Raw genomic sequence first — 122682 nt, forward strand, 5'->3', positions numbered from 1 at the left:
CCAGCAGACAGAACGGAGCTCCAAAGAGCTGTGAAAAATGGAAGGTTTCTATAGGTGGAAGGGAGAAGGAACAAGGAAGTTATACTAGGTAAAAAAGTGGGGGGGATCATTATTGCAAGGTTACTTTTTCCATTAGGAAATAGCAGGGTCTACCAGGCAGATTACCTAGCCAGGGCTGATCAGGCCATTCCTATTGTCTGGTTTAAGATTTCCTTTCTGCAAGAGCTGAAACTGTCATTAAGTCAGTTTGGTGACATGGGGCTTTGCATAAGCGACTCCATTTGGGGCCTGTTGTCTTATTTGTAATCGTATGGAGCAGAGCTTCCCAGCTGAGCCCAACCTAGATCAGCCAACTCTCGGCTGACCCCCACATCCATTTTAAAGCTACTACATTTAGAGGTGGTGTGTTTCATGGTGTTTTTGTGACTAAGTATATATTTATGTTTTCCCCCACTTGGCTATGGTCTCAATGTTTGTGTTTCCCCCCCAAATTCATATGTTGAAATCCTAACCCTCAAAGGTGATGGTATTAGGATTTGGGGCCTTTAGGAGGTGATTAGGTTATGAGGGACAGCCCTCGTAAATAGGATTAGTAACCTTATAAAAGAGACCCCACAGAGTTCTCTTGTCCTTTCTGCCACATAAGGAGACAAGAAGTCAGATAAGGAGGAGGACCCCTCACCCGACTAGGCTGGAACCCAGATCTTCAGAACTGTGCTCAATATATTTCTGTTATTTGTAAGCCATCCAGTCTGCATTATAACAGCCTGAATGGACTAAGACACTTGGCAGTATTTTTTAAGTAGTACATATAGATTAGCTTCATTCTTTTTAACAGCTGCATATTATTCCAGTAGGTGATGTCTCATCTTTTATTCATTAATAAAAAGATTTTTAAAAAGCCATTCATAAGACAAAGAAGAAATCATAACAAATTATGAAATTTAGAAGTGACCGATAATCTAATTACTACACAACAACAACTGCTAAAGAGAAATCTATTGTCTGTGATGATAAGAATGAATCTTAACAGACAGAAGGTTAAGCACACCTGTGTGATTCTCTTTATATGAAGTCGAATAACAGGCAAAGCTATACTAATGGTGTTAAAATCCAGGATAGGAGTTCCATTGGAGAAGAGAGGGGACATTGGCTGGGAGGGGACATAGAGAGCCTTTCAAGGTTTCTAATCTTGGTGGTGGTTACTCAGATGTACACATAAATGAAAGTTATTTGATCTTAAGATTAGGGCGTTTTGCTGAAAATAAGTTATACCTCAATAAAAAGGTAAGTTTAAGAAACTAAAATGTGAACAAAAGTGACCATCTACACACTCCAAATATAACATTCTCAGTGTAAAAAAAAATTTTGAAATGATAACACAATGTAAACGTAAATAACCAAAAAAACACACACAAAAAAACCTGAGATGCAGCTAAAGCAGCACCTAGAAGAAAATGTGTAGTTAAATTCATAACCATCAGTTTGGAGGGACTGGGGAGGGGCAGTAAGGGAGCCATGAAAGACTATCCTATTTGCCTGTCTTTCCCTGCCACCCCACCATGTGGGCCTGACACCCAGTCGGCTACACAGCTACTGCAGGCCTGGCCTTGCTCTTGGGGAACAAAAAGGGGTGGGCAGGTCCTTAACTCTCAGTTCTGCAGCTGGCTTTGATTCACAGCTTGCCCTCCCTGACTCATATACCGCCAGGACTGGGAGAGGACATTCAGTGTTGTGTGAGGAAAGCATTCCGGAGTGGTGGGCCGTGGCGGTGGAGGCGGCAGCCTCATCCACCCGGGAAGGGACAGGGACGGGGGGGGGGTGTGGGGGAGGGAAAGGGAGGGGTCGGGAGCAGGGCCGCTCTGCAATGCCAGGGCTTGAGGGTGAAGGGAAAGCATGCAGGCTCTGGAATTCCAGAGTACTGGCTGTCACTGCCAGTGACAGGACCGTTCCCTTGCCCCTTTTCAGCCTCAGCATCCATCTGTAAAATGGGGCTTTGGCATGAAAGGTGGGATCAGAAAGGGATTAGGAATACAAGGCCTGGGATTGACTACCTGGTCCACACTACTTCCCAGCAGTGTGACTTTGGACAAGTGACTCAACCTCTCTGGGCTTCACTTTCCTGATTTGCAAACTTTGCAGTACCTACCTCGTAGGACTGTTGGAGAATGAAACTGGTTAATACACATAAAGTGCTTGGACCCTGAAGCCAGACTGCTGGGGTGATAGAGGCATGGGGAAGTGGATATGAATTATCAAGACCTGGACAGGGGCTCTGGACTGACAATATAGTATGGCCTTCCTGAGAGGCCTAAAAATTATTTCCACCAGATCCTGAACTTACTCTCAGCAGCCCTGTGCCAGTTTGATTCCAGCTCTTCCACTTCCCAGCTCTGTGATCTTGGGCAAGTCACTTATCCTCTCTGAGCCTTATTTTTGGGAGTGTTAAATGAGTTAATATATGTAAAGCACTTAGCATATTATTTGACTTATAAGCATGCTCCATAGGAGTTAACTGTTCAAGTGGGGACTATGGAGTGGCCACTTGGCCTCTGTGCTAACCTTCTTCTAGCACATCCTGTTTCCCAGAGAGAGTGTAATTCTGGGGGTGAGAGGTATTCCTGGAGGCCTAGCCTACAGCCTGTTCCTTCAGCCTTCCCAGTGATTTTGTAAGCACCTAACATATGGTAGCAAAGCACTTTCTGCTTAACTGGATAGAGTGGTAAACCTGCTATTTCCAACTGAGTGGTAAATCTACTATTATTTATTTAGCCAACGAATACTCATTTATCCTGAGGGCACTGGGGAGCCATGGCAGGTTCTGAGCAGGAGCGGTCACCAGGTAGGGAGTGGGTGGGAGGGACAAGACTGAGGAGGAGACCAGGGAGGAGGCTAGGGCAGGGGGGAATGTGGAGGAGATCTGGAGCTAGGGTAGGAGGAAAGATGGGCAGGCCTTGGAGACTGACAGGCTCTGGGTTGTGGGGTGCGATGAAGATAGATGGTGGGGGCTATAGTGCTCCCCAAGGCCAACTGTTCCTAGGATACTCAAAGATGATAAAGCAGGTAGAACTCAGGACGCAAGGTCCTGCTGGAGTGTTTGACTGGCTCAGCCCAGGTCATGTGACTGGACTCTTACAGCAAAGGATTGTAGGAAGCTGAGTTTCTGACATTTTTGGCTTCTTCAAGGGCAGCTGTCACATGCTGGGGAACTCCCCAATCAGAGAAAGGGCTTCTGACGCTGTGTGGCCGATAAGAATATCAACGCCCCCATAGGGGGCTGCTACGGGTCTAGGGAGCTGAGCTGTGGCACCTACCAGGTATATGAATGGCTGGATCCTGTCCTCCCCTGCTCACAACTGCCGGGCTCCCATCCCTCTCGCAGTGGGATGGAAACTCCTCTAGGGTCCCTACGGGACTGCTCCTGTCCTGTCTCCTACCTCATCTTCTTCCTCACACTCTCCCCTCTGCCCCATCTGCTCCAGCCCCCAGCCTCCTCCCTGCCTCTCAGCTCTGCCAAGTCACTCCCACCTCAGGGCCTTTGCACTTGCTCTTCCCCTTCCAGATCCCCACCTGGCTGGCTCCCTCCTCTCCCTCAGGCCTCTGCTCAGATGTCACCACCTCCCCTAGAGAGTCCTGACCTGACTTCCCTGCTGTACCATCACTCTCATCCCTACTGGCTTCCATTTTCCTTTGAGTCCCCATCACACCTGACATTTCACTCTCACTGAAATGTCACCTCCGTGAGGGCAGGGTTTTTAGTGGTTTTCTGCTGTGTCCTTAGTAAGTGCATAATAAATAATTGTTAAAATGATAAATGCATAACAATTCTAGACCGATTCCTTCTAGTTCTCTGGGCCTCAATTTCCCTGACCACAAAGGAGAACTTTTCCACTCTGACTTTGCTGGTAAGGGACAGTGGTTGGAGAGATCAGGGGCTGGGCCCCAAGGAAAGGATTTTTAAGGAGCCCCCTCCCTCCCAGAAATCTGGGGAGAGGCAGAGAGGGCCCATTTACCTAGTCAGTCCCCATCTGTCTGGGAAGAAGTGGGGGCGATAAAAGGACACCAGAAAAGATGGAGGAGAGCCGAACCGTAGAAGGACTGGAATGTCCGCAGTCACAATCCTGGCCTCCTCCTGCTTCCTGGATATGCCATCCTGGCACCTTCCAGAAGGAAGCTGCTTCCTCTATGCATGCTCCCCTCCACAGGATCCCCTCCTCAGTCCTTGGGGTCCCCGTCACAGCGGAGGTGCCCGGAGCTCCTGCTCTGCTGGGATCTGCAGAGTTGGGCACTCTGACCCAGTTGCGGCCCAGCCCCGACCCTGTGGGCGGGGACAGCCTCCAGGCCACGCTTCCCTTGTAAGGACGCAACGCGGACTGCAGAGAGGCCTGGTTATAATTAACCCGGACACGTGGCGACCCCACCCCCCCAACACCTGTCCCCGTGCCCCTCTATCCCTAGCGCTCGGGTCTAGGTCTCTGCAGAGGAGACTGCAAAGCGTGCTCTAAAAATAAACTTCCCTTTAGGGCCAGTGCCTGCCTGTGGCCTCAGCTGCCGGTGTCTCCCAGCGTCTCCCCTATGGACAGAGTGGGGACGGCGACCACCACCTCCAACTCAGGTCTCGAGGTTGATGAATCCCCTCAACCCAGACAAGCCTCAGTTTCCCTCCCAGTCACTCCTCAGGAGGAAAATGAATCTAAGCACAGGCTTCCGGGGTTCGGCTGCCCTGCTTCCAGCCCTGGCTTTGGTCATGCGTTCCCCACAGCTGTGTGACAGCGGGCAAGTCTCTGGACGTGTTTCCTTCTCTGGAAAACCAGATACCTGGCCCTCCAGGGGCTGTGTAAGGTTTCCCCGGGGGCAGGGCTCAGGACCTGCTTTTGCTGGGGTCAAGGCCACTGGGGGTTGAGGAGAGGCCTGGGCACAGGAGGGAGCTGGCTGCCTAGTGGAGGGCCGGGGGAGGGTGGCTTCTACGTGCCTGGGACATTTCCTGACACTGTCCCGTGTCCCCGGCGGGGGGCCAGCTGTAACCTACCAGCCCAGCTCAGCACTTAGTGGGGGGATCAGCTTGGTGGGGGAGGCCTGGGGAGGCCCATACAAGGCCATGGGGCTGGGCGCAAGGCATGCCTGGGTTCAGGGTGGGCATGATGCCCAGGCAGCGAGGTGAGAGTTTCAGCTGCCATCCAGCCACCCTCCCTGGGGGCAGCCCCTCCCAGCCAGTAGCCCAGCCCGGCCCCCCCATATAAGACCGGGGCTGCGGGCCCTTCCCTTGGGTCAGTGTTGCCTCCAGGATACAGACAGCCCCTTTCAGCGCAGCCCGGCCAGGTACCTCCTGGGGCGGGAATCCGGGTGGGGTTCAGAGTCAGGTGGGTGTCCTCATGGTGCCAGCAGCCCACCTGGCTTTGGAAGGGGCTTGGTGTGTCTACCCCCATCCTCCTACATATAGGTGGCTCAGTGTATGGGAAGATTGACCTTGTGTCTGGGAGTCCCCTCATCTGCAAGCTCCCTGGGGCCCACTGGAACTTGTGATCTCTGTGGCCCAGGGTGGTCGGGAGGGATCCCAGAGGGGGAAGGGATCTTGACAGCTGCCAGCTGTCATCTCTTGCAAGGAGCTGCAGGGCTGGCCTGTGTTTGTGATGGTTTGTTACCAAAACTGGGTGCCACCAGCCATGGGAGGTGTTTGTGTGTCACCTGTCAGGGCTGTGAGAGCAGGCACAGGGGGATCTTTGTGTTTGTCACCCTGTAGGTTCCTGTTGTGTCCCACAATAGTGTGACCTTCTGTCTGATTTTCTGTGGTTCCCGCTTGGGTGCTTATATCCTGGGTGTGCTCCTGAGCATAGAGGTGCATGGGGGTAACTCCATTTGCAGTGGGATCTGGGGGTTCATGGTAGGGGGGGTGTATGTGTGTTTGTGTGTGTGTGTGTGTGTGTTTGTAGTTCTGGGGCTATTTCCGTTTGTGTCTCTCTTGGACTCGCCCACCTGGCCTCAGTGCTCAACCCTGGCCTGTCCCTAGCAGGATGGGGGTGGGATGACCTCTGGAGGGGGGTTTCTGGGCTAGAAGCTCTTGAACCCCAGTGTGTGTCCTCCCAGCCCCCCTGGCCCACCTGTCTCTAGCCTGCTGACTTTGTGCAAGCCGAGCCCCTGGAATGTGGGGGGTAGGGTGGGGGAGCGGCAGCTGAGGGTGGGGAGGAGGCATCTGCCAGACTCTATTAATAATCCTCAGCCCTGGACAGCAGCTCCAGAGGTCTTTGGTGGGCTCCCATCTCCTGGCCTGTTGCCTCAGCCTTCAGTTTGTCCTGGTCCCCATTTCCTTCACACATTCTACTGGTTTCCATTCTTGGAGCTGGGAGTGGGTGTCTGCATTCTTACTATTGAAGGATCCCTGCTTTCTGGGTCTTGGGAATAGAAGTAATAAAAACAATCATAGCAGCCACCTCTTTAGGTATCATGTCCCCAGTCCATGCCAGGGCACGTGCTCAGCCAGCCACATGCCTGAACTCGAAGAATCCTCCTGGCACACCCCATGGGGAAGGCTCAGTTCATAGGAGACAGAGGCTCAGAGAGGCTGAGCAACTGGGCTGGGGTCACACAACAGGGACATGGCATTAAGTGGGATTTGAACCCAGGTCTATTGGATTGTTCTCAACTGACTCCTGTGGGAGAGCCATTGGAAAACAGAGATGGGGACAGCCACCCAGCCCTTCTTTCCACCCTGCCTCTCATCCTTTGGCTGAGCACCCAAGAACCTTCATGGAGAGAATGTCCTTTCTCTGCTCACACACTCATTCCTAGCAACACCCTCACCTTTTCACCAGCTCCTCACTTAGACCTTCAAAATAATAACAATCATTCTAAAAATAGCTAAGCAAAATAATGCTTACTGTGTGCCAGGCACTATTCCAAGTGCTGTACATACATTAATCCCTTTAAGCCTCCCAACATTGCCATGAGGTGACTGCTATTTTGACTCCCATTTTACAGAGGAGTCATTTGAAGCACAGAGAGGTTAAGCACTTGCCCAAGGTCACACAACTTGTTGTAAGCAGCAGAGCTGGGATTCAAACTCAGGTTGTCTGCTTCCAGAACCTACACTCTTATCCATGCCACAATCACTTCTCTGGCCCAGAGGTTCCTGCCTCCATTTTCCAGCTGGGGAAACTGAGTCTCTAGCAAGGTTACTAGTCCAGGGTCACCTGTCAGGGTGTGGGAGAGCCAGGATCCTAACCCAAGACCCCTGATGCATCCTGTCAAGATGCAAGGGCTCAGAGAGGGGACCCCTCTGGCTCCAGGCCATACTGCACAGGAGTCAGGACTGGTGGTCAGGCCTGCCTGACACTGAAGCCTCGCTCTGTTCCCTTGCTGGTCTCTGCTGAATGCCAGCTAACCCTCCCCCATCGCCTTCCCACCAGGCCCCCCACACTGCCACCATGCCGTTCGGTAACACCCACAACAAATTCAAGCTGAACTACAAGCCTGATGAGGAGTACCCGGACCTCAGCAAACACAACAACCACATGGCCAAGGTGCTGACCCTTGACCTCTACAAGAAGCTGCGGGACAAGGAGACCCCATCTGGCTTCACTCTGGACGACATCATCCAGACAGGTGTGGACAACCCAGGTAAGCCTCTGCGGTGGAACATTACAGGCACCAGGAGTGGGGGCTCTGGAGGTGCCTGCCAGGCGTCCAGCCCCGCTCCCTGCGCCTCCGTTGGCCCATCTAGGAAGTAAGAGAGGCATTCGGGTCTCTTATAATCTCGGGAGCTGATAGTCTAAGGTTCTGAGAAGTTCTGGGGAAAGATTCCATGACTTTGGGACTCAAGTGGCAGTACTTTTAGTGCCTTGTAACGGGCCCCGTGAGACTCTCCTCTCTCCTCTGCCCTGCCCCCAGCATTGCCTCAGCCCAGAAGCCACCTTGGCCTCTCCCAGCCTCCCCTCCCCATCCCTACCAACTCACGGCCTTCTCAGGTCCGACCCGGAGGGCTTGAATGAACCCCTGCGGGGACACACACACGCACAGAGTCCACCCCGGACCAGGGGCCCGGGCCTTCCTCGCTGGGGACCAGCACCGCTGACCTCACCTCGACCCCCAGGTCACCCCTTCATCATGACCGTGGGCTGCGTGGCCGGTGACGAGGAGTGCTACGTGGTGTTCAAGGATCTCTTCGACCCCATCATCCAGGACCGGCACGGGGGCTACAAACCCACCGACAAGCATAAGACCGACCTCAACCATGAGAACCTCAAGGTCAGCTGTCTGGGGCGGGGGTGGGGGGCATCGGGGAGAGGGCAGAAGGGCGAGGAGGGCGGGAGGACAGAGGCGGAGAGGGACAGAAGGACGGCAGTGGAGAGACACACACCCAGGGAGATGTGAAGAGAGAGAGACGGACAGAAGGGCAAAGAAGACAGCAAGGGACAGAGTGGGAAGAGAGGGGGACGGCACAAAGCAGACATGTAGGTAAGGGAGAAACAGGCACAGAGAGAGGATGGAGAGTCAGATGGGAGGAGAGCTGGGCGGCAGGTGCGGAGGGAGGGGCCAAAGCAAGCAGCGGGCGCCCCAGAGGGGCGGGAGGTTGGGTGGGGGGCCGTTCTGGGAGGGACCGCGGGCGCGCTGGAGAGTCGGCGGGTCCTGACCCGCACCCGCCCTCCAGGGTGGAGACGACCTGGACCCCAACTACGTGCTCAGCAGCCGCGTCCGCACCGGCCGCAGCATCAAGGGCTTCACGCTGCCCCCGCACTGCTCCCGCGCCGAGCGCCGAGCGGTGGAGAAACTCTCCGTGGAAGGTGAGAAGGATGGAAGGGTCACCCAGCTCTGGCTCTGCTTCTCCATGAGCAGGTCCCTGGGTCCCCTGGGCTCCACTTTCCAAAACATGGAAAGAGCTTGATACATCACGGGTACTTGGGGAGCGGCAGCTGGCGTCATTGCCCCTGCTGAAGTCTGGGGGACTGTCAAGATTGTAGGTGCCCTGAGCAGATCCATGCTGACATCCAATTTCACCAGGGTCCTGACCTTCATCCACTCTTCTATCAACCCATCCATCCAGCAACACTTATGGTTGTTCTGGTCTCATGTGGGGAGCTAATGCTCCCAGGATGGATGAGATAAACAAGCTCACTGCTGTCATAAAGCACTCAGCCTGGTGGGGACATAAGAGGAAACACAGACATGAACAAAAGAACAAGATAATTCCAAAATGCCATAAAGCCAAGAAATAAGGGGTGTGGCACAGAATGACTAGGAGAGCTCCCTTAGAAAGGAGGAGTTGATTGACAAGAAGGAACCTGGAAGAATTCCAGGCAGGCGGAACAGCAGGTGCAAAGGCCCTGAGGTGGGTAAGTGTGCTGGGGGAAACCAGCATGGCTGGAGCCAAGTGGGCATGGGGTAGAGGGGAGGAATGAGAGCGGAGGGGCATGGGGGGCCAGTTTGTGCAGAACCTCCTGGCAGCTGGGAGGGCTTTGACTTTGACTTTGACTCTGGGGGAGGATGGAAATCATAGGAGGGTGGTGAGCAGGGGAGGGAGAGGTTCAGACTTACATTGGGCCCTTTGCCTGCTTGCTGAGAGGGGAACAGACTGTGGGCAAAGGTGGGGGCAGAGAAACTATGAGGAGACAAGTGCAATGGTCCAGGCAAGGGGTGAGGGGTAGGCAGTCGGATGGGAAGAGGGGGAAGACGTATATTTGGGAGGTTTGATCAGGGCTTGCAAGCTGTGTTGTTCCAGTAAATGTTTAACAACCAGCTTGCAAAAAAGCCCTGATTTGCAGCGACTGCCAGTTTCTGTGGTGTAAATTCTCCTGCGCTGGCCAATTTTAGCTATCAACATGACATCATACAGAAATGGGAAGAGATGCATAGTAACACATCTTATATAATATTTCCCCCACACAGACAATAGATGAAAATAACCTCAAGAACACAGATAATAGTAAATGTAAAATAATTAGGCAGTGATGGTTTTGAGTTTTTACCTTTGTTTTAAATATAATTTAATTGTAAGTTTATCTACATTATTTTCATAATATAATATAGTATATAGTATGTGATATACAACATATTACACAGTAAATTATGTAACAGAAATGCATATAAACATAAATACATTACATATATATATATCATATGTACATACAAATGTTTATTATATACATATTTCTTCTACATATGAACATGTACAAATAATATATATATTACATTATAATGCTCTTTGCTGATGGCTCCTCAAATTTCTGAGACTGTCCATCTGTCTTGCCAGCCAGTAGGAGGGATGCTGGCATACTGTTGCTGCCACTGAGCCCACAGTGTGGCTAGACCTTGGACCCCAGGCAGACGGGGGAGGGGCACACTTTGGGCAGAAGTCATGAATTTGGGACAAGTGTGCAGGCAACTTTAGGACACGCGCGAGGCCAAGACCCAGGCCTGGGTTGAGGTGGGCCAGGCTGTTGACCACTCTCTCGTGCGACCCTCCAGCCCTCAACAGCTTGACAGACGAGTTCAAGGGGAAATACTACCCTCTGAAGAGCATGACAGAGCAGGAGCAGCAGCAGCTCATCGATGATCACTTCCTGTTCGACAAGCCCGTGTCCCCACTGCTACTCGCCTCAGGCATGGCCCGCGACTGGCCGGACGCCCGCGGCATCTGGTGAGGCCCCCCTGCCCCTCCTCCCATGACCATCTGCACTCCTCCATGAAAATCAACACTGTACAAACAATTACGTTTCCAAGTACCCAGAAGATGATCTCATACTCCACCCCTGCAGACCCTGTGGTCTGTGTTGCCTACATTTTGGGGAACTTGGACCAGAGGAGTGGCGGTGAGGAACTTGGACTGGAACCAGACTCCCTGGATTCAAATCCCAGCTCTGGCATTTGGTAGCTGTGTGACCCTGAGAGTCCTTGATCCCGGGACTGGAGATTTCACAGACCCTGTGACGTTCGAGTTACAGGTGTTAAGCTTCGGCGGCTTTGAGGAATCCCACAGCCGCACCTTATGCTCCTCAGTCCCGCTGCCCTCTGGCGGTGGGTGTTTGCGAGCGGGTGGGAACGGGGTTTCAACGCCGAACTGATTCTTCGGCGTCTTGCGGCGCCACACCCTAGGCACAATGATAACAAGACCTTCCTTGTGTGGGTGAACGAGGAGGACCACCTCCGAGTCATCTCCATGCAGAAAGGGGGCAATATGAAGGAGGTTTTCCGCCGCTTCTGCGTGGGGCTGCAGAAGGTGGGTAGTCGACCTCTAGCGGCTGAGTTCTGACTCCCCACGAACGCCCCACCCACTTCACAAGGCCCCGCCCCTAAAACGCGCCCCACCCACTCGCAAGGCCCCGCCCCTCGTAAGTCGGCTCCTCCCCAAACTAAGCCTCCGCCCACTTTCCTGGCTCCACCCCTATGCCCAAACCGCGTCTCTGAAATTATCCGCCTCCAAAGCGCCCTCAAGCCCAGCTCCCTGAGAATTCTGCTGCCACCTGTGTCCTCAGAATCTCAACCTTCGGTTTTCCAGCCCTGCTCCCTAGGAGCCCCACCCCCACCCACGTCCTCATGCCCTGTCCTTCCCAGTCCGGTCCAGACTGCGGGCGTATTTTGGGGCGTCCTCTGGTGCTGACCCTGGTCTTCTCCCCCTACCTCAGATTGAGGAAATCTTCAAGAAAGCCGGCCACCCCTTCATGTGGAACGAGCACCTGGGCTACGTGCTCACCTGCCCGTCCAACTTGGGCACCGGGCTGCGTGGAGGTGTGCATGTGAAGCTGGCGCACCTGAGCAAGCATCCCAAGTTCGAGGAGATCCTCAAGCGTCTGCGCCTGCAGAAGCGGGGCACAGGTGCTGCCCTCGCATCCCCGCATCGCGGCGTCCGGGGCGGGCCCTCGGAGAAAGCGGAAGGGGAGGTGGGGCATCCCCGCAAGTTCTGGGGGCCGGCAAGGGCTGCCCTTCTGTGAGCCTCTGTTTCTTCCTCTGTAAATGGGCATCAACAGGCTTTATCTCATAGGAGCTGATATCATCATGGTTACGTAATACACATTGGGTATGTCTCCGGCCCCCTAGAGGCCTCAGTTTTCCATCTGTGAAGGGGAAGGTGGGCAAGACTCGACCCCAAGCAGCCGGTTCCAGACTCTTAACCACCATGCTAGATTTTCATGTTGGATGGTTGAAGGGTGAGGTAACTAAGCCGGAGACGTGGGCCCATGAATAGACAGACATGTAGGAGGCCTTCCGTTTTACAGTAAGCACTCAACACAAGCCGCGGTCGCAGTTGGCAAGGGGTCGCGTCCTGGGTCCCTGCTCCTCACTTCTGCTCTCTCCTTACGCCCATGCCTCTTACTACCGCAGGTGGCGTGGATACGGCTGCCGTGGGCTCGGTGTTCGATGTCTCCAACGCCGATCGGCTGGGCTCATCAGAGGTAGAACAGGTGCAGCTGGTGGTGGACGGGGTGAAGCTCATGGTGGAGATGGAGAAGAAGCTGGAAAAGGGCCAGTCCATCGACGACATGATCCCCGCCCAGAAGTAGGCGCCCAGCCTGCCCGCCGCCGACCGCTGGAGCCCCAGCCAAAGGGAGGACCCGGCCCCGCGGAGGCCCACCCCTCCACCCTTGCCCCGCCTTCTTCCCAGGGTTGGGAGTGCCACCTATTCAGGTTCCATCACCTGGGGCTCCAGCCACCCTTCTCGGAGTTCCAATTCCAATCAGAGTTCCAACCAATGGGATCCATCCTCTGGGTTCTGGCCAATGAAAAACTTCCCTCAAGTCTTCCTCTGAAAGGACCCCAGCGCATCTGGAGCTCATGCCTTTTCTCCACTCAAAGCAACAAGTAAAAGCAATGGTGGCCTTAGGTTTGTGTGCGCTTGTTGTTTGAGAGAAGAGGGGACTTTTACAGTTGACCGTTGTGCGACCTCGAAGTGGCTTGCTCTCTTTAGGCATGTACTAGGAATGTTCTATCCCATCTTTAAAACGAGGCAAAGTGAGGTTATGGAGTCTAGTTAAAACCGATAAGGTTCTATGGGGAATCTGAGACCCGGAGAGGTGTGGCCCTGTGTTACATAGCCAAGCTTGGGGCCTTGGCTTCCCATCACTCATGTTCAGATCTCAAACACAGAGTCCACGCAAGGGGGAGAAACACACGCCAAACCGTGAGATTTGAGTTTGGCTCGCCGGGCTAGAGTTTGAGACCTCCCATCACACATAGCTCAGTATGCTGCTCTCTGGCCTCCTTCTTTGCATTCTGATTTCATCCCTCTATAGCTGTTACCAGTCTTCAACTTCCTTTACTCAAGAAACTGCCATGGCTCCCCACATCTCCTAGAACGAACTCCTATTATTTGCCATTCTTTAACCAAATTGAAATCTATACTATTTGCTGAAAGCTCATCTTTCTAGTTCTTTTCCCATTATTCCTCAATATATTCTTGTGCTCCTAACACACTGCAGTTTCCCCCTTAATGTCTTTGTCCAAGATGTTTTCTCCTCCAAACTGGGGATTGGGTCAGAGAATCCCCACGAAAATTTTAGGGACTGGTCTGTTTGAGAGTTTGGTCTCCTGAAGGAGCAGGAAGGGGCGGTGGGGGGGGGGGAGTGGGAAGAGCCTGCAATAGACTTCAAAAAGCATGTATTGCGTGCTGGCCACGTCAATCACCCCTACTCGACCAATAGGCTGAGGTCTCCATCCAAGCGCATTGCAGATAGACCCCCAGAAGACAAAGGTTTCAGAAAGCCAACGTGAGCAGAGCAGAGAACAGAACTCTTGGACCTGGAGGAGGCACTTTTCCAAACCTTAACACTGGTAAAGAAAAAGACTTTTGGGATCAAGAAATCTCTCCGTTTAGAAGAGGGAGAAATCGAGGCCCAGGGATGTCTCCAAGGGTTCCCAGAGACATTATTGAAACAGGAAGGCTGGAAGAGACCCCAAAGGTCAAAGCATGCAGGACCTGTCAGACATTGGGTTATCCTTCAATACTGCCCCCAAATTGAAGATCTCATCGTTAATCCCAGCTCCACCCTCCGAGGCCACACAGACCACGCTAGAGAGATGGTCTGAGCACCTGTCAGTTGCTGTCCTGCCTGTTAACTTTACCTCATAAGCCTCAAATCCATCCTTTTCTCCCCACCTTCTGTCCCTGACTTCCCTGCTCTTTTGACCTCCTTCCCTCCCTTACAGCACGTGCGCCTGCCTCTCCCTTGTTCACGACCTTGCCACAGCTCCTCAATGTCCTCTGCCTCCCTCCATGACCTTCAAGGTCCTGCTGGCATCTACAGCCTCATCTCTCCCAGTGGCTCTATACGGACCATGAATCATATGCCATTTGCTGAAGGGCAGGTGCTCTTGCTTCCCAGCCATGGTAAATGCTGCTCCCTTTGCCTAGAACACACGCCCTACCCTGGTCTAGCTAGCTCCTCCTCCTCCAGGAAGCCCTCCCTGGCTGGGGCACATTCCTCCTCTAGACCTCCCCAACCCCTGGACCATCACTGAGTTTGCAGCTTCCTCTTTCGCTGGGCTGTGAGCCCCATGAGGGCAGAGGAAGCCCTCAGGGATGGAGATTTTGAGACAGGGTTGGTTCCCTCCACCTCCTTTTTCTGCCCTCTCAACTATAAACAGCTTTTAGCAGATTTCTGCTCTGGCCTCACTCTGTGACAGGAACGCATTTCTGTCCCAGACCCTGAATTTTTCAACACGGAACACTCACTTTATCACCCTTCATTTCTCATTTGACATTTCTATCAGTCCCGTGAAGAAGACAAGGGTTGATGCTACCATGCCTCAGCTTAGGGCTCAATCCTGACTAAGCCTCTTCCCTGCACACAGCCTTCCATGGCTCCCCAGTGCCTTTGGATGAAAGGCCAGCTTGCTCACTTTGGCCCCCAAGGCCCTGAGTGAACCAGCCCCACCCTTCTGTACTGGACAGCCCTCTACTCTCTAAGCCTATTGAGCTTCCATTTCCTTTCTCCTCACATCTTGACTCTCTTTTGGGGATACTCCTCTAAGTAGAGTCCTGGCCACTCCAGTCACAGTGGTTGGTTCAGGCATGATGACATGACTTGTCTGAGCCAGTGAGAGTCTGTCTTGGGACTTTTGCTGGAAGTTGGCCATGAGGAACTTCCTACTGCAGAATCTAAGCTGGGGATGAAAGCTTGGAACCGCTGAAGTCATCTCTCCCATCATGGAGTACCTACTAGATGAAACCACTGGATGAAACTTACACTGAAAAAAGCAGATGAGGTGGCCTGCTGCCTAGATCCAGCCATACCTGCAGTTAGAACCCCCTAGACTATTAAGTAACATAAGCAAACAAATACCTTTTTTGCCCAAGTGTAGGTGGACTATTAGACCTAATACAGCATTCCTCTTGCTGCTTCTCCACCCAGCCCCAACATAGCCACACTGAAATTACCCACAATTCTCTGAAGATATACCATGCACCCCCTACTTCCAGGCTTTTGCCCAGGGCATAACCAGTACTTATCAATTACTACTCATCTTTCAAAGCCCAACTCTGGCATCAGTTCCTCTGGAGTGCTTTCCCCGACCCCCCAAATCTTTTATCTTCTGGACTCCCCAAAGCAAGTTACTTTTCCTGTTTGTGTCAGAACTCATGTCCTGTGTAGACAGGGGCTTCTTGTGTCTCCGTGTCCAGCACTGGGCCTGGCATGGAGTAGGCACCGGTCAATGACTGTTTATTGAATATATGTACTACTGGAGTAAGAAGTGGCTGAGAGCCCAGTATAACATGTGGGTGGGCATGTGAGTGGACAAAGGGGGGACCATAGAGGAAGTGGGGGCCTCAGGGATGAGGCCAAGTTCTGTCCTGCCCTCTGCCACAATCATCCTTGACCCTCACACTACTTCTATTTGGCAGATGAGAAAACCGAGGCTCAGAGAGAAGCCATTGGCCCAAAGTCACACACCTCCTCCTTATCTCACTTGCAGGAGAGGGCAGGGAAGGAAAAGCCCAGGGCCAGCATGGGGGAGGGGGACTCTCCTAAGTTTATTGGGCAACAGGCTGCAGGTGAGGGGGCTGACAGGAGGGGGGATGGGGTGTAATAACTTAAAAACCGGAGGTGACAGCGGCAGCTCCTCAAGAGACCTCTGCAGGAGAGGGTGTGGGGGTATTTACAAGGATTTGTACAAAGTGCCCCGCGCCAGCCTGGGGCAGGGAGGGGGGTTCGAGCATGAAGGTGGGGGAAGGGAAGAAAACTGCCTCTCTGACCCCCACTCCCAGCCCCCCAGATTCTCCAGTCTTGAGGCTGAGCAACCCTTCCTGCCCTTGCCCAAGGCCTAATTCTTGGGCTGTTGGGGAGAATGGAAGAGTTTTCTTAGTTTCCCTTTCTGCCCCTGCCCTGCCCGCATAGTCTCCTCAGGTGCCCCAAGGCAAGGTGAGAACCGGGCCAGCTGGAGGCTCCAGGAAGGTGCCAGCTCCCCCCGCCAAGCCCCTCACTCCTCTCTCATGCCGAGCGGCCCCGGAGAACAGCACAGGGGACAATCTGCCCCCAAACTGAATTCAGGGAAACTGAGGTGACCGCACGGGGCGAATCCCCTCCCTGACTCCTTTCCCTCCTGTAGAAGTGAGGGAACGAGGAAGAGGAAGAGGAGGGGACCCAGGCCGTGGCGGCTCAGAGCTCGAGGTCGTTGGAGATGCGGGTGACCAGGGTGCGGAAGGCCAGGGCGGTGCCCGCCACGCGGCGGAAGAGAACTCCCCGCAGGCCAGGCCGGGGCAGCTGGCAGACCTCCACTTCGAAGTGGGACAGGGGCTCGGGCCCGCCCGCACCCCCGTGCAGGCAGGCCAGCAGGAACGGCTGTGGCTGGCGGCAGCGGCAGCGGGCGGCCGCTGTGGCCTGGCGCAGAGCTGCCATCAGGGCCTCGGGTGGGCGCGAGCTGGTCAGCTTCACACTCCAGGGGAATCGGAGTAGCCGGGGGGCGGTTTCCGTTTGATCCCAAGGTAGATGGCAACTGAAATGGGAAGATATTAGGAGTCAAAGACGGGAGAGAGGAGGAAGCTAACCCACTGTTCCCACTCTGGGACAGCCTCCAACATGTCCCCTCAAAACCCATTTCCCTCTTTTACCGCAGGGACAGTGTCAGCTGCATATAGAGCTGCCCAGTGCAAGACCACATGTCCCCGCTTCCCCTGCAGCTGGGCACGGTTGGCCTCCAAAACCCCGGATGTGAGCAGAAGTGAAGCGGACAGCTCCACATAACCTCCTTGGAAGGAAACTGCCTGTCCTGGACTGTTGCTCTGCCTCCTGTGAGCTGGTCTCTGCTGCCGAATGAGCCAGCCTCACTGTGAGGCGGCGAGGGTGATAAGGACGGGGATGTAAGAATCCTGGGGACCTGGGTGACCTCACGGCACAGTGTGGTCCTCCCAGCCTGGCCTGGCCACACGGTTTTGTGTAAGAGACAAATGTATTCCTGTCTGTATTTTGGAGTCTATTTGCGATAGCAACTTGGCTTATTTCCTAATACAACCCACTTCTGCTGACACATTATCACTTTTCTTTGGAGGGCCGACCTCCTCATTCTAAGATCAGGGGTTCTCACCTCAGAAAACACTATCCTCCAAGGGGTATTTGGACATTTCTGGGGTTTTTAAAAATTATTACAGTGTGTTGCGATGAGAGCACCGTTGGCATTGATTAGGCTGGGGGTGGTGGGGGTGGTTCAGGGACATGTTCTGCAACGTATGAGAAATCCCTGCACAACAAAGGAATGTCCCGCCTTAAGTATCACCTGTTCCTCTCAGGAAGCTTTACAGATCTAGTCTTTCTGGTTTAGGTGGGGGCAGACTGGGCTCAGTCCCAAGGGTGAGCACGTGATTCAGTTCTAGGCAGAGCATTGTTCCTAGTTGCTGTGATTGGCCTAAAGATAAGCATAAGACCAGATCTGACCAATCAGAGTACTCTAGCCCTCTGACCACAGGCATTGGCTTAGGGACATACATGTGACCCAGTTTCAACCAACGAGAGTCAGTCCTGTGACTGTTGGGACTTCGGAGGGGACTCTTGAAGGCTCTTTATTTCCATTGGGGTCTCTACACCAGTATGCCAAACTGAAGCTGGGCTGGGCAAAGCAGAGTGCTGCTCGTTTTTGTGAATTTTTTTTGGAATACAGCCACAGCCATTTGTTTTTGTGTTGAATATGGCTGCTTTTGCACTACAGTTGCAGAGCTGAATAGGTGTGACAACGATTAGCTGGCCCTCAAAGTCTGAACTATTTACCATCTGGGGCTGTACAAATGTTTGCCACCTGCTGGCCAACAATCGTTGTGCCTCATTGGATAAGAAAGGAAAGGAGGTGCGGGGTCAACTGGGGCAAGTGGTGGTTATAGATGGGGAAAGGATGAAGTTAAAGATGGTCAAGGACGGTGCTCAGGGATGGGGGTGGAAATGAGAGGAAATCACTGGGGCAGGGGGAGGGAAGAGGGGCTGGCACTGGAGGGAGGGTCATGGAGCATTTCAGGAAGCTGGCCTTGGAGGGCAAGGCTCAGGTCCCATCTGAGGGTTTGGGGGGAATGAACAGAGGTGCTGACGCCAGTGGGGTCTGGGGCAGGCAAAGGGGGAGGGGCTGGTGTGGCAGTCCAGGGTAGGCACGTACTCACCTTGTGACCTCAGGTCCCCCGATTCTCTCAGGTTCGTCTGAGACCCTAGGGGAGGGGAGTGGGGACAGAATGTCTAATCTGGACATAGGGAGCCCCCTCCCCCAACCCACTGCCTCCAGGGCTCTGAACAGCCCTGCCTTAGCCCTGGTCCCTTCCCATTGGCTGGAGCTGGGCTGGGAAGGGATGCGAGTCAGAATTTGATTTCCCCCTCCATGCCCAGAAGGGAAGCCCATTTGGAAATGGTTAGTGCAGGTCATAGGAAAGATACCGAAGAATTTGTAAGACAAAAGAGAAAGGTGGGAGGGCAGAGAAACACACACATACCCCTACTCTTCAGGCTTTGCTCAAATGACACATTAGTGAGGCCTGTCCCACTTACAACTGCACCATGCCTTCCCCATGTCTCTGACCCCCTCCCTGCTGTTTTTCTTTTTAGTACTTATTTATTGTCTGGGCACTCTAATAGAGTTGGCTCTGTCTGGGCAGGGATTTTATACATTTTTTTCACTCTCTACTCCAGGGCCTAGGATGGTGCCAGGCACACAGTAGGCACTCCACGAACAGTAATAGCAAGCATTTATAGAGCATTTTCTAAGGCAACTTTCTAAGCTCAGTCCAATCATCGCCTCATGTAGTCGGCACAGTAGCCCTATGAGGAAGGGGCTGTTATTGCTATCCCCATTTTACAGAAGAGGAAAGTGAGGCCCAGAGAGGTTAACTTGCTCAAGGCCACTCACTCAACAGAGCTGGGGTCTGAACCCTGGGAGTCTGGCTCCAGAGGCCAGACTATTGTTTACTAAATGAATAAAATGAACCACCAGACCCCACATACGGACTCTGACACCAACTTACAGAGCCCCCCCTCCCTCATTCCCCCACCCCCAGATCAGACATGCAGACTGGGAAGCAGAGCCAGGGAGAGTGGAGGAGGATGGGACTTACTGATTTTGGATCCCTGGGGCAGAGAGGCGCCCGAAACACAGCGGTTAGAATTCTGCCGTTTAGAGGGATCGAGGGTAACCCTGCAGTGTGAGGAAGGAGGTGAGGGGTGACAGAAGAGGAGGAGGAGGAGGAGGAGGGGAAGGGCGAGGAGGAGGTGGCAGCAGCGATGATGTGGGGTACAGGAGGCAGAGCAGAATAGAAGACAGGTTAGGTCCCGCTGTCCCTGTCCCTGCCTCTCGCCCCCCATGTCCCATGGGGCTCACCTTCGGGTCAGTTTGGAGGTCAGCTTGGTGAAGAGGTTGGTGGTGGGGCGGGGCCGCCCAGTGGGCAGGGGTGTGGCCTCATGGGCCAGGGTGGGAGAGGCGGGGGGCCCGTTCTGCACGCCCCCGCCTCCCCCGCCCCCTGCTCGCCGGTCCCGGACCTGGCCACCGTGGAAGGTGCTGCGGATGGTGGAGCCTCGTGCCAGGCGGCTCCGCTCCCCCGAAGGGGGAGCCAGGCTGTGACTGGATGGGGAGGCAGGGGGCACCCGAGGGGTACCCGAGCTGTGGGCAGAGAGGGACAAGTCAGGGCAGAAGTTCAAGGAAGGCCAAGGCTCCAGTCCTTCTGATTCTTCACTGTCCTCTCCTGAGACCAGAAACCTCAACCAACCTAGAGCTCAGAGCCAGGGCTGCTGCATACAGGTGTGCAGGCCTGTACTATACAAGCCCGGTATTACTTTTCCAACTCCTCTCCCCTCTGAAGTCATCCCTCCTTCAAACTTTACCCACTCCCAACTGTCCCCGTACCAACTCTCCCCTCTCCAAAATCAGCAAATGAATCAATTCAGGTACATTTTTGGATGAATCCCTTGCTATTTACCATCCAAACCCCAGAAATCAAATCATCTTTGCAAACACTTTGTTATCTGAACTTTTCATTACCCAAATTCGGGAAAGGAATAGATGTGTCAAGGGTTTCTATATTCACTGACAATTTTTGACAAATGACAGATGAAAATCAAGAGGAAGGGACTCCCTTCCTAATTCTCTCAAGATGTTGTGGCAGTGGTGGCTCCACTTTCCCAAGACCCTCCTCCAGCCCCTCTGACCCTCCCAGTCCTGACAGCAGGCGCCAGACCTACGATTTCTATCCTTCCAGGGGCTCCTTGACCAGTCTGGATCTCAAAGATGGACCCGGACTGTAGCAGATGCCTCTTTCTCTCCCTGAGAATCCATCTTCCTTGTTTAACTCTTTTTTTTTGTTTGTTTAACTCTTAGTAACCAAACACCTAAAGAGTATGGGCAGTGTACATGGACACCCAGGAGACTACATTTCCCAGGCTCCCTTGCAGCTAGGATGATCATGTGACCTGCTCTGGCCAATGGGCAAACAGCAGTACTCAATCATTTCCAGGTCATGCTTCTAAGAAAGAATGCAGTGGGCACTCCACTCTCTTTCCATCTTTCTTGCTAGTTGGGAGATGGTGGCATCGGTGCAGTCGTCTGGGATCCAGTGCTGGAGCCTTGTGTTGAGTTTGGCGGAATCACTCTGGGTCCTTGGACCCTGCCTGCCTCCCTCTGAAGGTTTACATCACAGAAGACTAAACCTCCATCTCCTTTAAGACACTGTACCTTGGGGTCTCTATTATACCAGCTGAGTCTACAGTCTAAATGATACAGTCTTTTGACACGCATGATAGTGGTAATACAGATTTGAGAGTCTGGAATCTTTGCTCCTTGATTTACCAGCTGTACCGCCTTGGACGAGTTACTTAGGGCCTGGCCTCTCTGTGCCTTATGTCTTCAGCTGTAAAATGGAGACACCAGGATCTACTTCACAGACTCGTTAGGGGCATTCAATAATACACGTGGAGGCCTGGCACACGGTTACTGCTTAATGAATGTTCCCCATTATTTTTATTTAATAACCATGAAATAAACTCTCATTCATCAAATAGCTGCTATGTCTCAGACCCTGTGTCAGGTACAGGACACACCTGATCTCCACTGGATCCCTCTAATGGGGCCTGGAGGCAGAGAACATCAGCCCCATCTTACAGAGGAAATGGAGGCTCAGATACTTGCCAAAGGTCATCCTGCTAGCAAAGTGCAGAGGCAAGATTTGGACTCAGAACCAAGTAGGCACAGCATCACTGCTTTCAACCACCCCATCATCCTGCCCCTGCCAAACTGAGCCACCTGCACCCCTTTATCAGGCGCTTCCCAGAGTGCACCTTGGCATCCTGCCCTACAGTCCTGGTGGGCTGGGGCATCATCCGCCCGAAGCCTGCCCTGCTCCTGGACGTGAACCATGATGTGAACTGATTCAACCCCTTTTCATGCTCCAGTCAGTCTGCACTGTTTTCTCTGCTTGCCAGCTGAAAGACACCCAACAGACTCGGGCAAGCAAGTCTGAGAAACAGCCAACCAGAGGCTGTTGAAGCTGTGACATTCTGGGGCTTCTTTCAAGTTCTAAAAATTGATCATTCAAAAAAAAAAAAAATCAACTCAGGTTCCCAAGGCTCGTAGGCGGAAAACAGGGCAGACTGCTTTCCTGATGCTGATGACTAATTAATTAAGAGGGCAGGATTTTCAGGGGGGGTTCTAGGTGGGGAGGACGTACGTAAATTCTGCAAGGGGCAGACGCACATACTCCCCAGTCCCCCTGGTGCCCCCTCCCCACAACGTCCATCATCTTAGATGAAGGGGGGCCATGCTCACCGACACCCTGCTCCCCCCCTCCCCACTGTTGACTCCCCCCCATACCTGTTTTCTTTGCCATTTGGCAACAGGGATGGGCGCTCAGCCCCTGGGCGTTCTGTGCAAACGTAGGTGTTCCTTCGGGTCATCATGCTGGGAGGGAGGTTGTTCTGTGGGAGACATGCCCAGGAGGGAAGTGAGGGAGTGAAAGGACACCCTCCAACTCCCCCCTTACCCTCTTTGGCCTCCCTCCTTAGGCACAAGGCAGGGGGTGTGTGTGCGAACCAAGAGGAAAGAGGGGACAGTTTACTCCAGGCAAAAGGGCTGAGACATGAAAGGTCACTGGGCCACCCAGCAATGTAGGCTAAGAGGCAGGGGAGGCCACCGAGCCGCGAGGAGAGGGACCGTTTCCAGGGAGCAGCTTTGTCCGCCTCGTTCTCCCAGCTCTCCCCTCCCTCGGTACTCCAGCCACGTAATTTTTTTTTAAACATACTTACTCATGCCACACTTGTGTCTCCGCTTAGTCCTTGCTCAGACTGTCACCTGCTTGGAAATTCCTCCCACCTTTCCCCTGACTCACGCCTTCAGGTGTCAGTTCATGTTATACCCCCACCCCCCGCCCCAGGCTGAGTCAGGTGTGCCTCCCTGTTTTCTGCTGCAGCCTTGGTCACTTTGTGTCGTCAGTGTCTGCTCGCAGGTGCGTCCCCACCCTGCACTGGACTGTGAGCTCTCCGAGGACAGGGGGTAGACATCAGGATTATGTCACCTCACAAAATGTGCTGGGAAGCGATCCTTCCTTTTGTGTCCTCTGATTATTTCTTCTTTCAATGTTTGGAAGAAGTCCACCAGTTGGAGCCATCTGGGTCTGGAATTTTCTTTGTGGGAAAGTTTTTAAATTACGTGTTCAATTTCTTTAACAAGAATATAAGAACTGTTCATGTTTTTTATTTCTTTGCATATCAGTTTTGGCAAATTGTGGTTTTAAAGACATCTGTCCGCTTCATCTATGTTGTCAAATTTATTGGCATAAGGTAGCTCCAAATACATTTTTACTATCTTTTAATGTTAGAATATAGTTTTCTTTTTCATTTCTGATATTAGTACTTTGTGTCTGCGGAGTTTTTTTTTTCATGATCAGTTTTGCTAGGGGGTCCACCGATTTCATTAATCTCTTCAGGAGCTAATTTTCAAGCTTTGTTGGTTTTCTCTGGTATACATGTCTTCTCCTTTATTGATTTACTCTCTTTATTATTTCCTTCCTTCTACTTTTTCTGGGGGCTAACTTGCTGCTCCTTTTCTAGGTTCTTAAGGTGTGCATTTATTTTAACCTAGATAGATGTCATTCATTGAGCGCTTACTGAGCCAGGCATGATGCAAAGTACTTTATGTACAAGATTTTAACAAGCTCTTCAAAACAACCCGAGTTCTCTGATGTGCCCGTTTCATAGGGTGGAATACTGAAGCTCAGAGAGGTGAAGTCACAGCTTATCAGTGGCATTCCGACTCTGGTCTGAGTGGCTTCAGAGTCCTGACCACTTTCCTATAACCTGCCTCCAGCCTTGTTTCCTGATGTTGAGGCTATTTTAGTCCCCACAACCTCTCCTTCTAGGGAGCTGCAGAGGCAGGAAAGCCAAATATTCCGTTCTCCAGACTCCTCTGCAGCTCAGGTTCTGCATGTGAATGGGTTTTGCCAATCTTTGCACACATGAAGATCTGGAAGGTGGAAAGTGGGGTGGCAGCCACCTTCTTGTCCTCTTCTGCTCACATAGGCAAGGTCCCAAGATGAGAGTCTTTTCTTCAGCAGAGCCACAGTGCCCATTCTCCTGACCCATAGGCACCAAGGGGCCCTTCTGGGGGAGGAAGAAGTTTCTGAGTCTTGGGTTGCAGCTATGACCATGTATTCTTGAATTTAACAGTGCCAGGGGCAGCCTTGGAGGTGGCAGCTCCCCTGGTGGGTCAGTTCTGCTGTGTTGATGTATCATTCCTGTAGGTCCTGTAGGTCCACTGCCTGCTCCCCTAGCCCTTCCTACAATGTTGTAAGCACCTAATAATTCATTGTATTAAATCCTTTCTGCCTCATATGGTGTGTGGGGGGATCATGGGGAAGACAGCGTAGCACAGAGAAAGCAAATAGTGACTCTGTGGCATCTTACTACACTGATGGACAGTGACTTCAGGGGGGTATGGGGTATGAGTGAATGTAATAACCACATTGTTGTTCATGTGAAACCTTCATAAAAGTGTATATCAATAATACCTTAATAAAAATAAAATAAAAAAAAAAATAAATCCTTTCTGCCTTAAACAAGAATTATGCTTCTTTCTGACACTGTATAAATTAGGGTTCAGTGTCAGAAAGAAACATAAGCTCAGGCAAAGAGTGAACTCAACTGTCTGTGGAGTGAATGAATGAATGAATGAATATCCAGGGAGTCCTGTGTGGTGGCCTACGGGACAGGATGGGAAACGGCAGGGTCTGAAAATGTGAGCTAGGTCACATCTGCAGGCTGGGCCATGGCGGTCGCACCCCTGGCCCTGTGCCAACCCTGACCACTCACAGGGGTGCTCGTGCTGTCCTTCCGCCGCTCTGGGATCTCTGCCTTGTTGGGGTTGTGGGCACTGCTGACCATGGGGCTGGAGGGGGGCAGCCCTCGGCTCCCGCTTCCCGCTGCACTGCAGCTTGCCTTCCGACCTGGCAGGCGCTCCTCCTTCAGCTCTGCCTCCCCCGTGCTGGTTGGGCTACGCTTGGGGTGCAGGGGTGCGGGCGATGGGCCACCTGGTGGAGGGAGGGGACAGTTAGGGCTGGAGTCACCTGGGAATGCCAGATCCCACTCTAGGTGATCCATAGAACTTAGAATTCCTCGTATAGGCTACAGTCTCGGTGTAGGCCACTCTGATAACATCTGTCCAAATGATGAAGGCATTTGGACAGACAGATGACTCATAAACTCCACATAAATGACAGAATGCACGAGCATGTCATTCACTGCATCATTCTTTTTTAAGTCCAAAAAGACTGGGAATAGCCTGAACGCCCCTTACTGGGGAATGGCCAAATAAGTCAGGATATTTCCATGTGACCCAATACTATGCAGATGTAAAGAAGGAGGCTATTCTTTATGAATCAAAATGACATCAATTTCAAGATAGACTGTGAAGCAGAAAAAGCAAGGGATGACATCTATCATTTGTGTAAAAAGAGGGGAAAAGTATGTATCTATTTATCTATATTTACTTGTGTATGATATGAATATATTTAAAAATATTCATATTATCTTTACAGTATATTAATATATTAGTATTGTATTATATACCCATCTCTTTTCTTTCTCTCTTTCTCTTCCTCATCTATTTCCTTCTATATTTATATATGAATAAAATCTCCCCAAAAGAATTTATGTAAAACTGGTAACAGTGGCTGGAGAACTGGAGCCTGGGACAAATGTGTTAGATGAAAACTTTTTTATTATCTGCCCTTTTCATACTATCAAATTTTGAAGGATGTGATTGTATTAATTTCAAAAACAAAACAACAAATATTGCTCCTTGGAACATCTTAGGAATATATGGCTTTAGAACCAGGGGGTTAAACATGTTCTAGAACTTGAGACACAACTTCTGGGTGTTAAGTCCTCAGGAACCTTAATGCTCAAGAGTCCCCAAACCATAACGACTCTGCAAGGACGGACGCGGCACACCCGCCAACTATCCTTCATCCTGAGAACCCCTGGAACCACAAAGGTCTCCATGTGGGGTTTCTAAAGGTTGCCACATTCTAACCAAAGGATGTTGGAGTCACAAGCTTCTTAGGAATTTTCTAGGCCAATCTTGCTCTGTTATAGGTGGAGAAAAGGAGACCCAGGCGAGGGGAACAGCTTGACCCTACAGAAGCCACACTCCCGGCTTAGTTGGGACTGATGCTGAGTCCCTGACATCCCGCCTCTCCCTGTGCTAGTGCCCATCCCAGAGTAAACAACCTCATCCCTGGAAAGAAGTAGGGCTGCAAAAACAACAGAGTTGGAAACCACCCTGGCAGTTCCTCAAACTGTTAAATACTGAGTTACCATATGACTCACCAATGCCTCTCCTGGGTGCTTGCCCAAGAGAAATGAAAACATACATCCACACAAACACTAGTACACGAATGTTCATAGCAGCATTATTCACAATAGCCAAAAGGTAGAAACATCTCAGCTGCCCACCAGCTGACAGATGGATAAACAATGGTGGTATATCCATGAAATGGAATATTATTTGCCCACGAAAAAGAATCAAGTATTGATCCATGCTAAAACATGGATTGACCTTGAAAACATTTTGCTAAGTGAAAGAAGCCAGACCCCAAAGGCCATCTATTATATAATTCCATTTATATGAAATGTCCAGAATAGGAAAATCTGCAGAGACACATAATAGATTAGTAGCTGCCAGGGGCAGGTGGGGTGGGGTGGGGATAGGGGGTTGGGGCTGATTGCTAAGGGCTGTGGAATTTCTTTTTGGGGTGATGAAACTTCTAAAATTGATTGTGGTGATGGATGCACAACTCTATAAAGATACTAACATGACTGAGTTGTGCACTTTGAATGGGTGAAATACATGGTACATGAATTACATGTCAATAAAGCTGTTAAAAATAACAGAGAGGATTAATATTTGATGAAGGTGCAGGTGAGAGGTCTTTTGGAAGTTTCCATGTCTGTGGTGGTGGTGGTGGTGGAATCTACTTATTTTCTGCAGAGGATGAGATTATCTTTCACCACAGAACAATTAGGTGTCTCCCCTGCCCTTTTCCACTAGTAAGGGCCTCCCTTCATTTCAGTGTGGAGAGGCTAAAGAGCAGGTTCTCAGCAGCCACTTTGTACAATGTGTCCCAATCACAGTGGATTAATCCCAACTGGGCCCTGATATGAGAACTTTATCCCTGACAAGTGGGCCAAAGGGATTCCAGCTCCCATTTGGGCTGGTCTCCAAAACTGAAATGTAAAAAATCTGAAGGACTAGGGAAAAGAAAAGGTGAGTTAAGTAAAAAAGGAAAAACCAGATGAGTGGAAAGGAAGCAAGACACAGAGTGTGTGTGCTCTGGGTCTGGCTGCTTGTCCTGTTTCTAATCCCTTCCTGACCCTGGCTGTGCATTCCTGCTTCTAAGTTCCATGTAATGTCCCTACATCTGTATATAAGTTCTGCCCTTCACTGAAATTGGCTCCAGCGGATTTCTGTTGCTTGCCAGCCAGAGAACCCTGACCCAATGCCAGTCTGAGGCCTTGGGGCAGGGATGGCGGGTGAGGGTGTGGGGCCCTACTCACAGAAGTCGCTATGCCTGCGCTGGCGGTGGTAGGTGGAGGAAGAGCTCCGCTGCCCTTTGCTGTGGCTGGTGCCTTTGCTGGAACTCGTTCCATTGGTGGTGTCACTGGGCGCCCGCACCCGTGCCAGTGCCAGCCCCGGGGTGCCCCGGTCCCCACCCTCCTGCAAGAGGACAACAGACGAGGCACCTCACCCCCTGTCCCCTCTGCCCCAGATGTCCCTCCACCCCAGGCATCATGCATCCCAAGTGCCCCTGGCACCTTCTGACCTCAGTCTTCCTGCCCAGCAGGAGGTAGGTGGCGGTCACTTCATTGTACTTCTGGCTGGTCAAGGCCTCTTTGATTTCTTCTCGAGTGTAGCCCATACCCACCATCACCTCTGGGAGAAGGGGATGGAGAGGAGGTTCAGACTCTCCAGACCCTGCCCTTTTACTGGTTTCCACATCACATAGCGAGACCTGCTCTTGGGCCTGTCCAGTATCCCACTCCTGCTTCTGCCAGCAGCACCCTGATTTTCCTTAGAATATTTCTTCCCTGTCACATCACCATCTGACTCCTGCCTGCTCCAAGCCTCAGGACCATCAGAATGCTCCATCCCCAAAGCCACACTAATTGGTTCAGGGTGGGCACGTGACCCATTTCTGGCCTGACTGATTGGCTCAGGGGTAGCCAATGGGCACCAGCCTAGGGTTTCTCCTGGAACATTAGGGAATCGGCCTCTCCTCCTGATGGGGTGTCCAGGCCACTAGGGCACAGCTGTTGCCACCTTGCTCCTGTGGGGAGAGCTGCCTGGGCAAGAAGCCACCACTGAGAAGATTCCCAACGACTGTCTCTGAGCACCTGAATCCAGCTGTGCCTGAAGGCTGCCACACCCTGGTTATGTGAATGAGTAACATCATTATTAGCTTAGCCCATATGAAACTGCTGCTGTTGAAAATTTTTGACCTATAAAAATAACAATTTCAAATGGTTCGACCTAGTATTATTATTAACCGGTTTAAGCCAGAATAGCTTGGTTTTCTGATACTTGCAACAACGAAAGTCCTGATTAACGCAGCCAGCTCTGATGGTGGCCTCGGTCTCCTCAGCTGTAGAATGGAGGGTTACTGGGTGGCTCCTAAGGGTTCTTCCAGGGCTAATGCTTTAGGGGTCAAGAGTTCAAGGGTCCCAGGCTGGAGGAATGGGAACCAAAGGGTTGGTGGGTAAGGCACGTGCCAATGTGGGGGCTCTTCCCAAACATGCAGATTACTGACGACTTGTGCCCAAACTACTTCTGAAAGTAACAGTCAAAGCTAATGTACACTGGCACTGATTCCACACCTAATATAAGGGCTTTATGTAGATGAACTCATTTAATATTCAGAGAGACTCTAAGATAAGTTCTATGATCATCCCATTTTACAGATGAGGGGACAGAATCACAGAGAGAGGAAGCCACTTGCTCAGGATCACACAGTTGAAGGGAGCCGCACAGGCTGTGAAGCCCGGACTTCTCTGCTCCCCCTAATTGTCTTGTGAATTCTCTGATGCACCAACCAGAGGGGCAGGTCCCGGGAAGCTCGTACCCCTGGCTCTGCAGAGCTGGGGCACATGCTCTCCCTGACCCTCACCGATTCGCTTGGTGTCCCCAAAGTCCTCCTCAGGCTCTGTGTATGGCTTCAGCTCCTCACCCTCATAGCCGATGTTGATCCATTTGTCTTTCATGATTTGCTGCAGGAATCGGGCGCAGGAGAAGGGAGGAAAGAGACGTCAGAAGAAACTGGGAAGAATACCGCTCCCAACGTCCCAGCCAGGCCACTGAGTGGGTGCTCCCTGCCCTGCCCCCTACCTCCTAACACCCCAGAATCGAGGCCTTCCTGAGAGCTAGCACCTCCCTGCCCCACCCCCAGCCCCCCTGGCAGAGCCTCCCGATGTCACCCTCCCTCCTCCTCCTCCGCATCATCTGGGTCCCCAGCACCCTGTAATTACCCTAGGAGCTCATTAGCTAATTACTGGCATGGCGGGGAGTGGGCGAGTCTGGGGGGATGGCGTCAGGACGGGCCTGGGAGCCTTTTCTGGGGCTGCCTGCCCCACCCCCTTCCAGCAGTGGATCTTGGGCAGGTGGGCCCAGGAGAGGAAGACTGAAGGGCCAGAAGGCTGAACTTTTGGGGCTGTGAGGCTGGGGGCTCACCTCGAGAGTACAGCGTTTAGCTGGGTTCAGCACCAAGAATCTCCGCAGGATACTCTCACAGTCTGTTGACATGTAGAAGGGGACTCGGTACTTCCCTCTGAGGACTCGCTCCCGCAGCTCCTGGGGGGAGGCGTTACTGGGGGGGGGATCCACCCCGGCTCCCCGCCCACGCACACACACTCATCTTTCTCCCAGTCCTGGCGGAAGTGACAGGAGCTCCAAGCGTCATTCCTAGCAAGGCGCAGAATACGCTACGACTCCCTCCTGGACGCAATCCCCCATCTTTATAATAGGAATGTAGTACTAGATAGAAGTTTAAAAACAAGTTTTTTTTAAACTACATAACTTTCACTTGGAGGAAATCTTGCAGAGAAAGCAAATTCTGCAAGCTGGGTAAGAGGGGAGGGAGGTGGGCAGGTGAGGCAGCATCTGGGGCATCATTCTACTTATCTGTAAACAGGGACCACAGCAGCCACACTACAGGCCAGAGCGCAAGTTTATAGAAGTAAAATGCCGAACACATATCTGGCCAGGACAACTGCTATTTAAATACTAGGCTTACAAAAGGGGAGCAGAGAGGGGATCCTGCCCCCCTTCTCCCACCCCTCCTTTTTCTCCCCTCCCCTGTAGAAGAAATAGGAGGCCCGGCTGCCTCAAAGGATGAGCACTGATTTATATATTTATATGTCACTCTTTTTTTTTAAGGGCTTTGTATGAGGGGCCCTGCTAAGAAAGAGAAAATAAATTCAATGCTCCCTGGCACGGCAGACCAAGGAGAGCTGCTTCTATCCTGAATAACAAACTGAGGGAGACAGAAAATGGAGGGGGTGGGTGAACGGGGCGGGGGGGTGGCGGGGTGAAGGGTCTCCTGGGATGGAGCTCCTTTCTGGGGCATCCTCCTAAAAGGGCTGGAAGGGGCATGTGTCCGGGGGGCCTCCTGGGTCTGCAGATCATTACAACCCGAAGGGTCGTGAATATTTAATGATGACATGACAAGTGCCACTTTCAGGACACTTACCCGGTGCTGGGCAGTGTTCGACAAGCTTTGTGCAAATTACATCTGTGTTCACAGCAATGCTGTCAAGCAGGGCTCTCACGCCCATGTTCCAGATGAGGAAGAAAGCTAGACAGGTTAATTAAGTCACTGGCCCTAGGAATGTGCAGGCAGAAAATGGCAGGGCCAGGGTTCAAATGCACGCAGTTGAGCTCCGGGGCCTGTGCTGTGTAACCACGGCACCACACCACCTCTGTCACGTGATGGTGAGACCTAGCCACCGGGCCATCACCACCAGAACAGCTCCCAAGAGTTATACCCTGGCCAAACGCCAGAATGCACACTCGCTCTGGCTGTAAGTAGATACTCTTAATGTCCCGATCTTTGGTGGGGGGGAGGGGCATTGAGGCTCAGAAAGGGACTTGTCCGAGGTTACTTGGCATGGAAATGACAGAGCTGGGACCTGCCCCCAGCTGCATGTCTCCTTTGTCCAGCAAGGCTTGGGGTGCCTGGTAGGGAAACCAAGACAGCAGCAGGTGACAAGGGCCTGGGGCAGGTGAGATGCTGGCCTAGTGCTTTGCAAAGTCCTCCTGGCTTCATGCTTGGGGCTCAGAACGATTATTCTGTGATAGGGAGCACTGTGCATGCCTGATCTCAGACCCCTCCAATGGCTGCTCTGAGGCCGGTACCTTACTGTCCTCACTGAACAGAGGGGAGACTGGCTCAGAGGGATCAGCTGCTCGGACAGTGAAGGGGGGTCTGCCTCCTCATCACCCAGGTCCCTGCTCTGATGGCCTGTCCTCAGCAATGACTTCCCTGACCTCCTGAATTCCAGTCCTGCAGACTTCCCGCCCGAGCCCACCACCGGGATCCACATGTGAGGACATGCTAGGCAACCCAAACCCAGGCCGGTTCTGCAAAAGAACTGGTCTGAGCTCAAAATGCCATGCCAGGAAAGGTGACAAGAGGCAGAGGAACCGATCCAGACAGATGGAGACTATGGAGACAGGACAACCAAACGCAACGTGGAGCTTGCTTGAGTGCTGGGCCAGGAGGAGGAACAGCACCCAGGGATATTCTTGGGAGGACGGGTGACATCCAAGTATGGGCCATGGGCAGAGGCCAGGCTTGCCTCAACGCTGTATTTCCTGAGTGTGACTGTGGAGGGGAGAATGCCCCTGTCCCAGGAGATAAAGGGACACTGTTTGCAACTATCTCCCAAATGTTCCATCAAGAACGACGTGACAATACCACGGACATATACAGACTGATGTGGCGAATGCGACCAAATGCTAGCAATGGAGGCATCTCCCCGGAGACACCACCTGTTGTTTGTTCCAGTTTGCAACTTTTCTGTAGACTGGCAATATTTCAGAAGAAAAAGGCCAGTGCTACACCTCAACCCACCCGCCCCACTCCAACATGTTTCTTGCCCCACAGCACCGGCCTGCTTGCACTTAGGACCTCTTTTCCTTACTTATTTTGTCCTCTGCCTGGCTCTGTTGCTAGCGTGTCAGTCCACGAGGACAGGAATGTTTCTGTTTTAAGTATTCAGTTCCATGGTTCTGAGTATATCCATGGAGCCAGGCAGCCACCACCACCATCAATTTTAGACGTTTTCATCACCCCAAAACAAGCCCTGTTCTCCACCCGCCGACCCTGCTGTGGATGCAGGGAACCACTCATCTGCTTTCTGTCTCTAGGGATTGGCCTACTTCATAGAACCACGCGATGGGCGGCCTGTGGTGACTGGCTTTTCCCATTTAGTGTGTCTTCCAGGTTTGCCCGTGTGCAGCAGATGGGGGTTGGGCTCTTTTGTTCACACTGTATCTGCAATCCTCAAACAGCGTCTGACCCATCGGCCTTAGACAATAAATGTTTACTGAGGACCTGAGTGGGCCAGAGTTGGAACCCAAGCCTGCCAGCTACAGAGCTTGTGCTCTGAACTCCCCTGCGGCACGGTCTGCTGGTCACATGGCTGTGGGGACTGGGGCCCTGCCTGACCCCCATCGTGGTGTGTGACCTCAGGCCAGCCTGGCCCCTCTGGCCCTCCGCAGAGGTCAGGAGGGTGGTGGGGGCCCGACTGCGGTGGCCGGAGAGACCCTCCCCAAGACAGTAAGATTCCCCATGCCGGCCCTGCCCAGCACCTTGAGGTTGTGCCCGTCGAAGGGCAGGGAGCCACTGACAAGGGTGTACAGGATGACGCCAAGGCTCCAGATGTCCACCTCTGGCCCGTCGTACTTCTTGCCCTGGAACAGTTCCGGGGCGGCATACGGGGGGCTCCCACAGAACGTGTCCAGCTTTGAGCCCAGCGTGAACTCGTTGCTGAAGCCAAAGTCAGCGATCTTGATGTTGGCTTCGGCATCCAGCAAGAGGTTCTCGGCCTGGGAGGAAAGGAGAGCACAGAGGGTGGGCGTGGGGTGGGCAGGAGTGCAGGCTCCAGAGCCGGCCCACCTGGCCTGCCTGCGGTCCTGTCCCTTACTCCCTGTGTGACCTTCGGCAGTAACTTAACCTCTCTGGGCATTTCACAGAAATGGGTAAGCAGAGTCTCTGTCTCACAGGCCTGTTTGAAAATCAAGGGAGCTAATGCACGTAAAAGGCCCAGAACAGTATGTCCCACCCAGTAAGCGCTGTCTAACGTTAGCTGTTATTATCCCATGGGGCCTATAAAGCTGGGGGTCCTCAGGTGATCTGCCCCTCTCTGAGCCTCAGTTTACACTGCAAGGAAAAAAAAAAAGAGGACTGACTGCTCAAGATCCATAAAAATGAAAACGATCACTTTATCCAGCACACCTCCTAGGCGTCAGGCTTTGCGGACTATCACTTACTTGTAAGAGTGGCTGCATAATGTGGGGTTAAAGTACGAATTCTGGAAGAATCCCAGATCCATCACTCACCGCGTGACCTTGGGTAGGTTACCAGACTTCTCTGTGCCTCAGTTTCCCTATGGGTGAACTGAGGGCACATAGCACATATCCACCCTCCTAAGCGTTGCCCAGTCTGACCCGCCCCAAGCCAGGCTACCAGCATCTCTGGCTTCCTCTAGGCCTCCCTGCCTCCTGGTTTATTTTAGTACCACCCTCCCCCACCTCCCACCCAACAAGGGGACAGACCCACAGACACACACTTCAGAGAGATTATCCCCAAGGCCCAGTGTAATGGCCTCTCCCTTGCTGGCATTTGAGGTTCCACTCCAGTCCAGCCCCATGTCTGGTTGCACCCTGTGGCTGGTTCCCACAGGGCACCACTAATCAGGACCCTGAAATCCCTTTAAGCCACTTCCAGGACCCTCCACCAGGGGGCGCTCCTCCTCCAGGTTGGTCTGCGGAATTCGCCCCTACGGGGTGAAGTCAGGCACCCCTAAGAGCTCCCTCAGACCCTCAGTACAGAGACAGTGGGAGTGTTGAGAAACTTCTACAGCAATGTGACAGTGGAATTTTATGTTTTTTTTAATATAACACTAATAATTTTAAAAACTGGGCTTGTGTTTCATGTATCTCTTTTCCTTTCCTTTTTACTGTACTTTTGAAGTATCTATCCACAATGGAATTGAAAACACTAGAGCAAACCTGGTCCTTCACTATAGCCACCTTGGTGGCTCTAAGCCCCCCTTCCTTAAAGCATGGGGTATAGCAGGTGTATAGTAGGTGCTCAAGAAATGATAGGACAGTTTGATTGAGCCAAACAAACATTTCTCTCTCTGGTCTAAGATGAGGAGCCCTGAAATGTGTGGCTTCTCTCCGGGTGGGAGGTGTGCGGGGACCCGGAGACATGCAGCTAGTGAGGGCCTGCTCCTGCTCAGCTCGACCAGGCAGCAGGGTCCCGGTGTTCAGCCCCCTCCTTGCCGGGCGCCAGCTGCACGGTCCTCTCTCAAAGGTCCTTCTCAAGTTCCAAGATGCCTGTGACTCTAAGACCCTGGAGGCCACACGACTCTGGGGCGCTAAAATGTCAATTCTCAAAGTTGCTGAATGTTGTACGGTCAGAGATGCCAAGCCTCCAGAGGCTCCGGGAGTGGACTCCTTATCACATCCCAGTGCCCTTGAACAGGACGCATGTGATGGTCCAGGGCCATTCCAGGACACTTTGTTTCCTTCCCCACCCCACCACTTGCTACCCCATCTGCTGCCTTCTTTTGCCACAAAAACATGGGAAAAAGGTCCAGGGGCCTTGGATGCTGAGGGAGGAGCATGGAGAGAAGCAGGCCCCAGGGGTCTGGAGGTGGGGCTGGGGACAAGCTGGGGAGCTCACAGGGGGCTCACCTTCAGGTCCCTGTGTACAATGTTTTTCTGGTGACAGTAGTGCACAGCCGATACAATCTGGAGGGGAAGAGAGGGAAGGTCAGTTACTTGTGGCCCCCAAAACCCTCAGCCCCCCTCAGACCCCATGAACTCACAACCGAGTCCCTGGACTCCAGGCCTCCCCTAAGCACAGGCCGGGACAATGGGCCTCACACTCCAATTCGGTCACAGCAGGAAATGCTGTGGGACCTGTAAACACACACCTCCGCTCTGACACCCAGACATCAGGATACCCCTGGCAGGGACACGAAAACCCAGACATCACGACTAGCCCCCTCCAGCTTTCACATCGGGAAACATGCATAAGAACATCCCATACACTGACAGACATGTGGCCAGCAGGGCTTAAGGCCCTTATGCCCAGTACAGCTGCATCAGGGCAGCCGGGGAGTCCGGGACCAGCACCCTCACTGAGATCCCTTCACACCTGGCACCCTCACACTGGCATATTCTCTTAGCCACACACCTGATACCTTCACATCTACAGGCCTTCTTCCCCACACACCTGGGAACTCACACCTGCATGACCTTTTACCCACAAACGTATAGAACCACACCTGGGACCGCCTCACCCATATACTCGAGCTGCCATACACACCTTTCCCACACATCTACACACTTAAATACCTGGGCATCTGCACACCTAATCCCAGACATCTTCTAATCCTCGCGCCTACACCCACAGGAGTGCCGGGCACATGCAAACCCTCTCAAGCCACATACCTTCACACCAGGCAATCCTCACACCCACACCTGACACTTGCACGCCTGGGCTGACCCTCTCGCCCACCCAGCTGGGCACCTGCAGGTCTACATCTGGATAGCCTCACACCTGGGCATTTGCACACTTTCTCCGCCTCCACCTCCACCCAGACTTAAGCCATGTTCCCAGGTCACTGGACAGCCCAGACGCACGCCCCAGGGTGGGGGTACCCCCTCCCGGCCCCAACCACAGCCGTGACCCCAACCTGTCGGAACTTGGCTCGAGCTTCCTTCTCCTTCATGCGGCCATGTGACACGAGGTAGTCAAACACTTCTCCTGCGGGGCAGAGGACCACGAGGTCAGGGCGGGCCTGGGGGACCTGTGGGGCAGGGCAGGGCGGGGAGGGGCCTCACCGGCACTTGCATATTCCATCACCAGGTACAGCGTCTTCTCGGTCTCGATTACCTCAAAGAGCTTCACTGCAATGACCAGGGGATGGGGGTTATGTGGGAGGAGACTCCTCCCCTCCTCTCACACTCTGTAACTGTGTGGATGTCTGACTGTAACACCCCATACTCCAGGACACTCAATGGCTCCCTACTGATGGCAAGCTTTTCCAAACCCCTCAGCCCACGTCATCACCTTTTCTACTTTCTCTCTTAAGGATGTCAGCTCTGTGAGGCCAAGGGTTTGTGTCTGTTCTCTTCATGATTTATCCCCAGCATCTGGCACACAGCCATCCCTCAGTAAGTATTTACTGAATAAAATGGATGGATAAATGCTGCAGCCACATCCAGGCCAGACTAAATCCCTGGGGTCTTGTGAAGAGCCCTCTTTCTCCTCTCTGCCTAATGAGAATGACAATGGCTGCTATCAGCGACAACAATCAGACCAGCACCCCTGGCTTGGCGCTAAGTGTTTTGAACACAGGATCCTATCCAGCCTTCCCAGTCACCTTGAAATAAGCCCCCTTATCAGCCTCACTCCAGAGGAGAAATCTGAGGCTCAGAGAAGTGAAGTGACTTGCCCAAGGTCACACAGCCAGTGAGCAGTGACCCTGCTATGAGAAAACAGGTATTTCTAATTACTATGGCAGCTGGTTCTGACTCTCCTTTCCCAACTGGCCTGGTTGGTAGCCCCCAAGCCCACTCCCTTCCTCACCGATGTTGGGGTGGTTTAGTCCTTTCATGATGCGGACTTCCCGGAACAGCTGTGCATGGCCAGAAAAAAAGAAACAGAAAGATGAGGGTGGGCAGTTTTGAGAACCTCCCCAACTTTTCCCCTTCCCTGCTCCCTCTCTCTGGGCCTCACCTTCTGCAGGCTGCTGGGGTTCAGCTGGGTTTTGTCGATGATCTTGATGGCAACCTGGAGGTGGAAGAGGATGCAGGGAAAGGCCCCCCAACTCAGATCACCCTGGGATGTCTTTCCTTTGACCCCTCTCACAGAAAGCCCTCAATGTGGGCCATTCCTAGTGGCTGGGGGACCTGGGTCTCAGGGCCTTTGCACATGCTGTTCCCACTGTTTCCAGTGCTACCGTTACTTCTACAGGGAAATATCCTCTATTCCACAGGGGGGCCTGGGTGGGGTTGCTCCAGGGGCTGTGAGAGTGGGTGAAAGTGATTGAGACCTTTAGGGGGACCCTTTGTGAGGGCATCTCAGACCATTCATCACATCTTTGCTTTGAATGCATGAACTGTGGAACAATAAATAAAAACAGTGGCTAAATAACATTTACCCAGCAGTCACATGTGCCAGGCCCTGGTCTGTGAGCTTCACAAAAGAGAACTCTTAATCCTCACATGAGTGCTAGAATCATCCCCATTTTATAAACAGGGAAACCGAGGAAAAGAGTCATTCAGTCACTTAGCTTGGGTTACATAGCAAGTAAGTTTGTAGGTTGGGATTTTGAAAGAGCGTTGAGGTTGTCATAATAGGGGGAAATTCAGAATGTTACTGAACTCTCATATTTATCTTGCAGAGTAGTTAGGTTTTTTATTTTGAACGACACATTGGGGTAGAACTCCGTAAGTGTTCCAGTACTGAGGGGCCCTTAATGTCTTAATCTGGCTCTAGGTCTGTAGTTTTCCCAAAGAGTTTTGGGGCCACCTCCAATCTCCCCCCAGAGCCACTGGATTATAGAATTGTTCCCCTGGAAGGTCCTGTTCCCTTAGAAGCTGGTCCTCTAGAAAACCCCTCAAATCCTGTTCAAAACCCACATCAGGGGAACAATGTGCTCTTTGTGGAGACGGTCCCTTCGCTTTCCTCATATTCTCACAAAGGGGTTTTCAATTTTGCTAAGCATTTTTAAGAGGATCATATGGTTTCTCTCCTTGAATCTGTGAATGTGGCGAAGCACATGAATAAATTGTCAATTCGAAAAGAACTGTGCATTCTTGGGATGAACCCAGCTTTGTTATCACACAGCTTTCTTCCATTGATGTGCCAGATTTTATTTGCTAGAATCTAAAACTTTTGTATCTACATTCACATGGAAGGCTCGTCCATAATTTTATTTCTTATCTGATTTGTGGTCATCGTCAAACTAGCCCTTCAAATCAGTTGGGCAGTGGAGCCTCTTTCTTTAGTCTCTGGAGATGCAGGCATAAAATTGGAATGTTTGGTAGAATTTGCCCATAAAACCACTGGGGCCTGGTGTCTTTTCTATGTATGGGGTACACAGCAGGCAGGAGGGAATTCCTCCAAGACAGGAGAAATCGTTTCCAGCCACCATCTCTAAAACCGAAGGGGGTGCAGAGGAGTCATAAACCCACCCACCACGTTCTTCCCTCTTAGGTGTGAGACGTGTCACATCTAGGTTACGAGCTCTGCATAGGCCCTTTCTGCAATGCCGCCATACTCAGCACCTACGGCCCACGCTGGAAAGGGAGATGGGGAACTGAGAACTCGGATTCTCTGGTGTTCTCTTGATCACTGGAAGATTTGCAACCAAAGTCTTCTGTTAAAAAGGGGAGTGGCCCAGAGAGATGCAGAAGCCGTGTGAATTCTTAGAAACAGAGTGGTCGGCCTATGACCTCAGATTTCCTGACAATTTCAGGGATGCCTGAAATGGGTTCTCTTCTTCTACCTGAGTTGTTCCGGAAAAACCTGAGATGTCCTCATCTGTCCCAGAGTGAGTCAGGGACTCACCTGAGGTCACAAAGAAAAGTGAGGGCCAAGCCTGACCTCGTCCCACCTTCCGCAAAGCACTGGGGCTGCCGGATTTGGCCCTGAGCCCCGTGCTGCCCCCTCACTCACCTCCCGGCCGGTGAGGATGTGCCGGGCCAGCTTGACTTTGGCAAAGTTGCCCTTCCCGATGGTCCTCAGCAGGCGGTAGTTGCCCACATGGGGCTGCTCCTCAGGACAGGAGGCGATGGAATTCCGGCAGCGGGCGCCCAGGGAGCGGCTGGACCAGGATGGTCCCTTGTCCGAGGAGCGGCCGCTGCCCAGGGTGCCATGCTGGGTGGGGAGACAGGGCGTGAGCTGCGGGCAGTGGCACTGTGGGCTGGGGCAGTTTGGTCCCGCTGTGGCTGCTGGCCCCCCTGTGGCCCTTTCCAAGCCCAGGCCAGAGAGAAACCCAATGCCTCTGAGTCCCCCATCTCTCTCTCTCTCCAACAAGATGTCTCCTCGAACAGAAATGCCAGGACCCCCAAACTCTGCAGCACTCACCCCATGCCAACGGTCACCATTCTCAACACTCTATTTTAGCTGTCACCGTCCCCATCCAGCCCCCGAATGCCATTCCAAACCCATATATCAGTACTGTCTTCCCAGTTTACTGCCCCAAACATTTTCTTCCAATTGCTACTGACCCAAATTCAGCTCCAAACACTGACTTCTATTTTGCCCAGACGTTCTAGTCCCGCATTGTCACCGTCCTTTGGTGGAAAACACTGTTGCTTCCTCCATGGCCCCACCCCCCACCCCCACCCTGTGAATCCCACTGCTCTGGCAGTGCCCTGCCCTACTGTCTCCCATGCCATCGCTCCTATCTGTCCCCCACGTTCTGTTCCTGACGTCCTGTCCCTCCCGGGCCTCTCTCCCCCGCAGGTCACCTGCCTGCCCGCCCCAGGCTGCCCTGTCCTGATTGTGAGCCCCAGGGACTACGCCTTCCTTTCAAGGCTGGGGCCCAGGGTGTGGGCGATAAAGGCAAGCAGAGGCCCCAGCCAAGGAGGCCCTGCTCAGACCCTGGGCCTCTCCTGGGGCTGCAGGCGGGAAGCTGCAGAACAAGGGGAACCAAGGAAGGAAGCGAGCCAGGTGGGCAGCGAGACGAAGGCCTCGGGCTGCTCCTTGAAGGGGATCCGCCAGGCCAGTGAACAGTGATGATGGCCAATATTTAATGAGCTCTGGCCATGAACAGGTCAGCATCCCCATTTTACAGGCAGGGAAACTGAGGCCCAGAGCCGGGATCTGAACCCAGACAGTCTATCCAGAGTGGATGCCCTTCACTATCACCGTACCAGAAGGCTTCACACACCTGCATCATGTGTATTAAGCAGCCTTTACTGTGGGCCACATCCTGGGCTAAGAAGTACCTCATTTACATTTAGTTCCCACAGTAGCCCAGTGATGGCAGTGCCTGCATCCTTGTATTCCGGAGGAGAAACTGAGGCTTGGAGAGAGAAGGCTGTGCCAAGGTCACACTGTTCAATTCACAAGAGGCAGAAAGATAACTGCCACTGCTCAAGTCCTGACCCCAGGCCAGCCGCCCTCTGAGCCTTCCCCTTGGCCTCTGGCGTGGGTCCAATCACAATCGCATTCTCCAGACAGGGGTCCTAAGGCTGAGGCAGGCTAGGTACCTTGCCCAAGGTCACAGGGCAGATGGAGCACAGTGCCTAGAATCCGAACCTGGGCCTGCTGACTCCTGAGCACCGACTTCTTTCCCACATCCCACTGGGCTGCTCACAGCCTCAGGTCTCCGGACTGTGCGAAGGGAGGTGGAGAGCCTGGCTGGTAAGGACTCTGATTCCCACCAAGAAAAGGGCTTGAGGAAGAATCTCTATTAAGTAGCACCAGGGGAACCAACTGGGGGAGGGCTGGCACCCACTGAAGGCAGTGTAGCTAAGGGACCCCCTCCAGGGGCGGCTGGGGCAGTGGGTGACAAAGCCCCCAGGGACTGGGGGTGGGAGCTAAAATTGGCTGGTACCACCAGCTGGCCTGGCTCCCTCCCTCCCGCCTGGCTGGCACCCCAACACTGGGCCTGTTGCTAGGGAACCTACAAAGAGGCTGGGCAATGGGGACCTGGAACTTGGGGTGAAGGAGCATGACCCCACATGGCTGTTGTGATGGTAACTAGGTGGCAGGGCAGGGGGTTCTGAATTCAGATTTCAGGGGGAGAGGTGACCCCTTGCCAGGACTGACAAGCAGGTCTTCCATATTAGTTGGCACAAGGGGATTAGCCACCCTCCAATCTCCACGATGCACAAACCTGAACAACAAGAGGAGGAAGAAGTGCTTGTGGGAACCCCATTTTACAGATGAGGAAACCAAGGCTCAGAGAGGTGAGGTCACTTGACTGAGGTCATGCAGCTAAGGAAGGACAGAAACTAGATTTGAACCCATGTTTATCTGAATAATCAAAGTAGTACTATAGTAGTAATAATAGTAATGGCAGCTACAGTGTGCCTGGCCCCATGCATCTTACTCATCTCCTCTGCTCTCTGAAACATCCCTACCAGGGAGAGGCTATCATCAACTCCACGTAGAGCTACAGAAACAGGCTTGGAGCAGGGAGAGGACCTGCAAGTTTACAGAGCTGATGACAGCCCTGGGTTAAGAATCCACGGCAGTCTGACTCATAGCCACGGTCACAACAGCAAACACGTGTGGGGCAAGTTCTAGGTGCCAGGCCCTACCTGTGTCACTTCAAGTAATCCTCTGAGGGGCTCAAGTGATCAGACCCATTTTCCAGGGCAGGAAACTGGGGCTTGGAAAGGAAGAACCAGTAGTTTGAGGACACAGGGCAAACCAGCTGGCAGAGCTGGCCTCTGAACTCAGGCTGGTGGGCTCCCTGGCACTTCCTGTAGTGGGGTGGCGGGGGGGATCTCATGGGAGACCCCAAATCAGAGTCTGCCCTAGGGTACAATGGATGGAGCCACGTGGTGATGGTGGCGGTAGGGATCTCCATGAAGGAGGGTCCTGCAACGCGGCAGAGATAAACCTCTCTGGTGGGGCTCCGGGATTGAGGATGGTGAGGAGGTGTGGTCAGGGACTAGGGGAAAGGGAGAAAGCCAGGGAGGAGTTTGGCATTGGTTGGTAGGAGGGTCTCTAGGAGTACTGAGAGTGATCGGGAACCAGGGAAATGGAGGGGGGTCTCCCCAAGATTGTTCCGGGCTGTGGTGTAGGGACAGGGGGCCTGGGAAGGGTTGAAGTCAGAGGCCAAGGATCCTTGGGCCAGGGGCCTGGGTATTGAAGAAACTCCTACAAGTCAAAGAAGGGGGTTTCTAGGTGCAGTCCTTAAAACCAGAGAAAGATCCAGGGCCTGAGTGTCCTGGGGAAGAGGTTTCCTGGGGAAGGGGAAGACTAGAGGAATACAGGCTGAGCCTTGTAAGGGTCAAGAAGCCTAGAAACTTGATGAGAAGGCTTCCAGAACACAGACCCCAAGAGAAAAGGGCTTATAGCCAGGGCAAGACCGGAGGCTTGGAGTGCAAGGGTCTTCTGGAAGAAGGACCTGGGGCCAGGCCTTGTGGGCTGCGGAAGAACTCCAGAGCTGAGGAAGGGGCATCGCTGGGAGGCCAGCCCCCAGCAAGCAGGAGGGAAGCCCTGAGGCAGAAGGCATAGGAACCTGGAGACCTAGAGGAAGAGACGGTGTCCTGGGAGGAGGTCCTGGCCTGGAGGGGCTCTAGGGGCTGGGGGCTTGCGGTGGGAGCTTGCCTGAAGCTGAGGAGTTGATATAGGGAGGATGAGGCCTGGAGTCAGACTGGTCCAGGGCCTAGAATTCTGAGACTGGGCTGGATGGAGGTTTTGAAGTTGGAGGCCAAGGCTTCCTGGGAGAGGAAGAGACCAGAGAGGTGGGGAGGATGGCTGGGGGCCCCCAGGTGCTGGGAATCAAGGGGCAGGGCTGCTTGGGAGACAGGGACCAGGCCTGGGAGTGGACAGACCTTGAACAAGCTGCAAAGGGCCCTGGGCCCAGGAAAGGTGAAAACCAGCTTCCCGTGAGGGGGTGCCCACAGGAGCTGGGAGGATCCTGGAGGGGTGGAGGGCTGGGGATGAGAGAAGGGGGGCTCCTAGGTAGCCAGCCACCCAGATCCAGACTGGGAAGGTCGGAGCCAGAGGCAGGGCTGGGCCAGGCCTTCCTGGGAGAGGGCCAGGGCTGGGCCTTGGGGTCAGGAGCCCTGCAAAACCGGGAGGGGGCGAGTTGTCGGATGCCGGCGGCCTGGAGGGGAAGGGGCTTAAGAACACGCCGGGGAAGGGAGGGGCTCCTGGAAGGCAGGGGAGGGGGCTTCCTGGAGGGAAAAGATCCGAGCGGAAGCGGTCTGCAGAGGGCAACAGAAGGGTCCCTGGAGAGGGGCGCCCCCAGGGGTCGGGCTGAGCTGAGGAGTGGGGGAGGGTGAGAGGCCTGTAAGTCCGGGCGGGGGTCGGGAGGTGGCGAGCCGGGCCGGGCTTGGGAATAAGGGTGGGGGCTCGCGAGGCGAGAGGGGCACAGCAGGGCGAGCGGTTCGACGGCTGCACTCGGCCGGGGCTCCCCAAGGGGCCGGGCCCCACTCACCGTGTCCGAGTTCCGATCGTTGCCCGGGGCCAGCGCCGTCCGCGAAGACATTTTCTCCGGGTCCCAGGAGACTGGGCAGCCGGGTGGGGGGGGGCGGGGGTCCCGGAGTCCCCGCTCTTCCCCTCCCCCCCCGCCGGCCTGGGGACGCGAGCTCAAAAGCTGGGCGCCGTGGACACCCGGGTTCACGCCGCGGGAGAGGGGGCAGGGCGGGGAAGGATAGGGGACGCCGACGGTCCTAGTGGCCCCGCTCAGTCGGGGCCCGGGGCGCCATGGGGGCGGCGGGCTGGTGGGCTGGCGGGCGGGGGACCGGGAGGGGGCGCGGAGCCGGTCCGGGCGGCGGCGGAGGGAGGCGGTGGAGGGGCCGAGGAGGGGCCGAGGAGGAAGGGACGTCAGGGGGAGGGGAGGGAGGGGCGGGGCCGCAAAGACTCCGCCCCCTGCCTCCGGCCCTTAAAGGCGCAGGCCCTGACGGGTCGGGGGCTCTGGGGGCGGAGGCAGGTCCGGGCGCGTTGCTGGGGAGCGTGTTCTCACAGAAGGGCAGAGACTCACCCGAAGGGAAAAGAAGAAAAACGCCAAGGCAGAGTGCCAGAGACGCAGAGATAGACACAAAAAGAGACACAAAGAGATAGAAACAGAGGCCGAGAGAAATGCAGAGGCACAAAGAGATGCAAAGAGCCAGAGGACTAAGAGACAGAGAAAGACGGAAAGAAAGACACACACAAAAAAACTTTGGGAGATACACAGAGAACACAGACACAGAGTGACAAAGACTGAGAGACCCACACGCAGAGACAGAGAGACGGAAAGAGACAGAGATACGCAGAGAGGAGACACAGAGACTTGTAAAGGGAATGGAGACAGTGCAGAGAAGCGCCCAGGGGGAGAACCAGGCAGATGGCGCGGTCCACATTCTCCCACCCGCCTGGCCCACCCTTCCCCAGGCATGGGGCCCAGGAAGCTCTTGGGGACATGAGCTAAGGGTGCTGGGTGCACGGTGTGCTGGGCAGAGCTGCTGCAGAAGGGTGGCTAACCTCTCCAGCAATGCTGCCTCCCTCCTCCCTGAAAACTCTGGACCCCAAGGCTGTGGGCTGCAGTCTCCTGTCCTCTGCACCTCAGCCAGGGTCTGAGTACTGTTTCTGTCCAGCTATGTGGTCAGGGCAGGCATTTGCCCTTTCTGGGCCTCAGTTTCTCAATCTATAAAGTGGGGGGCGGGAGTTCCTGCCTGTTGCCTTCCTGGCCAGGCTGAAGCAAATGCAAAGGAACTCTATGCAGGTAACCACCTGCAGGGCACGGCTGCTCTCCAGATGGGCAAAATGAGACCAGAGAGGGCAAGGGCTTTGCTGAGGTCACACAGTGCTGTGGGGACCCTCCACGCCTTCTAGACCAGGAATGAAAGAAAGAGGGGCATTGCACAGTCCTGGCCCCAAAATTACCCAGCCCTTGGATGGAGTCCGTGACCTGTCCCTGTCTGTCTACCATCTTCCACATCCTCAATTTTCCTTCCTGTAAAATGAGTGTGATGATAACAGCAGAGTGTTGGAGCCGACTGTTAAAGTCTCAGGAATTTTAAAACTGGTTGTTAAACTGCCAGTATTAAAAATTAAATGATGCAAACATACAATTAAGTAAATTATATTTACAACAAAGGTAATAAATCCTCATCACATCCTAATTATTTTACTGCATTTTGCTATTACCTGTGATCCTAAGGTTATTTACATCTATGGTATCTGCACAGTGAAACTACTGTAAAATGGCCTACTACACGTCTCTTCCCCCAAAAAACGCTTTCAGTGATGTCACCTTGGTAGGTTGAATTAGCCATGGTGGGAATATTTATGCCCTGGAAATTGGCAAATGCTACAAATCAAGGCTCCCCACCCCTCATCCCCCAGAGAGCTAGTTGTTAAACATTTATATCACATTGCTGGTTGATACTACCAGCTACATAGACTCACAGAGGCTTCCTTCGTGCCAGCCTCTGAGCACTTTATCCTTTCTGCCACCCCATGAGTTTGGACCATCATTATCAACTCCAGATGAGGAAACAGAGGCTCAAGAAGAAAAATCACATGTTGCTGAGAAGCAAGGCTGGAATTTGAATCCAAGTGCCTCCAAACTCCAGAACCTGGGCTCCTAACCACTGTGGTTTCTTGTCGTTGAATAATAATAGTAGCAACTTCAGTCTGCAAAAAATTAATGAGACTATAGAAGTGAAGTGCCTCACATAGAACAGATTAGAACTTCTTAAGTGGGTGACATTACTATTATTATTCAGCAAATGGGGCTCAAGGAGTCTTAGGAATGGTGGGAGGCAGAGAGGGAGGAATTCAGAATGGTGTTCTAGAAGCTTTGAGAGCCCAAGGGCTCTGCGGGGTGAGGAGTGGGGTCGTGGAGATGGGTTGAGCGGGCTGAGTCACCAATCCCTTCCCAGTCCTTGCACAGAAAACTGCAGTTCTCCAAGGCACCACACGGGAGCAGCAGACCACCTTCCTAAACTTGGAAGCCCACCTCACCCCATCCCCAGTACTGCCCCCACCCCACTTCCCCCACCAGGGGATTGAGGCTTAAAGAGGGGGAGGCCACAATGTGGATGAACCTTGAAAACACTGTGCTTAGCAAAAGAAACCCAACACAGAAGACCGCCTTGGTATGATTCCATTTACATGAAATGTGAAAAATAGGTAAATCCCTGGGGCTGGGAGGAGAAAGGAATGGGGAGTGACTGCTACCGAATCACAGGAGTTTCTTTTCGGGATTACGAAAATGTTCTGGAGTTAGTGGCGATGGCTGCCACAGCCTTGTGCATATACTAAAAACCACTGAGTTGTACACTTTAAAATTAAGGGTGAATTTTATGGCATGTGAATTATACGTCAGTAAAAAATTAAATTAAAAAAAAAAGAGTACGAACAGTGGTCACAGCTCATCACAAGCCACTTGGTTCCAGCTCAGGGTGCCTTCTGATTACCAGGGCTCCACGCTGACCTGGGGAGGACATAGGCCTGTCCCTCCCTGATCCTTCGCCACCCAACCATCCCCTCCCCCACAAACCATTGTCTGGCAAGTCCAGTCCTTGAACTGAGGCCTTCAGACCTTGGAATCTGAACCTCTGACCCATTTCTCCCAGCCATCATGTCTCTGGAGTCCACCCTGAGCCCAGTCCCTGACCCTAGTGCTGGCCCTAACCCCAATTCAACCCCAACTTTGCCTAAGCAAGTGACCACGCATCCCAGGGCCTGGGATGCTGTGCCTGAGCCCCCGAGAAGCCTCCTTAACCTAACGCAGAGCCTAAAAAATACCCCTAATCTTGCATCTAACCTTACCAATACCAACCCATTCCCAGTCCCAACTGCACCCATCTCTGTCTGCGACTTCCAGTGCTTAGTTTTGATCTATCGACATTCATGCATTAGTTAACAACTCTTTATTGAGCTCTGACTATGTGCCAGGCACACTTCTAGGGATGTGAAGATGAAAAAGGTAAGCAAAATGTGCTTTGAGTTTATATCCAAGTGGGAGTGTCAGAGACTCTGCAAGGGAGAGAGAGGAATCCAATCCCTTGAGATTCTAGAAGGTACTACAAAGGGATTGACCAATCAGAGCCATGTGCCTGGGGGGCGGGAAGGGTGCAGGGGGCCTAATGCTGTGGCTGGCCAGGGTACCCCTTCAAGAAGGGACACTGGAGCTGAGATCAGGATAACTACCGAAAGAAGGGACCATGGAGAGACCTGAGGACAGGGGCTTTCAGGTAAAGAGAACCACACTTCCAGGGCCATGCTGGGTGTCACCCCCTTAGGCCTCTCATCCCAGCCTCTGGGCCCAGCAGAACCTTCCTCAATGTCTTCACCCCGTATCAGGGAACCCAGGAGAGAGCTCTGGGCACACATCCAGTATGAGGTGTCTCCTAGGGTGCCCAGGATGGTGTTGTCACTTGGGAGGCGTGAAGAGCCGGCAGGGGGGGCTGATTCCGCCCAGGGGTGTGGGTGAGGGTGGGGGCCGGACTGTGGCCCGTCCTTCCCAGACCATTCCCAGACCAACCGCAGCCTGGCCTAAAAGGGCAGACAGATAACAAATCCTTCCCGCCCCTGGCCCCGAGAGGGAGGGGTTTCCTGACAGGAAATTGACCTCCTCTACCCCCCTCAAGACCCAAGCTTTCCACAGTCCTGGCTGAAGTAGCCTCAGGACACGCCAGCGCAGGGACAGAGGGACAAGGCACTACGGAGGAGGTGAGTGTGCTGGAGGAGGGGGCAGGGTTCACACGACCCCCTACCCTCTACCCCCAGGGGCCCTCTGAATCTGGGCTGGACAAGAGTTCTGAGAACCTGTGCCCTGCAGCCTGGAGTGGCTGCAGCAGAGGGGGAATCTAGGGCCTGACTTGGGAGGGTGCCAGCCAAAGGGTAGGAGGGGATGGGGGCAGGATGAGGGGACAGGGAAGACTTGGGGACTCTTGGGGATCCAGAGAGACTGCGAGGGAGAGGGCGTGGAGAGTTTGGATTCACCGAAGGAGGAGAGAGATGAAGCGGCAGAGACGGGCCTTGGGGCTGATGCCCTTTGAGTTCAGGTGGGGAGACTGAGGCTAAATAGGGGTGAGTGCTTTGTTCTATCTCCCAGAGAAGGGGTCTTGGAGATGGGAGAGGGGACGAGGGTTGCGACAGAGATGGAGCAGGAGACAGGAATGGGAACGGGGTTGGGAGTGAAGATGTGGACGAGCTTGAAATAGGCAAGGCTGGTGACAGGACTGTTGGGGAGCAAGGTCTGGACTGCGGTTGTGTTGGCTGGTGTCGGGCTTGGGCATGCAATTTGCAAGGCAGTTCTCTAACGCTGTGACTGGAGGCGATGACTTCTGCAAACAGGTTGGGCCCGCCTGTGCCTGTGGAGAGGGTTTGGGGCTTTGGGGAAAGGCTGGCATCGAGGAAGAGGAGGAGGGGCCCCAAAAGGGAAGCTCTGGCGGCCAAGACATCCTGCGGGAGCTGGGAGGCTGGGGGCTTGAGGGTTGTCTCGGAAGTGAGTCAGGGGCTGGGCACTGGAAGGCAGATGAGGGGGCGGGATATAGGAGCCAGTTTGCAGAGCCAGGAAGAGGGAAAATGCCGGGATCAGTTTTGGGAAAATGCTGCAGCCAGGTCTGAGGGTGTCGGATATGGTTTTGCAGCATGGATTCCAGTTTGGGGGTTGATGTGGGAGCCACTGACAGAATGTCACATGTAGTTGGGGCAATGTTGACTTAAGTGGGAGGGAAATTGGAGCCCCCTCTTTCGAGGTGGGATGCTAGAACCAGTTCTGGGGGATGATGGAGCCATTTGGGGGTTGAGGCACATGGAAGCCAGTTTGGAAGATGAAAGACAGAAATCAGTGGGTGAACGGTGTGTGCATGTGTATGGGGGAGTGGGGCTGGAGCCACGGGGGGGCTCCAGGCAAGGGTTGCCATGGTGACTGCCTCCCTGGGGGATAGGGGACCATGGAGACTGAGAAGTTGGAAGATGTTTCCAGGAACCAGAGGCTTGAGAAATGACAGCTAAGGTCTAGAAGCTGAAGTCAGGGAGGAAGGAGGCTCCCCACCAGGAAAGAAGAGCATCTTGCCTGTGGCCCAGCCAACTCAGGGCACCTGCAGCGTCAGCCTCCCCCCAAGCTCCCATGCACCCACACCCACCTGCCCAGAATCCGCTCCTTTCTGCCCCCACATGCTTAGAACCTGTCCCAGTTCAAAACAACCAGTCATAGGAGAGCATGTGAACGGTTGACACTTTACACAACTTTGTCAGTTACACAGTGGAATAGTAGGCAGCACTTAAAATAAATCAACTAGAGCCACAGAGACAGGCATGGAAAAATCTCCCATGTAATGTTTATGTCCCACAAAAAACATAGTGCCATAGCATTTATAGAGTTAGAAACAATGTAAAACAATATATTATTTTTGGAGGCAAGTCTGTATAGGCACAGAGTAAAAGTCGGCTTGGATGGATGGACCGCAAGTTCTAGATGGGCTGCGCTGGGAGAGGGCGAGAGGGAGCCTGCTCAGGGTCGGCTAAGGGGGTTTTAGTGCTTTTGTGCGCTTGATTCTTAAAAGCTCCAAACCAAAGAGAATGAATTGAATGTTTGATTAGAGCAGTTAGGATTGTAGGCACAGTGGGTGGTTGTTAAGTTTGTTCTCTCTACTTCTCTGAATGTTTGGACTATTTCATCATTTTGAAAAGCACCCTTCCGTGGCTGTCCAGTGCCCCCGGGAGAAAGCCCAGGGCCCCCGGCGGGGCATCCAAGGCCCTGCAGGGGCTGCTTCTGGTTGACCTCTCTAGCTTGACTCATCATTCCTCCTCCCCCACCAGGAATGAAGTCCTTGCCTCCTTCCTCCATTTCCTGTTTGGCACCCATTCATTCCCTGAGTGCCTGCCCCGGGAGCTGAGGACACAGTGGTGACCAAGACAGCTCACAGTCCAGTGGCGACCCAGACCCATCCCCAGACAGTGCCGGCGCAGAGTGGGCAGGGCACGGGAAGGGGGAGTCCTGGGAGGAGCGTGCACCTGACTCAACTGGGCATCCCAGGAGGGGGCATTGGGGTTGGGTCCTAAAGCATGACTGGAGCATGGAGACTAGGCTTCCCCGTGGAGGGTCAGCAGATGCTGAAGCCCAGAAGAGCCTTGAGTAGGGAGGAGACTGTGAGAAAGCCCTGATGAGGTGCATAGCTGGCGGGTAAAGGGACTGAATCTTGTCCCAAGGGCCCTGGGGGGCCATGGATGGTTAAGAGAAAGTTTGTGCTTTAACAAGGTCCTCAAAAGTGGACTGAAGAGGCCAACACTAGAGGCTGGAGATCAGGGCGGAGGCAGCAGGGAAGCGGGAGAGGGCTGGGGCTGGAGCAGAGGCCGTGGACAGGGAGGACACGAGGGACGTGGGAGATGGGACGAGTAGGACTTGGAAGGCTGTGAGCCTCATGAAAGCAGGGACTGGGTCATCTTGGCCTCTGCTGTGTCCCCAGTGCCCCAGTGCACAGAGGCAGGCCAGCAAATACCTAGTAAATCTTTTGTTTTTGTTGTGGTAAAATATATAGCATCAAGTTCACCGTATTAACCATTTTGCAGTGTTTGATTCAGTGGCTTCTAGTCCATTCGCCACATTGTCAACAATTGCTACTATCTAGTTTCAGAACATTTTCATTCTCCTAAAGGAAAACACTGTTTCCATTAAGAGGTCACTCTCCAGCCCCTGTGCGCCAGCCCGGGCAACCCCTAACCTCCTCGTTGAGGTCATTTCCCAGTAAGTTTGTGCTGATAAAATGAACAGAGCTGGGTTGAGGTGACAAAGGTACTGGCTGGACAGGAGAGAGGGGGCAGGTCCCCAGGGGTGTGACCCAGATGTCTGAGTAGACACTGGGGCCTTGGTCCCCATGCTGTCTTTGCCCTCTGCTGGCTGTGCCACCTTGGGAAAGATGCTTCCCGTCTCTGAGCCTGTGTCTTCATGGAGTAGGAGGGCTGGCAGAGATGACAAACCCTCCAGGGCAGGCATAAGGCTGGGAAAGGGTCGGAAAGCCACACCCAGGGGAAAGGACCCAGGCTTCAGAATCAGACAGGCCTGGAGGTGAATGCTGGCTTTATCCCTAAATCACTGTGGGGCCTTAGACCAGCACCTGCGCTCTTCTGAGCCTCAGTTTCCTCATCTGCAAAATGGGCTTAATAATAGTCTTCATTGGGATTGTGCAGATTCAAGAGATTCTGAAGTGCCCAGACTGGTGCCCAGCATGCACGCACCAAAGTGCTGGGTACACAGATGCACTGTCACCAATATCACTGACAGTCCATTATTTTTTCCCCAGGTGCCTGTCAAAATGCCCATCCTGAAGAGTCTAGGGATGGCAGACGCTAAGATGCCCCGGGTGCAGACCCTGCCGCTGAGGTCCTCTCGGAACCCCTTTGAGGAAGTTCCAGGGCTGGAAGAAGAGGAGGTTGGGGAGCTTGGGACCCTGCCCAATGGGACATCTTGCCGCCGCCGGGCCACCCTGGAGAAGCTGGCAGGCCTGTCCCCCTTCCGGCTGGGCTGGACTCCTGGCCGGCGGGCGGGCAGCCCCGGGGACGGGCCGCCCCGCTCTTTCCTGGGCCGCATGCTCATGCCAGGGATACGCAGGAGCTCAGCAGATTTTGGCCTCCTGGCCAGGCTTCAGGGGACCCGAGCCCAGGGTGACGAGGAGGCGGCTGGGGAGGCAGCCCGGAGACTGGCTTTCCTGAAACTGGGGCGAGGGCCCAAGCCCCGGAGGGTGTCGCTGGCTGAAAGGGTGGTGCCTGCAGGCGAGGCAGCTCCCGAGCCCCCGCCCAAGGTCCCTGAGCCCCCCAAGGCAAGGGAGCCCTTGTCAGGTGAGTGGGAGCCCTGGGTGGGACCTGGGAGGGTGCCAGGATCTCCACCTGTGCCCCCACCTCCATTCGCAGCTCCAACTTCCCACTGCCTGCCTGCAGCCTCACCCCACCTCCTCTCCTGTCCCCAGCCTGGCCCTCTCCCCACCTGCCACCCTCAACCTCAGCCCAAGTCCCTCGGACAAGTTCATCACCAGCTGTGCTCCAGTCTCTTCCCTTCCCTCCCCTTGAATGCAAAGGAAGCTGACCCCACACCCCTCGCCACCCACACTTCCAGCCCCACCCTGACCCTGGCCTCCCCTCCTTCTCCATCGCCAACCTCTTCTCCCTCTCCACCCCACCCTGAGCCCCAGCCCTAACTCCTTCCATCCTAAGACACCCCCCCAGCCTCCACCTTCAGCTCCATACCTGCCTGAGCTCCTCCTGTCCAGACTTCAGGGTCAGACTCACCCCCTGCCCTGGCTCTGCCCTCACATCTCTGGGCCTTCGCATCATCTTCCTCTGTGCGTGTCTGTCTTGGTGTCCAGGCTCCCCCTTTGTAAGGTCAGCAGTTATACTGGGTTACAACCTGCCTTGTGACCTCATTTTTTAATAATTTTTTAATTTTGATATCATGAATGTACAATTACTTGAACATTATGGTTACTAGACCCCCCCCCGATTATCAAGTCCCCCTCACATACCCCATTACAGTCACTGCCTTGTAACTTCATTTTAACTTGACAGACTTCTGTAAAGAACCCCATCTCCAAATAAGGTCCCATTCTGAGGTACTGGGGGCCTTACACGTCTCTCGTCTCAGGTGGGACACAATTCAACTCACAACACCGTCCTTCTGTATCCTGAACCCCTATACCGCCCAGACCCCAGTGTCTTCCTCAGTGCCTCTTTGGTTTCCCATAGCCCTAGCAGTCATCTCCACCTGGAGACACAGCGCACGCTCGTCCCAGCTGATCCCGTCCTCCAGACGCCATCTTTACTCCATCTCTGTGCCCAGCACCATTCCCACCAACTGGTCCAGTCCCAGCCCAGGCTGGTCCTGTCCATCCCCAACCCGTCCCCCATCCCCATGAACAACTTCAGCCCTTTTCCCTCCTCGGTCTCACGCCCTCCTCCCTCCTCCTCATTCAGCCCCATCTTCAACCTCATCCTCAAAGGCAGCCTCTCCCTCCATTCTCAATCCCATGTCCACCCTGTCCCGAGGTCTAGTCCTAAACCCCACTCCCCACCTCCGTCTCCATCCGCATTACTGACCCCGTCCACCTCTGCCTCCCTCCCACTCTCAGCTTGCACCTGACCTCCCCTCCACTCACATCTCCAGCCCCCTCCTTCCCCAGCCCCGGTGTCACTCTCAATTCCTTTCCCATCCCCTCTGCACACTTCAACCCCAACCTCATCCTCATCCTAGTGCCCTCCGCCTCCCCACCTTTATCCCCATCCTCATCTCCAGTCCCATCCCCGGAGCTCCATCCAGGTCCCCAGCCCAGTCCCAACCCCCACACTCATCCAACCCCAGCCCCGGCCCTCCCGGCCCCTCGCCCTCTGGCTGCGCCTCCTCGGCGTCCTCCTGTGCCCTCCAAGTCCTGGCCACAGGCTGTTTCAGCCCTGGCTCCCAGGGGACTGGGAGGGCACGGCTGGGAGGTGAGGAGGGGGTGACTGGAGCTCCCGCCTTCTGGAAACGGATGGGCAGAAATAGCCCTGGCCAGGAAATAGTTTCTCTGCCAGGGAGGAAGTGGAGGGGGTGGAGGTGTCGGGGTAACCCTGGGCCGCCCTGGGCTGCCAGGACCCTCCCTTTGCTTTCACTCAGAGGCCTCCCGCCACCCCCCCCCCGCCCCTTCTTTGAGGAGTCTGAACTCAAGGGTGCCAGGTCGCCCCCCAGCTGCTTTGCCTCCGAAAGACCCGACCTCTGGTCTTGCTGTCCCCTCCCCACAAGCCGGCCCCGACCCTGCCCCCTCATCGGGGCTCCTCTGCACCCCCCCTTACCTGGCGTCCCGCAGCCCTCCCTTCTCTGATCCCTTTTTCTGTCCTCGCCCCTCAACTCCCCTGATGTCTCCACAGGGCGCAGCCCGCCCCCGATACCCTCTGCCCCCCTTTCCCCAGCCCTCACTCTCTCCCTTCTTCCTCAGCCCCTCACCCTCCCCTTACCCTGGCCTCCCCCAGCCTCCTCCTCTCTTGACCCCCTCTAATGTCCTGACCTACTCCCCACATCCACACTCTCTCCCATTCCCAGGCCCCTCCTCCTCCCCTAACCCTCTCCCGGCCCCCTCCCCGGCCCTCTGCTCACCCTCCCGTCCCAAGCCCTGACCCCCTCCCGCCCCGTCTTCCTCTTCTCTCCACGTGCCTCAGCCTCCCGCCTTGACCGCCCTGACCTCCTCTCCCTCCTCCCGCCCCAGCCCCAACTTCCTCCTCCGCCTCCCTCACCCTGCCCCCCACATCCCTCATCTGAACCCCTTCTCCCGAGCCGTCCCCGACTCTTCGGTCTGCCCCTAAGCCCCTTCCCCTTCCCATGCCCCCGCCCCCGCCCACCCGGTTCCCCCCCCACCTGACCTCCCGCTCTGCCCCCCCAGTGCTGGAGATCCTGAGCTTGATCCAGCAGCGCGAGCTCGCGCGAGCCGACGAGCACATCTTGGAACTGGAGGCCGAGGAGCTGGCGTCGTCGGGGGACGGCACGCCCGGGCCGCCCAAAGCCGAGGGCGCGGGCGGGGGCCGCCGGGCGCGGGACGTGGCGCTGCTGTACGAGGCCCTGCAGCGCGAGCTGTGGGCCCTGGTGCGCGAGACCCTGGCCGGCCCCGGGCCGGGCGCGGGCGCCGGGGCGGGCGCCGTGGCGCAGCTGGGCCAGGTGCTGGTGCAGGAGGAGGCGGCGGACGGGCGCCGGGGGCCAGGGGCCGCCCGCAGGCTGCGCGCCCGCTGGGCCGAGGCGGTGGCGCGCGCGGCGCGGGAGCGCCTGGAGGCGGCGGCGCCCGGGGCGCCCGGGGGCCTGGCGGCGCAGCTGGAGGCGCTGAGGGCGCGGCTGCTGGAGGACATGGGCGTGGTGCGGGGCCGCCTGGCGCCCGCCTACCCCGCCGGCCTGGGCGCCTTCGCTGTCTACCTGCGCGGCTACCACGGCGCGCTGGCCGAGTGGCTCGGGGCCGCCGCCCGCCGGAGGCTGCCGCTGGCCGACCGCTACGCGCTGCTGCACTGGCACAACCAGGTGTACCCCAGGTGAGTTGGGCCCGGCCGGCCCAAGGCGCGGAGCACCTCCCGCCGTCCCCAGCTCCAGAAGACCTGGGAACGGCCAGCTAGCTCTTCCCTCCTAGCGCCTTAATACACCTGGCCCGTCCAGTCCTCAGCACTGGGGACATTCACAGTCCTAGAATCGTAGCGCTCTCCTCCCTGTCATGCTGGGACATCAGCAACACCATTCCTTCCAGTTGCAAAATCCTAGCCCCTTCCAGTCGTAGAGCTTTAGCACTGTGGACCCGTCCAGTACCAGGACCTTCCCACCCGTCAGGCTGACACCCTCAGATCTCAGCACTGTCCACACTTCTCGTCCTAGGATCGTAGCACCACTGATCCTTCCAGACTGAGAACCTTTGCATCGTGGACACTTGCACTCCTAAAATCTTAGCACTATTGACCTTTCGAGTCTTAGAAAGGTCACTGTTCACCACTCCAGTCCTACAGCCTTAGCACCATTGACCCTTCCAGACTTGGAACCTTAATATTCCCACCCTTTCAGACTTCGAACCTATTAGCACCATCAGCCCTTCCCGTTCTAAAATCTCAGCACCATCGACCGATCCAGTCCTGGAAGTTCAGTGGTGTGGACCCCATTCAGTCCTAGAACCTTAGCACCATTGATTCTTTAATGCTAGAACCTTAGTACCCATCTTGGCACAGCTGACCCGTAGAATTCCTGAACCCTTGCCCTGCAATGTCTGTAGATCCTCGGGCATTAGCCCTGTTGACTCCAATCTTGCATTTTTGCACTGGCACAGCCCTAGAGCCTGAGCACCAAGGAGCCTGCAAATCCTAAACCCTGACCTCAGCCCCTTTTTGGATCCTAGAACCTTGGTGCTGTTGATCCTTCCAGTTTTAGGGACTGTAGCACTGTTGGGGCCCTGAATTGTACAATCCTTAACACCACTGATGTTTCCAGTCTTAGAATCTTATCACGGCCATGTTTTTGGATCCTAAATCATACCCATTCTTGTGGCCCGGGGTGGAATGTGGTGATTAGCCATGACTGGGTCATGTATTCACTCCAGGCCAGGCGCTGTGGAGCTGGCCACACCCAAGTCACACATTGGAAGGTTAAGGGGGCGGTGGTTCCTCAAACAAAATCAGGATGACATCACTAGGACAGTGGGAAGGCAAAAGCTACCAACATCCACCCCCTGGATCCTCTTTGGGAATACATGTTAATGGCACTCTCACACCATCCGTGCGAGATGGAGGCAGGATAGAGAGTCTGGACCGCTTCCTGGAATGGTGGGACATGACTTAATTCCTATTTGTAGGGAGATGGTGCTTCTGGCTGAGAAGATGCCAGGAGGAAAAGCCTGGTGTGTGTTGGGGGGGCAGTGGCGGGGAGGGAGTGATGGTATCACACAGGCCAGGGCCTGCAGGAGTACAGAAGTGGGGAGTGAGGGCTGGACCGGGGAGGCCCCCAAGGCCAAGTGAGGGGGTAGGGACTGGGAGTGGAGGTGGGAAGGGAGCTTCTGACTGAGGAAGCCAATCACGGATGAGGCCTTGCAGGCCAGATTATCAAGCTGGGACTTGAACCCTGCAAGTCCTGCCCGGACACCATCCATCAGGGAGCTGACTCAGAGAGCTGGAGCCAGGGAAGCAACAATTCCAGAGACTTCCTCTGAGGGATGAGCAAAGCTGGCCCCAAGAGAGGAAGGGAGTGGCCCAGGGTCAGGAACACTCTGGTTGTGAGGAATTGGGGTGGGTAGGGGCTCAAGGGCCCAGCCCCACCTCTCACACACCTTCTTGTCTCTTCCTCAAAACCCCAGAGAAGTCCTAGGGCTGGTGGACCTGGTTGCCCTGGAGAAAGGGGATCTAGGACCCCTCCTGTCCCCTGGCACCCTGCGCGGCTTGGAGGATGAATGTGTCACAGACGTTAAGGTACCCAAGACTTGGCAATGGAGATTTGGGAGGGAGCAGGAGACACTGCAGGCACAGAGGGGTTACACTGGGCCTAGGGGCCTCTCCTCAACCCCCTTTCACTATTACCATCTCCCTTTGGGGATTTCTGAGCTCTGCCCAAAAGATACAGCAAAGTAAGCCATACCACTCCTGTCCTATGTCCAGTTCTATTGCAAACACCCAGCTGAGCACAGAGACACTCAGCAAAGGTTCAATACATTGAGACATTTCAAATCTTAGGGCAGGAGAGAGTCAGTCACAGGACCTCAGCTCACAAAAACAAAGATAGAAGGAGGGCATCAAAGCATCTGTGCATATAAGCAGGGCTAATAGTAAACATGGTCAGTAACTGGCGAGGCACAGGCATAGCTGAGCAGAATGGCCCCAGCTATGAACACCCAGCGTGGCCTTGGGGCTATTTGCCGCCTGAATGACAGTCATGCTTCAGCCACAGAAATCAGAATCTTTGCAGCTTGGGAGCCTAGAATCTGAGAATGGAACATGTCTAGACTCTCAGGCTCACCGAAGGACACCCTGAACCAGGAAATCAGAGATATGTAAACCTTAGAATTCCAGACCCTTGGAACTCTTGAATCACAGAATTGGACAATCTTGTAAGAACTATTTTGTAGAACCTGGGAGCAGAGTCTTAGGACCATCAGATAATGAAAGAATGAGAGAAAAGACCCTTACACTGGCTATTAGATGGAGGAAGCTTAAAACCATAGACTCTTAATCTCAAGGTCCAAGTGGTAGATTTAAGAATGGAAGTGGCTGATGAGGTTTTCTGGTCCAACTTCCCTTCCTAGCATGACCTTGACGAGCTCACAAGTAGAATCCAAACCTGCCTGGGACTGAGGGGCGGGGATTGGAGTGGGGGAAAGAGAGGGAGAGGCTCCCAGGCAGCCCCCGACTGCTGTCTCTCCCCCGACCTCTCGGCTGCAGGCTCAGACGCGAGCAGCCCTGCTCCGAGTGCTACAGGAGGATGAGGAGCACTGGGGGAGCGCAGAGGACGCACCCAGCAGCCTGGCGCAAGATGTGTGCGAGGTAAGGAGGGGGGGAGGAGGAAAGGGAGCCCCCTGTGGTGAGAAAGTGGGACCTCATCTCCTGTCATCTGGACCGTGCAGCTGCTGGAAGAGCACACAGAGCGAGCGCCACGCATCAGCCAGGAGTTCGGGGAGCGGATGGCTCACTGCTGCCTGGGGGGCCTGGCAGAATTCCTGCAGAGGTACGGAGAGCTGAGGGCAGGGCTGCAGGTCGGCGTGGGGGCACCAGGATCCGCCCGGATCTAACGGGGAGAGGAGAGATGAAAGGGGATGAAGGGAGGGTGCCCAGCGCCTCAGCGGGGACGCCGGCTTTGCTGGGCTGAGTGCCCCGCATGGACCCCTATCCAGCCGTGCTCCATCTGTCACGCTGCCCTCCTTTTCTCTTCCTACCAGCTTCCAGCAGCGCGTGGAGCGATTCCACGAGAATCCAGGAGTCCGGGAGCTGCTTCCTGACACCTATATCAGCAAGACCATCTCCCTGGTCAATTGTGGGCCCCCCCTGAGGTGAGAGGGCCAACGGTGTTGGGGGGAGAAGATCAGTCCCAGTGACAACCTAAACCGGGTGCCAAGATCCAGGGTGGGGATCACAGAGCTGGCCCAGGGGGGCATGTACCTGGGCCTTAGAGGCATCAAACCTGGGCATCCTGGAAAGAAGCTTAGCATCACAGAGCACTAGAATTAGAGTGTCGTCAGGACACTGGCGTGTTGGAATGCTAGGAACTTCACAGCCAGCCTGAAACACTCTAAGAATTACACTTTTTTGCCCTTTCTCTTTTATTTCCCTTTTTTATTAACTTATTTTTAGAGCATTTAAAAATTGGTAAGCATGCACATGGTTCAAAATTCAAGATACAATCTGGCATACTGGGAAAAGCCTCATTCCCACCCCAAACCCCACCATTGCTGGCTATGGCTCATGTCTTCCTATCTTTGTAGGGATATTTGTTACATTTACCAATAAATCTGCATAAGTCAGTGTATACATGTGTATGCATACTACATACATATACATGTACATGCATAATTCATACATGCAGAAGGAAATGTATTTAACTATGTGCATGCAGTTATTCTTTTTCCTTTAAAAAAAAACCCACAAATGGTGGAATACTGAATGCACTCTGCCCCTTTTCCCTTAACAGTTTGGAGATATTTCTGTTAGTACATGAAGAGTTCCCACATTCCTCTGTAATACCTGAACTGTATTCCACTGTTTGATAGACCATCATTTCTTTAATCTGTCCCCACTGGACGGACAGCTGGCCCCACCGTTTTGCAGAGAAAAACCTGGCACATCTGTCATCTCCCACAATTGTGGGCACTCTGAGGGACACAATCCCAGAAGCGGGCCTGCTGGGAGTTGGGCAGAAAGTGTCAAATTTGGTCCTTGGACCTGGTTACTGTTTTCAGTGATGGAGGGTCATTGACTTACAATGACAGAAAATGAGAAGGGTAGAATTTGAAAATTATAGATATTCAGAATCACATTCCACAGAGCCCCCCCAGCCCCCAGCCTCCCAGACATCCTCGGCTATTCCGCAGGCTCCAGATCCTCCCCGGAGCCCCTGTCTTTCCCCAGCTCCCCATCCGACCTGTCACCCCTGTGCCCCACAAAGAGGCCATTTAAGGAGGGAGACAGGTCCAGGCAGCTGGGCTGAATTTTGGGGGGTCCTTAACTTTTGGCTCCACTGATCCCCACAGGGCTCTGGCAGAACGCTTGGCCCGGGTGGGGCCCCCGGAAAGTGAGCCGGCACGAGAAGCAGCGGCCAGCGCTCTGGACCGCGTGACCCGGCTCTGCCACCGTGTCCTGGCCGACCTGCTGTTCCAGGAGCTGCAGGTGAGTGAGGCAGGAGCTGGGGTGGGGCCAGGACAGGTGAGTGCCCCCATCCCGCAGTTCCTTTTATCCCACGACTCAGTGTTTGGCCATGTCTGGTCTACTTGAGGGTGAGTGGGGGGTGCAGGAAGGAAGAGGTAGGAGGATATGGTCAAGGGGAGGACAGAGAGCCATCAGCAAGAGAGGCCCCTCCCACTGAGGTATCCCAAATCCCTGTCCAGCCTCTCCTAGACCCCAGAACCCCATTCCCAGTGTCTGGGCTCCTGGGCATGCCTGGAAGGGTCTCTGTTCAGGGGTGGGTGAGAGTATGTGGGGAGGGTGGTGGGAATGAGACTGAGAGGTGTATGTGTCCCTGGCTGTAATGCATGCACAGTCCATGATGTACATCAGATCACTTCCATCTTCTGTTCAGAACCCTTCATGGCTCCCAGCTCACTCAGAGCAAAAGCTGAAGTCCTTGGCATGGCCCCTGAGACCCTGGATGATCTGACCCTTCCCTCTCTGATCTCATCTCCTAGCACTTTCTCTCCTCCACTCCAGCCCCCTTGCTGCTCCTTAATCTGACAGACACATGCATACCAGTCTCAGGGCCTTTGCACCTGCTCTTCCCTCTGGTAGCCACCTAGCTCCCTCTCTCACCTCTGTCTAGTCTGACTCAGATATCACCTTTGCAGCCAGGCCTTCCCTCACTGTCCTATTTGAAACCAAAGCCCCTGAAACTCCTTCCCACTCCCTTCTGCCTTTGTCTCTGGAGCACTCACTGCCTCTGTCAGGCAATGTCCTTTGCCTTCTTTCCAACCTGTGTCTTCCCACTGGAACGTTAGCTTCACAAGAGCAGGGATTTGTTGGGAAGTTCCCAAAATAACTTTTTATTATGGAAAATTTCCAACATACACAAAAGTAGGCAGAATGACCGAATGACTTCTTGGGGACCAGCCCCAGCAAGGACCAACCCTACGCCAGTCTGTGTGATCTTTCTGCACTTCTCCGGCCTGCTGGATTCCGTTAAAGCTGATCCCTGACATCCTATCATCATCCATCAACATTTTGTCCTGTATCATCAAAAGATATGGAATCCTTTTTAAACAACAATTCCTTTACATCACCAATATCACATCTGTATGCCAAGTCCCCCAACCCGCTTATGAGTATAAAGTACTCAGTTTTCTTTGTCTCATTCTGTGCTGTGTCCCCCAGTTGTTCTCAATGTATCCCCACTCAGGGCTGGGCCACGAAGAGCTCATAGAGTGTTTGTTGAGTGACGAAACGGACAAGTGTGTGGATGAAAGTGAACAAGAGTGGGGGAGTCTGGGGCTGCTAGGAAGGGGGTACAGTCTTTGTTCCAGGCCCAGCTGCACCACTTCCAAGTTGAAAGTTGCTTATGCTCTACGGGGCCTCTGCTCAACTGGAACACAGGCACAGAAATGTTGGCTGCCCTGTGGTTGTGTGCAAGCAATGAGACTGTGGCCATAATGCTTAGCGTGGGTGCCGGCCTGCAGGCGCTGGCTGTTATCTTCATAAATGTACAGACTTCTCAGCTGCAGCGACATACCCAGCCTGAGCTCATTGAATTCACACCTGCTTTGCAACAAAAGCTCGCAGGCCCCATTTTTGGAGGGTCAGAAAACTGGGCCACTGTTGATGTGCAAGCAGGAAGCAGGTGATGGGGCCCAGGGGGATAAGGAACTGCTTCAGACCCCATGGGCACCAGCCCTAGATGTCCCTTGTCACATCACACTTCTGCTGTCTCCCCGGAGGGCAGGGTCTCCCCGAGGGACACACTCACTGCCCATCCCACCTCCTGGATCAGCCTCTCTCCTCCCCCTGCCAAGTAGTCACTCATTACACCCTATGAATCTACCACCTGGATTCTGCTTTCCCCTCCTCCCCTTCCTCCCCACTTTCCCCATCTCCAACCTCCCTCTACGACTTCCACTGCAGTCTTGCCCCTCCCAGTGATATGTCACAAGCCTGAACCTCTCCCTCTCCTGTTCAGAATCTTCCATGGCTCCCCAGTGCCCTCAGGGGGAAGCTGGGGCTTCTCACAGCCCCTGGGGCCCTGTGTGCACCACCCACCCAACTGTCCCCATCTCTCTACTCCCCAGGAGGCTGCTTGGTTTAATGTGCTTCTCTTGCTGTCTTGAAGCTCTTAATAATTCCTGAATTATCTTTAATTCATTTTGGACTTGGCCCTGTGAGTTATATAAGTGGTCTTGCCAGCCACACTGGCCTTCTTTCCAATCCTTTAATGGGCAAGCCCATCTGAAATTCGGACCTTCTTCACACTGATTTTCCCTCTGACTGAGCCCTTCCCTCCACCACTGTTCACCTGGCAAATGATGACCATCTATCCAGGCCTCAGCTCTGGTGTTCCCTCCTCCAGGAAGCCCTCCCAGACCTCTGTGCTGACTCAGGCATCCCTGAAGGGCTTCCTAAACTCCAGGGTCCCAGTGCTGCCCAGCCTTGGTTCAGTTGGGGGAGCAGGGTTTCAGCAACGGTTGAGTTGGGCAGTGAAGGGGGAGAGTGGGAGGGAGAAGGGCTACGAGCCACCCCACTCTGTCCCACCCAGCCCCACTTCAACAAGCTGATGCGTAGAAAGTGGCTGAACAGCCCAGAGGCCCTGGACGGCATCGTGGGCACGCTGGGTGCTCAGGCCCTGGCCCTGCGCAGGATGCAGGATGAACCTTACCAGGTGTGTGCTGGGCGGAGGGGGTCAGCTGGAAGTGGGAGTGGGGGCGGGGCGGGGCGGGGGCGGGCTGGGGTGGAGGTGGACAGGAGCGCCCAGCTTAGGGAAAGCCCCTCAAGGCCAAGAGCTCCTCTCTCCAGGTGGGTAGGTGGCTCTCGCTTGGGTCTGCGGGGAAGCGTTTCTGTGGGTACTGGGGTGCAGAGCGATACTAGGGCTTGTGCGGGTGGAGCTCCCGAGAATGGGGAAAGGGCTGGGATGGGGTACCTTTGGGACCTGTAGGGGGTGTCTGCGGGCTAATTAGGGCACCGAGGAGGGGATCATCTGGCGGGACAGGGGTCAACAGCGGGACTCGCGAGGGCAGCTGGGCGTGGGCAGGGGAGGGGTTCGCGTTGGATGCCCAGAATGGGCTCGGGTGGGTGGGGAGCGGGAGAGAGGGTCCCGCCGGCTCACGCCTCCTCGCGTCTCCCGCAGGCGCTGGTGGCCGAGCTGCACCGGCGGGCGCTGGTCGAGTACGTGCGGCCCCTGCTCCGCGGGCGCCTGCGCTGCCGCTCGGCGCGGACCCGCAGCCGCATGGCGGGGAGGCTCCGGGAGGACGCGGCGCAGCTCCAGAGGCTGTTCAGGCGGCTGGTCAGTGCGGCCCGGGGGCGGGGGCTCCGAAACCACGGAAAACCTCGGCCCCCGAGAATCCCCGGACCCAATAGCTGGGGGTGGGGCTTAGAATAAGACCCTCACCCAACTTAGCGCCAAGAGTAACGCTTTGACCCTCGCCCTCTGCGCGTAAGCAGCGGCGTTCCCACGGTGCGAGCTCGCCTCCGGGCGCACGTGCGGAGCGTCCTGTCCGAAGGCCCGGGGGTGGGGATTAGATCCTCTGCCCTGGTAAGTGCATAGGACCTTACCTGGCACAGAGGTAACACTGCGTAACTAGCTAACGAGCTCTTAGGATGAGCACAGACAGAAGCTGAATGCAACAGAAAAGCAGAACCTCGGGCTTCTCAAATCCAAGAATTTAAAATCGCCGACTCATTCGCACTCAGCAGTAATCAGCGGGACCGGAAGGGCCTCTCTCAGCCGCTATTCCAGGAGTTTCTAGTCTCCGGTTCTTGAATGTTGTTTTTCTTTTTTCCTTTGAAAATGTTTTGAGAGTACAGAGAGATCCCCAGCACAGTTACCCAGTTTTCCTGAATGGTAACATTTTACAAACTTGGACTAGGTTTTGAGGGGTGTGTCCAAGCCCAAAATTATCTGCAAAAACTGGGAGTAGATCATATTATGGATTTTTCTTCAGATTTCTAAAGGTTCCAGATAACCTCTGACCAAAGTCTGTCCTCTGCCCGGTTTTACAGCTGAGAAAGCCGAGGGGCCGGGCCTGGGGAGGGTGTGTGTTCGAGGAGGGGGCACTGGGGCCAGGGTGAGCCCGGTCTTCTCCCGCAGGAGTCCCAGGCCTCCTGGCTGGACGCCGTGGTGCCCCATTTGGCCGAAGTTCTGCAGCTGGAAGACACGCCCAGCATCCAGGTGGAGGTGGGGGTGCTGGTGCGGGACTACCCTGACATCAGGTGAGAGCCCCCACCCCCACGCCCACCTGGCTTCTTTTTGCCCGCCGCCGCCAGGCCGAGGTCTCCGGCGGGTCTTGGCGTCCGTCCCTGCGTTTCCTGCCTCTTGGGAGAGGGAGGGAGGCGGCGAGCGTGTCTGACGGCCGTTTCCTGCTGGAACCAGGACATTATTAATACTATTTCCCTCCTTCTCCTGCCGCCGCCGCCGCTAACGCCACCGCCACCAAGGCTCGCAAACAAACAGGCGGTCACAGGAAGCCCAGGGCAGGGGGGCACGAGGCCGCCGGGCGGCAGGAAGGGCCGGCCCAGCAGGGGAGCCGCGGGGGACCCGGGGACACGCACGGGCTCACAGGCGCACACGCACTGGACAGCGGCAGGCGCCGTTCACATCTAGCGGACCTTTTCCTTGATGTACGGCCCTCTCTGAGCCTCATTTTCCTCATCGGTTCCATGGGGTTGAAAAGTATTATTTTCATAGGATTGTTGGGAGATTCAATTCATCATCATCATCAATAGTGACAAGCATTAACAATTCCAGTTCTTGCTTAGTGAGTCCTTATGTCAGACCCAAGAAAGCATCTTACGCACCCCCTCTTTATTATAGTAAGACCTGTAATGAAAGTTATTGTAGAAAATATACAAGTAAAGGCAGCGTTGTTCTAAGTGCCTAGCGTCATTTGAGGCAGGGAAAGACCAAGCCGCTTCCCCCACAAGTCACAGCTAGCAAGTGGCAAAGCTGGGACTTGGAGGACCCAGGCAGCAGGCTCGCTCTAAAGCTGGTGCACCTGATCACCGCACCACACCGCCCCCTGTAGACGCCGGATGGTGGCAGCAATATCTGGCGGCGCTCTTCCTGCAGACACACTGTACTGGGAGAGACACAATCCCACGCTGGGGAGTGACGCATCATCAGGGCTTGGCATCCAGGACTGAGGTTGAAGTTCTGGGACCGAATCAGGATGGACAGCACCCGTGTTCTGGGGAAGGCACAAGCCCTGGAGTCCCACGGGAGCAGGTGTCCCACTATTCCTGCTGGATTGGGGTTTCTGAACTTGAGCATGAAGCTCAGTTTGAAAAGTGTCAAGCTGGGCTGGGGGCAGTGCTTCCGAGGCTGACTTGGGGGCTGTGTTCTGGAGCTTGGTTGAGCAGGAAGGCTCTTGGGCTACATTTTGGGTGAATGTTTTGGAGCCTTGGGGTTCCACTGTGTGAGATTTAGGGGTGAGGGTTGCAGAACAGAGTCAGGGTTAAGCACAAAGTTGTTGGTTGGAGTGAGGGTCTCCAGGGTGAATTTTAGTTCTGGAGTAGAATTTTGGTTGAGCCCAGTTGTGGGCATGGTTGGGATGCAGGTTCTGCCATGGGATCTAGGTGGAGAGCTTCTGAGTTGAGCTTTCGTTGGGAGCTGTGGAGCTGCTGTGGCCGAGAAGCTTCCAGAGCCAGCCTTGGGCTGAGGTGAAGGACGTATGTGTGAACACTTCTGGGCTGGAGCTGAGCGATGCTGGGGGCGGCCTCACATGAAGTTTAGGGTTCCTGTAGATTCCAGAGCATAAACAGGTGTGAGGGACCAGGATAGAAATCAAGAAGCTCTCTGAGATAAATTGGGGGTGAAAATGGAAGGTTGTTTTAATCAAGGATTAAAAGGAAGCTTCCTGTGCTGGGTTTGGAGGTGAGGGTTCTGGAATCTCTGGTGCGTGGAAGGCTTTGGAAATGGTTGGATGTGAAGTTCTGGAGGGGTCTGGCAGGGAGCCTGGGGGGTGGGCTGGTGTGAAGGGAGACGCTGGGGAGCCTGGTGCAAGAGGGGGATCTGGAGGGGCACTGGAGTGAAGGAAGGGCCTGGGGGTGCTGGTGGTTGGGGAGGGATTTGGGGAGACTGGTATGGAGGGGCAGCCTGGAGGCAGCAGAGGGCATCCAAAGCTGAGGCAGGTTCTGGACGGACAGCGTCAGTGGGCTGGTGCGTGTCTGGAGGGGAGGACCCCATGCACCTGCCCCTTCCTCTACCCCCAGGAGGAAGCATGTGGCGGCTCTCCTCGACGTTCGTGGCCTGCGCAACACAGCTGCCCGCCAGGAGATCTTGGCGGTGGCCCGGGACTTGGAGCTGTCGGAGGGGGGAGCCCTGTTGCCCCCTCGGGACCGCACCTTCTTTTCAGACGTCCCCGTGCCCCGCCCGCCCTTCTGCCTGGGCCTTCCTCTCTTCCTGGGCCACCTCCCCCTTTCCCGGCTTGCCAGGCCCCATTTGGCCTGTCTGCCCCGGCCTCGGGCCTCCTCTCCGTCCCCATCGCGGCCCCGGGCCCGGGCCCGACGCTGAGGCTCCCCCAGCCCTCCTCCTCAGTTCCCCCATCTTTGCTGCTGACAAATGGCCTCCTGTTCGGCCCCCTCCCGACTCCCTGCCTGGGACCACAGACCCCTGGGATGGAAAGAGCCTTAGAGGTCTTCCTGGCCACCCTAAACTCCCTGTACAGAAGGGAAACAGAGGCCAGAGGGAGCAAGGACCAAGCCAAGGCCGCGGAGCTCATTCCCAGAACCAGTGCCCCAGCCCAGTGTGTGGTGGGTGGCGTTTGGAAAGCTCTACAGAAATATCTCCGGCCCCCCTGTTCCCTCACCTCAAGGTCTGGCCCCCAGCCAATGTATTAAGGAATGTACGATACTTAGAATAAAGAGGTTTCTATTTAACACAAGGAAGGGCTGAGTCCCCAGTGTGTGGGGGAGGAAGGACTGGGGGCAGGGCCCAGGGCCAAGGGCTTCTCACACACCCAAGGCCGGGCTAGGGTCCAACTCTTGGGCAGGGCAGAGGAGGCTGAGGGAGGCCCTGCAGGGCCAGGAGCGGCCAGGCAGCCCTGTTTACACGGAGTTCCCAGGCTGTGACTCCATCACAGACCCTTGGCCACCCTGAGCCAGGGTTCTTCATTTCGTCCATCCCAGAGTGCCTCTCCTTCATTTCTGGGCCTGGCAGTACCTTGGCATGTACCCCCCCACCTTACCCTACCCATCCATCGTCAGCCGGGAAGCTGTGTCAGGAGAGGGAGGAGATTGGGGGCGCGGCCAGTGGCATCCAGGGCGCCCTTCTGGGTTGACGCAGGAAAATCTCAGGATGGGAAAAATTCCAGCTTCTCACCTCCAGCCCTGCCGGATCCTGGTCCCCATGGAGACCTCGAGGTCACCTCCCTGCTGACCTCTGCCCCTCCGGCCGGTTGGACAGCCCATGATGGATGCTTCCTGGTGTGTTTTTTTCCCCCCAAGAAGTGGGAAGGAGGAGGCAGCCAGGGGTCAATGTTGGGACTGCGGTTGGAACCTCACGCACATTCCATTTCATAAGCTGGGGGACTCAGGATTCTTGGAGCCCTGGGGCTGTATGACCCTGCGCAGGAAGCTGACCCTCTCTAGGCTGTGGTTCCTGTTCCTTTCTGGGGAATTACTTAACCTCTCGTTGCCTAGGACATGGTGAGGCGTCCAGAGGATGTACCCTCCTCACGTGTCGCTTTCAATGTCACTGACATTCAAGCGAGGGAAGGAGGAGATAACACCAGGGTGCAGTTCAACGGTGTTCTTTTCAGATTTCGGTGCCCCACTTAAAAACAGCTTTATTGAAATATAATTCGCATACCGGACAATTCATCTATTTGAAGTGTGTGTTTCCATGGCCCTCTGTGATCTTCACAGGCTTGTGCGCCCATCCCCATAGTCAACTTCAGAATGTTTTCATCAGCCCCAAAAGAAGCCCTGTACCCCTTAGCCATCACCCCCAAGCCCTGTATCCCCCCTAGGCCCTGCTGGCCACTCATCTACTTTTTGTCTCTGCAGATTTGCCTATTCTGGACATTTTGTATAAGTGGGATCATTGAATATGTGGGGTGTGTGTGTGTGTGTGTGTGTAGTGAGGCTTCACTTAACATGAGATCTACCCTCTTAATGCATTTTTAAGTGCACCGAGCAGAACTGCTAACTATAGGCATGATGCTGTGCAGCAGATCTCTGAAACTTACTCCTTGTGTGCAACTGTAACTATGTCCATTAAACAACTACATGTCTACCCCTCCCCCTCCCCTGGAACCTCCATTCTATTCTCTGTTTCTACGAGTTTGAGTATTTAGTTCATGTAAGTGGAATCACACAGACTTTGTCCTTCTGGCTTATTTCACTTAGCATAATGTGTCCAGGTCCATATTGTCATGCATGGTAGAATTGCCTTCTTTTTTAAGGCTGACTAATATTCCACTGTATGGATATACCACATTTTCTTTATCCACTCATCTGTCAATCGACATTTGGGCTGTTTCCAGGTCTTGGTATTGTGAATAAATATGTGTCCTCTGTGTCTGGCTTCTTTCACTTGGCATATTTTCAAGGTTCATCCATGTTGTAGCTGTGTCAGTATGTCATTTCTTTTTATTGTCAAATAATATTTCATTGTGTGGAGATACCACATTTTATTACCCATGTATCAGCTGATGGCTGTTTAGGTTGTTTCTGCTTTTTAGGTATTAGGCATACGGTACCCCATTTTTTTTCTAGATGGCAAATGTTTTTTTTCTTTGAGAAACTCTGACCTTACTGTGAGCCTCCATTTCCACTTTTGTAAAATGGGCAAAGGGTGCTAACAGCTGCATTGAGTTAGTGCCTACTACATGCCAAGTCTGTGCTCCTGAGGAGTCACTCAGTGACCCTTCTCAACAAACTCGCTGATTTGGAGACAGAGGCCTAGACACAGGGAGGGATGCAGCCAAAGTCACCACCAAGTGCCAGGGGCAAGATCCTCTCTGCACTCCCCGTGCTCTGGCAGAAGCCACTCTTCCGAGCCAGCTCACTGAGAGGGCTCAGTGAAGAGGTCATATGTGAGGCACACAGCACAGGACTTGGCCCATGGGAAGTCCTTGGAAAAAGTTAGCTGTTTGGACTCAGAATTCTTTCAATCCCAACTCTGCCTTTTCTGGCTGTGGGAATGGGGTGGGGTTGCAGCCCTTTGCTGGGTACCTGGTCTGTGTAAGTGTGTCCTAAATGCACAGCATCTCATGTCACTGTCCTCTGGGCTTGGGAGATTTCAGGCAGGAAGTGGGCTCCAAAGATTGGGCACTAGCAGGGGAACAGTATGTTGGAGACTGTGGCTGGGATTTCAACCCCAATCAGGCTCCACGAGCTCTTGGCCACTGTCTACCAGGCCCCGCTGTGTGCCAGGCCAAACCACGTGCTTGAACTGTGCTCCATGCCTTGCTGGCTGGTCCCAGGCCAGCCTCCCCATTACCCCCGGGCCATGGATGGTGTTACTGTCCTTGGCGCCTGGATGAAATCGCCACAGTCACTCTGCTCCTGCAGCCAAGTGGCTCAGCAGCCCCATCACTGGGGAGGAAAGAGATGCAGCCAGTGGGGAGGAGAAGCTATCGTGCGGTCACGGTCGCGGTCCAGGGTGAGAGAAAGGGTGGAGTGGGTCCTCCAGGTGACCTTGCCCTCTGCCCACTGGGCCCGGATAATCCAACTTCATCAAAATGTGAACTTCTCCAGGACCAAAGAGGCACCTGGGCCGGAAATTCTGGGAAGGAGAGGTGCCGTGGGTCAGGAGCCACCCCACCCTGGGGCTTCCCGCCCCCTCCCCTCCAGGACCCTCTTGCGTGGCCCAGTGCTTTCCTCATGAACTGCTGACCCAGGCAGGTAATTTTCCATTGAGCCCTCTGCCTTGGGCAGCCCCATCAAAGCGCCTGAACAGTGCGGAAGCGACCCCCAGAGGTGTGGAGGGGGAGGCCAAGGGAGGCCAGTACCTGCCCAGCAAAACCCCAGGGCCCTTCACCAGCCATCCAGATCCAAGCAGCTGGCTGAGTTTGAGGAGACAGGCCTGGGGCTGCAGAGAGGGGGAAAGGGAGGGGACTTAGCAGGCTCCCAGCCTGCTGCACAGCCCAGCCCCAGGCCTCCTGCAACCTGCACCCCATCAGAAGGCCCCTACCCCTGGCCGGGCCTCAGTGCCTCTCTCCAAGCCCAGCCCCTACTCTGCGTCTCCACAGCTCTCCCCAGGTGCCATGCCCTGGAGTCTCAGGCTCTCTTCTTGAGACCTTGTGCCCTCCTGGAAGCTCCCCTCCCATTTCTGAAGTCTGCCTTCTCCTGTCTGAGCTTCCCTGACCCCCTCTGGGCTCCTAGTGGCTGAGTCCTGTCTCCCTGACTTGGGTCCCCTCTGAGTCTCCATTCTCTCTATTCCTATAAGTTAATTAATTATTTTTAAACTATAAATTAATTAATTATCATAAATTATATTACTATAAAAATATAGTAATAAATTAACAATTGATTAATTCCGCCAATCCACCCAAGTTCATCCTCTAAGCACAAACTTGTGCAGGTGGTGCTGGGGACACTGGGGACCTCAATAGCATTGGCCCTGACAATCCAGTGGGAGAGCCTTGTCTATCATCCAGACTGGTCAGGGCAAGAGTTAGGCAACTCAGAGGTCTGGGGGTCCCTGTCTGAGAGTCAGGGAGGACTTCCTGGAGGAGGAGACATCTGTGCTGAGATTGAGGTCTGACCTGGACTACAGACATCATCCTGCAGTTCAGAATATCCCAGACACCCTGAGGAGGAAAATGGAGCCCATATATCCCCCACATTTTCTTTTGTCTTGCCTAATGCATTTGGTTATACTTGGAGCAGTTTTCAAAGGGAAATTTAAAATGCTCATATCCTTAGACACAGAACTCCACTTTTAGGAATGCATTCTTTTGTGATCTGCAGGTGCAAAACTGACACTTGAAGGACGGTAGTCACTGTTACACTGTTCTAAGCAGCAAAGATGGAAAACAGTCAATAGGCGATTGGTTAAACTGGGTCTGGCCTAGCCAGAAACGGAATGCACAGCAGCTGATAAAAGACTGGAGGCATCTCTTCCTGTTCTGATATGCAACACCTTCCAAGATACACTGTTCCATGAAAAATGCAAAGAGCAGGACAGGGGATACATCTTGGTAAATGTATTTATAATGCTAGATAAAGAACACTGCCCAATTTATATCTATGAGCATCTCTGGGAAATAAGATTAGAGGGAGAAAGAAGATTACTACTTTCTAATTCATTATCTATTCCCTTTGGACTCCTTAAAACTCTTTATAAAAGTGTAGTAAACACACAGAAAGGCACACAGATCATTAAGTGAAGTTCCATGAATTTTCAGAGAGAACACACCTCTGTAATCAACACAGGTCAAGATACTTTTCCAGTCCCCCTCCCTTGAGCGCCCCCCAAAAGATCACCACTGCCTTGATTCCAACACTATTGATTACTTTTGTCAGTTTTTGAACTTCATATAATTAGAACCACACATTCCAATGACTCCAGTTTCTGTCTTCTTTCATTCAATATTATATATGTTCATTCAACATTATATTAGATTCACTCAACATTGTATGAGATTCATCCATGTTGTGCAAAGCAGTAGTTTTCTCATTCTCATTATTCTATGGGATTCCTTGGTAGAAACTTGCCCTTATTTATGCATTCTGCTGTTGAGGGACATGTGGATTATTTCCAGTTTGGTGCTTGGCAGGTATTGTTCTACATCCTCTCCAGCACTTGATATTGTCAGTCTTTTTAATTTTAGCTGCTCGAGTAAGTGTGTAGTAGCATTTCATTGTACTATTATTCAGAATTTTCCTGATGTTTAAAAATGTGAAACATCTTTTTATGAACTTATTGACTGTTCATATACCTTCTTTTGTTAAATGTCCAAAGCTTTCACTCTTTTTTGTTGCCTTGTCTTTTAATTAATTATTGAGTTCCATAAATTCTGGAGACAAATTCCTTGTTAAATATATGTATTGCTTCGGTATTTTGCATGGTTTTTAATTTTTCTGATGTTGCCTTTTGAAGAACAGAATTTGAAATCTTAATGAAATCCAATTTATTGATTTTTTTTCCTCTTAGGATTAATGCTTTTTGCGTCCTAAGAAATCTTTGCCTCTCTTAAACATGCAAATGTTTTCCTATGGTTTCATCTAGACTTTTCCAGTTTTTCCTTTTAAATTTAGGTCTAAGATCCATCCTTAGTTAATATTTGTGCACGGTGTGAGGTAGGAGTTCAAGTGAATCTTCTCTGATGTAAGTATCAGACTGGATTACACTGTTACCTTTGTAGAAAATCAGCTCATTATATATGTGTGGATCTATTTCTGGATTTTCTATTCCATCTCACTGATCTACACCAACACAGTACCCTGATCAGTAACTGCCTAGTAAGCCTGAAAATCAGCAAGAGTAAATTCTCCAACTTTGTTCTTCTTTTACAAAATTATAGTTAACCTTCAACAATGCAGGAGTAAAGAACGCTGACTCTCATGCAGTTGAACATCCATACGTAAGTTCCGCCTCCCCCAAAACTCAACTAGTATTAGCCTACTATTCACAAGAAGCCTTACAGATAACATTAAGTCACTTAACACATATTTTTATGTTATATATATTATGTACTGTAAGAAAAGAAAATGTTTCTTCAATGTGTCGCAAATCTCCCAAAGTTTTTCCAATATAGTTATTGAAAAAGATCTGTGTACACTGTGTGGAACTGTGAGGTTCAAACCCGTGTTGTTCAGGCAGCTGTACATCAGTACTAAGTCCTTTATTTTTCTACATACACTTTTTTCTCTAAAGATTTAGTTCACTTTATTAAATCATCAAAAGCACTGCAACATATCATTCTGAAATTCCTTCTAGGTTGTACAGTTTCTCTTCGTCTCTCTATAGTTGTCACTGTTACACTTCCTACTCCTCAGACTCCATCATTCCAGAAGGGTAAAGCCGTGGCATTCTATGACCGCCACTTCTTTTTAAATTTGGGAGTCTTTATGAGTTTCTCAGGATTTGCCTAAATGACAGCCTCTATGAAGTGGGCCAACCATCGAGAGCTATGCTAAAATTGAAATCTTCAGCATCTTCGGATCTTCGACATGGGCATCAGTTTTGGAGAGACTGATTCTAGAACTGGCTTCACTCTTGTATCTTTACCTGGAGATCAATACTTCTTAGAGATTCGTTGTTAAAGTCTTTTCCCACCTCTTTATACTACTCTTTGCTCCTGTCCACTCACACCTCATTTATTTCAGTCTCTTCTTCAGGGGCATCAATTATCATCAAATAAAATTATTTTTTTGCCTTCAATATCTCCATCTTCTCTCTTATCATTTATCATCTTATTTTTTTCTCTTTCTCTATTCTGGGAGAACTTTTACAAGTTTGCTTCCAAATCAGTCTAATTCAGTTTTTTTAAATTCTGTGATGATTTTTGGACCCGAAGCTGATGTATATTATGATTTTGCATTTTTTAAGGCCCCTTATTTTTATTTATTTATTTTTTTTGAGAGGGCATCTCTCATATTTATTGATCAAATGGTTGTTAACAACAATAAAATCCTGTATAGGGGACTCAATGCACAATCATTAATCCACCCCAAGCCTAATTCTCATCAGTCTCCAATCTCCTGAAGCATAACGAACAAGTTCTTACATGGAGAACAAATTCTTACATAGTGAATAAGTTACATGGTGAACAGTACAAGGGCAGTCATCACAGAAACTTTCGGTTTTGCTCATGCATTATGAACTATAAACAATCAGGTCAGATATGAATATTCATTTGATTTTTATACTTGATTTATATGTCAATCCCACATTTCTCCCTTATTATTATTATTATTATTATTATTATTTTTAATAAAATGCTGAAGTGGTAGGTAGATGCAAGATAAAGGTAGAAAACATAGTTTAGTGTTGTAAGAGAGCAAAAGTAGATGATCAGGTGTGTGCCTGCAGACTATGTGTTAATCCAAGCTAAGGCCCCTTATTTTATATAATTAATGCCTCTATATATCTTTTACTTTTTTTTTGACCCTCAGCCAACTCAGATTTTGCTTTGGTCTGTTTTCTTATTTTAAATGTTTATTTTTAAACATAATGCTATTTTTCTCAAATGGGGGAGTATGTCAAGCAAACTAAGTTTAAATAAATAATTTTTAATAAATATGTATTTACTTCTTTATATGTGTACTGTGTAACATAAAATAATATGTATAAAGAATATAAAAATATATGTATAATGCTTACACATTTGTGATAATATTTATTTTTAGATCACAATCTTTTTTCAGAATTGTTTATATGCTTATTTATTTCTTGTTTGCACATCTTATGCTTAAAAAATAGCTATCTATCCATTTAGATGTTTTCCTAAGAACAGTGTTGGGAATTTCTGTGTAAATGGGCTCATTATTAACTCTGCTGGGCCCTCCCCAGATTTCTCCTTCAGTTAGGATTGCTCCTAGATGGCTCACTGGTGATTCAATCTGCTACATAACAGAGAGACTCTGTGATGTTCCCGGGACGCCTGCTCCCTTCCTAGGTCTGGAATAGCCACGTAATTTCAGGCTCAGTTGCTTTCACTACTGGTAATTCAAAATAGAGAAGGGCATTTTATTTATTTATATCTATCTATCATCTATCTATCTGTCTATCTATCTATCTATCATCTATCTATCCATCTATATCTATATCTGTTTATTAGGTTTATTGAGGTGTAATCTGTATACAAATGCACATTTATATGACAGAGACATATACAGTTTTTCTAGATGAGTAAAATTCGCACTTTCTAGTACACGGTTCTGTGAGTTTGGACAAATGCTGACAGCTGTGTAGCCACCAAGACCAGTCAAGAGACAGGACAGATCCGTCCCCGCCCCCCCGGGATTCCCCTGGCACCTTTGTTGTCCGAGTGGCCTGTCTGCGGGCCAGTGCTCATTAAATGTCTGGAAGATGTCCCTGCGTCAGTGCCTTCATGTCTGAGGAGGACATTTTAAATGATGTGCTCTAAGTATGGCCCGTGGCTTGTTCTTTCTAAAAACTCTCGGTCCCTTTCAATTATGGAATGTTAGCAGGGTGCCTTGTCAGGAATGTTTATACTTATTCTGAGACATTGCAATACTTCTTCAGTTGGGGATATGTCTTTACACAGATAAATATGCCTCCATTTAATGCCATCCTATCTGTATGATATTCACATGACATCTTTCAATTTCTGGGATGTGGATGACGTTCTTCGCTCATTGGCAGGGGTGATGTAGACATTCCCCTGTTTTCATATTCCTGTGATGATTTCAACTGGCCTCTGAGGAGGTGTCGCCACCCAATTTATCTTCTCTGAAAGTGACAACCATTTATTTTTGTCAAATCTTAATTACAAGAGGAGAGGAGAGGAAGGAGAAAAGAAGGAAACTTTCCACATACATTTTAAATCAAATGGTTAATTTGTACAAAAACATCTGCTGGGATTTTGATTGGGATTTTAGTGGGTCATACATTTGGAGGAAAGTTGACTTCTTAACCTTACTGGGTCTTCTGACCCAAGAACAAGGTGTAACTTTCCATTTTTGTGGATCTCCCTCAATTTTTCTGTGCAGTGTTTTGTAACTTGCAATGTACAGTTCTTCAACAAATATTGGTAAATGTCTTAGTATTTGGTATTGTTTTGGTTGCATATCATAAATTGTATTGGCCTTTAAATTTCATTTTCCAGTCATTTATTGCTTACATGTAGAAGCTCAATTTTTTTTACTGACCTCCTAGCTTGAAATCTTGATAACTTCACTTCCTAGTCCCAGTTGTTTTCTCCTTCTGTAGAGAATCTGGGATTTCTATATAGTCTGTATTTGCAAAAAACTTAACAGTTATTTTATTTCTTCTTTTTCAGTATGTGTGAAAAAATTTTTCTTATTTTATTGCACTGACTGGTTCCTTTGGTACAACACTGAATAGAAATACTAGAACAGACATCCTTGTCTTATTCCCAAACTTAGAGAGGAAGCATTCAATTTTTCACTATTAAGTAGCATGTTAACTGTAGGTTTTTCATACTCTGAAAATCCCGTTTCTTCCTAGTTTGATAAGTTTTTATGAGGAATGGATGATAAAATTTGCTTGATGATTTTTCTGTACATTTTTTGATAAACTATTTTTTCTTTATTATGTTAATAGAATAGATTATGAGGATTGGTGTTTGATGGTTAAAACAATCTTAAATGTTTAAAGTTAAACCCACTTGATCATGCTGTATTATTACTATGTATTGTTGCTTTGTTTTGCAAATATTTTACTATTTTTGCCTTCATATCCATGGGGATACAAAAAGGAATTAGACAAAATTTTACATGTTTTATGGCAAAAAACACTCAACAAACTAGGAATAGAAGGGAAATCCTTCAACATGATAAAGGCCATTATGTAAAAACCATAGGTAGCACCATACATAATGGGGAAACACTGAAAGCTTTTCCCCTAAGAAAGAAGGATGTTTGCTTTCATCATCTCTATTCCACATAATGCTGTGAGTTCTAATTAAAGCAATTAGTTAAGAAAAATAAATCACTGGAAAGGAAGAAATGAAAGCGCCTCTGTTTGCAATGACATGATCTGATATGTAGAAACTCATAAAGAATCCACACAAAAAAACCCTGTTGTAGTAGTATTGTAGGATATAAAATCAACACACAAAAATCAGTTGCATTTCTATACACTAGTAATGAACAATCTGAAAAGAAATTAAGAAAACAATCCCATTTACAATAGCATCAAAAAAAGAATAAAATAATTAAGAATGACTTTAAGCAAGAAGGCGAAAGACTTATACCCTGAAAACTAAAACAAAACAAAACAAAACTGCTGAGAGAAATTAAACAAGACCCAGATAAATGGAAAGACATCTATATTAATGGATTGGAAGACTTAATAGTGTTAACATGACAATTCTAGCCAAAGAAATCTACAGATTTGGGGGAGACTTGATAATATGGGTGAATGTAGTACCACATTGTTTTTCATGTGAAACCTTCATGAGAGTGTATATCAATAATACCTTAATAACAATAAGAAGAAGAAGAAGAAGAAGAAGAAATCTATAGGTTCAGTGCAATCCCTATAAATCCCCCAGTGTTGTTTTCGTGGAAGTAGAAAATTCCAACCTAAAACTCATGGAATTTCAAGGAACCCTGAATAGCCAGAACAATCTTGAAAAGGGAGAATAAAGTGGGAGGACTCACACTTCCTCATTTCCAAACTAACCATAAAGGTACAGTAACCAAAATAATGTGGTATTGACATGAGACAGACATATAGACAAATGGAACAGGATTGAGAGTTCAGAACTAAACCCTCACTTATATCATCATTTTTTTTCCAATAAAGATTCCAGGACTGCTCAGTAGGGATAGAACAATCTATCCAGCAAATGGTGTTGGGATACTGGATATCCACATGCAAAAGAATGAAGTTAGATCCTTACTTTGTACCATATGCAAAAATTAGGATCAATGACCTAATTATATTTAGGACCAAAATATTTTCTTTCATTTTGTGCATTGCCCTTTCACTTTCTTTATGCTATCCTTTGTAAGCACAAAACTTTTTCATTTTCTTACGGATCAACTTAACTATTTTCCTCCCTTTTGTTTACCTTCATTTTTAAAGTCAGTTACCACTGGTATAGAATTCTAGATTAACAACTTTTATTTTTTCTTTTCATGCCTTAAACATATCATTCCACCATTCCAAAGCAAAAGAATGAGAGGTAAAAACACATAAAGGAGGCATGTAAGGTCTGTGGACACTGTTAAACGATCTAGCATGTGTATAATTGGAGTAGCATCAGGAGAGCCGAGAGCATGGGTCCAGAGCAATTTTTAAAGAGGCAATTTTTGAGAAATTTCTCAAATGAATGAAAAACATCAACTCATAGATGGAAGAATCTCAGTGAACCACAAGCAGTACAAAAAAAAGGGAAAAAGAAAACCACCTGAGCATTTCATGGTAGAGCTACTGCAACCAAAGAAAATGGAAATCGTGAAAATCGTCCAGAGAATTACCACCTATGCCCAAAGCACTGAGCTAGGCAGACACAGGTGAAAAACGCAGCTGCCAATGTCCTCAGGGAAACATGGCTAATTTACAAAAAGACAAAGCTGGTCAAAAAGATAGATCATGCAAAAGTTAGAAAACATCAGCAAAAATTCTTGCAGGCTCTTCATCCGTTAGGAAGTGTAAAAATGGGGCAGGAGAAACTGAATGACCAAGCAAACACCTTGGTGGACCCGGCAAAGACCCAGAACATCATGTAGGACATGATTTCTGACTTAAATGAAAGGAGTGAAGATTTTGAGAAGAGGATTGTTACTGCGGAAACAAAATTAGAGACTTTGATTGGGAGCATCCACACCCTCCCTGGGCTCATCCGCCAGACCATCTGGCAGCAGCAGAGAGAGCTGATTGAGGCTCAGATGGAGAACTACGACAAGCAGGTCACCTGCAACGCTGAGCGGTCCCAGTCCTCGTCCAGGAGACAGCGGTCTTCCTCTACGGTGCCACCAACTTCATCAGAGAGTAGCCAGAAGAGAATCAGTTAACCACAAAATAAGACTTTTTGCCATCATATGATCAATATTTTAGTTTTTATTGTAAAGCCCCTATGGTCCTGATCAGCATTATCTGGGTTCTGATGTCAGAATCCTGGGAACCTGAACACTTAAGTTTTTAGGCCAAAATGAGTGAAAACTCTTTTTTTCTTTCAGAAGCACAGGGAATGCACCTATTATTGCTATATAGATTGTTCCTCCTGTAATTTCACTAACTTTTTATTCATGCACTTCAGACTTTACTACTACATTGTATGATATATAATTTAAAAAAAGTTAATTTCTGCAAAAAAAAAATCATCCAGAGAAAACAAGACACTTCACTTTCAAAAGGAAAACAAGAAGAGTGTCTGACTTTTTTTTTTTTTTTTAGGAGAGTAAGGTACAGGCTTTTATTTAGAAATAAAGTGAGAGAATAGAGCTCCTGGCTCATGCCAGAAGGGGACAAAAGAGCCCATGATGGTGCATTGTCTAGGGGTTTTATAGGCAATTGAGAATTTTTCGAGAACATCAAAAAAAAAAAGGCTTAGGGGTGTGGACTTGTACCACCTGCCCTGCCCTCAAGGTGGGCTGGGTTGTTGTCTGTTAGGGCTGTTTACAGTGAAGTCACGGGTTATGATGAGATGCCCTTGCAGAACACTCAAACATCCCAGGCCAAGTTGCTTCTGGCCTTTTGACCTTTAACTGATCTCACTGAAGATGTCTATATTCTTAGTCTGGTATCTTTCCCTAGAGAGTTAGTGTGACCTTGACTTTACATATTGCTTAACACAGAGTTTCATTGGGGACTTCTTTGCCCATTGTTACATTGCTCTGACTGTAAGTATTCCACTCTGCTTTTCCCGGAGGCCCTCACCCTACTCTGACTACACCCACGGCCCCTGTCTCATTCCCCCCTCTACAGATGGAAACCCTAGCTGCTGCTAGGGAAAGGGGGCGAAGACCGCTCTGGCTGCTTCATGCTGAGAGGGGACACAGTGAGGGGTGCAGTTAGGTCTTCATCAGTGCTGGGTCGAGAGGCCTCAGGAGATGGGCGCATCTATCTTGGGTTCCATTTCTATTGTTTTATGTCTTCTTATTATATTGTATACTTCTCTCAGGGACCAAGCCTCTCCATTAGAGTTTCTGTTGAGGCCAGGCTTGTGTGCAGATGATAAGACACTTCTTTTTCAGGGTCCGGGGATCAAAACTGCTCCCAGTTCTTTAGAATGCAAGCCAGAGGTGTGTATGGCTTTAGACTTAAAGAGGATGCTCCCATCTCCGAAGTTATCCTGGACAAGCCCCCAAAGATGATGCCGGGGTTCTTGTTCATGAAGCCGAAGAAGGAGCTTCACAAACACTCAAGGTAGGAGAGCAAGGTACAGGCTTTTATTTAGAGATAAAGTGAGAGGACAGAGCTCCTGGTTCATGCCAGGAGGGGACAAGAGAGCCCCGAGTGTCTGACTTTTCAACAGAAACTGTGTAACTGTATTAGTTTCCTAGGGCTGCCATAACAAAGTACCACGAACTAGGTGGTTTAAACCAAGAATTTGTTGTCTCATAGTGAAGGCTGAAAGTCCAAAATCAAGGTGTCAGCAGGGCCTTCCTTTCTCTCAAACCTGTAGGAGAATCTTTCCTTGTCACTTTCAACCTTCTGACCACGCTTGGCATTCTTTGGCTTGCAGATGCATAATTCCAATCTCTGCCTTCATCTTTACATGGTCTTTTCTCCCTGTGTCTCTGTCTTCACATGGCCATTTTATAAGAACACCAGTCACAGGATTAGAGGTCCACCATATTCCAGTATGACTTCATCTTAACTAATTACATTGGCAACAACACACTATTTCCAAATAAGGTCACATTCCTAGGTGCTGGGGATGAGGACTTACAAGTAACTTTTTTTGGAGGGGGTAAAACAATTCAACCAATAATAGATATGAAAAGACAATGGTATGACATGTCTAAAGCACTGAAAGAGAAAATAGAATTAACCTGGAATTCTATACCAATGGCAACAGACTTTAAAAACGAAGGTGAACAAAAGTTGGATTTCATTAAAATTAAAGTTTCGTGCTTTAGGGATGCTTCATAGCATAAAGTGAAAAGACAATTCACTGAAAGAAAATATTTGCAAATCATAGACTTGCATCTAGAATATATAAAGAGCTCTTGCAATTCAATAATAAAAAGACAACCTAATTTTCAATGGGTAAAGGATCTGAGTAAACATTTCTCAAAGATGTGAAGTGTCCAATAAATCCATGAAAGGCTGCTCAAGATCATTAGTCATTAGGAAAATGCAAACCAAAACCACGAGATACCACTTCAATGAACTAGGCTGGCTATAATAAAAAAGATAATAAGTGTTGGCAAAGATGTAAAGAATTTTGAACTATCATACAGATGAACCACTCATGAATTCATAGCCCACAGAAACTGAGAGACAATAAATGATTGCTGTTCCTTTAAGCCAGTAAATACTGGGGAGACTTGTTACACAGCAATAGTTAACTAGCAGAGTAATGTAAAACACAGCTATATCACCAAATGTATAAAATGTTAATGAAAATAAACACTCCAGTTAAAGGAAAATGTTGTCAGGCTATATGAAAAACAAGATCCTACTATATACTCTTTATTAAAAGCACACTTTACATATAAAATCGCCGATGGATTTAGATTAACAGAATTTATTGTTATTAAAGTTATTAAATTATTTAAAGTATTATTTAATTTGGATGAAGAGCATTTGTACAATGCAAATACCAACCAAAAGAAAAAAAGCTGGTGTGACCATATTAATATCAGAGTACACTTTAGATGGAGGTATTACATGAGTTCACAGGGACACTTACAATCTACAATTTTTTCATTATTTTTATTGAGATAAAATTCACATACCACAAAGTTTACCCCTTAAATGTGTGCGACTCAGTGGTTTTTATTATAGTCACGAAGTTTCGCCACTATCACTGCTACAATTTTATATGAAAACTCCATCTTTCTGTCAGAGGTTTGAGATGGCTCAGTTGTCACTAAACATCCAGGCATTCCAGGGTCCAGTTCTGTTCCGTTGGCCTACTTGTCCAGTTGTTCCCACGTGTGGGACACCTTTGCTAAAGTCAGCAGCCCTGGCCCAGGACTCCGGAGGGGGTGGACGGGGTGGAGGGCTTGGGGGGAGCACACAGTGACCACGCCCCTTCAATGCCTTTTATCACAGAATTTTGGGATATACCAGCTCACCAACAGAGAGAAAAACTTGACTCCTCACAGACCAATTTTCCCTACCCAGAGAAAAATCCAGGAGAGCGGGCCAAGCAGCAGGAAACCCTGGGAAGGAGAGGCACTGGGGATCAGGACACGCCTCACCCTTGGGGTCCCATCTCCTCCTGTCTCTCTAGCCCAGGGGGGGCGCCCTCCCCTCCTCTGGAGGCGTCCTCCATTCTGGCGACTAGGGCCCCTGGGCCGGGGAATGAACCGCCCAGCCCTCTGCCCGTGATGGCCCCGTGGAGGCACCTGCACAGCGTGGCAGAGGCACCCGGGGGTTTGGGAGGTGAGGCCTAGTGTGTCCAAAGCCTGCCGAGCAAAGTCTTCGGAATTCATCAGAAACGGACTGAGTTTCAAGTGACTGGTCATATTTGTGTGGACCATAAAAGGGCCCACTGTGTAAAGAAGTGCCCTCGCACCCAGCCCACGTTCCCTGGCCTCCCACCGTCCCAACGCCCCACCCGCCCGGGGCTGGCTCCGGGGCTGGGATCTCAGCGCGCCGCCCCGAGGCCGCGTCTCTCGTGGCCACGCCCCCGGGTCCCGGGCCCCCGCGGACACGCCCACGCAGCCGTTCCCGGCTCCCACCCCGGCCGGAGCCCCACCCCTCCCGAGCTGCCACTCCCGCCGCGTCCCTGGTGAGCCCCGCCCCCGCAGAGGCGGGCACCTGCGTGAGGAGCCCCTGCCGGGAGTGCTCTGCGCCCACCGCCACCGAGAAGCCTCGCCCGAAGGCCTGTGGGGACGGAGAGGGCGGGTCCCAAGGCCCGGAGGCTCCCCGTGCAGACTCCTCCAGCTGCCTTCGCCCCGGCGCCGCCCCTGACCTGCACCCGCGGCCCCAGAAGGCCCCCAGCCGCACGGGTCCGCACCGTAACCCCTGACTACCTCCGTGTTCGAAACCCTCCCTCGGTTCCCGTGCGCCCACTCTCCATTCCAGCCGGGCTGCGCTCTGACTTCCCCGATCTCCTTCCCGCCTCACGTGCTCTCCTGACCCCTAGTCGCGCTTCTCTTAGAAAAATCTGCTGTATCCACTGGACTGCGTACCCGATGTCTGGGACCTACTTATGGCCCCAGACTCAGGCGGCACATCCCACACAAGCACCCAGGCCTTTTCACCATAACCTTGGATGCCAGAGCCAAGGGCTACAGCAGGGCGTTCAGCGTGGCCGGACAGCCCGGCGGGTCCGCGGGGTCTGGGTACCTTAGAAGCTGAGTACGTTGCTAACCGTGGATACGGCCTCCTGTCGGCCATTGAAGAGATGTTGATGCTGATGCCTTTGCGCCTGGAGGAAGAAGCGCCGGTTGGAAGGTGGTCGCTGCCTACGGAGAAGAGAGGGACCAGGGGATCCCCACCCCTACCCCTTAGCTCACGCCCTGACCTAAGAAACGCCGGAGGGAAAGGCAAGGGCAGCAAGCGAGCGTGGGACAGCCGAAGAACGGGAAAAAGCCCGGAGGCTGGCTGGAGGAGGATCCGACTGGAAGAGAAAGAAATTGCCTCTTACCTGGTAGCCATTTGGGGCAGGACAACTCGAGTCGTCTGCAGAGAAGAGCGGGGATGGCCCGTCTCTCCCTTTCCACTTCCTCCGCCTGCCCCCTCCTCCTCAAGTTCAGCCCCATCCCTCCGACACCGTCCCCGGAGAGCCGCCTCCGCCCAGGCCCAGTGCTGGGGCCTGCTGGGGACTGCCCGGAGGGGTCAGAGCCGTGCTGGCCTTGGCCCGGCCCCTCCTAGCCCAGTCTTACCCGGACCACGGACATCGTGTTACAGTTTATAACATCCGAGAGTCTCCGGGGAAGAAGGTAGAGCCCCGCAGTCCTTCCTCCCACCAGCCCTGCCACAGCTCCCACATTTTCTTATTTCCGAGCTTACTTTCCTTTTAACAAGGAACACATTTTTAAAAAGTAGTACCTACCAAAATTTAAAATGACACACTCTGACCCATCAACTCCACGTGAGGGAATGTATTCCTCTTCTAGATGCACATGTGGGAAATGACTGTGTCCAAAGATATCCATGGCAACATTACTTGGAGCTGCACATGCAGGAAACATCCTGAGGGCCCATCGATAGAGGAATGACTACGGGAACACAGTGTAGGCAATGGACTGAGAGCAAGTAAAAAGGGTGGGTGACCTGTTTCTCTGATTGGACCGATCCCCGAAAGAGAGGCATGCTTGAAAAAGGCAAAGTGCAGTACAGTAGCCGGTCTGCCATCTGGATAAAATGCGTGTATGCATATATACACACATATACACACACATGCTTCTATATGCGTTGAGAAAAAAATACCATGTTTTTAATTGGGGGTCACTTTTGGGAGGTGAGATTGAAGAAGGGAGAGTTTCACCTTCATTTCATAAGCTATTCCTTTGGATTTTTCAGTCTGTAAACTTGTTATGAAACTATGCCATGCACACCCCGAAGCCCACAAACCTTTAGTGTAAGAAATGAACACAAATCTTTAACCTCTATCTATATGAAGAAATAATGTCATTGGCAGTTTCTAGACTCTTTGGCTCTTGCAGTCCTTACCCCTGCCTCCTCCCCAGTTCACCTCTGTCCTGACCTCCGAAACGTTGTAAAACAGTTTTGTCCAATTCTGAACCTTATACAAATGGAATCATACAGTACGTACTCTTGAATCTCTGGCTTTGTCTGCTAAACATTATAAGATTCACTCGTGTTGTGTGTAGCGAAGTTCATTCATGTTCATTGCTATAATTTTCCATTGTGTGAGTATAGCATGCCTTGCTTATCTAATTAACCATTGATTGATATTTAGGTTGTCTCTGGATTGGGGCTGTCATGAGCAATTTGTCTAGGGCCACTGTCTTTTCGAGCCCATGTGGACTCATATATAACTCATATTCTACTATATATATATATTTTTCTTTCTAAATACAAGCCCCTTGTTGGTTATGTGTGCTGCAAATATCTTCTCCCACTGTGGCCTGCCTCTTCACTCTCTTATTGTGTCTTCGAATGAATAAAACTCTTAATTTTAATGTAATCCAGCTTATTGATCTCTTCCTTCATGGCTTATGCATTTTGATTTTTGTTTAAGAAATTGTTCCTGATCGTAATTACGTGAGGGGATGGATGTGTTTACTAACCTGATTGTGGTAATCATTTCACAATATATACACATATCAAACCATGTTGTACACCCTAAACTTACACAATGTTATATGTCAGTTATATCTCAATAATGCTGGGAGAATAAAAGAAAACTCTGCTCTCCACGGTCGTGAAATCATTCTTGTAAGTTACCTAAAAGTTGACTTCTTATTTAGATCCATAATCCAAGAGGAGATGATTTGTGTAGGGTGTGAGGTAGGGCACAAGTTTCACTTTTCCCCATATACATATATCCACTTGATTTATTCAGAGATAGCCTTTCCCCCCACTGATTGATCTGGTCTTACCCTCTATCATTGTACCAACATCACACTGTCTTACAGGGCTTTATAATAATTCTTGTTATCAGTTAGAGTTTTTCCTCAGGATGCTCTTGGCCCTTTGCATTTCCATATAAATTTGACAATCAGCTTGTCAATTTGCACAAAAGAATCCGCTGGGATTTTATTTGAGATTGCATGAAATTTGTTGAGAATTCCTTTATCATACTGAACCTTCCAATTGCTACATATGGTCTACAATAGAGGTACAAAGTATATCCCTAGTTTAATTTAGGTCTTTTAAATTTTCTCTTAATAATGTTTTATGATTTTCTTCATGGAAAGCAGGTCTTACATGTTTTCTTTCAGACTGATTTCTAGATATTTGATGGCCCTTACTACTACCATAAATCTTAACTTAAAAAAATTACTTTCTAGTTATTCATTACTAGTATATAGATATAAAATTCACTGAGTGGATTAATAAATTCTTATGGACTGTCCACATATACTTACGGACTGTCTACATATACAATCTCATTATATGTGAATAATGACAATTATATCTCTTCCTTATAACTTTGCTTTACTGTTTTACCTTATTCCACTAGCTAAGACCTCCCATAAAATGTTAAAATAGAAGAAGTCATAGCAGATTTTCTTGTCTTATTCCCAATCTCATAGAAAAAGCATTTAAGTGGGGATGTAAGTTAGTTCAACCATTGTGGAAAGCAGCATGGAGGTACATCAAAATGCTCAAAACAGACTTACCATTTGACCCAGGAATTGCACTCCTAGGAATTTACCCTAAGAATGCAGCAATCAAGTATGAGAAAGATCAGTGCACCCCTATGTTTATCGCAGCACTATTTACAATAGCCAAGAATTGGAAGCAACCTAAATGTCCATCGATAGATGAATGGATAAAGAAGATGTGGTACATATACACAATGGAATACTACTCAGCCATAAGAAAAGGGCAAATCCAATCATTTGGAGCAACATGGATGGAGCTGGAGGGTATTATGCTCAGTGAAACAAGCCAAGCAGAGAAAGAGAAATACCAAATGATTTCACTTATCTGTGGAGTATAAGAACAAAGGAAAAACTGAAGGAACAAAACAGCAGCGGAATCACAGATCTCAAGAATGGACTAACAGGTACCAAAGGGAAAGGGAGTGGGGAGGATGGGTGGGGGGGGAGGGATAAGGGGGGGGAGAAGTAGGGGGGTATTAAGATTAACATGCATGGGGGGGTAGGAGAAAAGGGAGGGCTGTACAACACAGAGAAGGCAAGTGGTGATTCTACAACATTTTGCTATGCTGATGGACAGTGACTGTAAAGGGGTTTATGGGGGAGACCTGGTATAGGGGAGAGCCTAGTAAACATAATATTCATCATGTAAGTGTAGATTAGTGATACCAAAAACAAAACAAAACAAAACAAAAAGGGCAGTTCCTGTGTGGTAACCTCCAATGAGTTCTACACAAGGGTATAAAGGGCATATAAAAGTGTAGGCAAAGGGTCTGTTTGCGTTTATACAGAAGATCAAAGCCTAATTGGGCTACCCCGAAAATGAACTAAGATACGATATGAAAGAGAACTTCCAACATCAGCACTCTCTGGAAGACTCATGCCAGAAGATGATCATCAAAAAACCCCAACAAAGATCCACACACTGCTACAGCTGTAGATGCACTCATCCCACCAGCTCCTGGACTTGCCATGGGAATGAGGAAGGAGATATCTAAGCTGGCCCGTGCATACAGTAAAACAACAAATTTGACTGGATCTATACTGTTGGAACTCAACCAAGAATTAGGAGAAGTGCAAATTGTAGCGCTCCAAAATATTACAACTACAGACTATTTACTGTCAAAAGAACATAAGGGATGTGAACAGTCCCCAGGAATGGGTTGTTTTAATTTGTCTGATTTCTCTCAGACTGTTCAAGTTCAGTTGGACAATATCCACCATATCATAGATAAGTTTTCACAAATGCCTAAGGTGCCTAACTGGTTTTCTTGGTTTCACTGGAGATGGCTGGTAATTACAGATATGCTTTGGTTATGTAACTATACTCCTGTTATGTTAATGTGTGTGCGCAATTTAAGTAGTAGCTTAAAACCTATACATGCTGAAGTTACTCTACAAGAAGATATGTCAAAGAAATAATCAATCTTCCCATGTTTTCTTCCGCCTGCTACTTCTATAGCTTTTCTTCTTCCTTCCTAATTACAACCCTTAAATAGAATTCGTGCCTCATACCAAATTTACCGAGTATCATAATTCTTCCAAGTGGTAAAGACACCTCAAGACAAATGCTGGGCATAGAAGCTACAGGGCATAAATATGCAAAGAAATAAAAAGCTAACCATTTCAAACAATAAGGCTTCTCTCTCACTTACCAACTTTACATTTCCCTGTATGGCCCCGGAAGATGACTGGTTAGCCAGAGACAGGCAAGATTCCTCAAGGGAGGAACAACCTAAGACAGGCACAGTCGCAGGGGGGCCATCAGGTGAGAAATTGGGGATCAACAGAGGTGAGGCTTAGAACCTCACCACCCCGTTCTGAGAGAAATCTTCTGCATCCATGGATGTTTTATTGCCCTGGTCTAGCTTGGATTAACACATAGTCTACAGGCACACACCTGATCATCTACATTTGCTCTCTTACAACACTAAACTATGTTTTCTACCTTTATCTTGTATCTACCTACCACTTCAGCATTTTATTAAAAATAATAATAAAGAGAGAAATGTGGTATCCACATATAAATCAAGTATAAAAACCAAATGAGTATTCATATTTGAACTGACTGTTTATAGTTCATAATGCATGAGCAAAACCGAAAGTTTCTGTGATGGCTGCCCTTGTACTGTTCACTATGTAACTTATTCATTATGTAAGAATTTGTTCTCCATGTAAGAACTTGTTTGTTATGCCTCAGAAGATTGGAGACTGACGAAAATTAGGCTTGGGGTGTATTCATGATTGTGCATTGAGCATTGACTCCCCTATACAGAATTTTATTGTCGTTAACAACCATTTGATCAATAAATATGAGAGATGCCCTCACAAAAAAAAAAAAAAAAAAAGGACAGACTTCCAATGGTAAAATAAATAAGTAACCGGGATGTAATGTATAGCATAAGGAATATAGTCAATATAGTCAAGATATTGTAACAGCTTGGTAGGGTGATAGCTGGAACCTAGAATTATGTATATAAATGTTTTATCACTGTGTTGTACACTTGAAACTAATGTAATGTAATACTGTGCATCAACTACCCTTCAATAAAAAATAATTATCTAAAAAAAAAAAAAGAAAAAGCATTTAATATTTCATCATTACGTATGATGCTAGTTGCAGATTCTTTAAATATTGTTTTATCGATTAAGGCTGTTTCCTTCTATTCCCGGTTTGCTTTAAAAAAAACAACACAAATGTATGTTAATTCTTGGCAATTAATTCTTACTTTCTCTGTATCTATCCAGATAGATGATCATACGATTTTTCTCCTTTTTTTTTTCCTGTTAATGTGGTGAATTAGAAAGATTAATTTTCAAATTCTGCATCATCCTTGCATTCCTGGAGTAAAGTTCACTTGATCATGACATATGTAATTCTTCTCGTACATCATAGGGCTTGGTCAGCTAATCATTTTGTTTAGGATATTTGCCTTTATGTTTCTGAGAGACATTAGGCTCTAATATTCTTTCTTATAATTTCCTTGTCAGGTTTTGATATGGTGGTTATACGTCCTCACAAAATGAGTTGGAAAATGTGTACTGTTTTTCTAGTCTTTGAAACAGTTTGGAAAAGATTGTCATCACTTTGTATTTAAATTTTGGTAGCTCACTGATAAAGGCATCAGGGCCTGGAGCTTTTATTTATGGGAAGGTTTTATATTTTAATTTATTTTTAAATTTGCTATTGAAGAATAATATAGATCTTGAGATGTGCTGATATCACAGGTATGTAATAGCTCATTGAATTTTCACACACTTGATACTGCTGTGTAATCAGCATCTAGATTTTTAAAAATAGAATTACCAGCTCCCAGGAAGCTCCCATCCATTTGCCCTTCCAAACACTACCCCTCCAAGAGAAACCACTATTGTAAGGAGGTTTTACAATATGGATTCAATTTCTTTAACAGATGTAACACTAGTCAGATATTAGATATTCCATTTCTTGTATTTGTTTGAATACATCATGTTTTCTAGGAAATAGCTGAAGTAATCTAAAATTTCTAATGTTAGTCATTAAGTTTTAGTAGAACCTTCCTACATTTTTAAGATCTCCAGTGATATCCTTATTTTTCATTCTGATACCTGTCCCTTCTTTCCCTCTTTTCTTGATCAATCTTATAGGGTTTTGTCAATTTTATTGGTCTTTCAGCACAGATTTTTTACTTTCTAAATCCTCTGTTTTGGAAGTCTGCATTCTGGTACATTAATTTCTGCTCTTATCTTTATTATTGCCATCCATATATTCTTTTGTGTTGTTTTTCTAAATTCCTGAGGTGGTATTTAAATAATTGATTTCAACCATCTATTTAATGCATGCATTTAAGGTTATATATTTTCTTTGCATCCCACAAATTTGATGTGCAGCATTTTATTATCACTCAATTCAAAATGTTTTCTAGTTTTTATTATTATGTATGACCTAGGGATTTTTATAAGACTATGTTATTTAATTTCCAAACACATCAGTGTCTCCCAGTTTTGAAAATAATGTATTTCTAGCTTAATTTCACTATGGACAGAGAACTAGTCTATCATTTGGAGCTTCTGAAATTTGTTTAAAATTTCTTTATGGCCCAGCAAATATCCGATTTTGTGCAGTGTTCCATATCTTCAAGAAAATAATTCATAATCTGCATTTGTTATGTGTTAAGATTTTCCCTATGACTTTGGTTTTCAGCATTTTACTAAGACATGCTTGATATAGTTCTGTTTTTAAAATGCTCAGGGGTCACAGTGATTCTAGGATTTGATTGATACTTTCTATTTTTTGTCAGTACTGCACAATATTTAGCCATTATGTTTTTAAACCTTACATCATCCCCATTTGCTCTATTTTCTCCTCTGGGACTCCCTGAGTAGGGAAGTCAGAGTTCAAGAGTTAACATATTACAATACTCAGAGTACCCATTTCAACAACAACAAAAAATTATAAAACACACAAAGAAACAGGAAAGTACTGCCCATACATAGCAAAACCAAAACAAACAAAACTAAAAACAAACAAAACTTCACAGAAACTATCACTGAGGAAACCCAGACAATGGAATTACTCATCAGATATATTGCAAATATCTTAAAATGTTCCATAAGCTAAAGGAAACCAGAGGAAAAAAAGCTAACAGATATCAGAAAAATGACATAGGAAGAAATGAGAATACCAATAAAGAAAGCAGTTATAAGAAGGAACCATGTAGAAATTCTGCAGCTAGCTGAAAATTTAAATAACTGAAATGAAAAATTCACTGGGGGGTTGGGTTAGTTCAACAGCACATTTGAGCAGGTAGGGAGAAAAATCAGCATTCTTGAAGATAAGACAGTTGAAAGTATCCAGCCTGAAGATTCAATATGCACTGAAAATGTTCAGAGAAAATAAAATGAAAACTGAACAGAGCCTGAGGGACCCGTGGGATACCATCAAACATGCCAGTATACATATCATAGAGTCCCTACAAAGAAGAGAGGAAAAGGAAAGAGCAGAAATACATTTGAAGAAAAAGTAACAAAAAACTTCCCAGGTCTCATGAAATATACATAAGTAATGAGTTCAACAAACACCAAGCAGGATAAAATCAAAGAGATCCCCATCAAGGCACATTATAGTCAAACTGCCAAAATCTAAAGACAGAACATTTTAAAAGAAGCAAGAAAAAAGTGACCTATCATGAATAAATGTCCTAAGTAGGATTAATAGCTGGTTTCTCATCAGAAACTATGGAGGCCAGAAAGCAGTGGGATAACATATGTAAAGTCCTAAAAAACAAAAACAAAAAACCTGTCAACCAAGAAGTCTATGCCCAGCAAAACTATCATTCAAGAGTGAGGGAAAAATTGAGACATTCTCAGCTAAAGAAGATTAATACCTGTAGACCTTTCTTAGAAGAAATACTAAAGGGAGTCCTTGAGGCTGAAACAAAACAAGACGAAACAAAACAAAATACTAGAAAACAATAAAAGCCATAAGAAGAAGGAAAGAAACAAATTAAGATAACTACAGGTAAATAGCAATGCCAGCATTATTATTTTGGTTTGTAACCCCTGTTTTTGCTATATGATTTAAAAAGTAAATGAGTAAAACAATCTATTATATATTTATTTATGTTAATGGTCACACAATGTATGAAGATGTAACCTGTGACAATAACAATATAAATGAGAGATAGATATGTATACAGAAGCAGGGTGTTTATATACAGTTGAAATAAGCTAGTATTAGTAAAGTGAGTTTGTTTTAAGTTTAGGATATTAATTGTATTACCCAGGTAACAACAAAGAAAATAACTTTAAAAATATATAGAAAAGGAATGAAAAAGGGAATCAAACGGTACTCTATAAAAATAAAAACAAAGTTGGTAGGAATAGAAGGTGAAAATCACCATACAGAAAATAAACAACTAAACGGCAGAAGCAAATCCTTCCTTGTCAGTCATTACTTTTTTTTTTTGGTATCGTTAATGTACTTACTTGAACAACATTATGGTTACTAGAGTCCCCCTATTATCAACTTCAATGATTACTTTTTACAAATGGATTAAACTCTCCCATCAAGAGACAGAAATTTACAGACTGGGTTTTAAAATATCACCTAGTTATATGCTATCTACAGATGTAAATCACAAAGACAAGATACAAAGACACAAAGATATTGAAAGTAAAAAGAAAAAGAAAAGATAATCATACAAATAGTGATCAAAAGAGATCTGGAGTGGCTGTAAATTTGTTAGACAAAATAGACATTAAGTTTACAAAAGACAAAGAAGGGCATTATATATTTTTTAAAAGTTCAATGCAGCAGGAAGATATAACAATTATAAACATATATAGACCTAATAGATCCCCCCAAAATGAAGCAAAACACAATATATAAAAAACTCATAATGGATCAAAGCCCTAAATGTAAGGGCTAAAATTATAAAACTCTTAAAAAGAAAGCATAAGGGAAAAGCTTCATGACATTGGATTTGGCAATGATTTCTTGGATCTGACACCAAAAGAAAAATAAACTGTACTTCATTAAGATTAAAACCTTTTGAACATTAAAAGACACCATCAACAGAGTAAAAAGGCAACTCACAAAATGGCAGAAAGTACTTGCAAATCATACATTTGGTAAGGGATTAATATCTATAATATACAAAAACTTCTACAACTCTTAAACACCAATGGGGTCAAAGGTTAAAATCACAAAGAAAATTTTAAAACACTTGGAGACAAATGAAAATGAAAACACAACATACCAAAACTTATTGGATTCAACAAAAACAGTGTTAATGCTGAAATTTATAGCTGTAAATGCTAACTTAAAAAATGAAAAAAATCTCAAATCAACAACTTAACTCTTATCACTTAAGGAACTAGGAGAAGAACAAACTAAACTCAAAGTAAACAGAAGAAAATAAATGAAGATTAGAGAAAAATAAAAGAGAATAGAAAAATAATAAAGAAAACCAATGAAACCAAAAATTGGTTATTTGAAAAGATTAACAAAATTGACATTTATATAAAGTGACTAAGAAAAAAAACTGAAATTACTAAAGTCAGAAGTAGGACATTACTACTGATTCTTCAGAAATAAAAAGGATTATAAGAGAGCACAATCAACAATTGTATGCCAAATTGTATAATATAGATGAAACAGACAAATTCCCAGAAACAAAGAACTTACCATGACTGAATCAGAAGAAAGAGAAACTCTGAATAGACCATAACTAGTAATGAGACTTAATTGGTAATCAGAAACTTCCCAAGGAAGAAAATGCTTGGACATAGGGCTTCACTGATTAATTCTACCACACATTTAAAGAAGAATGAATGCCAGTTCTTCTCAAACTTTTTCAAAATTGAAGAGGAGGAATACTTCCAAACTTCTATGAGGCTAGCACTGCCCTGATACCAAAGCTGGGTAAAGACACAACAAGAAAAGAAATCTACAGACCAATATCCCTTATGAATACTGGATGCAAAAATCCTCAACAAAACACTAGCAAACTGAATTCACCACTGAACACACAAACTAAATAGAAACTGAATACACTGTGGCCAAGTGGGATTTCTTCCTGGAATTCAAGTATGGTTCAATATACAAAAATTGGCTAATGTAATACAACAGAATCCTGGGAGAATAAAGGAAAAGCCACATGATCTTCTCAATTGATGCATAAAAAGCAATTGACAAAATTCAACACCCTTTCTGTCCATCAATAGATGAATGGGTAAAGAAGATGTGGTACATATACACAATGGAATATTATTCAGCAATAAAAAATAAAAGAAATCCTGCCATTTGCAACAACAGGGATGGATCTAGAGGGTATTATGCTCAGTGAAATAAACCAGGCAGAGAAAGACAAATACCATATGATTTCACTTATTTGAGGAGTATAAAAACAAAGCAAAACAGAAGGAACAAAACAACAGAAGACTCATAGACACTGAGAAGGGACTAGTGGCTACCCAGGGGGAGGGGTTGGGGTGGGTGGGGGTGAGGGTTAAGGGGATAAAGGAGCACAACAATTTGCGGTCACAATATAAATTGGTCATGGGGATGATAGTACAGCATGGAGAATATAGTGGTTACCAAGGGGGAGAGGGAGGAGAACTGTTGAACCATTGTGATATACATTTGATAATTTAAAAAAATTCAACACCCTTTCATTATTAGAACACTCAACAAACTAAAGTAGAAGTACCTCAACACAATACAGATATGAATAATAAACTCATGACAAGCCCACAGCTAACATCATATTCAATGGTGAAATATCTAAACCATTACCTGCTTTTACTATTTCTATTCAACATAGCATTGGAAAGACTAACCAGAGCAATTAGGCAAGAAAAATAAACCAAAGGCATCCAAATTGCGAAGGAAGGAGTAAAATTATCTCTGTTCACAGATAATATGATCTTATATGTAGAATATCTTAAAGGTTCCACCAAAAAATGTGAGAACTAATAAACGAATTCACAAAGCAGCAGAATACAAAATCAACACAAAAAGTCAGTTGCATTTCTATACATTAACAATTAAGATTTCAAAAGGGAAGTTATGGAAACAACTTCATTTACAATAGCATCAAAAGGAATAAATATACTTAGGAATTAACCAGGGAAGAAAGACATACATACTGAAAACTACAAAACAGTTCTGAAAGAGATTGGGTAATTGGAAAGACATCTCATGCATATGAATTTTAAGACCTAATATTGCTAAGATGTCATACTACCCAAAGCAATCTATAGATTCAATTCAATCTCTCTCAAAATCCGAACAGCATATTTTGCAAAATAGCAAAAGCCACCCTAAAATTCATATGGTACCTGGGACCCTGAATAGCCAAACTAATCTTGCATCCATCATTTCCACTTTGGGTACATGTCCAAAAGAATTAAAAGCAGGGACACAAACACATATTTGTATATAATGTTCATAGAGGCAAAATTCACAATAGCTGAAAGGTGGAAATAATCCAAGTGTCCATCAGTGGATGAACGGATAAACTAAATGCAGTATATACATACAATGGAATACTGTTCAGCCTTGAAAATGAAGGAAATTGTGACATGCTACAACAAGGATGAACCTTGAAAATATTACACTAAATGAAATAAAGCTAAAGAAATAACTATGATTCCACTTATCTGAGGTACCCGGAATGGTCAAATTCATAGAGACAAAAAGTAGAATGGTGATTTCCAGGAGCTGGGGGGAGGAAGGAATGTGGAGTTATTGTTTAATGGGGACAGGGTTTCAGTATGGGACATTAAGAAAGTTCTGGAGACAGGTGGAGGTGATAGTTCCACAACAATGTGAATGTATATAATGCACTACACTGTACACTTAAATATACGCTAAAATGGCAAATTCTGCATTACATGTATTTGCCACAAGTAAAAAATGGAAAAATAAAAGGAATGAAGTTATGGCATTTGCTGCAACATGGATGAAATTGAAAAATACTGTGCTAAGTGAAAGAAGTCAGACACAAAAGGAAAATATTTTGTGACTTTATGAGGTATCTAACATCAGCATATTCATCGACACAGAGAGCAGAATACAGGTTACCAGAGAATGGTGTAAGGAAGACTGGGGAATGTCTGTTTAACGGGTCCAGAGTTCCTGTTTGGGATGCTGAAGTATTTCTGGAAATGGGAAGTGATGACAGTCGCACAACATTGTGAATGTACTTAATATCACTGAACTGTACACTTTAAAATGGTTAAAATGGTAATTTTTATGTTTTATATAAATGGCACAAATTATTTTAAAGATCTGTGATGATAATTCTTGGTCCCCTGTGGACCTGTCTACATTATTATTATTTCTTGTGTTTTCCGTCATGATTTCTCTTCTAAAATTTCTGGGCATATTTTGTTGAGTGCTGGATATTTAATATAAACAAATGTATTGCTAGTTTGGGGCTCTGGACCATATTGTTTTCCTCTGAAGATGGTGGTTGGGTTTTTTTCGCTTTTTTGTCCTTTCGTTTTTGCTTTTTCCAGGCAGTTAAACTAGAGGGCGCTGAAAGATCAAACCTTAATCCCCACAGAGATTAAGATCGTCCGAAACCTTCGCAGGCTTGAATTCCTGTGAGGCCTAGTTTATTTCTACTTTACCCTATCTCCTAGATTATAGTGCTCCAGAGTCTCAATCAAAAGCCTGGGTTATTTTCCAAGATTTTGAACTCCCTTATTTGTTGCAGCACCAACAGTATGTTGAAAGCTCTGCTTAGCTTCTTAAACTCAGACATCTTGAAGGGAAATGTTGCTGCGAATGTCTGATATCTTGGATTCCCTCTGCTCTCCAATCTTGGTGCTACACTTCTTTACTGCCTTTGTTCTATGATGTCTTCAAACAGCTATTTTGAAAACATTTTAGCCAGCTTCCCTAATTGTTCTCATTTGCAGGATTTGTCTCAAACAACTTCCTCTAACACCAAAGGTAGAATGCATAGCTAGCCTCTCTTAAATTTTATAAAATGAGCATATGCATGACTTTTTAAATAATAGTAGTTAAAATTAAAAATTTTTAAACCATCCTAGTCTTTTGTCTTGTCTATGTCTAAAAACAATAGCCAACATTTATGGATCACACAACTTAGGTTTATGTGCTTTATTGTACCCCATTGTCGTAACTGCCCCATGAGGCCAGCAAAAACATTTATTCCCATTTTAAAGATAGGAAACTGAGGCTCAAAGAAATGATGTCATTTATCCAAAGTCACATAACTGATGGAAAACAGATCTGAATATTTTATCATCCATGCATCCTTTCCCAGGAGACTACTAGAGGATATGCTCCAACATAATGAGGGATCAAACCAAAAAAACACTATGCCATGTGAGAGAAAAGACAGAGGCTTCCTGGGAGAAAGATAAGGGGAGGTCCCAGGATTCACAGCAGAGGGTTATCATTCCAGACAGAAGACAGAAAAGGCTCTTGGAGAGATTTTTCCAGAAGATGAAATTACTTGAACTTTTTCATATTTTTGGATTACAGTTTGGAGTTGAAGTAGCAATAAGTATATAGCAAACCAAGCAGATGAAAATGTATGACTAACTTCAGGGGAATAAAACCTTGTTAAAGAAAGGAAAAAAAATCATCATAGTCTACTACATGGCTCAACGGTAGCCAGTGTTTTCATATGCACAGTAATGTGATTCTGTAATCACATCTATGAATTACAGTGGGGGGTGGGAGGCCTGGGAGGGTGTTCATTTGTGGTGTGGACACAGGTATCTGTGAATGAGAAATAATCCTCATTTTCCATTGTGGGAGTCGCCAGATAAGAGCTAAAACTGAGAAATCAAGATGTCATTAAAAGCACGAGTTATCATTTTTAAAAAGATGAGAGAGGTAGCTTCTAGGGCAGTGGTTCTCAGCCAGGTGTGATTTGTTCCCTGGGGAGTATTGACAGTACGTGGAGATATTTTTGGTTATCACAGCCGGAGAGCAGGTGCTCTGGGCATGTACTGAGTAGCAATCAGGGAAGCTACCAGACATCCTACAAAGCACAGTCAGCCCCTGCTCCAACAAGGAGTCATGGGCCCCAAATGTCAGCAGGCAGGTGTCAAGAAACCCTGCCCTGTAGAATAGGAAATGAGAATGGGGGATGCCATTTTCTACCTTTGAAGAGCTCCCAACTCTACAACTTGGATTAAAAAAAAAAAAACTAAATATTTAGTAAAAGAGGTCAGCAGCTGAAACTGAGGAATAAAAGACCATGTGGCTCCCACCAGAAGAAGTATCGGGATAGGCGTACAGGGGATGAAGAGAAAAGAAGCCAGAGGTTCAAGAATGATCCTAAATAAAAATTTAGAAAACCACACGCTCCACTGGCAGGCACTGGTCTAACCCTAACCCATGTGGGTCATTCCCCCTTCAAGTTGGCACTGGGGAGGATAAAAGGGCAGAACCCAACTCCATTTGAACAGTTACACGGGTTGGGCACTGCAGAAGGGTGCCCCATGAAAGGGGACCTCCTTTACATCCTAAACCATAGATTTGTAGCTTTTAAGACCATTTTACAGCGGAAAGCGATAAAGTACCTTGTTCTAACAGAGCTAGTGTACTGCGTGAGTCTTCCGACAGAGGGCAGTAGTGTAAGGAAGCGGTGCTAGGCGGGCTAGCGCTCCGTTTGACTCCGGCGACGTTCTCACCCTCGAGTAGCTTCTGCAAGCGGTCTGCAATATCTCATGCCCACATTATTCACTGAGCGAGAGGGGACAAGTCTGTGTCACCCCAACAGTCCCAGGGAGACCGGAGGGGGTGGTGGGGAGGAGGGAGACCATAAGACGGTTCCGAGGCAGGTGAGTATGGAGTCGTCTGGGACAGGTGTGGGGACATTCCCAGCGCTCCCATCTCCAGGTCCTTCACTCCTGCCTCAATGGCCTCGTAGATCTCCAAGCCCCCGGTGAAGTCGGCCTGGATGACTCGTGTGATCCTGCCATGAAGCCGCTCTGGGAAGGGGGCCAATAGGAGCCCGGCTCTTAGCTGGAATCTAGTCCAGTTCCGCCCCTATCCCACCCTTGTCCCAGGTCAGCCCCATGCCCTCCACCAACTTCCCGGGCCCCAAGTGCAGCCGGAGCCCTTTCCTCCCACACCTGCCCCGCCCTGACCACGCCCCCGCCACGCCCCCGTCTGCCCCCCGCCGCTCCTAAACTTTCCCAGCCCTGCCTCTCGCCTGTCTCCTTTGCCTGGTGCTCCAACTTGCTCAGGTTTCGACTGATGAGAATAACGTTCAGACCTCTCCGCGCGAGCTGCAGGAGAATTACTTATTTAATCACTAATTCCACAAATATGTACTGTGTGCTACTGCGTGCCGCAGTATTGTAGGCTCTGTGGATCAGTGTGAACAACAAGCAAAAACAAAAGCCAGCCTTCGTGGAGCACGCGTTCCAGGGAAGACTATTCCCCGCGGACGCAATAGCTCGAACGTAAACTCCAGGAGGGCAAGGGTTTTTATTTCCTAAATCTATTTTTTTTTCACTGCTGTAGCCCCAGCATCGACACATATAAGTTGTCAATAAATATGTTTTGACTGAATAAATCAGGGCAATGATGGGAGAATGTCAAGGGACTGTAGAAGCCCAGTGTAAACACTTGCCCCAGCCTGGTGAGCAGAGGGAAGGCTTCCTGGAAGAGAGGACATCTGAGAATGCACACAATTCTCAGTTTAGTGGGGGGAGCCGACAGCAGGCAGACAGGAGAAGCCCCCACCACCCACTAGGCTCCAAGCCCTGGTTCATCTCGTGTGCATAGGCCTTGCCAATGCCACTGGTGGCTCCTGTCACCACTAGAGAGGAGAGAAGGGGGAACAGCAGGAGGGCCAGGCCGCCACTACCCTGCCCAACCTCAGCCCGCCCCAGATCCTTCCCCCTGTTGCCTCTCCACGCTCCCTCCAGGCCCTTCTTGCGCCTCTTCCAGGAAGCCCTCTCACTGACACCTAACCGCTCCCTGTTCTTGTCCTCATCCTTCATCTGCCCAGGTCTCTGATACCTGCTCCCCACACCTGTACGGTTTTGAGGACTGTATGCCTCCCACGCCGGCCTCGCCCTGGTCGTCCCACCCTTCATCGCTCTTGCTTCCAGGAGTCCCCCGGCCTCTGCCCTGATTGGGGGGCCCTCACCTGTCACCTGCCCTCGTTCCTACGGCCCCCACTCCTACCTGTCGGGCGGAGCCCTCGCCTCTTACCTGCCCAGGCTCCGTGCGCCGGAGCCAAGGGGCTCCCCGGCGTGCCTGTGGTAGCAGGTAAACATAGACTGTGTAGCCCACCCCACAGGCGGCCCACAGAAGCAGGTACACGGCGGTGACCGCCCCCAGCACTCTCAGCTCGTCCCACCCTGACTCCATTGCATCCCTCTAGTTACCCGTCCTGGGCCAAAATTAGGCTGCCTTAGTGCCCCAGCTATTTCAACCCCGGCTTGGCTGCTTCGCTCTAGCCCCTCCCACACTGCCAGTCACACACTGGGCCCGCCCCTCGCTCAAGCCACGCCCCCAGCTTTATCCTAAGAGGCGGCGGTCACTCGCGTCAGCCCTAGCACCGCCCTTTACTATCTAATTAGGCCACCCTGGGGTTAATGTCCGCCCAGACCTTGCAGGCGCCGCAGTCTCCGCTGCTTTCACCCCACAGGACCGGACAAAGGGTGCCCGCAGACGCCCTTTGCTTGGGTCGCTGAACTCACCAGAGCTGCTGGTGGGTACCTGATTTCATAACGCCAACCACGAGGGATACACAGCAATTGCCAGTTCGTGTGATCTGTCAATTTGTCAAAACAGCTTGTCAGAAAAACTTGTGCGGATTTTCTGCTCAGGCAGAGTAAAAACCAGAGCCTTCGCAATGGCTTTACGTGACTTTGCTCCTCATCCCCTTATTCAAATTCCATTTTTAAAAATTATTCTTAGTAATGAAGATAATGAGGATAAGAATGATGATTGTGGTAAAATACAGGCAAGATAAAATTTACCATTTTAACCCTAAGTACACAATTCAGCGACATTAAGTACATTCACAATGTCGTGCAACCGTCAAGACGATCCGTTTCTAGAAATATTTCATCAATCCAAACAGAAACTGGATGCATTAAACGATCATTTCCCAGCCTTTTCTACACCAGCCCCAGGTAAACCCTGTACTCTACTTTCTGTCTGGATGAATTTACATATTCTAGGAGCCTCATATAAAAGAAATCATACATATTTTTCCTTTTGTGTCTGGCTTATTTCACTTGTCATAATGCTTTCAAAGTCTGTCCATGTTGCAGTATGATTCAGAATTTCATTCCCATTTGAGGCTGAATACTATTACATTGTGCAGATACACCGTATTTTGTTTATTCATTCATTTGTTGATGGACATTTGGGTTGCTTCCGCCTCGTGGGTCGTGTTACTAAAGCTACTGTGAACTTCTGTGTGCAGGGATCTGAGTCCCTGCTTTTGATTCTTTTGGGTATAGACCTGGAAATGAACTGTTGGATCATATTGTATTTCTATATTTAACTTTTGGAGGAACTTCTATTCTCCACAGCAGCTGTACCATTTCACATTCCTGCCAGCAAAGCACAAGGGTTGCAATTTCTCCACATCCTCGTCATCACTTGCTATTTTCTGCTGTTTTTTTTTTAATAATAGCCATCCTAATGGGAGTGAAATGTTATCTCATTGTGCTTTTCTTTGATTTGCATTTCTTTGATGAGCATCCTTTCGTGGGCTTATTGGCTGTCTGTGTATCTTCTTTGGAGAAATGTCTATTCAAGTTTTCTGCTGATATTTGAATGGGGTTATTTGGGGTTTATTTGTTGGTTGTAGGAGTTCGTTATACATTCTAGATATTAATACCGTATCATATATATATATGGTTTATGAATATTTTCTTATCTTCTGTGGATTGCCTTTTCACTTTGTTGATAGCATCATTTGATACACACGTTTTTAATTTTGATAAGGTCTAATTTATTTTTTGGTTGTTGTCTGTGCTTTTGGTGTCATATCTATGAAATCCTTGCAAAATCCAAAGTCGTGAAGATTTCCCGATTTTCTTCTTCGTGTGTGTGTGTGTGTGTGTGTGTGTGTGTGTGTGTGTGTGTTGGTTTACTTTTGTTGTTGTTTTTTCCCCTGTATTCTTCTAATAGTTTTTATTTAATGATTTTTCTCCCATCTTCACAATTATCCTAATATTTGTATAGTTTTAGCTCTTACATTAGGTCTTTTATTCATTTTAATTTTTGCATATAAGGTAAGGGACCAGCTTCATTTTTTTTTGCTTGTTTATATCCAGTGTTCCCAGCACCATTTGCTGTAAAGACCATCCTTTCCCCCACTGAATGCTCTTGGCACTGTTGAAAATAATTGATCGTATATGTGAGGATTTATTTCAAGGTTTTCTGTTCTATTCCTTTGGTCTATGTTTGTTCATATTGCCAGTACCACACTGTTTTGATTATGTAGCTTTGTGGCAAGTTTTGAAATTAGGAAGTGTGAGTCCTCCAGCTTAGTTCTTTTTCAAGATTGTTTTGGCTATTCAGGATCCCTTGAGATTCTATATGAATTTAAGGATATATTTTTATATTTCTGCAAAAACACACTACTGGGACTTTTGTCTCCTTGGTTAAGTTTATTCCTATTTATTATTATATTTGATGCTATTTTAATGGATTGTTTCTTAATTTTTTTGATTTGTTCATTGTTAAATGTATAGAAACACAACTGATTGTTATGTGTCTATTTTGAATGCTGCAGCTTTGTGAATTCATTTATTTGTTCTAACAGTTTTTTTGTGTGTGTGATTTCCTTAGGGTTTTCTACATGTAAGATCATATATGTAAACATCTATTTTTTCTTCTTCCTTTCCAATTTGGATGCCTTTTAATTTCTTTTTCTGGCCTAATTGCTCTGGCTAGGATTTTCGGTACTCTGTTGAGTGAGAGCGGTGAGAGTGAGCGTCCTTGCCTTCTTCCCAATCTTAGAGGAAGAGCTTTCCATCTTTCACCATTGAGTATGATGTTCACTGTGAGTTTTTTCATATACGGCCTTGTTACGTTAAGGTCGTTTTTCCCTATTCCTAGTTTGTTGAGTGTTTTTATCATGAGAAAGTTGAATTTCATCAAATGCTTTTTCTGCATCGATTGACATGGTCATGTTTTTTTTTTATCTTCATTCTGTTCATGTATGATACTACATTAATAATAATTTATAAATAAATAATATATGCTCTTGCCTTTAAAATTCTATAGAAAATAAAAAGTGGAGTTACCAACCAAGATTAAAGTAATACTAGTTTTTACATTTGCCCATGTATTACCTTTACTGGAGGACTTATATCTTCATATGACTGTTCAACTTCATTTCATTTCAACCTGAAGGACTCCCTTTAGCATTTTGTTTGTCTGAGCAGATGGTGATTCCTCTGGCTTAGAGGAGAAAAGAGAAGGGATGTAGGAGAGTGGCTGCTGGGGAACCTTTCTCTGAACTCCCTTTATCTGCCTAAAAATAGATCCTGAAAAAAAAAAAGAACTTACTTCTCATGAATCACCTCCCCAGGAGTTTCATCAACCAGGAAGATTGACTTATCCCAGGAGAGGAGACTAGAGACTAGAAGTGGACAGCACACCCAGACAGACGTTGTCATAAATTATCAAATTGCCTCTCTGCTCTCCCAAGGGCCCATTTATCTTTTACAAAATACATTTGCTCGCCCATAAGTGGCTTCTCTCCCACTCCCGCTCCCCATTAAGGCTCTCAGATCTCATTGCTTTTTATTTCCCTGCGCATGTGAAATTAAAAATTAATAAATTTGTATGGCTTTTCTCCTGTTAATCTGCTTGTCAGTTTACTGAGCCTAGGAGGGCAGAAGGAAAGTCTCCCCTTCCCTCTGGTTTCTGGTAATGGGGATAAGGCAGCATTAGCTGGAACATCTGCCCACTCTAGAGGCTGCATCTGAGAGCTCCTGGGACCTGAAAAAGCAGCAAAAGGTAAGGATTCTTTTCAGTCCCCTGAGTCTCTGCGTGGGGTGTGATCAAGCCAAGCAGTGAAATTATCTACTGCACTTCTCTTTCCATTTTTTTTTTAAATAAGAAGTCATATTTTATTTACTTTTAACATGTAGGTATTTTATATTGATAGTTGTGAAACAGCATAAACTTTACACATTAAGTAACAGAGTATCAGAATCTTAGTTGATACTTCCTTCCTAAATTTCTGTTTGCTGGAGTAAACACTTGTATGAACTAACTCCTTGGGTGGTGCGACTCCTGTGGGTTTTGTTCTGTGTATTCTTGGTTTTAACTGATCCTTTTCCTCCCAGAGGTCACTGTGTTCCTTTGCCTCTGGTTCTGTGTTGTTTGTCATAAAGAGAAAAGGCATAGGTCCTCCAAGCCACTGGCCTCACAGCGGTGAATTTACGGTTCTCACCAGACTGGCATCTCTCTGGACAAACTCCTGTGAGTCACAAATAAAAAACAAACCCAGTGAGAGTCTTCTCGGTCTCCTTTGCTGTCCTGAGAGCTTGGCTCTGTGACCAGCGAGAATACACTCTGGTTTCCCCCAGCTGCGGGTGGGGATGGGGGCGGATTATCAGGCCAGTTGGGTGGCTAGTCAGCAGGTGAGGAACCCTGGTTGCAAAGTAGCCAGCAGCATTTTCTTTGCAGGACGTGCCAGCCCTCAGGGGAGTGCGTCTCAATAAGGGTCCTGGCCCACAAGACGCTGTGTTGTCTCGAGCCCAGTCTGGCCCGTGTTGGAACAGTCCCATCCCGGTATCCCCTGCCCGTTGTCACACGCTATTGGACCTTTGACTAGAGGTGTCTCATTTTTGTGGGAGACCAGACACATGAGTTTCCCTAAACACCGTTTTACCTCCCTGTGACGATGAGGGGCTTTGCCCTCTGAGGCTGGCTTTGGGAGGGGCCTTTTGGATCATGGGGCTGCATCTTCTGCACCCATCTCAGGATTCTTCTTGTATTCATGGCAACCATGTATTCTAAGCCAGGAACGTTATCTCGGGCTCTGTCCATGAACAGGCGTTATTGGGTTGATGGGTAAACCTTTGAGGATCCTACTCATCAGTGGCCAGATGAGGGATCCTTTGATTCAGAAAAACTTTTACATTTGAGAAAGATATCAGAGAGCTCTCATCCTAAATACATGTCCTATTGGTCCCTAAGAACAAATTGGAAGGACACAAACGAACATTCCAGTCATCCTTAGGGACTCCCTTAACAAGATTAAAAAACAGAACCGGCACTTAGAACAAAAATTTAAATCCACATGCTTGATAAATTCTCCCTTCTCTACCCTCCTAAACCCCTTTCCCCCGCGACTCCCCGTCCCTGACCATCCAGATCTTTTGGGATCTCTGGGCCCCTGCCTCAAACCCCTCTCCCCAAAATCTGCTTCACCTCCTCAGCAAATTCCTTTAATCCCCAAGACTCCTGACTTCCCCAGAAAAATCTCTCCAACACCCACCAATCAGCGTTAACTTCCCTTTTCCTGCGAGAACTCTAGAAAGCGCTCTGGCCTGACCTCCAGCCCGGGGGTCGCGGGTCACATGTAAATGCTGACAGGGAGGAAGGAGTGCGGCAGCGGCTCCGGAACCAGCCTTGCCGTTCCTGGCAACTCCTCCTGCTTGCCCGGGCTCCACGGGCAAAACTGATCAGCTTCAGGCCCTCCCGGGCAATGCGCTTTGCGAGGGTATCCTGGAGCCCCGCTGAAGACAGTTTGTGTCCCCTGGACAGCAGCACATCTTTTAAACTACAAAGCCCTTTGCTCCCACTTTCAGAAGACCCTACCTGATTTAGAGAGGTGATACAAAAATCTTGACTGGCTTTTAAAGAGCATTCTTCCCACCCATGGTTATCATGTAGTTATATGCCAAGGCCTCCTGCAGGAAATTCCCCACACTGGGGAAACGGGGGGCCAGAACACTTTCTAGGCCCTTCTGCAAAGGACCAGGAACTAAGACAGATGGAGGCTAATGTTCAAGGCCTGACAGGGGGCGATCCTGGGGGCTTTTCCTCCAAAGGAGAAGTGGCCTAAGGTTGAATTGTGCCCTCAGAAAGGTGAGCAGCACAAAGCCTTTGTGGGAGCTGTTATATAGACTTTTCAAAGACACATTGCATCAAACCCAGAAGCTCCAGAACATAGAAATCTTTTAATTTCTTCTTTTCTTTGATATAAAGAGGCAAAACCAAAATAGTATGGTTGGCTGGACTGAACAGTATCTCGGTGTCATAGTAACAATTTTCCATTCTTTGAGCATAGCTTGCAGGAAAGCCAATCAGATAGGCAGGGAATGGTGTCTCATTGTAGTTTAATTTCATTTCCTGCCATTTAAAACTACCCTGAGTACTATTTTTCACCTATCAGATTGGCAAAGATAAAACCCATCGTGGACACTGTTGGCCACTGGGAAGGAAGTGGCCACCCACATGGAGCTGGAGGGCTGGGCATGTAAGCTGGCACAGCTCGATGCAGGGCGACTGCCAACTGCTCTGACTGTTTAGCTATTTCCCCTCATATTCCTAAATAGGAAGCTTACATTTCTATGTCTTCATTTTCCATTTAGGCTAGGTGAAGAGGGCACGTGAGATGTTGCCAATGTACATACATGTTTTCTCAGTCCCCCTTTCAGACCCGACCGACCTCCCCCAACCCCAGCCAAACATCCTCTCTTATCTCCGCCAGAGGAGGAATCCCAGGGCTTCTCCAGGATGCTTGGAGAGTGGTTGCCTCACTTGCAGGTCAGGAGAGCCTCTTAGGGGTCTGACAGCTTCTTAAACAGACTTTCAACCAACTCTTCTTACTTTTCCTTTTGCCATTGTACCTGTTTTGAACAACTCCTAAAATTCACCATCCTCAGGACTGCTAAGATTTGTACCACTCATCTGTCTGCTTTCCAGCTTCCCAGTGCTGTTGCTGTTATATCTTCGTCCATTCTTCCAAAACTTGTGGAATTTTTCCTCTAGAAGTCCCTTTTAGGGAAAACTAGAATGAACCTCTGATGTTGGACTGGAATAGAAAGAAATATAAAAAACAAGTGCCCCAACAATCATGCTCTGTGGTATTTACCCAAAGGAGTGAAATCGTGTCCACATGAAAATCCACACATGGACACAACTTCATTCTGGGGGCAGCCAAGATGTCCTTTAGTAGGTGAAGGGGTAAATAACTGTTGTACCAATGGAATACTACCCAGCAATAAAAGTAAATGAGCTCTCCAGAGACTCCAAGAATGAACTAACGGTTACCAAAGGGGAGGGTGTGGGAGGGCAGGTGGGGAGGGAGGGAGAAGGGGACTGAGGGGTATTATGTTTAGTACACATGGTGTGGGGGGTCACGGGGAGAACAGTGTATCACAGAGGAGGGACATAGTGGATCTCTGGCAACTCGCTGTACTGATGGACAGTGACTGCATTGGGGTATGGGTGGGGACTTGATAATGTGGGTGAATGTAGTAACGACATTGTTTTTTCATGTGAAAGCTTCATAAGAGTGTATATCAATCATACCTTAAAAATGTTTTTAAAAAAAGTAAATGAGCTCTCAAGCTGTGAAAAGACATGGAGGACACTAAAGTGAAGGCAGCCAATTTGAAAAGGCTACCTACTGTATGATTCCAACTATACAGCATTCTGGAAAATGCAAAACTGTGGAGACAGTAAAAAAAGACCATGGGATACCAGGGGATGGGGCAAGGGAGAGATGAATAGGCAGAGCACAGGATTTGTAGAGCAGGAAAACTATTCTATATGATACTCCAATGGTGGATACATGTCATTAGACTCTTGTTCAAACCTAGAGAATATACAAGAGTGAACCCTAATGTCAACTATGGATGCTGGATGAGAATTATGTGTTGACATAAGTTCATTGATTGCAAAAAATGTACCCATCTGGTGTAGGATTTTGGTAGAGGGGGAGGCTGAATGTTTGGGGTGGGCAGATTGTCTGTACTTCTTGCTCACTTCTGCTATAAACCTAAAATAGCTCTAAAGATAAAGTCTATCAAAAAATGTATGTGTGGTGTGGTGTAGGGATTAGATAAATAGACAGACAGATATATTTTGTGTGTGTTTTGTTTTGTTTTTCATCTAGGTCTGAGCACTGAGAGGGCCTGGGAATAGTAACACCTCAGTAGCAATGAGCACACACAGCACCCACGTCTTGGCTTCTAAATACCAGTTTCCACTAAAAAGAACTAGAAATCTTTGCAGGGGTGGCTCACTCTGAGGCTGAGGCAGAGATAAATATAAGATGAGCCTAGCTGTTGCAGTTGTAGCTGCATTCATCCCACCAGTTCCTGGACTTGCCATTGGAATGAAGAAGGAGATACCTAAGCTGGCCTGTGCATACAGTAAAACAACAAATTTGACTGGATCTATACTGTCAGAATTCAACCAAGAATTAGGAGAAGAGCAAGTTGCAGTGCTCCAAAATCGTGCGACTATAGACTGTTAAAAGAACATATTGGATGTGAACAGTTCCCAGGAATGTGTTGTTTTAATTTGTCTGATTTTTCTCAAACTATTCAAATTCAGTTAGACAATATCCATCATATCATTGATAAGTTTTCACAAATGCCTACGGTGCCTAACTGGTTTTCTTGGTTTCACTGGATATGGCTGGTAATTGTAGGTCTGCTTTTGTTATGTATCTGTATTCCTATTCTGTTAATGTGTGTACGCAATTTAATTAGTAGTTTGTTAAAGCCTATTCATGCTTATGTTACTCTACAAGAAGATATGTCAAAGAAATAATCAATCTTCCCATGTTTTCTTCCGCCTGCTACTTCTATAGCTTTTCTTCTTCCTTCCTAATTACAACCCTTTAGTAGAATTCGTGCCTCATTTCGAAAATTACCGAGTATCATAATTCTTCCAAGTGGTAAAGATACCTCAACACAAATACTGGGCATAGAAGCCACCGGCATAAATCTACAAAGAAGTAAAAAGCTAACCTTTTCAAAGAATATTGCTTCTCTCTCACTTACCAACTTTACATTTCCCTGTATGGCCCCGGAAGATGACTGGTTAGCCAGAGACGGGTAAGATTCCTCAAGGGAGGAACAACCTAAGACAGGCACAGTCGCAGGGGGGCCATCAGGTGAGAAATTGGGGATCAACAGAGGTGAGGCTTAGAACCTCACCCCCCCCATTTTGAGAGAAATCTTCTGCATCCGTGGATGTTTTGTTGCCCTTGTCTAGCTTGGATTAATACTTAGTCTATGGGAACAGACCTGATCATCTACATTTTCCCTCTTATAGCACTAAATTATGTTTTCTACCTTTATCTTGCATCTACCTACCACATCAGCATTTTATTTAAAAAAATAATAATAATAATAAGGAAGAAATGTGGGATTCACATATACATCAAGTATAAAAATCAAATGAATAATCATATCTGACTTGATTGTTTATAGTTCATGATGCGTGATCAAAACCGAAAGTTTCTGTGATGACTGCCCTTGCACTGTTCACCATGTAAGAACTTATTCACTATGTGAGAACTGGTTCACCATGGAAGAACTTGTTCGTTATGCTTCAGAAGATTGGAGACTGTTGAGAATTAGGCTTGGGGTTGATGAATGATTGTGCATTGAGTCCCCTATACAGAATTTTATTGTTGTTAACAACCATTTGATCAATAAATATGAGAGATGCCCTCTCAAAAAAAAGATAACATATAAAGAGTTTAATAGTATAATTAAATAAACAAAGATCTTAAACTGGAAAAATATATATATAAGATGAGCCTAGATCATCTTGTGCTGGAGAGCAAGAAAGTACTCAAAGAATGGTGGTGGAATGTGAACAGAACACAGAAGCCAGCTTGAATGTGATCCTACTGATCAAACTGGCAACAATTTGAGCATCACATAATGAGAGTAACATGACCAATTCAATAAAATAGGAACCTGGAGCATCCCTGAAGGGATTCCACCCTCCTCAAGGGAATCTGAGTGGCTGCTTCTCTTATGTCTCAGGTGATCATCTGCCCAAGGCAATGTGAAAGAGGAAGCAAAAAAGTCAAAAGCTCTTCCACAATCCATTCCCCCACCTACCTGCAGTGATTTCAAAGTGTATCCACCGATTCTGACACTCCCATCCATCAAGAGTCAATGTCTCCTCCCCACTTGAATGTGGATGGACTTAGTGACTTGTTAATAACCAAGAGAACACAGTAGAGGGGATGCTGTGTGACTTCTCAGTGCTATTGCTTTGTGTACTGAAATACATTTGGAGCCCTGAGCTGCCATGTGCGAAGTCTGATTATTTTGGGGCTGCCATGTTAGAAGGAAGCCCAAGCCACATGAGGAGGCCACATATAGACATTCCAGTCAGCAATCCCAGTCTTTGAGTCATCACAGCCAAGCCACCAGACTGAAATCATATGAGATGCTCTATGCCAACCTACTTGCCAGCTGAACACCTGAGCGACCTTAGCCATTACAACAAGGAGCCAGAGAATCTTCCAGCTGAGACTTGGTGGGATTCCTGACCCACAGAATCTGTGGGCACAATAAAAGTTGTTTCAAGTCACTAAGTTTTGGGTCATTTGTTACAAAGAAGTAGGAATCAGACCTATGTCATATTACATCTTGGTACCTGGGGATTTCTCATCATTTAATGTTATTCCTCAGATCTAAGCTTCTTTCGTCCAGCTTCTCGAAGGCTAAATTTGGGAGAAGGCATCAGCAGCACATGCTTGCTCATCATTTTATCTTCTTGTGTGCTTTGCGGTTTTCAATTGTGAGCTTAGATTTGGTTCATTAACCTGCTGTCATTCTGCATAAGGCCAGTTGAGTGTGTAGTCCCTGGCTTCTGCCAGAGCTTACTTTCAGTTCATTTCTATGCTTGATTGCTCCACAAGGGTAAATCCAAATCCCAATCAGGCCTGAAGGAAGGCCTGCAGTTACAGATTTCCTGAGGAAAAATTTCCTCCACCCAGAGCCCAAGCCCAGATGGACAATTTTTCTAGGTGTGCCTTGATGATATTAATCAGATTTTTTTTCCTACCACATTCTTTCATTGAAGGTATAGCTCTTCCAGGGACCACGTTTTATGTAGGGGCCAATGATTCCGTCCAAACAGCCTGACCCAAGGCTTGACAGCTTAAAAGGCAAGGCCCTGGGTCTCCAGTATTGACAACTGTGGTCTGAAGCTACCTACAATTTTAACCCAAGAGACTTTCCTTGTTCTCCTCTAAGCTCTGCTGTACATTTAAAAAGATGTTTGTTTGTTGATTTTTGAGCCAGCATTTCTGTGTAATTTTTAGAGGCAACCACATTGCCAAAACACCAGTCTGAGTCTCCTTCACAAAGCACACACCCAGTGACATCATTCTCTGCTTACTGGTTGAGACCAAGAATCTTTACCTAGTTTAAAAGCCCAGCTTTGTCTGTTCCTGCTGTGCAGCACCCATGACCCCCACACCCAGCCATCTCCACTCAAGGAGATGTCATCTTCTTGTGTTACTTAAATAGGTTATGCTCCCTTCTGACTCAGGGCCTTTGCATATGCTCTTCCCTCTGCCTGCACCTTCTTTCTCCACCACACTCCAGTTTCACCTGTTTACACCTCAAGGGCCAAGCTCAAACTCACTCAGTGCTTCCTTAGGGAAGCCATCTGACCTCCCCCCGACATCCCCAGACAAGATCAGACAGATCTTAGTTACTCTCACAAAACTCTTGTACTTCTTCTGGCACTAATCATAGTGCTGGAAAAAATCACAGCTCAAATATAAACTACAATTATCAAAACTATCCATTATTTACAAGAACATTTTATTAATGTCTGTCTCCCCCAGTGGGATGGCTGCTGCACCCTCAGCATCCAGCACAGAACAGGTACAGAAGAGGTGCCCAGTAAAAGTGTTGAATTAATGAAATATAAATGCATGCAGAGCCATGGCAAAACACTCAGGGCCTTGATCTCCCAGATACAGCTTCACCTTCAGTAGGCCAGGCATGAAGGATCCCTATCTTGGGACCCCCATTCTCAGAGAAATCACCAACTTACCCTCCTCTGGCTTAGGTGGGGCGATAAGAGGAACAGGCCATATCAGTAAATGTTTGGAATTTTAATGGGTCTACCTTACAGCACTTTGCCTCACTTCTCCATCCCGGGACTCAGATCTCACTTCAGGTTGGGATTCAAGAGTTGGGGAGGGGTTATAAATGGGAATGGGACTGAGGGGCTAGAGCAGAGACCAGAAAAGGGAGCAGGTGAGAAAGAACAGAACGTCGGCTAACCCCAGACTCTGAGCCAAACCAGCATCCAAGCCTTTTAGCATTCAAGGTCCAACACAGAGAACAAACACCATCCATGTGGTCCTCGTCCGCCAAATGGTGTCATACTGCACCCAATGGACTAGAGCAATCCTGTTTGGGGCCCTAAGTGCTCAAAGGGTGCTGCTACTGGCCTGCAGAGTCAAGAGGGCCATCTTCTGTCTGGCGCTTGGACCCAAGGTGCCACCTTGGCCTGGAGGGAAAGGAGGCCCAACCAACTTGGGTCTGGAGAAGATGCCATCCTAGGCCTAGAGAATTGGGAGAAGGACTCCCTTGGGTCAGGAGGGAACCTCATCTTATGCCTAATGAAGGGAACCACAGGGGTCTCTGGAGCTCAGATCAGGTGGGTAGTGGTATAAGCAGAGCGGGAATGAGCAAAAAGAAGCAAAACCAATCCTGAGAGTACAGCTGGACTTAGGAAACAAGAGGTTTGTTTCCTAACCTAGGGGTTGGAGCTAAGCCCAAGGAGAAAGAGCCAGGAGGTAGCAGTGCAAGGACTAAAACTAGGGGTGCAACCAGGGCCAAGACTGGGGAGCAGAAAAAGGGCCCAGCCTAGGAAGACAAAATTTCAGAATTTGGGCTGGGACTAGAGGCAGAGCCAAAGTAGCAAAGAAAGATGCTAGTGAATCTGTGCCAGAATCGGGGCTCCTGTGGGAAGAAACAGGACCAGCCCCTGTGAACAGAAACCAAACTCAGAGAGGCAGAGCACAAGGAAAGGAGGGGCACAGCGAGCCCCCAGGATGGAGACAGATCAAGGAGCAGCTAGGTCCAAAGGAACTGGAGCCAAGCCTCAGAAGCAGGCTGGCAACCAGAGAGACAACCAAATGCTAGGCGCGGGGCGGGGCCACTACACCTCCCCGCCCAGCATTAGCCAGGGGCGGGGTTAGCCTTGAGGACTACAGTAAGACTCGAGGGTGGCTACGGAAGAGTACAGAGCCAGGTCCAGAGGCCACATGGCCCACCGAAGGGCAGGGTCAGACAGGGGAGTGGGCTATGGCTAGGCCCGCTGTCCCGGGTCTGGCTCGGGCTCAGTCCCTGGCACGCCATGGATGTCGGGCAGCAGGCGGCAGCCGGTCACAATGTCCAAGCGCTCTGCCAGCGCGCAGAGGTCCCCCCGCGCCAGGCGCACGCTGTGGGCCGCAGCCAACCCCGCCACCTGGGCGGCCGCGAGTCTACTGGCCAGGGCGGCCACATCGCGGCCCGCACGGCGGTACACGCCGCTCACCGCAGCCGCCACGTCGTGGTCTAGCCGCGCCTGGGTCTCGGCCAGACGGAGCTGCAGCAGCGAGCGCGCAGGAGCGGGCGCCGGGGCCTCCTCCGCGCCCCAGGTCTCCCCGGCCGTTTCCCGCTGCACCACGAGCGGAGGCAGGTCCTCTGGTGCAGCTGTCGGCTCCGGCTCCGAGTCCGAGTCGGTCTCCGCGGCCTCCCCCGCCACCCGCAGCCCGGTGGGGCGGCCGCGCGTCGGGCCCGAGGGGCCCAGGTATAGCTCCTCCTCCTCCGACGAGGACGCAGAGGGCTCCGAGTCCGTTTCGGCCGCCTCCCCCCGCACCACCGTCGCGGGCTTCCGCAGCGGCCTCCCCCGAAGACCCTGGGACGCCATGGCGCAGAGCTAGGGAGAAGGGCAAAGGGATCGCATGAGAAGGCGGCGCCCGGAGGAGGTTATAAGCGCAGGTTTTGTATTCCCAGCCCCTCCACTAGCTTAGCGATTTGGGGTCATCTGCTTCCCCTGCCTGGGCCTCAAGTTTCCTTTTCTGTAAACAGTGATGATGGGAGCTACTGGACCCCAGCCTCGCTGTGTACTGATGGGGAAACTGAGGACAAGTGCGTCATAGCTCTGAGGCTCGAGCTCCCAGAGTCCCAAATTGAGCTCTTCCCGATTTTGCCTCCTAGTAGAGGCCACGCCCTCCACACCGTCCTCCAAGCCTGTGTCAGATCCGGGAGCAAACGGGCTCCCGAGCTGCTTAGGGACCAGTGCCAGGGTCATGGGAAGGGTGACAGTCCAGCTGCACCCAGGATGCCTTAGTGGTTCTGACGGGGAGCGGTATCACCGAAACCGTACCGGGTCACTGAAGGTCCGAGCCTGCAGGATCCGCTACCCGGCCGAAGTGCAGCGTCTCTACGGAAAAAGGAGGTCGGCAGCCCTAAGCAACCCGCGAGCACGTTGGGCGAGCATTGGCGGTCAGTCACATGGGCCGCTCCGCTACCAGTCAGGAAGCAAGCCCTCAGGACCAGCTTCGCGGGCGGCTGTGAGGAGTCACGTGAACGTAGGTAGTGCCAATAACAAAGCGGTTGGGCTGGCGCTTCCGGGTTATGCTGCTGAGCGAGTGGGCAGATAGGGATTTTTAAGACATGAATTACGTCACGTGTAACAGCGATTCGGCCAATGGAAATGCCCGAGTATACGGAAACAGGGACGAGAGGGAGGGAAGTCATAGATGCTGTCACTTGTGGCCAATGAAAGAAGTAGGTCCTCCCGGTAGTGTCCCAGGTTCTCGAGCGCACCACGTGGGCCCGGAGGGGGAAGGCGGGGCTAGTCTGAAACACCAATGGAAGCGGGAGTAGGCGGGTTCGCGTGCAGGTGCAGGAGGCGGGGCATGTCCATCCGAGCCAATGAGAGCACGAAGCGCTTGAGGCGGGTGCAGGTGGCTGCCGCATGTCGGACGCGGCGCTGTTCGAGAGTTTCTGCACGCCGAGATGGTGGCGGAGCTCCGGGCGCACGACCCCGAACCCGGCCCCGGGGTGAACGCCGGGCACGGGCCGCGGCGGAAAGCAGGGTTGAGAACCGGGAAGGGCGGACCGCGCGCTAGCAGCTGAATTCTACTCTAACCCCGGCGCCGCACCTGTTTTGCTTGCGCCCCCGGGCGCCGGTTCGTACGCAAAGTGGGGGTCGCAGCAAGCCCTGCCTCGCGGGTTACTGCTAGAATTGAGCAAGACAGCTCCGGGTAAAGCTCTTAGCTTAAGACCTGCACAAAAACAGGCGGGTAGTAAATGCAATAATTACCATGTTGGATCTGTATTAAGGACTTCCTGAGTTGAATCCCTTCTGCGCCCCTCACTAGGCGTGAGAGCCAATGACTTAATGCCTCAGTTTTCTCCTTTGCAAAATGGGCACCATAACAGAACCTAAGTCTCAGAGTGAACATCTGTTCATTAACAAATGCTTATTGAGCGCCTATCATATTCCAAGCAGTTTCTCTGTTCTCGCGAAGCTTACATTTTAGTGGTGGAGTCAAACAATAAATAAAAATAAAACAGGCCACCTGCTGGTGAGAATATCTATAAAGAAAACTTAAGTAAGCAGGGAAACAAGGGATGGAATCCTGGATGGTGGAGGAAAGCCTTTCTGAGGAAGAGAAGGGAGGAAGCAAGCCGCGTTAAGTGGGAGGAAGAGCATTCCAGGAAGAAGGAACAACAAGTGCAAAGCCCTGAGGTAGCTTGGCATTTTTTAAGTTGGTTCTTATGAAGAATAAATGAGTCCAAACTTTAAAGTACTTAGTGAGATATCTAGCACACCATCAGCTCTTAAAATATGGGAGATCTTGTTATAAAATCTGTTACCAAGAAGAAAGGGTGTGGAGAGAGTAGGTGCTTGATTAATGGGGGCTGTGGTCACATTGTTTTCTTTTTCCTCCTATAATCATCATCGTCTATATGAAGACATTTTTTTTTTTAGTATTATTATTATTATTTTTTTTTTATTTTTTATTGAAGGGTAGTTGACAACAGTATTGCATTACATTAGTTTCAGGTGTACAACACAGTGATTCAACATTTATATACATGATAATTCTAGGTACCAGGTATCACCATACCAGGTTGTTACAATATTTTGACTATATTCCTTATGCTATACATTACATCCCGGTTACTTATTTATTTTACAATTGGAAGTGTGTTTATATATATATATATGTATATATATATTTTGTGAGGGCATCTCTCATATTTATTGATCAAATAGTTGTTAACCACAATAAATTTCTGTATAGGGGGGTCAATACTCAATGCACAATCATTAATCCACCCCAAGCCTAATTTTCGTCAGTCTCCAATCTTCTGATGCATAACGAACAAATTCTTACATGGAGCACAAATTCTTACATAGTGAATAAGTTATATGGTGAACAGTGCAAGGGCAGTCATCACAGAAGCTTTCGGTTTTGTTCATGCATTATGAACTATACACAGTCAGTTCAAATATGAATATTCATTTGATTTTTAAACTTGATTTATATGTGGATACCACATTTCTCTATTATTATTATTTTTAATAAAATGCTGAAGTAGGTAGATACGAGATAAAGGTAGAAAACAGAGTTTAGTGTTGTAAGAGAGCAAATGTAGATGATCAGGTGTGTGCCTGTAGACTATGTGTTAATCCGAGCTAGACGAGGGCAATAAACATCCATGTATGCAGAAGATTTCTCTCAGAACATGAGGGGGGAGGTTCTAAGCCTCACCTCTGCTGCTCCCCATTTTCTCACCACATGGCCCCCTGCGACTGTGCCTGTCTTAGGTTGTTCCTCCCTTGAGGAATCTTACCCGTCTCTGGCTAACCAGTCATCTTCCGGGGCCATACAGGGAAATGTTAAGTTGGTAAGTGAGAGAGAAGCCTTATTGTTTGAAAAGGTTAGCTTTTTACTTCTTTGCATATTTATGCCCTGTGGCTTCTATGCCCAGCATTTGTGAAGACATTTTTATTGGCTTAGATTTTCTCCCTGATTTAGGAGCCCCATGGAGGGTGTGGCTCATGATTCTCAACCTAGTTTCTTTCCAGTTCAACAAACTTTAACACCTTCCTGGTGCTAGGCTCTGTTGTAGACTCTGGGGATTATTCGGTGAGCCATACAAAAACCTTTGCCCTGCTGCACCTTATGTTAGGGGAGACAGACATATAAGGTGATAAATAAGCACATATTACACTGGGGGAATGCTGTGAGGAAGGTAAAGCATGGGAGAGGGCGTAGGCATTGGCCTGCGTGTTAGGGAGGGGCTGCAGTGTCTCAACAACCCATCCGTCCTGGCTTTAAGCCAGAAACCCAGGAGTGCCGGACATCAGCCTTTTCTCCCTCACCTCCAGCCTTTCCCCAGGTTCTGAGCATTCTTCTATCTCCATGTGTCCCCTCTGCCCCCTCCCCTTCCTGGATCACTCCTCTCTGCCTCTGGACCAGCCTGCTCCCTCCTCTCCCAGCACCTTTCACCGTTTCATCTTGACTGCGTTCACACCTACTAATCCTTCGTATCTTGGCTCAATGGCCCTTTGTCAGGAAAGCCTTCTCCAAGTCCCCAAAGTGTCCTTATTGCATTCTTGCAGCCCCCTGGCCCCATTTTTTCCTTGGTAGCCCCATCACACTCAGGTATGTATCTGAATTATGGATCTATATGATTCTTTGATTCACATCTGTCTCCCCTGCCAGATGGGTACTGTGTGGGCTGGAACCAGGACTGTGCCGGTCGAATAGCAGGTGCTCAGTGTGGATTTGGGGAAGACGTGGATACAGCCTCTGTGCTGAGGCAGGTGGGGGTGCAGACTGGGATTCATTTGGTATTATGACCAGTAATAGTAGCACCTACCATGGATGAGTGTCTCATTTCCCTGAGCGCATGGGTTTCACACTTCTGATTTCCTTTTTGCCTCCTAACAACCTGCAGAGGGTTGGTATGAGTCTCCCCACTTTGTAGATGAAGAACAGAGGCTTAGATGGATGGTGCATGCTCTCAAGTGGCAGAGTCAGGAATGTAACTAGGCCTCCCACTTCCAAAGCCCGTGCTATAAACTCCCACCTGCATTGCTCAGTGTGTTTTTGCGGACACTCTCCAGCAGGAATTTAGTGGCTTTCAGTGGTTAAGCAATCCTGGGTTGCTCACCCCAGCTTTCAGAGCACACAACTGTGCCTATGACTCTCGGGCAGTAGCTCTATCCAGCTGCCACTGGGATTCCCGTGCTGGGGTCCCCCACCAGAGACGCCCACAGAGCTGAGTTGGGATGTGGCCTGGGCATCAGGCCTCAGATTGCTCCCAGGTGGCTCCCAGATACAGTCAGTGTGAGGACTGTGGGGCAATCTCCCCGAATCCCTCCCACCCGGGGAGCCACATTTCTCAGTGGTGCTGTGTGGGAAACTGCTGTTTTCTCTGTCCTTTCTCTTTCCTGGCCCCTCCTCTCTCCATTCTTTCTCCGATCCAGCAAGTGTCCCATCTGAACCAAATGCAGGCTTCCTGTTCATGGGTACTTAGGTGTCCTAAGCACAGTATTTATGGGGTTTAGCCCTCTAACAGCTCCGTGAGATAGATGTCATCATCTGGTTTTACAGAGGAGGGACTGAGGAATCAGAGAGGGAGGCCTTCCCACAGCCACACAGCGTCGATCAGAGGCAAAATCAGAACTCAGGCATCTGGCTCCAAAGCATGTCTGTGGCGTTGGGTCTGCCCCTTCCACCAGTGCCCAAGCTTGCTGCGGACAGGGATAGTGGCTTGTCCATCTCTGTACCCACAGCACAGGCACCCGGGAGCTTTGGCGATCACATCCCGTCTGGTTCGGAGGTTAGGTGTGGCTGTTGAATGGATTCTGGCTGGTTACAGGTTGAATAGAAGACTGTCAGAGGGACCAGGAGGTTCAAGGGCCTTTGTTATCAAAGCAGGAAAAATTCTGGGAGGAGGCAGCAGTGGTTTCTGCACCTCAGAAGCTTTGAAGATAAGGGGAGCCTGTCGGCGAAGTAGTGAATTCCTCTGCCTGCATGTAATAAGTAGTGAGCCGTCATCCACCACTGTGAGCCCAGGACCAGCCCTGCAGGGCCAGCCCTTCAGTCCACCAGGGCCCAGTGAGTGCCCACACCTGCCCCTCTCTCAGGAGGCCCCAGAAGCTATCAGGTGCCATCCTTGCCCTCAGGCAAGAGCCGGAGAAACCGACCAGTTGCCTGCAGAGTGGACGGCAAGGGCAAAGCCTTGGGGGTGGGGGTGAGTGCATCCGAGGCTGGGCAGCCAGCAACGGATCTGGAACCTCCTTGCGGGAGCTGGGGCTCTGTTCTGAAGTCTGTGGGAGCCATAGAAGGTTTAAACTGAGGTGTGCCAGGCTCAGATTTACTGACCACACGAGTAAATTGATCACGACTGGGTGGGAGAGGGCCCTGCTGCAGGCTGAGCACAGGTGGGAAGGGATGGGGTCAGTTGTTTCTCTTCCATTCATCCTAATTGGAGCTGTGGCCTTTTCACACTGAACATCTGAATCTTCCTAATTGAGCTCAGCACATTTTCTCTTATCTCTTTGATTATTTCTTTTCCTGCGTTGCTCCGTACGTGTCTTCTTGGCACTCGGACGAATGCTGGCCTTCCTGGATGTCTTCCATGTGCCTTACAACTTTCCTCTTATTTTTTTCTACCTCATGTTTTTTTCCTTGACAGTCTGGGCCCCAAGCTTTATCTGCCTTGCAGAGGTCTGTTTTTCGGCTCCCTTGTTAACAATGTGTATTTTGGCTACCGTATTTTTCATTTCCTAGAACTTTCCCGTTGCATTGTCCCCGCCTCCTAGGGCCTCCTAGGTTTGGTGGACACTGTTAGGCAGACACCAAAAAGCCTTCTCTGAAGGGCCCCCCGGTTCTGCATTATGTCCTTGCTTTCAGTGGGCTGCTGTCTAAACTTAGCCGAGGTGGGTGTGGGAGGGTGGACTGGTTCTGGGCTGGGCTCAGAGGAGGATTAGGATGAATGGCATCCTGCCTTGCCATCTATGACAATAGTAAACCTCTGGTCCCTGAAGAGCTGGGTAGGGGCTCCAGCAGGAACACCCAACTCCCGGGAGGCTTCCGCTCCCTCCCTCCTCCACACTCTCTTCCTGTCACCTGTTCCTCCTCCGCTGTGCCCTCCCTCCGTGCCACCCCTTACCCCCTTCTCCCTCCCTTTTCTCATGACTCCCCACACCCCAGTCTTCGGAGTTTTCACTGGTCCCTGTCAGGGCCGGGCCACTGGGGCCACAGTAACAGCAGCTGTGGAAGAGCAGCTGCCAAGTGCCAGGCCTACCAGCACCATGAGGCAGGCACTGCCATCGGCCCCATTTCACATGTGGGGAAACCGAGGCCTTGCCTGTGGTGGCCACCCAGGAAGTGACGGAGCCAGGACTCAAACCCAGGCAGTCTGAAGGTCACCGAAGGGAAACCTGAACTTTTGGAAAGCTTCCAGGGGCCCCTCGGAGCCCCCCAGCCTGGCTGAGGACCCTGTTGGCCCTGGCTGTCCCTCTCAGGGCCTCTGTCCTGGCTGTGGCCTGGGCCTGGGCTGCCTTCCCAGTCTGCTCTCTCCCCTGCTGAACTCCTGTTAGACCCGAGCAGACCTGGCTTCCTCAGAGGCGCCCGGCCCAGTGGAGGACACCGCCCGAGCCCTCACAGTGCAGCTTTTCTCCCATGCGATGTCCCCCATGACAGGTAAAATCATCATCGCACCATTAGTTTTTGCATGCGTCCCTACAAGAACACCAGCTCCGTGGACGGTCTGTGTGGTCTTCCAGTCTGGCTGCATCGAGAACATTCAGATAGCTGAGTCACGTGGGGGGAAATGCACCCACCTGAACCTGGTCTACAGGGGCCCCTCCCCTTCCCCTCACACTACTGTCACCCCCACACTCCCCCACTCCCCCACCTCCCCACCTCCAGGCTGTGGCACAGCTGCGTTCTCCACGCTCTTTGCTGCCTCCTGGCCATTGCACCCACTCTCTGCTCGGCATTCCGTCTCTTCCTGGCCCCTCCTCTGAAACCCCACTAGGATCCCTCCTCGGGAAGCTGACTCTGGGTTCTTCTGTGTCACGCTGGGAAGTCCTCAGGGACCCAGGTGCTCTGGGTCAGAGAGGAGCCCTTCCTGGCCTCCTCTAGGAGTTCACCTCTGGTAGCAAGGTGACGCAGGACCTGCAGCCACCAGGCAGGGAAGGCGCGCCGAGGGCTGGACAGCAAGCATGCTAGGTGCTGGGACACAGCAGCCCACAGAACAGAGCCGTCCCGGGGCTTTCCTTCTAGCCAGCAGACTCATCACCTAAGATGACAGATGCAGGCCGTGAATGATGATGACGGTACCACTGGGCCTGACCTTGGGGGTAGTACTGTCAACACAGTCCTCCTTTTACACATGAGGAAACTGAGGCACAGAGCAGTTAGCATGGCCCAGTCCTACAGCAAGTAGGTGTCGGGCCCATCTCTGGCACATGCTTAGTCATCAGACGCCTCCCAGAGCCCTTCCTGTGCAGCCCGCCCTGCTGTGCCTGAGGAAACCAGAGGAAAGCCAGTCGGGCAGTGCCAGAGAGCACATCAGTGTCTGTCACCCACAGGAGGCTGTGTCATCACCAGGCCTGGTTCCACAGGAGGAGCACAGAACCTCCAGGGGGGCGAGGGCCTGGGTGCCAGGTGGCTTGGCAGAGAAGAGGGTGCCTTGCTCCAAAACACAGGCACCCTCTGCTCGGGCCTCCCTGCTCCCTGCACTCCCCACCGGGTGGGCCTTGGCCCTTCCACCTCAGTGAGGCTGGGACAGCAGTGGGTGGCATCTTGGCCACCCACCTGCCTGGGCAGCTAGGCATGGGAGCTGAACCTGCCCAGGTGTGAAAGAGGGCCAGCCTCATGCTGCAGGTGCCTGCGGCAGGTTCCACCTGACCCCTCTGAGCCCTGGGTTCCAGGTGTGACATACGGCCGACCCTACAGGGTGGATGAATTAAGCAAGAGGTTTCATAAAGCGCCCAGCGCACAGTGCCCGCTCAGAGCCAACTCTGCACTTTTCTGTGTCTGTTCCTGAAGGACCTCCCATGTGCCAAGGCTAGTGTTGGCTGCTGAGGGTCGGCTTGGGTCCCCACCCTGACAGAGCTGGGTCCCCACTCAGTGACGGCACAGAGCGGGCAGGGCTGGGATTGAGGCCTATCCCAAGCAGGAGGACCAGAAGGCTGCCGGGAATGGAGAGGTTGGAAGCCTAAGCCTCCCAGGCCGTGGGAAGAATGCATCATGCGGGCAGGCAGAGGGCGATAGGGGGACGGACGGCTGGGTTCCCAAAGGCGGCATGAAGCCTGCTGAAGAGGCCAAGCCATCACCTCAGGGCTGGATCTAAGCAGAGAGATGCCACCTGCCACTCAGAGGGCTCTGCTGATGGCCAGTCTGTCCTGCAGAGAAGGCTGGTGGTCACTCCCAAGGGAGGGGGCAGGCAGTGGAAGGGGTGGCGGGGCTCAGGCCTGTGGGTGAGCTCTCTGCTCCCAGGGCTCTGCGCCCACCTCCTCCCTCAGCTCTGCCGGATTTTCTGAGGAGCATGGCACCCCGCTCCGTAGGCTCTCCTGGGATTTCTGGTGCCCCCAACCTGGGCCTCCTCCCTTGCTTTCTTCACGTCGCCCAAATGAAGAACTCAAGCTGGCTGTCCTCTGGCTGTGCCGTCCACCCTCTCAGGCACTCGGATGGACCCCGGGCAGCCCTCCACCGGCCCTCTCCCTGAGCCCTGCTCATTGTTCATGAGTGACCTCTTCAGCCTTCTGCCAGCCAGGCCGGGAGGGTGGGAGCCCAGGTGCAGGGCCCAGGTGCTTGCTGCCCCAGGAGCCCTTGGGCAAGTCTCCTTGAACCACGGCGGCCACTGCTCCACCGCACAGGGTGTGTGAGGGTGCACACTGGCAGCACTTACAACAAGCGCTGGGTGTTCTCAGGAAAGATTCAACAAGCAGGGGTGAAGCTGAGCCTGGGGAAGACCACCATTTTTCCTGAGCACAGGGGAACTAGTCCTGAGGGCTGTGGACGCCATGTGCAAGCGTGGAGGTATGTCGTGGCGGCGGGGCAAAGCCAGGCTCCCCCTCGGAAGGCCTGAGCCCGGCCAGGCTGGGGAGGAAGGTCCTCCTGGGTGTTCTCCCCCCTGAACTGACAGACACGGGCAAGTCAGTCTCGAAGTCCCCTTTGCATCTACTACACCAGGCAGCTTCCAGTGAGAGGTGGCCAAGGGCCCCTGAGCCTCTCTCCCTGGCCTTTCCGGGACAGAAGACGAGCCTGTCTGTCCTGGAGGACCTGAGCTTCCATGTAGGCCAGGCCCCGAGGTAGAGGTGGGAACCGCCTGGCTGGCGGGGGGCAGGCAGGACCCACGGCCGGGTCCCTTCCGAGCCATGCCTGGGTGGAGAGGGCACATTCCTCCGTGCGGGGACCCAGCCTGGCTTCTTCCCT

The 122682-nt window shown here is 49.8% G+C and overlaps 6 protein-coding genes, 1 long non-coding RNA gene and 1 pseudogene across 12 annotated transcripts in view; 4 read left to right on the forward strand and 4 right to left on the reverse strand.

The window, feature by feature from the left end:
- The first annotated feature begins 5163 nt into the window (after positions 1-5163).
- Positions 5164-12810, forward strand: CKM (creatine kinase, M-type). Its single transcript, XM_036885361.2, has 8 exons — positions 5164-5319; positions 7404-7614; positions 8087-8241; positions 8645-8777; positions 10459-10630; positions 11086-11209; positions 11616-11805; positions 12313-12810. Exons 2-8 carry the CDS (start codon positions 7422-7424, stop codon positions 12489-12491), a joined length of 1146 nt encoding a protein of 381 aa, XP_036741256.1. The 5' UTR covers positions 5164-5319; positions 7404-7421; the 3' UTR covers positions 12492-12810.
- A 2820-nt stretch (positions 12811-15630) lies between these two features.
- MARK4 (microtubule affinity regulating kinase 4) lies at positions 15631-43702 on the reverse strand. 2 transcript variants are annotated; one of them, XM_036885360.2, is made up of 18 exons: positions 43356-43702; positions 38906-39106; positions 36962-37015; positions 36812-36860; positions 36064-36129; positions 35916-35986; positions 34909-34965; positions 32797-33033; positions 29656-29775; positions 29096-29195; positions 27755-27864; positions 27489-27648; positions 24744-24961; positions 22252-22355; positions 19771-20049; positions 19508-19587; positions 18566-18610; positions 16637-16920 (listed from the first exon to the last, which is right to left on the reverse strand). In XM_036885360.2, the coding sequence occupies exons 1-18, from the start codon at positions 43404-43406 to the stop codon at positions 16856-16858; spliced, it is 2067 nt and encodes a 688-aa protein (XP_036741255.1). In that variant the 5' UTR covers positions 43407-43702; the 3' UTR covers positions 16637-16855. The 2 variants fall into 2 exon arrangements, with proteins under 2 accessions (XP_036741254.1, XP_036741255.1); XM_036885359.2 differs by lacking the exon at positions 19508-19587 and having other exon boundaries at positions 15631-16920; positions 43356-43701.
- Positions 43703-47492: 3790 nt separating this feature from the next.
- EXOC3L2 (exocyst complex component 3 like 2) lies at positions 47493-73197 on the forward strand. Of its 4 annotated transcripts, none has more exons than XM_057492920.1 (12): positions 47493-47585; positions 51160-51694; positions 54259-54892; positions 56689-56800; positions 57767-57868; positions 57949-58049; positions 58261-58371; positions 59569-59704; positions 62271-62393; positions 62859-63014; positions 63819-63940; positions 72615-73197. In XM_057492920.1, the coding sequence occupies exons 2-12, from the start codon at positions 51172-51174 to the stop codon at positions 72694-72696; spliced, it is 2202 nt and encodes a 733-aa protein (XP_057348903.1). In that variant the 5' UTR covers positions 47493-47585; positions 51160-51171; the 3' UTR covers positions 72697-73197. The 4 variants fall into 4 exon arrangements, with proteins under 4 accessions (XP_057348903.1, XP_057348904.1, XP_036741518.2 ...); XM_057492921.1 differs by lacking the exon at positions 72615-73197 and adding an exon at positions 64652-65682; XM_036885623.2 differs by lacking the exon at positions 72615-73197 and adding an exon at positions 65939-66609 and having other exon boundaries at positions 47494-47585.
- LOC118912483 (uncharacterized) lies at positions 59583-62282 on the reverse strand. The gene is made up of 3 exons (XR_005024806.2): positions 62031-62282; positions 60596-60753; positions 59583-59698 (listed from the first exon to the last, which is right to left on the reverse strand). It is a non-coding gene; the product is annotated as an uncharacterized LOC118912483 (long non-coding RNA).
- A 3397-nt stretch (positions 73198-76594) lies between the features above and the next one.
- On the forward strand, positions 76595-80540 carry LOC130681049 (small conductance calcium-activated potassium channel protein 2-like; annotated as a pseudogene).
- A 472-nt stretch (positions 80541-81012) lies between these two features.
- LOC118912596 (17-beta-hydroxysteroid dehydrogenase type 3-like) lies at positions 81013-99602 on the reverse strand. The gene is given in 10 exon segments (XM_057493300.1): positions 81013-82016; positions 82282-82334; positions 82800-82881; positions 83101-83135; positions 83339-83381; positions 98095-98209; positions 98434-98511; positions 99001-99045; positions 99444-99461; positions 99464-99602. Coding segments are annotated over 10 exon segments (1020 nt in total). The 3' UTR covers positions 81013-81604.
- Positions 99603-111011: 11409 nt separating this feature from the next.
- Positions 111012-113741, reverse strand: BLOC1S3 (biogenesis of lysosomal organelles complex 1 subunit 3). Of its 2 annotated transcripts, none has more exons than XM_036885527.2 (2): positions 113592-113741; positions 111012-113141 (listed from the first exon to the last, which is right to left on the reverse strand). In XM_036885527.2, exon 2 carries the CDS (start codon positions 113130-113132, stop codon positions 112530-112532), a length of 603 nt encoding a protein of 200 aa, XP_036741422.2. In that variant the 5' UTR covers positions 113133-113141; positions 113592-113741; the 3' UTR covers positions 111012-112529. The 2 variants fall into 2 exon arrangements, with proteins under 2 accessions (XP_036741422.2, XP_036741421.2); XM_036885526.2 differs by lacking the exon at positions 113592-113741 and adding an exon at positions 113333-113497.
- Positions 113742-113794: 53 nt separating this feature from the next.
- Positions 113795-122682, forward strand: part of TRAPPC6A (trafficking protein particle complex subunit 6A) — a 10095-nt gene continuing 1207 nt past the window's right edge. Inside the window, 4 exon segments of the mRNA XM_057493301.1 lie at positions 113795-114330; positions 119449-119584; positions 119838-119940; positions 122258-122564. Of these exon segments, the coding sequence (XP_057349284.1) occupies positions 114227-114330; positions 119449-119584; positions 119838-119940; positions 122258-122564 (650 nt within the window). The 5' untranslated portion in view covers positions 113795-114226.

Source organism: Manis pentadactyla, chromosome 15, assembly GCF_030020395.1.
Source record: "Manis pentadactyla isolate mManPen7 chromosome 15, mManPen7.hap1, whole genome shotgun sequence".
NCBI classification, from domain to species: Eukaryota; Metazoa; Chordata; class Mammalia; order Pholidota; family Manidae; genus Manis; species Manis pentadactyla.

Coding starts and splice junctions, on each gene's coding strand:
- CKM (XM_036885361.2), top strand. CDS start 7,422: ATGCCGTTCGGTAACACCCACAACAAATTCAAGCTGAACTACAAGCCT. Junction 8,778..10,458: donor GGAGAAACTCTCCGTGGAAG/GTGAGAAGGATG, acceptor GCGACCCTCCAG/CCCTCAACAGCTTGACAGAC. Junction 11,210..11,615: donor TCTGCGTGGGGCTGCAGAAG/GTGGGTAGTCGA, acceptor CCCCTACCTCAG/ATTGAGGAAATCTTCAAGAA.
- EXOC3L2 (XM_036885623.2), top strand. CDS start 51,172: ATGCCCATCCTGAAGAGTCTAGGGATGGCAGACGCTAAGATGCCCCGG. Junction 54,893..56,688: donor CACAACCAGGTGTACCCCAG/GTGAGTTGGGCC, acceptor TCAAAACCCCAG/AGAAGTCCTAGGGCTGGTGG. Junction 57,869..57,948: donor TGGCGCAAGATGTGTGCGAG/GTAAGGAGGGGG, acceptor TGGACCGTGCAG/CTGCTGGAAGAGCACACAGA.
- MARK4 (XM_036885359.2), bottom strand. CDS start 43,406: ATGTCTTCGCGGACGGCGCTGGCCCCGGGCAACGATCGGAACTCGGAC. Junction 36,861..36,961: donor ACCCCAGCAGCCTGCAGAAG/GTGAGGCCCAGA, acceptor GGCCATGCACAG/CTGTTCCGGGAAGTCCGCAT. Junction 24,962..27,488: donor GCGCAGGCATAGCGACTTCT/GTGAGTAGGGCC, acceptor TCCCTCCACCAG/GTGGCCCATCGCCCGCACCC.
- BLOC1S3 (XM_036885526.2), bottom strand. CDS start 113,362: ATGACGCACTTGTCCTCAGTTTCCCCATCA. Junction 113,142..113,332: donor TGTCCTCAGTTTCCCCATCA/GTACACAGCGAG, acceptor CCTTCTCCCTAG/CTCTGCGCCATGGCGTCCCA.